General features: G+C 50.6%; 2 protein-coding genes and 1 non-coding gene across 8 annotated transcripts; 1 reads left to right on the forward strand and 2 right to left on the reverse strand.

Annotated features, from left to right (window-relative positions):
• Positions 1–14,551: 14,551 nt before the first annotated feature.
• Positions 14,552–19,242, reverse strand: RPS14 (ribosomal protein S14). 2 transcript variants are annotated; one of them, XM_019734426.2, is made up of 5 exons: positions 18,987–19,242; positions 17,723–17,873; positions 16,906–17,067; positions 15,787–15,863; positions 14,552–14,673 (listed from the first exon to the last, which is right to left on the reverse strand). In XM_019734426.2, exons 2-5 carry the CDS (start codon positions 17,869–17,871, stop codon positions 14,606–14,608), a joined length of 456 nt encoding a protein of 151 aa, XP_019589985.1. In that variant the 5' UTR covers positions 17,872–17,873; positions 18,987–19,242; the 3' UTR covers positions 14,552–14,605. The 2 variants fall into 2 exon arrangements, with proteins under 2 accessions (XP_019589985.1, XP_019589986.1); XM_019734427.2 differs by having other exon boundaries at positions 18,783–18,995.
• A 2,645-nt stretch (positions 19,243–21,887) lies between these two features.
• Positions 21,888–21,992, reverse strand: LOC141567412 (U6 spliceosomal RNA). The gene has a single exon (XR_012489995.1). It is a non-coding gene; the product is annotated as a U6 spliceosomal RNA (small nuclear RNA).
• A 20,307-nt stretch (positions 21,993–42,299) lies between these two features.
• NDST1 (N-deacetylase and N-sulfotransferase 1) lies at positions 42,300–101,356 on the forward strand. 5 transcript variants are annotated; one of them, XM_019734326.2, is made up of 16 exons: positions 42,300–42,525; positions 60,752–60,839; positions 70,535–71,434; positions 77,525–78,019; positions 80,788–80,875; positions 81,945–82,099; positions 82,760–82,945; positions 84,645–84,773; positions 85,540–85,722; positions 86,702–86,798; positions 87,947–88,070; positions 90,306–90,480; positions 92,759–92,929; positions 93,595–93,704; positions 95,425–95,527; positions 96,313–101,356. In XM_019734326.2, exons 3-16 carry the CDS (start codon positions 70,922–70,924, stop codon positions 96,430–96,432), a joined length of 2,649 nt encoding a protein of 882 aa, XP_019589885.2. In that variant the 5' UTR covers positions 42,300–42,525; positions 60,752–60,839; positions 70,535–70,921; the 3' UTR covers positions 96,433–101,356. The 5 variants fall into 5 exon arrangements, with proteins under 5 accessions (XP_019589885.2, XP_019589887.2, XP_019589888.2 ...); XM_019734327.2 differs by lacking the exon at positions 42,300–42,525 and adding an exon at positions 42,810–42,963; XM_019734328.2 differs by lacking the exon at positions 60,752–60,839.
• The last annotated feature ends 35,394 nt before the right edge of the window (positions 101,357–136,750 follow it).

Raw genomic sequence — 136,750 nt, forward strand, 5'->3', positions numbered from 1 at the left:
GATTGTGGGGCATATGTGCATCATGTACGCATATGTCCAAGTTTACCAAACTGTACACTGCAAGTATGTAAAGTTTATTATGTGTCAATTATATCTCAGTAAAGCTGTTTTAAAAATAAGACCTTTTAAAAAGATTTCTTAAAACACAAGCAACGAAGAAAAAAACATAAGTTGCACTTCAAAGGACACTATCAAAACAATTGAAAAGTCAGCCCAAAAATGGGAGGAAATATTTACAACTCAACAGTAAAAAGACAATCCAAACTCAAATGGGCAAAAGGTGTGAATAGATATTTCTCCCATGAAGATACACAAATGGCCAATAAGCTCATGAAAATATGCTCAACATCACTAGTCACGAGGGAGATGCAAATCAAAGCCACAATGAGGTACCACATCACACCTACTATGATTTCTGTAATAAAGACAGACAAAAACAAGGGATAGCAAGGATGTGAAGAAGTTGGAACCCTCATATATTGCTGGTAGGAGTGTAAAATAGTACAGCTACTTTGGAAAACAACTTGGCAGTTCCTCAAAAAGTTAAACAGTGAACATATGACCCAGTAATTCCACTCCTAGATATCTAAATAAGAAATGAAAACAAACATCCACACAGCAACATGTACACAAATGTTCGTAGCACCAATATTCATAGTAGCCCCCAAATGAAACCATCCAAATGTCCATCAACTGATGAATAGGTAAATGGAATGCTGTGTGTACCGGTCCAAAGGAATATTATATATAGCCATAAAGAGGAATTAATGTCTCAATAAAACATTTATTAAAGAATGAAGTTCTGATTCATGCCATAAAATAGGTGAAGTTTGAAAACATCATGCCAAGTGAAATAGTCCAGACACAAAAGGCCACATATTGTATGATTCCACTTATGTGAAATGTCTACAATAGGCAAATCCATAGAGACAGAAAGTAGAACAGTGGTTGCCAGAGGCTGGAGGAAGCAGGGGATGGAGAAAGATTGCTAATGGGTACGGGGTTTCCTTCTGGGGTGATGAAAATATTCTAGAATTCTATAGTGGCACAACTTTGTGAATATACAGAGAACCATTGACTTGTACAATTTTAAAAGTTTGAATATTATGGTATGTGAATTATAGCTTACTTTGAAAAAAGATTTCTTGGTAATGATAGCTAGAACACACATATCTGCTTCCCTCCTACTTTACTTCTGTCACTAAATAACACATATTTGGGGGGGGGTTGTTTGTTTAAATGTAAATCTAAAGGATGAAGAGAACAAGAGATGAGAAAACAGCAGCAGAATTAGGAGAGCTGGAAAGCAGGTGGAATAGAGGTAAGTCCCTCAGCAGACCCCAGGAAGCTGAATCCTAAACCTGCAGCAAGAAAAGCTGAGAGGCCTCCTGTTTCTGTGGCAGGACAGGCTCAGGAATTGGGTATTCGGCACTTGGGTGGGAGTAAAAGTGGGGCTAAAGAGAAGAGGATTGGTTTATGAAACAGCTGGATACCTGTGTCCTCTCCCTCCCCAAACACCCCTACCACCCCGAGAGGAGACTGGAAGGTTATCCCCAGGCAAGTGCACACACAGACTTGGTACCGAAGCTGAGAGCCCCAGCCTTCTCCTCAACCCTGTTCCCAGAATGCCAGAAGCCAGGCCTTCTCCCTCCAGGCAATAAATGGGAGGATCCTTCTCAGGGGAGCACGACCATCCCAGAAGGAATGCCCTAAAGATTCTGACATCAGCATTCCCTGATGAAACAACCCAACCAAATAACCCTCCAGGAAAGCCTTCAGTGGATAAGCCCTACTCATGGCTTCCAGCTGCCACCTGGCTTTTTAGAAAATCAAAGATCATGGAACATCTGAAGAAAGCTGCTAAAGCAGAATGTACAAAACAAATAACCAACCCCATAACGCAGCATGGAGGAAACGAGGGTTATTAATAGCCATAGGGAGCTAAAAGGCCGTGCGTATTACTCTCATGAAACAAATAGAATACTGTAAAGATATAAATACTGTTAGAAGAACAAAACCATAGCTAATATTTAAAATTAAAAATACAAGGACAGATATTAAATAATCAGTAGATGGAAGATAAAGGTTTTCTTTTAATCTCCCAGAAAGTAGACCACAAAGATAAAAAGAAATCAGACAGAAAAGATAAAAGAATTCAAGACCATTCAGTAGGCCCAACACCTAAATATCAGAGTTCCAGAAATAGAGAACAGAGAAAATCGAGGGAAAGAAATCATCAGTGAAATAAAACAGTACGATTTGCAAAACTCAGACATAAATTTCCAAATTGAAAGGGCCCACTGAGTTCTGAGGACAAGACATGAAAATAATTTCTTACTAAGGCACATCAAGTTTCAGAAAAATAAAGACAAAAAAAGACTCCACAAATTTCCAGAAAGATAAAAACAAGACAAAGTACCAGGAATCAAAATGACTTAGCACCTCTTAAACAGCAACCCTGGAAATTAGAAAATAATGGAACAATGCCTTCAAAATTCTATGGGGAAATGATTTTCATCCTAGAATCTTTACTAAGGCAAAATATTAAATAGGTGAGGGTGTCCTCGATATCTTTTTAGACATTCAGTATCTTAAAAAAAATTGCTTTCTCAGAAAGCTTCAGGAAGTTATGCTCAACCAAAATGAAGGAAGGCCTGGGACTTGGGAAACTGAAATTCAACTCATGAGAGATAATGGGGACCCCCCCAGGATGACAGGACAGAAAAATCCCAGGAGTAAAGCAGCAGATCCACACTGGACGAGGCCTGAAGGCTCTGAAAGACATTTCCTCGGCAAGTTAAACTGATAGATATCTGATATGCCTGAATGTGCTCAGAGGAAAGTGAGATCATTTGTGGAGAATATGAGGTTAAATTATAATAATTTCATAGAAAAGCAAATGAAAAACCAAGACAACTCTTAATCCTTAGGAAAACAAGTTATTTAGGAAATGAATAGTAATCCTAGGAGACTGTGTAGCTCAGCCATGAATAGCATTTACATTGTCATAATGTGGTAAACATTGAATACTGATCTAACCGAACATACAATAGAGGCATATGGGAGGACAGGAGGACAAGAAGAGTGACCTAGGGGGACCAAGGAGGAAACGGGGCTAAATCTTCATCTTCCACAGTGAAAAGCCAACCAGATCATGTTTAAAACTGAAAAATCAGGAAGTAACAATACCAGAAGTTATTCAGAGACATGGAGGTAAATACCAAAGAAATCGGCTAAAAATTTAAAAATGGTGTGAAAAGGTGAGGCACTGTTTTTCACAGCCAGCCTTATAGAAGGATTTGATTATTTAAATATGGCAATTTGTAACTTTGATACAATGTAAAACTTAATTTAAAAGAAAAAAATGCATCTGAGTCAATTGAGTCTACTGCAATAACAAAATGGCAGTCTAAAGCCTTTTCCTCTGAGGCAGCTTTGGCTAAGGCTGAGGGTGACCCCCAAAGGTCATCCTGTCCTTGTCTGCCGTAGGCTAGAGATTTCTGAGTTTCCCAGGGTGAGCCAGACAAGGGCTCCCCCAACCTGTTCTAACAGGGTAGGAGGTCTCCGTTGTCACACAGGCCCCACTGCCCAGTGGAGGAGCCCTGTCCCAGCCACCCTTCCTGCTTGGGGAAAGAGACAGAGTGACAGGAGAGCTTAGTATCTGCCGCACCCTTAGGGGGGTACAGGATTAAGGCAGAATTCAGTTCCCACACTGCTCACACAGAGAAAGTCTGGCTTAGAGAGGGGAAAGGAACCGGCCCAAGGTCACACAGAGCCGAAACTGGCCCCCACAGTCCAACGTGAGTGTTAAACAAAGAGCTCTGAGGGAGACTTCCTGGATTCATATCCCAGTCCAGCACGGCAGATTGCAGGGCGGAGGAAGGGAGAATACAGGTGAGTCGGAGACTTCTTTTTTTCCAGAAAGCAAAGTGTTCAAAAACTACTGGCATTTGTCAGAAGGACCCCAGAGCCAACTTGAAGGGGCACTTGCCATTCAAATATAGGACAATTCCAGCATCATTTAGAATAATTTATCCCACATCTTTAGAAGGAACTATAATTCAATCCCAGTTGCTAGGGGAACACTCCATAGAAGAATGTAAGCTAAGTAATGTAAAAGGAAAGATAGAATTTAAAAAATCACCTATTTGTACCCCCCAGTATAATAATTAATTCAGGCAAAGCCCTGCAATGGATGCCAAAACCATGAGATAAATGTCTGAGGAGGATACGTCAAAGTATCATCGCAAAGCTCCTTGCTGGTTGCCAACAGGGAAAGGGACGTTACAATGGTGCAGTCCTGCTGTCACCACCAAGTAATCAAACTTAGCATCACCAATGGTGGGACAACTTGACATCACGTGTTTCCTAATGGGGTAAAATCCTCAGCACCAGCTGGGAAGTATCTTTGCTGAAAAATCATTAAACTGAATCTGCCTTTAGACGTAAATTCCAATGTACAGCAAATACGGGAGATGGAAGAACAAGTAACACTACGAGCTAACAGACAAATTCAGGGACAGTCTGCAGACAATAATGGTACTATCAGAGTCAATGTCATGAGAAAAGGTGTATGTGTGGACAGGGTTCTATATGTAAAAAGATTCAAGAAACAACCACCACATGTAATTGGTAAATCTTGACAACATTCTGGTTTGAAAGAAAGAAAAAAAAAAACTATAAAAGATATTATCTGACTTGTGCTTTAAAAGGCTGGCCCAGGCTGCTGCCTTGAGAATCTACACAACAGGGGCAGATAAGCCCCACTGCCTCATGGGACTGCTGTGAAGGTTCAAGGAGAGCCTGGGTGGGGAAACACTGTGTAACAAAAGGCCCTGGATATAATACAGTGTTTCTGGGAGAAAGAGACTAGCTGCTGGGCTCCTTCCCATCTTACTGAAGTGGCAGATGAGCCGGGAGGGGATTCGATTTGCCCAAGCTCAGATGTTCTACAACCAATTCAGGATCTGGGACTCCCCACCTCTTCTCCAGGGCGAGGCACCATCTGGCAGGTAGGTAAATAGCATGACCTTTGGACGCGTGATCTCCACCAGTGCAATTGAGCAGCACTGAGTCCTCCCCTAAGAGTCATTCATCTAAGAAATCTGTGTTAAACACCAGTTCTAGGCCAGGCACTAAGATACAGGGGCGTTTGGAGACACCTGGCGAGGGCTGAACCCAGTCTCTGGTGGTACAGGAGTCAGATCTCAGTCAGAGACCAGTCAATGACAGGTGGGGCTTAAGGGTCAGGAGTCCCTCTGTGGCTGGGGTCAGGTCGCAGCTGAAGCTAAGACAGGGAGACCAGTGTCGTGCAGGGAGGCCTGTGGGGTCTCAGCTCCCGCTCCCCACATAAGAACGCAGGACATGGTGAGGCCAAAAAGTAACACCCACGGAGCCATAAGTAGGAGAGTCATATCACTATATTCTCTTTGGCAGCATCCGCCTCTCTGCAATCCGCTCTTGCCAGCCCAGCCGCCATCTTTTTGCTAGGCCCCCATTTTTTTGCTAGCGGAGCCACAGCAGTTATATTAGTGGCCAATGGCTCACTGGTTACAGCTGACAGCCAACTAGCCACAGCTGATGGCCATCCAATCACAGTTGATGGCCATTTACTACCTGAGCCAGCACCTTTCTATGTGAGGCTGAGAGCCTGGAAACTGCTTTCTGGGGCTCTGTCCCCACAACCAGTCAGGAGGCTGTGGTGAAAAGTTAAGCTGGAGAAGCAGGCCTGATGGCGGCTGTGGCTGGAAGCGTGCAAGAAAGGGGACGAAGAGCAAAACTGTCAGGATGACAGCCCACGACTCAGGCCAGACTGGATATAGCGGGTGGGGGTGGGGGTGAGAGCCAAGACGCTGTTGAACTTTCCTATTTGGGTGATGGAGAACATGACGTCATTCATAGAAACAGGAAGTCTCTGGCACATTTGAGGAACAGAAAGAAAACTAGTAAGCAAAGGGGAGAGTGATTTCGGATGTCGACGTTAGGCCAGGGCCAGACTGGATAGGCCTGGCAGCTGCTTGGGTGTTATTCTAAAAACAGTAAGAAGCCAATGGAGGGTGTCAGGCAGGAAGGGGCTGGGTGTGGTTTATGTTTTAAAATGCCACGTGCCATACAGATTTAAGGGGGGCAGGAGAGGCAACCAGGAAACCAATTAGAAGTTGAAATAGTTAAGAGACGGTGGTGACTTCAGGTTGTTGGAGACGGGGAGAAGTGGGCAGATTCGGTAGCTGTTTTGAAGGTAGAAATGTGAGGACTTGCTTCAGGAGTGAGGTCAAAGAGGGTGCCCAGGTTTCAGGCACCGATGTACGATGGAGAGCAGCATTCATCGAGACGGGGAAGATTGCGAGAACACGTTCTGGAACAGGTCTGGCTGTATCCTGTGGGACACCCCTATGCAGACCTCAAATAGAGGGTTGAAGGTATCAGACTGAAACTGAAAAAAAGAATGAACAAATACATTTGTGAATTATCAACTTACAGACAGTATTTAAAACCATGGGACGAGGGCTGAGCTCTGGGGACTCTCCACAGTTAGAGATGGGATAGAGGAGCAGCCGTGAGCAGCGGAGGAGTGGTCAGGGAGCAGAAAGAAAATGGGAGAGGGTGTGATCACAGATCCCAATAGAGGAGTGAAGGAGGGAGTGTCATCTATGTCAAACGCCGCTGAGAGGACAGGGCAGATGAGGACCAAGAAATGCCCACTGAACTTGGCCACATGGAGTCATGAGAGACCTTGACAAAAACAGTTCTGCAAACTGGGCTGGGAGGTGACCGGGAGGGGAAGCAGCGGAGCCAACAGGATGAGGGGAGCAGAGAGGTGGGGGCAGCAGGTGGAAGAAGACGCAGGTCATAGTGTTCAAGCATGTTTGTCTACAGACAGATTAGAATGACTCTGGAGGGAAGGAGGGGTCCTGCCCAGCTCCCGCTTTGTGAGTCCCATGGTGCTTCCACCGAGCTGCCCCTCTCACTGCAAGATCACTTTGTCGTCCAGCCCCTCCCCAAGCAGGAGTGGCCCTCTTCTCCAAGACAGCCAAACCAGCTCCCTGCCACCTCCCTTCCTGCTTCCCAGCACTCAGACCTCCTTCCTCAGCCTGTCAGCTCATGTCCCAAATGCTGCCACCAACAGCCCCACCCACTGGATTTGAGAACTTGGCTCCTGACTTTCATTCCCTCTTGGTGGAACTGTGTCTCATCTCTTAATAATTGAGTATAAAGCATTCTCCGTGTTTTCTCACTTTAATGAGACAACAGCCCTGTACGTCTAAGGGTGATTAAATAAGAAGTACAAGTAGTAGCTAAGTGTTCGTAAGTGGCACACCCGGGATTTGAACCCAGGTCTGAGCTGTCTGCAGAGTCCATTCTATTAAGTACCATGCCACACTGCCTCCCACAGACCCCTTACTCACTTGGATCAGTCTTAGCAGAGGCCATGCCTCCTGTGGCCCCTATTCCTAAGGAGACAGATTAGAACGGCAGGCGGGATTCCTTCCCAATTTTTGTTTCATGTGGGCAATTTCTACCTTCATTACTCTCCAGACAAGCTTATTATCAGTTCCCCAGGCTTCTGTCCTACTCACGAATGATCCTTCTCGAGCACTTCCTCACACGCTTGCATGCCTCCAGAGACAGAGAGCTCAGTAACCACATGAACAGCATGGCAGTCCAAAGCACGGACTCCAGCCAAAGTTGCTTTGGTTGAATCTCAACTCTGCTACCTCCTAGCATCGTGTGCCTCAGTTTCCCCATCTATAAACTGGCAATAATAGTAGTACCTACTTCCTAGCATGATTATGAGAATTAAAAGAGATGCTACATTTAAGTTGCTTGGTAAATGCTTAATAAATTTTACTTACTAACAATACCATTATTGATATTTTTCCTGAGGTAGAGCTACAGTTTGCCTCCCTATAACTTCCGCACTTTGGGTTTAGCCCTGTCCCTTAGAATTCTGTCCTCTTCTGCACTCACCCGTAGGTTATTCCTGTTCTGCATTTCTCAATTTTCATTTTCTCCTGATACCAGATTTTTTTTTTTTTTTTTGCAAGCTCAGTTATTCATCACACAAACATGATTTTCCTAATGTCATGATTTCTCCTTGACAGAGTCACTGGTTGTTTGCCAGGCAAGCTTGATGCTGTCAAACACATAACTGGCTGTGGGAGAAAGAAAGCTTCAGGGCCTGGCCTCCTGCCCACAAAGGCCTGCTTGCTGGCTCCCAGGCTTTTGCATTCCCTGGATTTGGAATCCCTGTCAGTGGGCCCATTGATTGCACATCCTAAGCATCTACCATCAAGGGAGGATTATGTTAAGATAAAGAGCACCGACTAAAGCCAGATGGAGCCAAGTTCAAATTCAAGATGCTCCCACTTACTTGCTTATGAGCTTGGCCAAGACAGTTTCTCTGAACCTCAGTTTCCTCATCTGCAAAATTAGACTAATCATCTTGCCTACTTCACAGGGCGTTGTGAGGATTCAAATAATCTATAGAAAGCACTCAGCACAGTGCCTACCTAACTAAATGGTTGCCATTAATATCCTGGGGCTATACTGTCTAATAGGGCGGCCACGAGCCACGTGTGGCAGGTGAAGCCGTAAAACACGGTTACTCCACATTGAGATGTGCTCTAAGTATAAAATATACACTCGATTTCAAAGACTTACTACAAAAAAAGGATTTCAAATATCCTGATAGTAATTTTTATATTGATTATATGTTGAAAATATTTAGTACATACTAGGTTAAATAAAATGAATTACAATTAATTTTATTTTTATACTTTATTAATATGGCTACTAGAAATTTTGAAATTACACATGTGGCCCAGTTTTGTGACGTTCATTATATTTCTTTTGGATAGTGCTATGATAGTGGGGTTTATTTATTTATTTTTGGTGATTTGTTTTGGTTTTTTCCAGTGGAGGAGAAGAGACTCGTATATTTGATTTGGGGGTATTTGAATTTTAGTGGCTACACTTGTCTCATAGATGCATTTAAACTCGTGGCCCTTTGGAGATTATGGAGATCCAATTTCCTCTCCGTAAAAATAGGGACACTGAGACCCATTAGGAAATGGGACATGCCTAGAGCCACAGAAGTAGTGACAGCAGAACCCAGATGCCACCCCACCCCAGCAGGAGTTTCCTGTCAAAATGATGCCACCACCTGGTGGTCACTGATATCTGATGGCTGCAAGCTCCAGAAGCAACTGGGCTCCCTTGAGGTGCAGCACTCTGCTGCCATCTGCTGCCCACCCCCTGCAGACACACAGGGACAGGGAGGGTCCTTCTCTGCCTCAACCTCACAGCCAGACTGATTGCACGGAACCCCACCTGCCAGGGGTATGACCGCAGCGATTAAGAGCGCAATCTGTGGTTACAGACAAACGCAGGTGTGCACCTCAGCTCTGCCTTTTCCTAGCTATGAGTCCCTGGACAAGTCACTTAATTCCTCTGATGTTCAATTTCCCCGTATGTAAAATGTGGGTAACTACTTACCTCAAAGAAATCGAAAGAGATAATGCCTGAAATGTGAGTCAATAAGTATTTACAGAGCACCATCACTCACGCACTGTTCCCAGGGTCAAGATACAGCAGTGACCTAAACAGACAAGTCTGGTGGTTCTCAAAGTGTGGTCTTGAGACCACTGCGACCGGCACTACCTGGGAACCTGTTAGAAATGGAAATCCTCAGGCCTCCATCCCAGATCTGCCGAATCTGAGTCTGGCGCATGCTCAAGGTTCAGCACCACTGGACTCGGAGACAGACATACATATCAGGTGGGGTTACGTGTATATGGCAGGAAAATGGATAAACAGTTTGAGAATGATGGTCGGAGGTAGTAGAGGGGAACACTAATTGATCTGTGAAAGACTGATAGATAAGGTGACAAGTTTCAACAAAGATCTAAAAGCAATTATCTAGAGGAAAGCGGAAAAGTACATGCCTTTTCCCATTCAAAACAATTCCTGTATTTATAAGATAAATAGGTGCTGGGGATGTTATGAGGTGTGATCAAAAACTACGATGAATGTCTAAATTTTAAAAAATTTTACTACAGTAAAAGACACATTGCCATTAATCACCCTGAAAATTCTACCCCTCGCTATGAACACACCCCTTCGTTCTTGCCACTTTCTGAAGCGGTTCTGGAAGTCCTCTTTCATGAGTATCTTTAGTTGCACTGTCATGCTGCCTCGATGTCCTGAATTGATTCAAAACGTTTACCTTTCATGGTCATTTTGACTTTGGGGAAAAGCCAGAAGTCACACAGTACCAGATCCAGTGAATAAGATGGATGACAACATACTGTAAGGTTTTTTGACAGAAATTGCTGTATATTACCAGAAGCGATGTTACACAGAACATTGTCATGATGGAGGATGATTTACCATACACTTTAAAACACATCTCTCAAGCGTAGCTCACACTCGACTGACTGCACTGAACAAGTTGCAACTTGTCACACACACTTACTAAGGTTCGATGTGCAGCTTCCTATATTGAAGATCCCTGCCTTTCCATTGGATGGCACTCGGCAGCAGCATTCACCATATTGTTTGTTTGATCACACCTTGTATCTAGAGCACGGTAACTATAATTTTTTTTTTATATCAGAGGGATTATTCATTATGAATTTGTACCAACTTCACAAACAGTTAACCAAGCTTACTATTTGGAAGTGCTGAAAAGGCTGCATGAAAAAGTTACACGACCTGAACTTTTCACCAATTCATGGCTCTTGCATCACGACAACGCACCAGCTCACATGGCACTGTCTGTGAGGGAGTTTTTAGCCAGTAAACAAATAACTGTATTGGAACACCCTCTCTACTCACCTGATCTGACCCCCAATGACTTCTTTCTTTACCTGAAGATAAAGGAAATATTGAAAGGAAGACATTTTGATGACATCCAGGACATCAAGTGTAATATGATGACAGCTCTGATGGCCGGGCAACTATAATTTAAAAAATTTTTTTAAGATACTTCCTGTAAATTGCATACACAACTTCTGCTTAACTTATTGGCCACAAGTTAGTCATATGGGCCACACCTAGCTGCCTGGGGAGGCTGGGAATTGTAGTTTTATTCTAATCAGTGATATATCCAGCTAAAAATGGAGACTCCTATTTACAATAGAAGATGAAGGAGTAGCATATTGGGGTACAACTGTCTCTGCCACACTAAGAAATTCTGATGTAACTAGGCTTTGGAGTCTGGTTTATATTTCCATGCCTCCAATGATGGGGAGATAACTATTTCATGAAGCAGTTTTATTCCCACCGAGCGGCTCTTAGGAAACTTCTTTATTTGATGCTCAAGTCTACCTCTCTACAACTCCTTCCCACTGGCCAAGTCCTATGTGCAATAAGACTGCTTGCTCCCTCTTCCCCGGGATAGGACTTGACCTATCTGAAGTCCCTTACACATCTTCTCTTTGGACCACCTACGGTCAGTAACACTCCCCTGAAGCTACATCGGGAAAGATTTTCCTGATCCTTCATTAGGAGATTGAGAATGGCCTTGACAGTAGCCTCCGGGATGACAGACAGCCACCCCATCACCCAGGTCAATGAAGACAAGGCCTCAATTGTAGATGGTTTTCTCCACAGAGGATATGCTTTTGCTTCTGTCAAGAGCCCGGGACAGTCCTACCTGGGACCTTAGCTCAGAAATCTGAGGATTTCCTGTTTACTGTGAAGGTCAAGTTCAGCTCCCTCACCCTGGGGTTAGGGACAGAGCTTAAGTTTAACCTCCTGGCACTGGTTCTGGTATTTGCCCTAATGGCTCCACAGCTTTCTTTACCTATAGCTCTCTGCTCCCTAATCCATTTCATTTTGATGTCTCTCTGTCTCATTTCTTTAATGCTCTTTACTTCTTTGGAGCCCAGGAATTTATGTATTTTAATTTATCCATGATCTAGAAAGGCCCTTCAAACTATCTAGTTGACTTAACTACAGAATGTGGAAGCCCATTCATCTATTTTTTCAATGATTCATCAAACAAATCTTGATTGAGCTCCGACTTTGTTGCAGAGACTGGGCTGGGTGCTAGGGTGGCAGACACTGAACAACACATATTCCCTGTCCTCTGAGAGCTCACAGATTAGTGGGGAAAACAGGCTACTGCGATAAAGGGTGACCATACAGAGAATAAGGGTGCTGTGGAAATTCAGCGAAAAAGCACCTTGAGGGGCAGCCAGGAAGATAACTTTGAGTGATGAAAAAGTGATTCTAACAGATTAGCAGAAGGTAGTGAGGACAAGTAAGGGAAAGCAGATATTAAAAGAGCCAAGCTGGGAGGAGGGAAGCATGGGCAAAACACTTTAGACATGAATTGGTGAAGTGAAAGGACTAGGCTTGGCTTGGGCAGAGAGGGTGAAGGGGGAGAGCAGGGCCAGATAAAAAACACTGGGGCTTCCTGCATGAGACTGGATTCTAGACTGAAGACAACAGGGTAGGGCAGCGATAAGCCCCTGGAAGCGATATAATCCAATTAGTTTCAGATCACCTAGTTGGAGCAGGAGGTGGGGGTGGAGGGGTGGGGATAGGCAGGGGCCAGAGAAGATACGGAGACTTGTTAGGAGACTGCTGCAGGAGCTCAGGTGAAAGGAGCCAGGAGAGAAGCTGGGACCATCTTGAGGGGCCTGACTGGGCTTGCAGGTACAGCCAGGGACATCAGGCTCATTTGCCAAGGCTGGGCTTCCAAGGTCTGTAATCTTAGGTGGCCAACACCTCATGGAGTCCTGCCTGCCTCAGGGCCTATAGGCCACTACATTCCAACTTGAGCTGCAGAAATTAGCTCTCCTTGAAAACAAAACCCTCAAAGGAACTGCTTTCAAAGACCTGGCTGGTTGCATCCCTGGTTACCAAGAAACAGCAGGCCAATTTGCAAAGCCCCATCACAGGAAATAAAGAATGCCCCAGCAACCGCCAGCATTTTCCCACCAGGACTCCAGCCAGCTGTCACTCATTCTGCTTGGCATAAGAACCGAACCAGCATAAGAATAGCAGCTTCTTCAGTGCCAGGCGCTGTGCTAAACACTTTAATGATACATTTCTCAAAACTAAGAAACTAATTCGACACCAGACTTTTATTTAGATTTTTTTTTACACAAATGCACTTTCTGATCCAGGGTCTCATTGCACTATTATGTCTCCTTAAACTCCTCTGGTCTTTGTCCTTGTTTTTCATGACTTTTGACAGTTTAAATAGCTATTTTGTAGAATGTCCTCTAATTGGGTTATGGGTTTTCAGAAAGAATTATCGCAGAGGTGGTGCTCTCATCTCATCAAATCAGAGTACGTGGTCATCGACATTTCTCACAAGCAGTATCACCCTCAATAGTTTGGTTAAGGTCTCTCCAGAGCATCTCCCTCGTCCACGTTCTGTCCTTTGGGAAGTGAGTCCCTAAGCCCAGCCCACACTCAAGGGGAGGGAAAATTAATTTCCACTTACTGGTAGGGGAGTTTCTGTATTATTTGGAATTCCTTTAGATTTCCATTTTCTTCACTTACTAAAATCAATGATCAACATGGATTCCTTTTATACGTTAGGTTGTAATCACATTCATTTTTAGGATGGAGTCCAAAAAGGTTGACTTGTCCCCCATGGGTGCGTTAGTGGGCGCCACAGCTAGGCCTGGGACTCTAGGTGCTTCCAAGGGGTGAACAATGTCGTGTCTCCAGACAATAGAATGGTAAGTACTGACAAGCTATGTGATGAACCTGGAAACGTTCTGCTGCTGTCCTACGTCTCCTAATACCCGTTGGGGTAGTAGTCACCACAGGGCCCTGTGCCAATCCCTTACAGAACACTCAGTACCATCTGGTGCCACTGGGTGCTTGGAGCTGGATACAAGCTTCCGGAAAGCAAAACTTTTTTCATCGCTGATGAAAATAGGGCTTGGTATGTATTTGTGGGATGACTGGATCTTTATGTACTTTATGTACTGCTGTGGAACAGTCTCCAAGATCTTCCAAGTGAGAAAAAGCAAGACGCAAGAGTGCGCTACCAGTTCTGCACAGCAGGTATGGGGGACGAGTCTCCACCCACGCGTGTGTATATATGGCTCAAGTCTGGAAGTCTCCTCCTCTGCTCAGGCCACACTTGGCTCAAGTTTCCACTCCACTCTGGCTCTTTAAGAATTGGTCCACTTTTGGAATCAAGACCTCCACTTTTAAAACAAGCTTCCCGAGGCCTTGGTCTGCTTTAGGAACCTGAGGTAACGTAATGCCGCAACTCGCAGTGCACACGAGTCAGCTGCAGCACCAACCTCTCACCTCTCCTTGGGCTCCTCCTCCCAGGAAGCCAGTTTGCAGAACCAGGCTCACGCCGTCCCACGTCAGGGGCTGAATCACCCCTCTGGCGTTCCTGTCGGACAGGTTATACACGTCCTCTGAAGCGACGTACCTATTAAATGCCTGCTGGTTTAACACTGTACCTGTGATCTCAACTCAGTCCCACACCCTGGTTAGACAGACAGGAGAAAGGAATCAAATTTCCCTGAGGGGTGGCCTCTACATGAAGGAAAGAAAACTATAGTCGAAGTAGCTCATACAAAGGCAATTTATTAACAGAAAACAGAAATTTGAGGAGTCCTGTTCACAGACGGCGACCACGGCGACCCCCCTTCCTGCGGGTGCTGTCGGAGGGGATGGGGGTGACATCCTCTGTGGGAAGGAAGAGAAAAAACATCATTGACTGGAAGGAGGAAGGTGGGAAGGTGTCCAGGCCTCCCTAGGCTAGCAGTGCAGTGGATGAGCTGGTCCCCGAGTGAGTCCTCAGGATGTAACAGATGGACATGGAGCTGCAACCCCCCCCCCCCCGCTGCTGCCTCAAAACTTTCGATGTGTTTGAACTCACTTTCCAGAAGGGAAACTGAGGCTCAGAGAGGGTAAGCAACTTGCACAGGATGTCAGAGGCAGGCAACAAATCCAGGTGTGTGACACCTAGCCCAGAGTCTAGTAGAAAAGTCCTCCTGAACAGTGTAACTGAAGACTATCTCCTTTTCAATAGGTAAAAGGAGGCTGAAAACACTCTGGGAAAAAAAAATCTTAAAATAGGATTGGACCATCAGACCGAAGAATCAGTGTATGTTGCCACCAAGTACACAGAAACAATAGAAAAGGGCTAAGACCTGTGACTACACAAATGTAGGGAACTTGCTTAATTCTCAACCATGGGAGTTGCAGCCCCACCTCCATTCATTGTCACAATGACTGGCATTCCACTCTGACAGTTACAGGCATACCCCCAAGACATTGCAGGCTCGATTCCAGACCACTGCAACAGTGAGTCACAAATTTGGGGGTTTTTCTAGTGCTTATGCAGTTGTTTAAACTATAGTCTCTTAAACGTGCAACAACCTTACCTAAAAGAACAATGCACATACACCTCAATTAAAAAATACATTATTGCTTAAAAAAATGCTAACCACCGAGAACATTAGAAAAATAATGGTGCTGGTATTAGATTTGCTCGATATACAGGGTTGCCACAAACCTTCAATTTGTGAAAATTCACCTCTTAGTTCCACCTGCCACTGTCAGGAAGAGGTGCAGAAGTGACACGGTACTGACCAAATGCAGAAAGGAAGGACTTTCACATCACAGTGACAGGGGTGTCCAGATTTTGTCACATAGTGCGGCACAGCCTGCATTAACTAACCTAACTGCCGACAGTCACCAGATCAGGCCCTATATCCATTTGGCACACACACCACATGCTTTCTAGGGTCAATGCTTCAAAGCTAATTCAAGCATCAGCTAGAGGAGGGCACTTACCAATCCGTCCGATCTTCATTCCCGAGCGGGCAAGGGCTCTGAGCGCTGACTGGGCCCCTGGTCCAGGAGTCTTGGTCCTAGGAAATGAAGGTCTAGTTATTACAGGCTGCAAGCTCTCACAAGCCTCTAGTTCAGTGATGTGCACTTTCCGTAAAGGGCCGGACAGTAAATGTTTTAGGTTTAGCAGGTCACTTATGGTTTATGTAGTTTTGTCACATACTTTTTAAAAATGTAAAAATTATTCAGTCCACAGACCACACAAAAATAAGCAACAGGCCACATTATAGCCACGGGTCAGTTTGCACCCTGCTCTGCCTACAGCCTGTTTAAGCACTGCCCTTCCAGCCACATGTTATGATTCTAAATCTTCTTTGATGATTTGTCCATTTCCAACTGCTCCACCCACCCAAGACACTACCATTTCTCCACTGGACCAGCTTAATTTCTTATCTGGTCTGTTCCTCACAGAACAGTCAACTTAAAACAAACACACACCCCCAATCCCACCAAGTCATTACTATTAAACAGTATTTATACCCCGCCCCCGGTCCAAATTCTTACCTACCAGATCCTTCATGACCTAACAGGACCTCGTTCCCGCCTATCTCTCTGATCACACCCCATGCCACTCTTCCCTCAGATGTGCCAAGTTCATTCCCTTCTTAGGACCTTTTCTTTGCAGTTGTTTCTGGTTGGAAGACTCTCCTCATCCTTCCTTCACTGGACTGACTGCTGGCACATTTAGGTCTTATGTTTAAATTACACTTTATCATCAATCCACCCGTGACACTGTATTTTCACTTCCCAGCACTTGTTGCAAACAAGCTCTCCTGTTCAAAGTCTCCAAAAGCCTAGGTGCCACACAAGAGGGCAGAGGCTGTCTTTACTTTCCCCCCATCACCCTTTTCTAGTACCCAGAACACAAGAGCCTGGTGTGCAATGAATGCTTAATAAACATAGTAAGTTGCTTGGGGGAGGGAGACTATAGAAACCAATTATTAATTACGTACGTAGCTAAGATATGCTGTACAAAGTCAGAAAAGAAAAACTAAGCCTCAAATTAAGATGCTCTGGCAGCCAAACCCAGTCATCTTACAACCTAGCCCCAGCCTTACCTACCTATTTCCTCCCGTGGCCCGGAGTTTGATGTGGAGAGCAGTGATGCCCAGCTCCTTGCACCTCTGGGCTACATCCTGGGCAGCCAACATGGCAGCATATGGAGAAGACTCATCTCGGTCTGCCTTTACCTTCATCCCACCAGTTACACGGCAGATGGTTTCCCTGGGGACCAAAGCACAGGGTCATTTCTTTTCCATCTAACAAGGACTCAGAGTACATATCCTGCCTTAATGAGTAAAGAGATCTGCAGCTCTGGTATGACAGAGGATGAAAATCAACTGGAACATGCATCCTGGTCTCTGACAAGACTGCCACAGGCTCTGCCTTCATGGGTTTCAGTCTACTGGGGTTCAAAGGCATAAGATAGCTCAACTCTGTATTAACACTTTATGGTTAGTTCCTTTTGCATTAATTTCTCCCAATTACTCTGTGAGGTAGGCACTATTATCGTAATTTACATCTGCAGAAAACAAAACTTAAACTAAGTGACATCACACAAATCACAAAAACTTGCTAATGGCAGCCCGAACCTGTACCTAGGGCTAACGTCCAGCCCACCATCGCCTCTACAAAGTACCAAGACACAGGACTCAATAATCACCACCCTGACAGGCCAGAAGGGCACAGAACATCTCTTGTAACTCCAGTGCCTAGGAAATTAGTCATCTGTGGACTAAGCAACCAAGCACATTTCACCTGAACATTCTTTTTAATTCTTTCAAGAAAACCCCTTAAACTACCACCCTGTTCCAGGACCATTTCTTCCCCCACACCCTTTGCTTAGTTGGGTCCTGCACCTCTCCACCCAGATACTCACTTGCCAGAAAGATCGGTGACATGTACGAAAGTGTCATTAAAGGATGCAAAGATGTGGCAGACACCAAATACATTTTCTCCTTCAGCTACCTGAGGTCCGAGGCTGATGACCTGTTCTTCCTTTTTTTCCTTCCCCTTGCGAGGTGCCATTTCTAAAAGAAAAATTTAAAACATCACAAAGTTTACAAAGGGTTTCCAGAAACCCTTTTCCCTGGCTATTAAAGAAAACCCCAAGGATTAGCAGCCATTTGGTCCTGTCCAAAATGCCCATGGAGACATTTGGTTTTGTCAAAAAACAAATCCAAGCTTAGAAAACGTCCCTGGGTTCAAATAGCCCATAACGTTTATACTTTTGCTTTACAAGATTATTAAAAAACAAAACAAAACAAAACAAAACCCACCATCCTGTTTTACTGGTCCAGTTAATTGTACTGTGGCTGCATTACCAATAACCCTTCTTACCTAACTAGCCTAGGTGGTCAATGGCACGTGATCAAGGACCCTTCGGCAGAGACCAAATGTCCTGCAAAGGATCCGGAGAAGAGCCCAGGACACGCACGAACACTCCCGCAAACAGGATTCGCAGGTGGGTCTTATTGGAAAACACCCGCCGCGGCCCCTCCCAACAGGCCTGCGTTCCACCCCCTTCTCTGCTTTCAGGGGCAACAGTCGCGTGGCAGGACTCAGCGAACACTGATGTGCCTGGCGTCCCTACACCCAATGTCTGGCTTGGAGGCCGGCCCTGAGCGCCCAGAACTTGCAACGTACCCGGCTTTGCAATCGCCCAGATTTAAGAAACACGGAACTGTTTTCCCTGCCTTCCCTCCTTGAATCCACACTACCACCCCACGAAATCGGCGCCATAATTATACTTAATTTTCCAAACGAGGAAACTAGAGATTAGGCGCCGGGTTGCGACCGCCCAGGAAGAAACTGACGGGATAGAGGCGGGAGCCCACGTTAGACTAGGATACCGATCCTTACCAACAACACCGCCCCACTTAAACGTAGCGGTGGTCGTAGCGCAGGGCCAAGGCCTTTAAAGCTAGACCCTCACTCACCCCCACTTTACAGGCTCCTTCCTGAAGCAAGGAGGCCGCCTCCCGAGACAAGGCGAAAAATTGCGTATGGGGTCGACTGGCCGCGCTTCTCTCGCCCAGCACCTGGCTCAACTTCCACGGAAAGACCTCAGACCCGCGCCCCCAGCTCCGCTGGACCCCTTTGCCGCAGGATGCCCCCCGATTGTCCTCGCCCAGCACTCCTACCTGCGTGTCTTCTCCAGACTCCGCCACCGGAAAGAGAGAGGAAGGGCGGGACGATGGGTCACGTTGCGTACCCGGAAGTGTACGTCTGAGGTCACGGGGCGAGGCCTCACGGAAAACACTGGCTTTAGCGTTTCCAAGGAGATTAAGCCTCGCTCTCGAAAAGACTCTTTTACTTAAGGGAGCGCCAAAGATGGCAAGGGCCTGGGTGTCGCACCGAGCGGGTCGGCCTCTGAGATTGCACCAAGCAGCTTCATCTATGTTCTAAGATGACGGCTGCCGAGGCTAGAAGGACTTCCGCCAGTTTGACCCCAGGCCTGGTCAGCCTGGAAGCAACAGCGCACCTCGTGGCGCGGAGGGGAACAACAACAACAAAGAAACAAAAGTTAGGCCTACTAGGTATGTACTAGGGAAAATAAGAACAAATTACTCAGTATTTGTTATATACCAACTTGGGCTAAGCAATATGCATTGCTTCATTTAATCCTTACAGCATGATCAAATAGATACTGTTTTGATTTCCCATTTACAGATGAGGAATTTTAACTGCGATCATACATTTGTGGCCAATTTGGAATTCTGACTTCAAAGCTTATAGGTTTAATAGCTACTTCTATATATCGATCTAATAACAATATTGGAGGACCTTGAGACATTGGGAGAATGTATAGATAGAGATATGGGGGAAGGGCCAAAAAGTAGGTTATATCTGTGTGTGTGTATGTGTCTATGTATTTATGTATAGGTGCATATATATACCTACACATGTACGTAAAACCCATGAATATATATATATATATATATATATATATACACACACACACATACCAGGGTGCCAAAAAGTGTATACACATGACTTGTATTCCTCTTTTGTTATCAGTATATATTGAGTATTACAATTTTAATACAGTTTTTTCCTTTCTTTTTTTTACCCCCTTTTCTTCCACCTCCACCTGCTCATGACAGCCCAATTCCAGGGAGAGCTGTTGTTCACAGTCTTAGATGTAGGGGGTGCAGCTCACTGGCACACACAGAGGGTGCCAAATCTATATATTATATATATGTAATTTTTTGAACAAAATGAGCAATTATGCAGAATCGCATATAGCCCTTTGTGCATTGGAATTGATGCCACTGAACAACCTGAGTTTAATTTAAGGAAGAACTTCTTAAAACTGTAGTGCCCCCTTTCCCCTTCGCAAAATAAATTAATTATAGAAAAACCCATAAAATAGAAACATGCAGAATGGAGAACAAAAAAGAGAAAAGAAATGACATTTTTACCCACAGCTGTTACCACCTCAGTGTATGTCCTTCTCCAATATCAGCATATACTTACAGAAGAGGCACTTCTTTTTCTTTTTAATGTTTTTTAACTTTTATTTATTTAAGTGTGTTTTTCCAGGACCCATCAGCTCCAAGTCAAGTAGTTGTCTCAATCTATTTCTGGAGGGTGCAGCTCACAGTGGCCCATGTGGGGATCGAACCTGCAACCTTGTTGTTAAGGGCGCCGGGCTCTAACCAACGGAGCTAACCGGCCGCCCCCCAAGGCACTTCTTTCTTTAAGAAAATAAAATAATCTTAACAATATTTTTCCTTGATGGTTAAAAAAACCATGCTCATTATTAACAATTCACACAACACAGAGAAATATGTAGAAAAAAGTAAAAATCATCCCTAAATTCTTTCTTCTAGAGGTACTACCATTATCAAATTGAAACATCATTCCGGACATAACTTTCTGTACTTATATGTATACCATATCTTTAGTATATAATATACAATCTTATGTAGATGAAATTGTATTCTGTACCTCCCTTGGTAACTTTGTTTTTCCCATAACAACTAGTGAAACCTACATTTTTTACAAATATTTTAAGTTTTAGTTATTATTTTGAATATTAAATGCATTCGCAAAAATAAAAAGTTACAGTTACCAAAAAGTATACACACAAAAAACCCTCCTCCTCTCACTTCTGTCCTTAGCAACCCAATCCTCTGCCTTGCAAACAACCAGAATACCTGTATTGCATCATTTTCACTACGATTTGATATTCTTTTGCGTAGCTGTACCAGTATTTATTTAACCAGTTCTATATTGTTGGACATTTTGGTTATTTCCAGAATTTGCAAATATAAACAAAACTCTCAAGAACACATTTGTGCTATTTCCTTCTGGCAGGGTAAACTGCCAGAAGTCAAAAGGAACAGGTATTTTATGTACTGATATGTGTTGCTAAACTGCCCTCCAGAAAGTGCACGTCAATTTTCACTTCTGCTAAACTGAGAAACTAAATATATCTCCTTGTTGTGTTGTGTTTCTCCCAGGATTAGTAAGGTCAGACATCTCTTTATGGATTGTTTTGAGCGTTTGCATCTCTTCTGTGAATTGTCTGTTTATATTCTTTGAAAAAGAGGGCTTTTTGTTTTTGAGTAGTGAGCTCCCCAATAGAGGCCTTATGTTAGCAGAGACTGGAGTCTTGTGGAGTGGATCCCACTTTGTATTAAACAAACAGACCTCTAAACCTCAGAGAGGGAAGGCTTGCTGAAGAGAGCATAGCTTAATGTTGTGGCTGAAGGCCGTCCACCCCATCACCTCAGGACAAATTTTTCCACAGGAAAATTTTTTTTTACAAATAATTCTTTTTTTTCAATTACAGTTGACATACAATATTGTATTAGTTTCAGGTGTACAACATAGTGATTAAACATTTATATAATTTACGAAGTGATCACCCTGGTAAATCTGGTACCCATCTGACACCACACATAGTTATTACAATATTGTTGACTATATTCCTTATGCTATGCCCTACATCACCATAACAATTTAGTAACTACCAATTTGTGCTTCTTAATCCCTTTTCTTTTTTCCCCTATCCCCCAACCCCCCTCCCATCTGGCAAAAATATGGAATGCTTCATGAATTTGCATGTCATCCTCACACAGGGGCCCTGTTAGTCTTCTCTGTGTAGTTTCAATTTTAGATTTCCAAAGCAAGCACAGGAAATCAGCATCCCAGAAACCATCAGTCACTGTTTTCAAACTCCACGTTGATTATTTAATCAACATGTTTATTATTTCTACAAATATTATTAGTGGTGGGTCTTTGGGCAAAAATTGTTGCCTTTCTGGGCCTTCGTTTTCTCACCTGTAAAATGGTATAATAACAGTATGGAAAGAAATGCATATTGAAACATATGTCTTTATTGGGAACTTACTCAGTGTTAAGCCCTGAGATACAATAATAATGGCATTTAAGCTAAGACTTGAAACACAGAGTAGGAATCAGCTAAATGACGGGGGAAGAATGGTCTGAGCAGGGAGAACAGTTTATATGAAAGTCCTGAGGTGGGAAGGCTCTGGGAGAATTCAAGGAATTCAAAACACAGCCAGTATGGCTGGGGTATTGTGTGTGAGGAAAGAGAGACGGAAGGAAGCTCAGGCTGGAGGAATGGCAGGAGTCACTTTCTGCAGTGTCTTCGCTCCCTGTTGCCTTGTCTGTTTTTCCCATTCTATCCCACCCCACGCATTGTCAACATTGTGAGCACAGGGAATGTGTTTACCATCCTCTCTTGTAGTTTATTCATTCATTCCATTCAGTACATTCTTTAAAAAAAAAAACTATTGGGGAAGGGGTACAGGACTTTATTGGGGTACAGTGTGTACTTCCAGGACTTTTTTTCCAAGTCAAATTGTTGTCCTTTCAGTCTTAGTTGCAGGGGGCGCAGCCCACTATCCCTTGTGGGAGTCGAACCAGCAATCTTGTGGTTGAGAGGACGCACTCCAACCAACTGAGCCATCCGGGAGCTCAGCGGCAGCCCAGCTCAAGGTGCCATGTTCAATCTTAGTTGCAGGGGGCGGAGCCCACCATCCCTTGCGGGACTTGAGGAATCGAACTGGCAACCTTGTGGTTGAGAGCCCACTGGCCCATGTGGGAATCAAACCGGCAGCCTTCAGAGTTAGGAGCACGGAGCTCCAACCGCCTGAGCCACCGGGCCAGCCCCCATTCAGTACATTCTTATTGATCACCTAGTATGTGTCTGGCACTCTTCTAGATACTTGGGATACACTGGTGACCAAAACAAGATCCCTACCCTCTGGGAGTTAACATTTGGCAGGAAAGACAGACATAACATGTAAGTAAATTTTCTATTATGTTAGAAGGTGATCCGTAATATGGGAAAAATAAAAGTCAAGCAAGGTAAAGGGTATTGGAGGTCTGAGGAAAGAGGTGGGGTGGGTGGCAGAATTAAACAGAGGTGGCAGGATCGCCACGTTGAGGAGAGATTGGAGCCGAGGTGTGAGGGAGGAAAGGGAGCAAGACATGCCAGCATCTAAGGGAAGATTATTACAGGCAGAGGGAGTAACGTGCAAAGGCCCAAGGGTGGAATCACCACTGGTATATTCTAGCAATAGCAAGGAGGACGTTGTGGCTGGAGTGGAGTATGAGTGAGGGGACGGGGTGACAAGGCGATGACGTGATGGGAAATACTGGGAAGTGGGGGCAGATTATGTAGGCCTTTAGGTCATTGTAACGACTTTGGCTCTTACTCTGAGCAGAGCCATTGGAGGGCTTTGAACAGAGGAGTGGCAGAATCTGATTTAGGATTTAATAGGATCCCTGTAGATGCTCTGTGGAGAATAGATTCTCAGTGGCGGAGGTAGGAAGCTAACATAGAAGCAGGGATCGTGGTTAAGAGGTGAAAGAAGATATTGGTAGCTAAGACCAAGGTGGCATGAGTGGGGCCAAAAAGAAGTGGTCAAAATTTTATTGTATTTTGGAAGTAGACCCAACAGGATTTTCTGATAGATTAGACAAGGGACATGAGAAAATGAGATTATCAAAGATGATTCCAGTATTTATGGCTGGAGGAACTGGAAGGATGGCGTTGCCATCAGCTGGGATGGGGAATGTCGATGGTGGAGCAGGTTTTGGGGGGAAGAGCAGATGTTCAGTCTGAGGCCTGAGTCTGAGATTTTTTTTTAAACTATTATTTATTTAAGAGTGTTTTTCCAGGACCCATCAGCTCCAAGTCAAGTAGTTGTTTCAATCTAGTTGTGGAGGGCACAGCTCCCAGTGGCCCATATGGGGATGGAACCGGCAACCTTGTTGTTAAGAGCACACGCTCTAACCAACTGAGCTAACCGGCCACCCCTGAGATGTTATTACATAGCCAAGTGGAGATGCTGAGGAGGTTTGGGATGGATGAGTCTGGAACTGAGGAGAGGATCTGGGCTCGCGGTGTGAATTTGGGAGTCGTCGGCCTGTATCAAGGTGATATTTGAAACAGTGAGACTGTTTGTGACACCGAAGGGCTGAGTGTAGCTAGAGAAGAGATCCAAGGACTGAGCCTCAAAACATGGGGGTAAGAGAAGGAGATGGCCAAGGGAAAAGGAGCAGGGAACAGGGAGAAGGGGGGAAAAGCAAGAGAGGGGATGTCCAGGAAGCCAAGTGAAGAAGGGAAGTCAAGGAGAAGGGAACGGGCAGCCATGGCAACGCACTGAGAGGTCAGGTAAGATGAGGGCTGAGCGTGACGACTGATGTAGCAACTTGGAGGGCACTGGGGACCTTGACAAAAGCAGTTTCAGGTGCATGTGTGTATGTGTGTGTGTGTGTCAGGGGAGTGCAAATACGTGAATGGAAAACATTTAAGAGAGAAAGAGGAAGGTAAAATGTGCAAAGGGGCAGAAGAGTGAGAAAGTGAGATCAAGAGGTTCTTTGTTTTTCCTTTAAGATTCATCAATAACAGACACTTGCACACCAACGGGAATGGTCTAGTCCAGAGAGAAGAAGTGATGATGGAGCCACATCCTTGAGAAGTGCACAGAGGGAGGAACTGGCTCTATACAGGAGAGTGGATAGAGCATCTGTGCACATAGGGAGAAGGAAGATGCTGGAGGCTGAGCGCATTGGGAGTGGGAGCTTGTGAGCATTCTCAAAAGGGAAGGAGGAACCCAGCAGCTATGCGGCTGGGCCGTGGAGTGAATATTGAAGACTGGAGCTGAGAGAAGGTTGTGAATGGTCATGGGGGTGTAAGGGATTAGAGCATGATTCCGGGTAGCGTTAAGGGTCTACTGGAGTTTGGTGCTTGGTGTTTTCCCCAGCCATGTTCAGCTGCATGGATGGAGGTACGGAGGAGGCAGAGTGCTGGATTTGACCAGAGTTGTGGTTCTACCAAGAGAAGAGAACTTGAGAGAGGGGCAGAGAAATCAAGGGCGAGTGCACAGGAGCAGTGAGCACGACTGAGAGTCGTATTGAAGGTGGGTAACTGGGGTAGTGGGAGCATCAAGGGGCTAAGGGACAGTATACAGGCGTGGGAGCTAAGGGATTAGAGGTCCTGATGGGGCAATGGACGGCTGGGGTCAGGGACTGGGGGCCATGAGATTGAGATGGTGGTTTAGGGAGGAGTTGCAGTCGTGGGTACTGACCGTGGGACTGAGTGGCCAAGATGGGCTGGGGAACAAGGTCATTAGAGAAGAAAATATTAAGGGTGATGGCAGCATCATCTGTGTGCATGTTGAAATGACCAAGAGCTAAAACATGGACAAACCAATTGAGAGTGACATTGAGTCCAGGGTAAAGCCCTCCAGGATGAGAGGTGTGAGCCAGAGGTTGGTAGACGGCTGTGCTGAGGTAAGGTAATGGGTGCTACGGGGTAGCGACAAGCTTCAAACCTAGTGTCCTTTAGAGAGGAGAGAGGGCGAATGGCCTGAAAGTGACAGTGGGGAGCAGAGAGGACGACGTGCTCACGTCCTGTAATGTCTCTCTTCCCTTGCCCCCTCCTTTTCTCACTTCCATGGGCTGTGGAAGAAAAAGGAGAAGCCACTGGGAGGCCTGAGGGGGACTGTCTCATCCTCAGGGGAGAGCCAGGTTCCCTGGGACAAGATGGAAATATTCAGAGAAAAGACTAGAAGAAAGGAGACTCCACTGCAGAGGTTCTGGAAGTCCTGAAGGCAGCAGAAGGCTTTGAGGCCTTCAGGAGGAATCCAGGGGAGGCCTGGGGAGGGGTTGCCCAGGGCCCCATGGGAACCAAAATGCTGGAGACAAGGGAGGCCCTGCGTGCGGAGTAGGCAGATAAAGGCAGCATGAGATTAGAGACTGAACACTGTAGTTGCTCTGTGAATAATAGTAGCAAAGATAGCCCTATGTTAATTGAACACTTACAACATACAAGACCCTGTACTAAGCGAGTTGTATGTATCATCTCATTGAATGCTCTCAATAGCCCTGTGATGTAGAAATCTTTTACTCCCCTCATTTTACAACTGAGGAAACCAGTAAGCAGTCAACAGCTAGGTAGTGGTGCTGGGATCTGAGCCCAGGCAATCTAACTCCAGAGCCCAAATATTTTAAATCTTGGATCCAGGCGTTGTCCTAATATCTGTTGAGTACATGAATGAAGAGCAGGCAATTGTTCTTGAAAAGCCAAACCTAAGCCCTTTCCTGGACCCTCAAGCTCAGCCTGGAAGGCTCCAGACTTTCAATTCTTAGCAACACTTCCTACTTTAATTAGTCCGTGGGATCTGTCCTCTCCTCCCCTTGGAAGGAAGTTTTGCAAAAAGTAGCAAGGAGAAGGTGGGGAGCAGTAGCTGTGGTGCAGAGAGGTTTAGTTAGTTCACCATAGACACACATACAGGAGTCAGAGACCAGCTGCAGCCCAATGGGTGCTGGGCCTGGAGGTGGGGCCCAGCCTGAAGCAGCACCCTCCATCCTTCCTGGAAACCTCTAGTTTCCATCCTCCACAGGCTGTGACCCTCCTGCTTCAGATGCTAACAGGACTCACTGCAGTCTGAGTACATGGGCGCCGGACTCTCTCAGCACTGAGCAGGGAGAGGAGAGCGTTACAGGCCTTTGTCAAGGTCTTCGCCTGACGAGCATGAAGGCAAGAAACGTGGTGCCTGTGCAGCAGACGTGGCCCCCGGGCTTGGGGAGGGGGCTTCAGACAATGGAGGGCAGCTCTAGCCTGGGCAGGGCCCATTGAAGTAGAGGCCCAGTGTGGGAGTAGAGCTCAGCCAGGACAGGAAGATGAAGGTGGGGAGAATTCCCAGACCATGAAAACCGCCCGTGTGAAGGTCTTGAGTGAAAGGAAAACGCCCATCATTCAGGATCATTCGTGAAGTTCTGTGTGGCTGCAGTGGAGGGAATGGTGGAAGGTAAGCTCAAAGATTGGGGGGCAGGAGGCCTGCGGGGTTCAGGGTTAAGATTTTATGTTGGGCAAGAGGCTAAGCACCCCTATGGGCAGCCCCTCTGTTTGCTCCCAGGCCCAACTCTGTCCAGAGTGGGGGCCCCACCCTAAGTGGAACACAGGGGCTGAGAAAGCCTGTCCCCTAGAAGCCCATTAGATGGCGCCTGATCTCCACACACTGCTGGGGAAGGATGGGCCTTGGCAGAGGCTGGTATGTTGGGGGGGGTAGGGGGGGCTCTTAGGGAGGGGCTTTGTGGTTTCTGAGCCCTGAAGGTGGTTGCGGAGTGTGAGTGTCAGTCAGTGGATAAATCTGCATTTCAGTCAAGACATGTGCCTGGGGCATGGGTGTGATGTGACCTTGGCAGAGGTTCTCCCCTTTGCCTGTCACCCCCGGGAGCTCACGCAGGTGATCGGTTCCGTTTTCAGAGTGGGACGCTGAGGCAGGAGTCCAGGGGTGTGCGTGAGGCCACTCGGCTGGTTCACAGTGGAATCAGTGGACACCGATTGCTGCCAGCCCCGCATGCCCTTTGCCACGCTGCAGGGCCAGGCTGCAAAGGACTTGCTCTGAGTTGCCCAGAAGGGAAGAACGGGACCCAATGGGCTGGTGGTACTAGGATATAGGTCCTGGGTTGCTTATCCATGTAGCACATTTGTTGAGCATGTGCTATATGCCAGGCACTGTGCTGGGCATTGGTGAATGAAAAGCAACGGACAGCATAGGCAGCAAGCCACAATCTAGTGGGGGAGACAGACAGATGGTATATAGTAAACTGGCCGACAACTTTATCATTACAGATCCTGCTAAGTGCTGTGAAGGAAACAGGTAGAACTGAGGAGGTGACAGGGGTGGGCTCATTCTCTTAGAGGGGGTGGGAAGCAGACTCTGAGGAAGAGACCAGAAGGGTGAGAAGGTGCAGGTAGGAGGAGGGCTGGAGAACCAGCCAGCGTGCAGACAGAGGGAACAGCACGACTACCTTTACCTGATTCTCCAAACAAAGCCAGCGCAGACCTTGACATATACAAATCAGAACATGCCAGCCCCTGCTCAGAGTTCTTCCCTGCCTTCCCACGGTGTGTAGGACACCATGCATGCGCCTCGCCAGGGCCCACCAGAAGCCTGGCCTCCGGGTTGATTTCACCTCTTCCCCCTCTCCTTCCCTGCCCCCACCCCACAGTCCTTCAGCCCTTCTCGTCCTTGGCAGCTTGCGCACTAGCTGTTCCCTCTGTCTGAACGCTGGCTGGTTCTCCAGCCCTCCTCCTACCTGCACCTTCTCACCCTTCTGGTCTCTTCCTCAGAGTCTGCTTCCCACCCCCTCTAAGAGAATGAGCCCACCCCTGTCACCTCCAGCGTTCAGACAGAGCTGACGATGGCTCAGAGCATGATGGCAGCTGTGAGCACGGAGGACAACATCCAGATTTGAGAGATACATTGGCAAGAGAATCTGGGGTTTCCAGATGGACTGGATGTGGAGTGAGGATGATTCCAGGTCCTAGGATTGAGCAATAGGGTAGACGGTGGGGCCACGTACCAAGGTGGGGGAGCCTGGAACCAAGGTGGGGAATTCATGACCTTTGTGGAGAGTGGGAATCAAGCTCAAGGCCTGTTATTTTTGGAGCCACCCATGTGATTTCCCAGTAGAAAGATGGGGCAGGCAGTGGGGGCTCATCTGAAAGGAGGGGGCTGCTAATATAACTTCAGGAGCCTCTAGATTGTACTGAATGTCAAGGGATTCGATGCGATCACACAGCCCACAGTCCAGGCAGCTCAACAACAGGAGATAGTGAGGGCCCATCCCTGCACACGTGCAGGGGAGCCTGGCTTGTGTCAGGCATGACTGCTAGAGAGGGGAGGCCCCTTTGAGGGAAGTGGAACAAACTGGCCTCTGAGGATGCCAGAAACCAAGACCCCAGGTGGTCTTGGGGCTGCACGGAGGAGCGGACATGCTGACTCCGGCTCTTTGTCTACTTAGGTCCTTCCCAGGGCACTTCCCCCACTGCCATCTGGCAGGGCCCAGAGACACGGACCCCGGGGTGGGGTTGGAGGGGCAGCCTCAGGCATGGGGCTGTAATTTCAGCTGAGGGAAAGGCTCCTCTGTTTCAGCGCCACCTGGTATGAGGTTCCTCTTTCTGGCACCTCCCCCATGACCATCTCTGCTGACAGCCCCACCCCACGCCAATGGCAGTTACTCAGCATCTCTTGGAGGAGGGCCAGACCCAGAGAGTAGCTACTGCTAGCTACTGCGTGCCCACCTGGAAAGGCATTGAATTAGGTGGCTCAGCATCCTGGGGGTGGGGGGTAGGGGGTAATTGGAGGGGGCTGCCAAGTTTAATTAGTGGTTGTGAAGCCCTGTAACCTGCATCTGAGAGGCCCCCCCAGACTTTCATCTTCAAAACTTCCCCACCATCCTGGATGAAAGGGCCAGGGAGAGGCCAGGTATTAATAGTAATTATTAGTTTCACTAATAAAGAGAAGAAACAGGATTATCACCAAGCCCAACTCATCCTCCCCCCTTTGTCTGCCTTTCCTCTCCTTCCTCCAACTCTGTCTCCTTTTTCTTCCCTCTTTCCCTCCTCCTCCCTCTCTCCTCTTTCTTTTTCTTTCTCTTTTTATCCAGGCCTTGCCACTTCCATCTATTCTTGCTTGGAAGCTTCAGTATCCATCTACCCCTCTGGGTCTTGTCAGCTCTCTGTGTTGGGGTGCCAGGGGCTTGTCTGGGTTGCAGAGGGAGGGTGGGAGGTGATGGGGGAGAGAGGGGTGTGTTAGGATGTCTGTGTCCATTCACTTATGTATTCATTTACTGTTTTACACATAGTTATCGAACACCTACTATGTGCCCAGCACTGGGTCGGGCCCTGGCGATTTGGTGCTGAATAGGACAGACATGGGCCCTACCCTCAGGGAAATGGACAATAAACAGTAAACTGACAAGTACGTGTGAGGTCACAGATTGTGATGCACCCTAGGACGGAATAAACAGCAGATACGAGGGAGAGCGATGTGGGTGGCCACGTTAGACAGGGGCCATGAGGGCCTCCCTGAGCAGGCGGCATTTGGGCTGACCGATGAGAAAAGCCCAGTTATGAGAGAAGACTGAGAAATGGGTTCTCAGCAGAGAGAACAGCCTTTGCAAAAGCCCTGAGGTGGGAAAGAGCTTGGAATACCGAGGATATGAAAGGAGCGTAGGGTGGCAGGAGGGGTGAGCCAGAGGGAGAGGGGTGAGAGGCGCTGGGGCAGGCCATGCATGGGCTGCCACCTCTGTACTCGCACGGGCCCCGCACTTAGTTAAATGCTCTGTGTCACTGTCTTAAAATTCTTAATTTTTGAACAAGGAGTTCTGCATTTTTGTTTTGCACTGGGCCCCATAAATTATGTAGCTGTCCGGTCCGGAGTTGGGGAGGTGGGCAAAAGAAGTGAATGTCTGTGTGTAGAAACATGAGGGCCGCTTGGCTGGTCTTAGGTGAATGAATGAAGGAAGGAAGGAATCTGTGCGTACATGTGTGAGCTCGTCTCTGCGGCTGTCACAGGGCCACGTTGACCTAGACCAGTGGCTGCTGCCATGTGTAGAGGGCTCACACACACGTGCTTCAAGCCCCCAAGTCCCGCAGGGCCTGCTACGTTTCCCAGGGCCTGCAACTTGAGGGGCTTCCAGGAGCTGTGTGCACCAGGTTTGGAGCAGCTCCGTGACGGGGGTGAGGCCAGGCACATCCCAGGCCCCATTTTGGGAAACAGGGTGACTCCTCCACCCCAGGAAGAGGTGACCCTACCTTGCCTGTATGGACTGAAACTTTGGAGCCAGACAGACTTGAGTTCAAATCTGGCTTTGACACTCTGACTACTGAATGCAAATAACTGGACTTGGGCAGGGGATTTGCTTCTCTGTGCCCCAGTCCTCATCTATAAAATGGGGGTCACTGCTGAGAGTCGCTGAGAGGATTAAATAAGGTATTGAGAGGAAAGCTCGTGACAGAGTCAGAGCTTGGTAAATGTTTGCAACAACAATAATAGTTATTCTCATGCACACTCTAGAGTCTTGGATAAACATTGGCTTCTGCCTCTAAATGTCTGCATAATCATGAACAAGTCCCTTAATCCTCCTGGGCCTCAGTTTCCTTTTCTGTTAAATTGGGCGATAACCGTCTAACCTGTGGTCGGGACAATCTCACACCATCACTGTGGAGCTTCTTTGTAAACTGCTGTGAGTTGTTGGCATATTCCTGACCCTGTCCCTCCCATCTCGGGGCAGGAGTTCTCTAAATCTGCCCACACAGAGAGGAAAGCACCCTTTGGTTCTTAGCAGAGCACAGAATTCTGTCCCTGGATTCCCAGTGCTGAGTTGTTGTCTTCACACTGGGAAGTCTGCCCGGGATTGAACCTCAAGTTCAAGGTTAGTGGTTGCACAAGGAAGAGGAAGGTCCAGAAGTTGGGGCAGGGGTGGGGGAGGATGAGCTGAGGGCTTCCTGTCTCCCTCTGGACAGGAAACACCCAGAAAGTGGTGAGAATTAGTCTCTGACAAAAGGCCCAAGCGACAGTCTGACAGTCTCGGAGCCCCCAGTTCATCTCCCGTGTACACCCCAAAGGTTGATTTGCTGGAGCCTCCAAAACTTGCGGGAAGCCCTGAGCAGCAGCAGCAGCTGCCTGCGGAGGGGAGCTGCCTCCCAGGGGAGCGCTGGCTGGAGGAACCCTGAAGGGAGAAAGAAAAGGGCCCTCGGCCACCGCGAATGACTACTCTGAGCTCGGGGGACAGGATGGCTGGCCCACATCTAGGCATGGCCGCCAACCAGCAATTTGACGGCGGGGCTACTTCGCCTTTCTGTGCCCCAGTTTCCTCATCTGGAACACAGGGTGATAGTCACATCTCAGAGAGCTGCTGGGAGAACTAAGTGTGCTAAGGTTCTTAGCAAAGCCTGGCCACACAGTGAGTGCTTTAGAAAGGTTAGTTATTATGTCCTTTAGAAAATGAGGCCACCCAGTGAGTTGTGACAGAGTCTGTCAGATCGTCTGATAGACTAGTTCAAAGCCTTCCCCTATAGTTTGCTGTATTTTGGACTGGCAATAATCATTCATTCATTTGTTTGTTGAATAAATATTTATGGACCATATTTATGGCAGCAAAGGGCAGCAGCTGTGGCGGGGGGGGGTGTTGGCGCAGACCTGACTGGTTCCTGGAGGGGCATTTGAGCAAAAATTAACATTTATTCAGCACTAACTAGGGGCTTAGCTTGTGTACACGCAGACTCCCACTACTCTGGAGGTGGGTATTAGCCCAGTAACAGAGGAAGGAGCCCAGGTGACGTCACAGACACAAGATCACACAGCTGCCAAGTAGCAGCCCTGGGACTCGAACCCAGGCCCACCTCACCCCTAAGTTTGTTTTTCCAAATCTAGATTCCAGGTCTACCTTTCTGCTGTAGCTCCCCCCCCCCCAACTTTGGCAGAGCCAGATCCCAGAAACCAAAGCTCAGGGTGCTTTCTGTTGCCGTCTATAGCAGGATCTTTGTCATTTCCTCCCTGGTTCTCCTGACCGTGGGGAATGGCCTTGGGGCTCTCTCTGGAGGGGAAACCCGGCCTGGAAACAGCCCAGCTTGGAAAATGTGGCTGCAGGTGACTCCTGATGTTTGTCTTCTCGGCTGCAGAGCATCTGGGTAGGGTACCTGGTAGCAGATCCAGGTGGATGGCCACCTGGGTGGGTGCTGAGCCAGTGACGCCCCCAGGGGCCTCCCTCTGGCTCTGTAAGCTGAGACTGGTCATAGCCCCATTCAGGGCCTCAGTGTCCCCATCTGCAAAAAGTGGAACAGTCACAAAGCTCCAGCACTGGCCCTTCGCATTGCATTTGGGCTGGGAGTTTATGTGCGGATGGCCAGTCTTCCTACCCAGCTTGCTTCTTGGGCTCTTGTGAGGATAAAATGGGACTGTGGCTACAAAAGCATGTTGAGATGGAATACAGACCTGGATAACAGCGCCCATTGCTGGCTGGGACTCGCCCCATCAGCTCCAGCTTCTGCCTCACCCAGACCCCTGCCTGTGCCAAAGCCCTGATTTCCTAGACCCTCTGGAGGACCTGTGGGCCTGTGGGCAAGGGTGAGCTGGGAGCAAGATTGAGCCTGGAGCAAGGTTGGAACCAGGAGATACCTGGGCTTGGCGCAAGCAGGCCCAGGAAGTCACCTGGATACACATGGGGGCCTTCCCACAGCCTCCCAACATCCTGCCATGCGGATTTGCACCTTGACTTTCCCCAGACTGAGGCGGGAGTTTGGAGCAGCAAGAGGAAAAGCCATGGCTAACCAGGAGGCATTCATCTGGGGCTTGCTTAGGAAACCCCTTCTCTCGGGCCTCAGTTTCCCCATCTGCACCACTCGAGGCATACATCACACGACCTCAGAGAGCTGACATTTGCCCTCCTTGGGCATGACTTCTGCCCTCCAGGCTGCAGCCTCGAGCAAATGGAAACCAGTTCTACCCTCAGGGGATTCCATCTGGGCTTTTAACCACACTCCCCAGCTCCATCTGCTACAACCTGCCCCAGAGGCTCTCCAGAGTAGGAGGGAGGCAGGGGCACACTCCCCACCCCCACCCGGAGAGACTCAAAGACAGGAGTCTCACTGCCAGGCTTGTGCGCATGGATGGACAGATGACGAGCCAGAGGGATGGCGGGTGAGGCAGCTCCACGTGGAGAGGCCGGCACCCTGGGCACATGGGCACACCTACCCCTGCTTCCACCAGCTGGGCCTGATGGTCGGGGCAGCAGAGGGGAGGGCTCCTTGCTCCCTCACCCCCAGAGCTTCTGCAGGGACCTGGATTTCTTTACACACACACACACACACACACACACACACACACACAAAGTGTGAGGGGAAGCCTTATCCATGAGCGGACTTGGGGAGACATTTTAATCTGGTGGAATCACAGTTGTAGCATTACAGAACCTTAGTATGCTGCGGAATTCTAGAATCTCAGAGGCACAACATGCTAGAATTTTAGAGAAGTGAGTCACAGATTTTAGGTTTCTAAACTATGCGGTGCAACACTGTAGCCACTAGCCACGTGTGGCCATCGAGCATTGAAATCAGACTCGTCTGAAAGGGGATGTGCTGTAAGTGTCACATACACAGCAGGTTTTGAAGACTTGGCACAAAAGATTTAAAACATCTCATTAATAATTTCTTTGTATCAGTTACATGTAGAAATGATAGTATTTGGGGTATATTTGGTTAAATATATTATTTAAATTAATTTCACCTTTCTTTTTACTTTTTTTAAACATCTACTAAAACAATTAAAATTGTGTGTCGCGTTTCAGAACTTTAAAGGGACAGAATTTTAGAACCAGACTTCCAGATTTTTACATCAATGGCTTCAAAGCTTAGACAGTTAGTTACTCTGAGAACCTGGAAGAATCTGGGGAGTTCTGGTCCTCCCACCAACACGGGGGTCCTCCAGCCCACCCTGACCGGTGCTGACCAGCCTCTGCTTACCCCCTCCCTTCTCCCAGTTGTCACCTGGTGAAGAACGAACTGTGCCCAAGTCTACTGGGCTTTCTGAATGGTTTCCCCTCGTCAGGTGGGATCTGCTTCCCGTAGCTTGTTCCACCCTCACGGTTGGTTCCCAGAGCACCTTCCAGGGCCTCTGAGAACGAGTCTGCATTCCCTTCCCCATGAAAGGTGGGGAGTCTGGGTCTTGCCCTCTCCCCCTCACCTCAGGCTGCTGACCTGTAGGCTGTGGACCTACCTTGACACCTCTTCTTACAGGTGGGCTTCAGGGACTCTCAGCTCCACATGACCCTCTCTGCTTCCCCATCCCTCAGCAGAACTGTTCCTGGGACCCCAATAATGGAGTGGGGGTCCTTCCAGCCTCTCCCAATTTGTAATTATCCTGTTTGTCCACCTGGGTCACTGGCCTGGGGCCTCTAGGTCCTGCCCTGTTTCCAGCTCCAGGAAGATGTATGATGGTGACTACAGTTGCTAGGACGTGGGGTGACACAGGAATCTTGAGGTTGATTTAGGGTATCCCATATTTGCCTGGAAAATACTTTTTTCAGTTTCAACGGACTCTGGGGAGGAAGAAGGAAGAGGCTTTCTCACCAACAAAGTCAGGAATTCCAAAGCAGTACCAAGTGGTCGTGACTCACTCAGAGGGCCTCAGCTATTCAGAGGAAGAAGAGCAGAGGTCAGAGAAGGCTTCCTGGAGGAGATGGGACTGGAGCTGGAACTTGAAGGAAAGGGGGGAGGGGTTAGAATTGTGAAGAGGTAGGTGAGGGCATTCTGGGCAGAGGGGATGCTGGGCACACATGGCACATACCCAGGCCTTGAAAGTTCCGGGCTGCCTAGAGTAGAGGGGTCAGAGGGTGGCAGGGCTGTGAGGGGGGGTCAGCTGGCTAAGGCTAGCCTGAGAGTTAGCCTGTGGTGTGTGTGTGTGTGTGTGTGTGTGTGCATATGTTATATGTACAATAGAGAGACGGGAACCCCAATGAGCTACAGAGAAGTGTCAGATAAAATAACAGTAACAATATAGCTATGCTAAGTGGCTCCTTAATATCTCATTTAATCTTCTTAACAACCCTATGAGGTAAGTACTATTATCACCGTTCTAAAAATAAACAATTGAAGCCAAGTTAAGTGACAGTAAGTGAGGGCTGACCTTAGTTAGATTCCAATGCAGGACAGTCTGGCTCCAAAGCTCTTAAGCACTGGATGGAAGGAGGTGGGTGGAGGTGAGCGATGTGTGCAGTGGACAAGTGAGTGAGTGAAGTGTGTGTGTGTGTGTGTGTGTGTGTGTGTGTGTGCATGTGTGTGTGGAGTATCGCTCCCATTTCCCTCATTCTCCCCTCCCCAACCCCAGCTCCACCTCAGGACAGACCCAGCCCAGACAGGTGGGTGTGCAGAGGACCTCGGAATGAGAAGAATCCACATGCCTGTTGGAGCAGAGAGCCCCAGACAAGGGTCTGACCAGTAGGCCAGTCTGGAGTCAACTTCCCGCTGGAGTCAACGCTGTTCCCCTCCCCACCCCCCATGCTGGCTCCTCTCCAAGGGCCCAGGAATGAGATCTAGACTTGACCCCGGTAGTTCTTGCCTTGCTGGTGCTACTTCCTTGTCAGGTGCTGGTGCGCACACAGCTGGGCAGTGGGGAAGGGTGACAAGCAAGTCACTCAAGCCCTCCCCAGGTCATCCTAGCTCAGCTCTGTCACTGGCGATGTGGGCAGGCCCCTGCTCCCCCCTTGGCCTTGGTCTCTCCATTTCTGTAAGGAGGTGGATTGATTTTTTTCTAAGGAATTATAAACTAAGATGCAAGGGGGCCCAGGAGAATAATGCAAATGAACAAAACATGTTGGGAGTGGTGTGTGGAGCGGCGGGAGGGAGAAAAACTGGGCAGCAAACCCCCAGATCAGATGACTCGATGACCAGCCTTCCCTGTTTCACTTGGGGGGGGTCTTTCTAGATCTCTGCTGTGGGGGTACCGGGACCCTGAGCCTCAGTTTCTTTAAGTAGAAAGTGGGAGTTGTAGTATCCCTTACCCCACGCGAGTGGTGAGAAGGAACTAGAATAATCGATGGGAAGCTTGGGGAGAAATCCCACCCCATTTTTTGGATCAATCTTTTGATTTGCGTGCCCTTAAAAGTATTTCGCTCCAGGTGATCAAGGGAAGAGAACTGAAGAATAAGGAGGTTAGATGGTGGAGGAGTGGATGAGAAATGGCCTGGGGGTGCGGCAAGGTCCGGACAAAGCCCGTCTGAGAAGCACCTGAGAGGTTTGGTCAAGTTTGTCCAGCTACTACAGACCTTGGCACCTGCCACCTTGACTGCTCAGCCTGAACTCGGCCCCGCCCTGCCATGCCTTCAGAGGACTTTGAGCTGATAGCTGTCACGTCATTTAGAGACCACACGTGCCTCTGAGTGTTTTTCTTTGTGAGGTTGTAATTGGTGCATCACAATGAGCATCGTAAAAAGGGAAATTAAGCGATTTACATTTGTTTGCAAAAGCCATTATCTTCTCTGTGTGAGGATTCTGAAGATCTTTCACTCCTCATCCATGTTCTCTAGGTCAAGTTTAAACCCTCCAGGGACTTGGAAGAATGTGGGCAGGTGGTCCGAAACTGTGTTTAGCACAGCTTTGCTCTTTTGCAAGCTGAGGGGGTCTCCCACAGGTTCACTGAACCTCCGTTTTTCTCATCTTTAAAGTGGGAATGAAAGGTCTCCACTGTGACTACCTCTCAGGACTTTTGTGGGGTCCCCAGGAATTGGTTTACAGAATGGGAAAATGCTTTATAAAAGAAACAAAACAAAACAAACCAGGAAAAATGCTGTACACGAAAGGGATTGTGCTACAGTCTTTGGCCCAGTGGCAGCTCCTGGGAGTGAGGGACGACCTGGAGAAGGTGTGACACATATCCTTAGATTCTGCCTGAAACAGGAAACCTGGCCCCAGAGGTGGGACTGCTTTGGAAACCAGCTGCAAGTTGGTTGCCCTTCGAACAGCAGCAGCATCTAACACAGTGGATCCATGGGAAGGAAACCCTGTAGAAACAAAGAGGAGGCACAGCCCCAGGGGGTCTTGCACAGTTTGGGGACTTGTGGCCCCCCAAGCCCCGGGAGGTGGAGTAAAACAAATCGTGAGAAGAACTTAGTCTTTTAGTTGTGTGGATCAGGATTTGAAACCTCCTCTGCCACTCTTGTCTGGGTGACCTGGAGGCATTTGCTTCACCTCTCTGAGCTTCCCGTTCTCTGGGGTTGGGGAGTAACAACCAGAAAGCAGGTGACATGCACCAGAGTATGTAATCAATTGCTATTAATTGCTCCTATCTCCCACCGCAGTCTTGCCCTGGTTTCCAGAACATTTTATATCCGTTGTCCATTGGAAGCATTCATAACCTGCCCATTTCACAGATTTTCTCCTTATTTCTCCTTGTTTAACAGATATCAAAGTCTGTCAGGAAGCAAATAGTCCCATCCTTGAAGGATTTGCTGTGTGTGTGTGTGTGTGTGTGTGTGTGTGTGTGAAAGAGAGAGAGAGAGAGAGAGAGAGGAAACTGTTACACCATGTGGTCAGTGCTGTAATTATGGTGACCATGTTCTCTAAACCACAAATCAGGTCACGTGGTCTGACAGAGGCTATTTTCTGCCTCCACTGAAGTCCAACATGAAATCACATGTAGTTACACATTCATTGAATCACCTTTTACTTTTTTAAAGAAGCAAATGACATGAAATTTGGATTGTTCTTGACAAATCCCACTATAGTCCCAGAAAATCACTAGAGCCATGACTGAGGCCCATACAGAGCCCAGGCAGGAGCAGGAAGACTTCCCGGAGGAGGTGCTGCTTAAGTGAGGCCCTGAAGGATGAAGGAGGTCTCCAGGCAGAGAAGGAGTGGGTGGCCTGAATGCCCTTGGGACAGGACCTACCCTTCCTGCTATAAAGACATCCCTGCGGGGGAACTGGGGATGATAGCTAAAATAGGCAACAGTGTCTGTTTTCAGTTACTTTTTATCTTTATTGTTCCAAAGGCTTCACAAAACAAAATTGTTACAGGCCAGTGTAACAACCCCATTAGGCTACATTGTATCGTCTGATGCATTTACATGTCTGTCTCTATAGTAGACTATACATTCCTGGAGGACAGGGTCTACAACTGTCTTGTTCATCTGTTTCCCTCTGCTTCCCCTCACCACAGGAGAGTGTGAGGGAGACTATAGGAGAGGTACTCATCAATGTCAAATGAATAAATGGTTGAAATACCGTGGTTGGGCATTTTGTAGGCAGACAGTGTCCTCTGTTTTGTGACGAACCTATTTATTTTCATTTCGTCTGTTTAGTCAGCCAATATCTATGGGTTGCCTATCCTGTGCCTGACACTGTGAGACAAACGTGGTCCTGCCCACACACAGCTTACACTCTAGAGAGAGACAGGCAACCTACAAGTTACTATACGGATGATGAAGACCAGATGTGACATGTAGACCAGGAAGCGTGGTCTGGATTAGAGGTGGAATGAAAGCCCCAGGAGGAAATGAAATTTAAGTTGATATCCAAAGGATCATAATTAATCATTTAGCTAATGTTTATATAGTGCTTATCGTGTGAAAGGCACCACACTGAGGACTTTACATATTTAATTTATTTAATTCTCACAACAGCCTTATGAAGTGCATACTATTATTATCCCCACTTTAGAGATGAGGAAACTTAGCACAGAAAGGTTGAAAAACTGGCCCAAGGTCACACAGCTTGTACGGCAGAGCCAGCATTCAAACTCAGTCTGGATTGAGTCCATACTCTTACTGAGGAATTAGGCAGGTAAAGAGGAAGGTAGGGTGAGGTGTACTATTTGGGACAAGAGATGAGGCTGGGAAAACAAAATGGAGAATTTATCCTGAGAGCAGTGGGAAGCCATTGGTGGTTTTAAATAAGAAACGGGCATGATGAGGTTGCATTAGAAGGGGCAAAGTGGGAGAGAGAGGAAGGGTAGTTAAGAGACCATCAAGACAAGACATTAAGACAAGATGGTGGCCTGGATTAGGGTGGTAGTCATGGAGACGAATTGAGGTTGGGTTACAGAAAAAAACTGGAGGCGGAACCAAGGGGACTGGCTCATGGACGAGATTTGGGACAAGGGGCTGGTGTCAGATTTCTGGACTGGACATGTGAATTGGGCACACAGGAAGAGGGGGTGAAGCAAGTTTGGGTGGAAGATAATAAGTTCAGCCTTTGATTTGTGGAGCTGGATAAAGGCGCCCTTGAGACAGCTAAGGGGAGTGTCAAGTGGGCAGTGAGACCATCTGGGGCAGAGGAGGGGGTCTGTGTAGGGGAAGCCGTCAGCACAAAGGAAGTCCCTAAAGTTCTAGGAGATATGGTGAGTCCTGAGGGGATAGAGGAGGGGATCATCTCAACAGTCTTCCTCAGAACCTCCTGGGGAGGCCACTTCCCTGAGTGGGGCCTGGGCCTCCCCTCCTTACAGGCTTTCTGGGTGAGAGTGAGCTGGAGGGCTTTGGGTCCAGCGTGGGGAACAGCGACTCTGAAGACTTAAAGAGAATAGGAAGAGTGGCTAGTGACAAGTTTCCCTCTCTCACAGATGCTCCCCAAATGGGGTGGATTTGCAGCTCCACTGGCCAAATGCAGCCTCTCACTCAGCTCAGGTGGCCTCCCTTCCCCTCTCTCGTATCACCTCCTGCCCCTGCTTGCAGCCTTCTCTCTCCACCAGGCCCTCAGATGTCCAATCCCTGGAGCCCCTCACACAAGGTCACCCATCACCTGCTCCTAACCCTCCTCTCCAGTGTTCTTGCTCATTCTTTCTTTCCTGCTTCCTCCACTCTTCTCCCCCTTCCCCGGCCTCCTGCCCTAGTAACACTCAGCTTTTTCCATGCAGCTTTGCACAGGTTGTCCTTTGTACCGAGAATGTCCATCTCCCCACCCCGATCCCACCCATTCCTCTTGACCCTGTTCAGAGGCTGCCTCCCCCAAAAGCTCCCTCACTCTGTGGGCTTCCCTCTTACTGTGGGCCATAGCACTTGCTCTCGGGGTCCCCTGCAGGCCTTCAACTCTGCTAGCCTCTGGACACAGCGAGGGGCTCACAGATCATCTCCAAACCCATGTCTCTTTCAACCTTGCGTCTCCTTACTGGGAGCCCAGTGCCTGGCGGAGAAGATGCCCACAGGCCCTCAGGTGGATGGAAATGGTTTTCTAAAGTAGAGATTTACATGAGTAAGATTCTAGGGGCTTGTTTAACCTGCCCAAGACCCAGACCATTTTCAAGGACCCGAGGACCACAGGAACACAGATTACAAAGGAGAATTTGCTGGTGGGTGCTATTTCCCTGGCTGCCCTGGTGGGGTGGCCGGAGTGTGTACTAGAAAGTCACAAGGCTGTATTTGAATGTGGACTGAAGCTTAAGCTTGGTCTTGTCTGACTACACTCTATCCAAAGCTGTCACATGGACATGTCTGGGAGTTAGAAGCCTGGGCCCATCTCCTAGCATCTTGCCTTCCCCACCCCCAAATGAGCAGGCCAGCTGAACACCCCTTCCCCAAACGCAGCACAGGAGTTTACCCTTTGAGGGAAGCAGGATGAGTCTATCTCCGTCAAGCTTGTCTTCTCTACCTCCCTTTGCTTTGCTCTGGTTGCTCATATGTTTTTGCTTTGCTCTTAGATAATCTCGAGCCTCTGGAGGTCCTTAGGAAATCGCCAATGCACTGTTTTCCAAATGTGCCCCAGCCTCACCCCAAGCTCAGGGAATCAGCATCCCCAGGGGAGGTGCCTGATGATTTGCATAACTGCAAGCTCCTTAAGGCTCACTAATCAAATCCACACGCCCCACCCCCCACCCCCATTACAGGCTGGCTCATGGATGGCCAAAGGCCCTTGCTTGGAGCAGTCAGAGCCTAGTGCAGGCTGGGGCTCTCAGCTGCATGTGACACTCCCAGAAATCATCTCACTCTCTGGGCTTCCTCCCCATCTGTTTGATGAGGACGGGCCCTGTAACCTTGCCTAACTTGCAGGGTCGTTTAGGTTGTTGAAATAACACTGGGGGTGGGAAACTGAGGCTCAGTGGGAGAAAATATTTTCGAAGGTCATCCACCTTTTCATTTGCCTGTTTATGTGCCAGGCTGTGGGGATTCAGCTGGGAACAACTTGTTGGGGGCAGATGACATTCTAGTAAACAGTGAAACCAGTAAGTGAACCAGATAATCAAGATAAAGGAAATAAAGGGGTTTTTCAGAGTCAAGGCAAAGGTGGGGAGGAGAGGGCCCCTGCAAGACCTGTCCACGACAGGTCATTCCGGCAGAGACCTGGATGTTGGGGAACGGTCCGATGAGGCCCTGGAGGGCTGTCATCAGCCCAGTGGCTGCGGAGCCGGGAGGCCCCCTGGACCGGGCCAGGGCGCTCCCAGAGCCCTTGGAGGCGCGGCGGGCGCGGGTCTTTGTCTCCCTGGTTCTCTCCACAGCTTCTCCGACCCCCAGCGCTGTTCCTTCTTTGACCCCGAATAACTTGTTGGTTTCCCCCGGGCTTTGTTTCCGGGGGTCAACGCCCCCGAGACGCCAGGCAGCCGCCCCGGGCCCTCGTGGGTCCTGCATCTGACACCCCTTCTGGCCCCCGCCCCCTACCCGCTCAGAGACCGGGGTCAAAGGCAGCCCCGCGTCACGTGGTCGCAGAGCAGCACCGAATCGGCCGGGAGAGCCGAGGGAGAATCCGGGTGGAAGCCGAGAAATCCAACCCCGATAGCAGCTCGGGGTCCCGCCCCGGCCCCCGCCCCGGGGCGCTCGCCTCACTCCGGACTGCCGCCCGGGCCTCCGGAGCCGATCTCCGGCTGGCACCCACGCTTCATCACGGGATCGAGCCCTGCTCCCACGGCCGCGATTCAGGGAGGTAGGCGCCGGAGCCAGAAGGGGTAAGGGGAGATGGGTTGGGGGACCCTCCGCCCGCGGATTCGCCCCTTTGTGCTCCGCGGGCCCGCAGGGTGCGAAGCAGCGCGCCCCAACTTCCAGTCTTCAAGGAGACCCCTACCTCGCGGCCGCGGGAGGAGGGGGAGCCTGCGAGCTGCCCCAGGGCAGTATCGGGGGCCGCCGGGACTGGGGGCTGGGCACCGGGAGGGAGGGGATGGGGGAGGAGAGCGAGCCGGAGGCGGAGCGGGCGGCGGCGGAGGCGGTGGCGCGGTGCAGGGGTGGGAGCGGCGGGTGGCAATCGCGAAAGGGTTAACCCGGGTCCCGGCCAGAGCCCAACGGCACACGCACCGCCAAGGGACCCAGGCGTCCGGCGGCTCGCTGGGAGCACCCCCTCCCCAGCGTAGCGCCCCATCCGTGGCAGGTAAGAGGCTGGGAGGGCCGAGGCCGGCCAGTCTCCTGTCGCGGAGCCGGCGGGGCCCGAGCCCGGCGTGCAGGCCGCGCGGGGCCCAAGCGGCCGCCGGCGCAAGTTTGGTGCGGGCGGGCGCCGGGCGGGCGAGTAGAGTCTGCCGGGCCCCGCGCTAGGGGTGGGAGGACAAAGGGGTGGGGAACCGCGCGGGGGCCGGGGGCAGGCCGGGGTGCGGGCGAGGGCAGCGCGGCAGCTGTAGGTCACGGATAATGTCACTCACGAGGAATGCCCCCTCCCCCTCCCCTACTCCCGAACAGGGGAAACTTTTGTCTGGCGAGGGAGGGGGTTAGAGGCCGGTCCCCGCTTCGGGTAGGGTAAGGCAGCCGGACCGGTTTTCTCCCGGCTGAGAGCGGCCTGGCCTATAGCTCCCCTCCTCCCTCAGGTTCTCGGGAGCCAGAAGACCCTGCTTTGAACGCTGCCCTTTAACGCCCTGGGACAGAGTGAGGAGGGGGCGCCCATGGACTCGTGGGTCTGGGACAGGCTGGGAATCCGGGGACTGGCCTCCTGGCTCTTTCCCAGATTCAAACACCTGGGTCAGCCAGGAGCTATGCCAGGGCCAAGGGATACAGAACCCCAACTCCCTTCATGCCCTAGTGCCCCCCACTCCCCCCAAAAAGCATAGGGAATGGCCTGGGGCAGTATTGGCTCCTGGTCTGAGGTTCAGACTGACCTGGGTGTCTGTCACTTTCCAGCCGGCTGACCTTAGACTGATTCCTTACCTTCTAGCCTCAGTTTCCTCACCTGTGAAATGGGCAAAATGTGGTATCTGCCAGAATAAGGATGAAATGGGAACCCGTGGAACCTCAGTAAACAGTGGCATGTTTGTATTCAGCAAGTACTTATTGCATGTTTACTATGGGCCAGGTACTGAGCTAATTGTTTTACATATGCGATTTCATTTAATTCTTCGACGTTACTGTTAATCACATTTTACAGAGGGGGAAACTGAGGCAAAGAATAGCAAAGGTCACACAGGTGGGAAGTGGATTTGACTCCCTCCCCCAGCCTAAGTTTCAACTAACAGGGCTCTACAAGAGCCTGCTGTAACTGAGCTCACAATTTCATGTTCAGTTGAAATTATGAGGACAACTGCCCCCTCTCCCCAGTACCCTGACCACCAAGTGATGCTCCTGCCTGGCACTGGTGCCAGTGATGTCTTGTGCCCTGGCTCTTGTTGTGGGAGGCTGGAGCAGGAGGGTACGTCGGTTGGAGGCAGGGCCTGGACCTCTGTGATGGTCCAATTTCTGTTGCTGGCTGGGCCCATGGCAGGAATGCTCTCCCAGTGTGGATGGTACAGGGAGGCGCCGTCTCCCTGGCTTCAGCTAGGGACAGCTGGTGACTTTGTCAACAGACCTCTCCCCAGCGCCCAGGGGAGGACAGTGCCTTTCATCTTCATTAGACCAGGTCACTTTCAGATCAGCAGGGGGCAGAGGTGGGGCCCAGAAGCAGAGCCCTTGGGGTGATGAGAGACCTAAGGCCGCGGGATTGCTCTCTCAGGTGTCCTCTTGTGTGACTCATCAGCAGGGTCCTCTGTGCTAAACTTACAGGTGGCTCTAGGTGCCCCAGCCCCAAAGGTCCTTGAGGACCCTAATGGGGGTGGACTTGGAGCCAGCATCAGGACTGCAGAGCCCTGATGGAAAATGCATGCGGGTGTGGGTTTCTGAACCCAGAGCACACTATGGGCTCGCCATAAATCCCCTGCGAGGGAATGTGGGGTGGGCCAGACTTGCACTGGCGTGGGTGCCCTGTGCTGGCCCAGTCTCTTGGTGGAGGTACCATCTCATGGCTGTTAATCAAGCTTTCATTGGGGGCTTTGAGTAATTTTTTTTAAGAAATAGAGAGCAAATTATTTGTTCATAAATCCCATCTTAAAACAATGGAGTGGAGTAGATAATGAATGAAAAAAGTACGTACTTGGGAGAGGAAAGTTCGCGCATTGCTGTTCTAACTGCTCTGAGGACTGCTCTGAGGACTGCTCCAGCCCTGCACCTGGGATTTGCAGGGTCTGTCGGCTTTTCCTGAGCCCTGGGAACAGGGGCCTCATGTGCTGACAGTTCACTTTCAGCTTGTAGGAATATGAGTGGAAATTCCACTACTGGCTGGACTTCGAGGGGACTCAGGAGTGTGGGGGAATGAGTAGATGGGCCAGAAGGCAGAAAGGGGTGCTGAGGGAGGGGGATGACCCTTGGCATGTGGTCATACTGTCCTTGTCATCATAATCAGAGTAGGGGGGAGGCCTCAGGGAGCATCAACAGGTGAAGGGAAGGAGCCAGAAAGCAAGACATGATGGGTAGTGAGCCTCCTGTCAACAAGGGGTATGCAAGAACAGTTTTACAATCACAAGTGGAAGTCGAGAGTATGAAATGATAGGTTGCGGGTTGGCCTATGGGCCACCTGAGAAAGTCTACATCTGAGAAACTCAGAAATGGGCCCTGGTCTCTCTCTCCTGGGCTATGGACCTGCTTGACCCATCTTCCAGACTTAGGGACCAAAGCCAGGCCTGAAGGTCCCTAGAGACTGGGCAGACTTCTGCTGGTTTAGAATTTGCTTTGGGGTATGGCTTGAAATATCCGGAGCGTTTTGAGGACTTGGACATTCTTTACTTGAAATGGAACGTTAGGGTAATTTGTTAAATATGTATGGAAAATGTCTGTGGACAGGGGTGATGTGTACGCGAAATGGGCTAAAGGTGCTGTTGGCTTCTGACTGGAGAGGCTGCTGATCTGATGGGGGAGGGAAGACGAGGATCAAGTGATCGGGAAGAGGCAGGATGTGATCAGTGATAGATGGCCTTTGGAAGGTCGGTGGAGGGGAAAGCGCCTCGGTTACTAATGTCGGTTGTTAATGTCGGCAGGGTTTCCTGGGGGAGGAAGTGTTGGTGGGGCTGCAGGCTGTGGTGAGGGGGGCAGGGGGAGACAAGATCGGTTGTGGGGAGCTCGCCATATCTGCTCAGGAGTTTGGATTTTATCCTGCAGCCAGTGGAGAGGACAGAGGGTTGTAAGCAGCTCATTGAGTCGATGCCTGTTACGGTGCCCTGTGCCAGGCTTCTCACAGACGCTCCATTGAAATCGTACAATACCCCTGCAAAGTAGCTGCTGGTGCTGGTAACCCCACCCCTGCCCCATTTTCAGATGGGGAAATGGAGGCTCAGAGTGCTCAAGTCACTTACAGAGCTGTATTTGAACGCAGGCCCAAACTGTGTCTGCCCTATGGTGTTGCTCTTCGCAGGTCATTTGGCCAAAGATGGTGGCAAGGCGGGCTGGGCTGAAACCAGCTCAGAGATGATGCTCATTGTGCTCCAGCAGAGAGCTGACCAAAGTCTGACTCAGGCCACGGGACTGAAAGGGAAGAAGAGAGGGGCTGCAGGACTTGGGAGCTGCCTTGGGGAATCAAGGTCATCACAGGTGGTCTAAGATTTGGGGAAGGACCCTTAAGTGGCAGTGTCGCTACTTTCAAGTCCGTGCAGGGCTCTCTATAGGTAGAGAGCATGGTCATGTCCTGTCTGGCTTTTGAGGGCAGAGACAGCACCAAGGGTTACAGGGAACCTAATGGGAATAAACTGCTTGGCCAGGAAGCAAGGGCCCCGTTACTGAGGGTATGCAAAAAGGCTGGAGAGTTGGAGAGGGTGCAGAGGGCCTGTACCAGGAAGGGCAGGCCTGGGTGAACTCTTTCAGTTCCCACTTTACCCTAGAATCTCAGCGTTCGGTGTGTGTGGGGGTGGTGGTGCTTGGCCCACTTCCACCCTGTTTTTCTCATAGCTTTTTGGAACTGCCCCTTCTTGTACATCTTGGGAAGTTCCCCTTACATGTTGGGGTCCGCCTGGGAGTGTCCTTGCCCCATGGACTACACTCAGCCCAGCTGACCTTCGAGGGGCCCCTTGGGATGTCTGGATCAGCCACCAGAACCTGGGCTGCTGGGAGCTATGGTTTGACAGAGGACTGGAGCCTTCTCTTTCCATTTCCCAGTCTGTGAAATGGGTTCAGCCTCTTTTTCCTCAAATAGGAGGAAATAAGGCTGAATCATGAATCAGGCTGAGTCAGCTGGGGTTGGAGGAAAGGGCTGGTGGGTTTAAAAGTGAGGAGTGGGAGGGGTGGGATGAGTGGGAGGGCAGGATTATCCCCTTCCTTCCCCAAAGTAGGGGTTAAAGCAGGGTCTCCTGGTGTTGGGGTCCACCAGCAAAGGTGCTTTCTCCCGCCTGCAGGGCTGGTACAAAGCTCTGCTCATCAGCTTTCACTTAGAGGTTTAGAGCTTGGTAAAAGGAGTGGACCTGAGTGCCTGGGACGGTGGCCTCAGGGCTAGAGCCAGTCTGTCACCAAGGGAGTCACAGAGGTGACGAAGCTCTTATCTAGATGGAAGCGAGTGTGTGTTAAGTTGTTCGTGGCCCTTTTGATTCCTACCTGTTTTATTTCTTAATACAGATTGGAGTAACCTAATTTTAAAACATGAATGAACATTTGTTTTTTGGAGAGCAAGATATGGAAGGTGGCTGGCTATGTGACTGCAGGGCCCGTTTCTATTTCCCCTCAGCCGTCAAACAGAGCCTGCCTGTGGGCGTCCCATCCCTTCCTGCCTCCACATCTGCTCATGGCAAAGATGCTGCATCCCAGTGACATCCCCTCACCTGCCCCCAAATCCTCTCCCCCGCCCGCCAGTGCCCAGCTTCAGTGTCATTCCTAATTCCTCCGAGCTGGTGTTGCCTCCTCCCTGCTTTATGTGTGCAGAGCCTATTATCTGGCCCTCTTACGGGCCCTTCACACACACCGGCCTTTGGATTTTGGTTTCTTAAGCATATATCTCATCTCCCTCAGAATCTGTGCCCCAGAAACAGGGGCTGCGTGTGGCCCATTTTTGCAGCAGTGGAGGTAGGCAACGTTGCAGAGTAGAGTCAAAAGTCCTGGGTTCAAATCTCAGCTCTGCCACCATTGGCTGTGGGATCTAGAGCAAGTTATCTAAATCTCTCTGGGCACCAATTTCCTCAACTGACAAAGGAAGAGCGTAAGAATCCTATTTTGCTAGGGAGGTTGAGTAGATCATAGTAAGAGCCCAGTAAGCAGGAACTCTTCAAGGATACCATGGGTATTATTGTTGTTTATGCCGGGGAGGTGATCTGTCCTTTCAGAGATGGAGGGAAGAAGACTCTGGGGAGTTTGAGTTCCTGAACTTCCGGTCTAATGGCCTCAGAAGGCTGTTCAGGTTATGAAACTGAAGCCGAGAGATAGGGCAATTGGCATGGGATGCGGGATCTGCTGGTCTTATCCAGGAAGCCTGGCAGGATTTCCTCTCGTTGTTACACCTGTTTTTCCTCTTCCCTTCTTTCATCAAGGTTAAGGTGCTCAAGTTCTGTAGACCCAGCCTGGCGGCCATGTTGGGCGGTATCTAAAACATGTGCGAGATAAGATGGCTTGGCTGGCAGGCCCTGTGGCTGCCCTCACGACCAGGGACCCAAGGCCCAGACTGTGTGCACTGTGGCCTGGATCCTCCAGAGGCTTCCTGGCAGCCTCCCTGTGCCCTGGGAAGGGGGAAAGGATGATGGCAGGGAGAGGTGACCTGGGCCAGGGCTTGGGGCAGGTGGCTAGGACACAGAGCAGAGGCTGGGAGGCAGGCTCTGGAGCCAGACCCTCTGGGTTCAAGTCCCTGCTGAGCCACTTCCTACGTGGTGGACCTTGGGCAAGCTGTTTAGTTTCTACATCTGTACAAAGAGGATCATAATTGTCCCTGTCTCATAGCATTTAGAGCGTAATGCAGGGAAGGTGCTTAACAACAAGCTCCTTGGCAATTGTTACAGTCGCCAATGTTATTGACTAAGGCGCTCCCAACAGCAGATGGAGACAGGTACCGTATCGTCCCCTTTTAGCAGATGCAGTAACTGAGGCTTGGCGAGGTATACAGCTTTGCCCAGAGAGGTTCAGACTCGGGGGAAGAGGGGTCTCCTGATCTCTGAGGGGCTGCTCTGGCCAGATGAAGCACCAGAAATGAAGAAACTTCATCAGAGTTACCCAAGAGGGAGGGGCTGTGTCCGGAGGTGTGGACCAGCACCCTGGCGCTCACGTGGCTGACATGTGGTGAGGACTCGGGCCTCCTTCAGACCTGAGGTCTGGCTTCACGAGGCAGGGCGTGGATTCCCGTCACCCCCAGGCTGGCCAAGGACCGGCCTGTCCAGGCAGGTGCAGGGTGGCAGTCGGTGAAGGTTTGCTATAGTCATTGCGCAGTGGCAGCCACCTCTGGTTTACCTGCCCAGGCAGAGGCCAGGTGAGGAGGAAGGAATGTCATCATCACAGGGCCTTCACTCACGCTGCGCACTCTGCCCGATCCCTTCCTCCTCTCCTCACACCTGGGCAGCGCCTGCTTTTACAGGAGTGTTAGCATCACCTATTCACGGAAGCTCTTCCTGATTCACCTGTAGGTGAAGTAGTCCCACCCCAGATACACTGAGTCAGAAATGGGGGGGTAGGGGTTTGGTGGGGGAATGGGAGCTGGCAGTCTGTTTTAAGAAGTCCTCCAGGTAATGTCAATGCATGCTTAAGTTTGAGAAACACTCGGTTAGGTACGCATAATTTAAAAAAAATTGATGCTTCTCTCCTTGGGCTCTCAGCATATCCAGACATCCAGCAAATGTGGGGGAGCCAGAGGAAAGCCCAGTTTCTATCCATCCTATCTTCAAGGAGCCACCATCTTGTAACAGCTTTCTAACCCCAGGGAACAATCTTGTGATACAGTGATGGGGTTCAATAGAACCGCAACTGGATTACAGGAGACAATGCTGGGGCCACTTGAGGGAGGCAGTATTAGGTGCTGGGGGGGCTGTATAGGTGACAAGGATGGGTGCCAGGAGCAAGCCAGCTGTGTTCTGGGGCTGGGGCCAGGGCTGGGGTCCTGCTTCAGAGAACAGTATGTTCTGGGTGTGGGGGTGCATGGGTGGGTGATTACAGTGGCCAAATGTCATCTGAGAGGGTGAAGGGGCCTTAGCTGTCATCAGCCCAGTGGTTTTAAGCATCGATAATTTTAATGATGATGATCGTATAACTGCCACTCCCATTTACTGGGAGTTTATAGATGCTTGTTAGACACTTCTGTGTCATCGCCAGAATAATCCTGTAAAGGAGGTACTAGTACTGTCCCCATTTATAGGTGAAACTACTGAGGCCATACAGCCCTAAGGTGATCGATCTAGGAATTCTATAGGATTCTATAGGAGGGACTAGAAGCACAATCTCATTGGAAAAGGGCAGCAGACGGTTGTCCTGAAGTGTTTGTGTAGCAGGCACAACTGAGATTGGCTTTCTAAAGATGCAGAAATGTACATTTTCTCTAATACGTGAATACGGCTTTGGACGGGGGCAGTGACGGGATTGTTTTGGGGTGGTTAGGGCTCAAGCCTCCAAGTTAGGGCTTTTACTGCAGTCGCTGTTACTCTCCCTGTCTTATGGATGGGCCACTCGAGGCACAGAGAGAATCAGTGCCACGTTCCAGGTCCCACAACGAGGGCAAGAGGTACAATCAGAGAGAGAAAAAGGGGGTCTCCTCTAGTTCTAGCATGAGGGATGGAGGTCAGAATCAGAGCCCATTGTCTACCCTGCTGTTCTTTTCTGCCTCAGTGTCCCCCAGGTACTGCCCAGGAGCCCAAGGGCTTTCCTGACGCAGCGTTCCCCTATATTTCTCAGTGGGAAACTGAGAGCTGGGGAGGACCAGGGACTTGCCCACACAGGCCCACACACTGACAGCGGAGACCAGATCCCAGAGCTGTCTCTGTTCTGACCAGGGAAGGCTTTGTTTCCCGCAAACGGCCCCCCCCATCTTTGGCAGGCTGGATAGCTGGAGCCCTCAGGCTGGCCCAAGAGCAATGCTGGGGGGCAGAGATGGGTGTGTGCTGGGGAGAAAGCTGCCAAGGAGGGGTGGGGCAGCTTCCAGGGGAAGAATGCCAAGAAGCCCAAACCCCAGACGGAAACCAAATGTATTTTCTAGGTCCTGAGAGGATATTTAGAACAATGGAAGTAGGATGGGGGAAGTTGGACTACAAAAAAGTCTTCTTGATATCCTTAAAAAAAAAAAAAATTAGTAAAGTCTTTAGGTTTGACTTTTGTTTTTCTGAAGGATGTTTATGTAACTTCCTGAAGCAGGATCCCAGGGCCCCTCAAAGTTTGTCAGATGCTGTTGTGTCTCGACTCAGGCCTTTGGGGCTAGGAAGGACTTGATTGGGTAGTCTCCCCATTTTACAGTTGGTGGAACTGAGGCCCTCAGAGGAGGGAGGTGCCTGCTTGAGGTTGCACAGTGAGGCAGCAGGAGACTTGGGACTAGAGTGTGGGTCTTCCAGTGCCTTGCAACGGGCTGTTGGCTTGACTTACCACTCCCAGGGTCCCAGCTGGCATGGAGGTTGGACAGGAGCTGTGGAGGGGTCCCCCTTGGAAACACTCAGAGCTGCTGGGTTCGGGACAAGGCCAGGTCTGGTCTGGAGTGAGCTGGGCCCACTGGATGGTGACTTGCGTGGTTGGGAGGAGGCTGGGATGGTTTGCATGGTGATGCCACCCCTGTCCAGATGCTGGGGCCCAGCTGTGCACCTTCTGCCCAGCAGCTGGGAGCTGTGAGTCATACCCAGTGGGTGCCGAGGCGAGGGTTATTGCATGTCGTGATTCATTCTGTTCTCCCAGCCCTGAAGGGATGACTAGGCCCTGAGCCTGATTCATGCTCAGGCCTGTGGACTTAAGCGGCTATGCGTTTGGGCTCCAAGTTTACAGATATGAGGGGGACCAGAGGGATTGGGGAAGTCCCTGTCCGCTGCCACCTCCTATCTCTTGATCCTATGTATCCTACGATCTTCACCCATCCATTCTCATCAATGCAGGGATCTGTAAGTCCCTGAAATCATATGCAACGTTTTGGAGGCATTTCTGTGCATTCTTTTTCTGCAGAGAGGAGTCCACAGGTTTCATCAGGTTGTCAGAGGACTCAGCGTCCCCTGCAGTGCTGACAAGAGGGCAAGGGGCTGCATCCTGCACCGTAGGCTTGAGAGAAGGCCGGTGAAGAGGCAGTGTGGTCCTAGTAGAAAGTAGCCTGTGGGCAGTGCAGGTTCAGAGTGTGGTCTCAGAGGCCACAGATGGGTCCTAAGCCGGTACTGTCACTTGTGAGCTGCGTGACTGTGGGTGAGTTACTGTGTCTGCTTCAATTCCCCAGTTATACAACGGGAAGAATAAGAATAGTTATCTCATGGTGTGACAGGCTTTTAAATAAGATAATGCACGTAAAGAACTTATCCCAGTGCCTGGTTGGTACAAAGCAATCGCTTGGTAAAAGTTTGCTATCATTATCAGTTCCAGCTCTCTGTTAATTTGCGGTGTGATCCTGTTAAGCGTCTTGTCCTGGGGTCTTAGTCTCCCCATCCAGCTCTGCACTCTGTGTGGGGCTTTCCAGAACTCTCTGTAGAACAAGGTTGGAGAGTGGGGTGGATGGGAGGGAGGGGGAACCCCTCTGCATTCTGGGATTCCCTAGCCCAAACCCCCTCCCTCCCCCCTGCCTTTGTCCTGAAGCAGGGTTATGTAACCAGCCGGGCCTGGCCAGCAAGACACGGTTCTCAACCTCATTTTTTTTTTTTTTTTTTGGTCTCCATTGTCTCTTCCTCTCCCTTCCCCCAATGGAGCTGTTGCATTAACTGACCTGTTCTTCAAGCTCTGGGGATGAAATCGAACCTGTGCTAGTCTGCCACCAATTGATTTAGTCCGGAGGTTTGCTGGGCAGGTGGCCCCTCCTGGGGACAGACAGAGCTGATGCCTTTGTGCCTGCTTTGGGGACAGAGACAGGGATTCCTTTATAGGAGGAAAGGCAGGTCATAGGCAGGGGGTGGGGGGCTTGTTCCAGCAAGTACACCCACCCCTTCCCCATGACTCCCTCCCCAGGTGTGCTCTCCCCATCCTTTCAGCCCAGCACCAATGCCTCCTCTTCCAGGAAGCCTTCCCTGGTATCATAGCTGCAGGGAAATCGGCCTCTGCTGAGTTCCACAGCATGTTATCTGTCCCTTTTAAGCAAACAGAGGCCACAAACTGGCAGGCCACATCTGCCCCACAGGCACATTTTGCTTGGCCCGTGCCAAAAGTTGCCTACAGGAGAGTTTACATAAATATCCCTATTTCTGGATTTACTTCAAAAATTGGAAGATCAGAAAACTTTGAGCTTCCATTCTCCAGTGATCGCTACTAGAGATGAAGCACAGCCCCTCCACTTTGCCCCAGCCCCACCCGCCACTTTGCACATGATCTTTCTGACCCTCTAGGCATGAGTTTGCAACCCTACTCTGATGGCAGCGACTGCTTTCTCTCCTGCGTTGTAGTGTGGTACCTCTTCTGTCTGCTCTGTGGGCTCTTTGAGGGTGGTGCAGGGTGAGGGACTGACTCATCTCTGCATCCCTTAAAGCACTATGCTCAGGCTCAGGGCCGTGTGTACAGCAGGAGGATAATAAGTGCTTCCTTTATGAACGAAGGAGGTGGCAGTGGTGCTCCCCGCCTGCTGTGAAGTTTCCGTTTAATAGAGGCTCTGGATCTGCCTGCCCTGTGACCCTTGAATCCTCTCCCACATAAGCTGTGGCTGCTTAGCCACTGACCCAGACACCTTCTTAAGCTGCAGATAAACAGTCACTGAAAGTGTCCCCATGCTGCAAGACGACCAAAGAGAGGAACATTTCACCTGCAACTGTCCCCACGGTTCACTGTCCCAGAGGAATTAGAGGAGTGCTCAGGGAGAAGGGAGGAGGGGATCAGCAGCCTTCAGAGGACATGAGTCCAGACCTCTGCATCCTGCGGGGACGGGGGACTGGACGAGAGGGTCATTTCAGGTGTTTGCTAGACTGGGCTTCCTCTCCTTGGGGCCTTTCTCTGCTTTGTTCTCCTTCTAGAGTAGTGCTTTATCCATTAGCTCCTTTACCCAGCTGTCTGTCCAGCTAAGGTTTATTTCACCCTTTTAATTGAAATCCTAACCATCCCCTGAGGCCAGCTAAGACATCCCCTCCTGGAAGAGGTCTTAGTTGAAAGGCTGCAATTGCTCTGGGTACAAGAAAAACCTGGGAAGCTTCTAAAAAAATGCATATAGATTTCTGTCCCCTGTCTTTGATCGCTTCAGTTTTGGGAACAGTCTCCCTCGCCTTTCAGACATAAAGGTCCGTAGACATGCTTTGAGGACCCCCAGGGCTGCTGGGGAGGACCCCTGGGTGGCAGTTGTACTCTGTGACATCTACATGCCCCTTTCCCTCTCTGGGCTCCTCTTTCACCCCTGCACTACCATGCTGGGCTCTTCGCGATGGTTGTGGCTGAAAGTTCCTTGTGAGCCATGAAAGAGGGGATGGGGCAGGTGCCAGTGTCTGGGTGGGGTGAGGACCCCACTCCTGGCCCCACACTGGCCAGGCTGAGGAGGATTTCAGAGTCTTCAGGCACCAGCTCAGGAGAAGAATTACCTGATGTCAGGGGAGGAGGCAGGCTGAGAGCCTGGGTCAGAGTGGGCATGGGCTGGGTCCCTGGTGCCAGGCCCCGCAGGGAGGGCCTGAGCCCGGGGTGGGTGGAGGACTGGCCTGGGCGGGCTCGTGACCTGGCTACAGGCTGAGGGGCACTGTGTTATGTGATTCTGTGGCAGGTAGGCTGAGGCTTCAAGTGCAGGCCTGGACAAGCTGTTTACAGATGGGTAAACTGAGGTACATAGAGGAAGGGACCCTCCCAATGTCACCTATGAGTACATGGGAAGTCGGGCCTGGACTCCAGGTCTTCTGACTCCCAGGCAAGGCCACATGCCTTTGTTCCCCCCCTCCCCCCCCAGGGTCAGTGCCCCATCAGTCAGCTGGGATAGTCATCTGATTGTCTATGACGACCTCGAGGCTAGGGCCTGGGACAGTGAAGCCACCATCCTCACAGCTACCCTGGAGGCATGAAACCAGTTGGGTGTGCAAATTACCCCTCAAACAGCATCCATTCCCCCTCCTTTTTTTCCCCGTAAACTGTTGCTGATGGGCCAGCTGCCTCTGTGCCCATTTCCGCCTGGCACTGGGCTTCACACTCTTTATTCGGAGAACAAAGCTTCCTTCTGATGGTCCTGCTGACAACAGGAAAAGGGCAGGCGTGGCACTGGGCCTCCCTCCTCCACCTCCTCTTGCTGGGAGCATGGGGCAGCCTTCGTCAGTTGCCGGACCCGGACCTGGCAGCTCCGGGGGGCTGGGAGGGAGGACAGCAGCAGCCCAGTCCCTGTTCCTGCTAGTGGCTGCAGCTGCCGTGTGGGCCCAGCTGTCAGGCCCAGAAGTTCTCCTTCAGTGGCCAAAAGGGTGGGCAAAGGCATCGGACAGGGACCAATGTAATTGCCCTGTTCTGATCTAAGCCGTCAATTGTCCCAAGACAGGATGGGGATTTGGCCGGGCACAGTTCATATGACAACCCTCTGGGTTTCAGCCAGCACAGGTGGGGTACCAACTTGGCTTCCAAGTCACCCAGGTCTCTTAGGGGGCTGCAGAAACTGTAAGGTGTGTCCAAATGAGGAAGGCAGTGGTCCCTCATGCAATGGTCCTTTTAAAGCATCTGTATTGTTCCAGGCACTTGGGCACAGCAGTGAACAAAACAGACCGAGTCCCTGTTTTGGACATGGGACTGACTTTCTAGTGGGGGGATAGAATCAACAAACCAACAAATACTAACTCAGCACTAGCTATTTGTCAAGTCGTGAGAAGTACCTGCAAGCACGATAAAGCTAGTTGGGGGTAAAAAGTGTGACTTGAGGGAGAGGCTGTGCTGTGTTGGGTGGTGGTCTTGGAAAGTCTGGAAAGTAGACTTCAGGAGGGAGAGGGGGAGCCATGGGTTATCTGGGGAAGAACATTCCAGGTGGAGGGAACAGCGTCCCCAAGACTCTGAGGCAGGAGGGTACGGGATGTGCTTGAGGAACGTCAAGGAGGCTGGTGTGGCTGGGGCAGGAAGACTAAGCACCATCCTGGTGGGAGATGGGCCTCCTGACCCACCAAGAGGACTTGGCTGTTTAGTCTGAGTAAAGGGGAAGCTGCTGAAGGGTTGGGCCAAGGTCAGACTTGTTTCAACCTCCATTTGAGAGGGATCATGTAGGCTGTCGCATGGGGAAGAGACTGGAGGTGGAAGCTGGAATCTGACCAGGAGACGGCTGCTGTCATGTGGATGAGGGAGAAACTCAGCGTGGGGTTGGTCAGGGAGGCAACCAGGGGTTGGCTTCTGGATTGATTTTGCAGGATGAACCAATGGATTCGATGGGGGTGTGAGAGAAAGAGGGTGTCAGTGGCCTGAGGACAGTGTTGGCCTTTATTAAGGGAAGGTTGCAGGGCAGCCGGCTTGGGGAGAGAAATGGAGCTTTCGGGTCAGAGGTGTTAGGTTGGCGCTTATACTGTGGTGGGGGCACATGGGTAGAGGTTGGTCCTGGGCCTTGGTTTCCCCTCCTGTCCATAGAAGTGTTGAGCTGGCCCAGGGCTCTGAGGGTGGCAGGGAGCACTTCGGGAGGCTGCATAGCACAGTGCTTACCCACCTGGACTTGGAGTTTAGGCGTAGAGGTGAATCCTTGCTCTGCCCGTGGCATAACCTCTTGGCTGTGAGACTCTGGGCGACCTAACCTCTCTGAGCCTCAATTTTCTCATCTGTGAAGATGGGCAAACCATAGTACCTGCATCACATCATGGGGTTACTGTGAGGCTTCAATGAGAAAATGTGCACAAAGCACTTAGCAAAGGCCCTGTGCACATACCGCATCCAGTTAACAGGCTGTTAGTAACAGACCCGTGTAGTGGGTCAGGTTAAGGGGTTTTACCTGGTGGGTGGTAGGATCCATGGAAGATTATTGAGTGGGAGCATGTTACACATGTGGTTTGAAGGGACAGCTGTGAGTGTGGAGACTTGGGCTGGGTCCTCTTGGCAAGTCCCTGAGCCCCTCCCACTGAGGGCTGGCCCTGATGGACTCCCTCACCCTTCCCCACCCGAGGGTCTTCACTGACTTGGTGTGGGTAGCCTCTGCCTTGCACAGGTCCCTCAGGATGGGTCATTTTCCCTAAGGTCTCCTACAGGACCCCTTGTCTCTACATCCCAGTGGCTGACCTGAGGGGCATTGAGGGGCAGGTGACGTTGAGGGGACTTGAGTTGTATGTAGGGCTCTGGACAGGGCTGGCAGGGGCAGGGCAGACGTGGAGTGGCATTCCACTGGGCACTTGGATATGACCTCGGTTCCTGGTCTGGGTCCAGGCTGGATGGCGCTTTCTGCTGTGGAGCCATGGAGAGGTTGACAGAGGCGGAATGTGGCCTCCTGAGGACCCACACTTCAGTGGTGCCCAGGCATGCCAACCCGGCCCTGTGCTTTTGCAAGCCCGTTTCCCAGCAGTTGAGTCGTGCCAGGATGGCCAAGGACATTTTAGAGTCCCCCAGGGCTCCCAGCCAGGCCGTCACCGAGCATTGCCTGTTTTCCCAGGGTCCAAGCATTTTTAGGGATGGAGGGGGCTCTGGAGATATTCCAGGGACTTTTCTCAACAGCTGGGTAAATTGAGAGAGAGAGCAAGGCACTTGACCAAGGTCTCACAAGGCCGCCTTCCTCCTATCTGTCACCTCCCTCTGTTCCCATGTCCCTTGCTCAGACTCCTGGCTTCCTGCCCGGACCTTTGTAACAACCTCCGTCTTGTGGGCTCTCCAAGAGCTTTGTTTGTCCTGCTATTATCATAATCTTCCTATAACCTGCCAGGCACTCACACTATTTGAGTGAGTCTGGTCTCCTGGCCCCTCTAGTCCCAGACAGAGCAGTGCAGCACAGAGGTTCTGAGCTCAGCCCCCAGAGCCAGACTGACCTCGGTTCGAATCCCAACTCTGCCCCTTCATAGCTTGGCGACCTGGGGCAAGATGCATCACGTTTCTGAGCCTCAGTGTGAAATGAAAACAGTAGCAATACTTAATTTAGGAGGACAGTATGATGGTTAAATGAGATAACATCTGAAGTCCTGGGCATAATACCTGCCCAGAGTGAAGGTCTCAACAATGGCCATTGTTGTTATAATATAAAGGCCCATCAATGCCGATTGTACTGGAAAGACAAGGGCATGGAGGGAAGACAAAGCCCTGGGCCAGGAGGCAGGAGACGTGGGTTCCAAATTCACTCTGCAACACCGTCTCACTGTGTGCTTTTTGGGAAGTCACTCCTCCGCTGGGAACGCCACTTTCCTCATTTGAGAAAGAAGTCCCTGTTATGTTCCTATAAAGTTGTCACGTGATGCCCAAGCAACGTCTGTGAAAAAGCTTTGCATCTGTGTAGTGATTTAAAAACGGCATGGCGGTGGCTGTGGTGTGCTGAGGGTGATGAGGACACTGTAGCCACAGCAGTGGATCACTGGCTTGGCTGGAGGCTGGTCAGCCTGCAAATGCTCAACGCCCACACAGGCTTCCCATCCCCGCCTGCTGCCGGCCTCCGCCAGCCTGCCTTTCCCATCAGCCTCAGCATTGGACATTCAAAGATGTGGGAGGTGCAAAGACCCAATGGCATCCTGCAGGCCCGAGTGGGTTGTGGGTGATCTGTGGCTGATGCCGTGGAATGTAGGGATCAAAGCCAGACCCAGGTTTGAATCTCAGCTAAGCCCTTCCCAGCCGGGAGCTTGCGCAAGTTGCTAAATTTCCACGAGCCTCAGTTTCCACATTTGTAAGAGGAGGCCCTGCTGAAGTGGAGCCGAGTATTTAGCAAAGGGCCCAGCACCAGTTCCGTCATCGAGGTTGTATAATGTGTTTTCCGCCTGGAGTGTAGTGACTGATGGATTTATGGATGTGGGGAGTTGGGGGCCATTGTGTCCATTTCTGGGATGAGCTTGGTCGTCGGTTATGCTCCCTACGGAATTGCCCAGCTTAGAGATAGGAGGACCCTTGGAGCACCTGGCACTCTTCCATTTTACAGGTGAGCAGAGCAAGACCCAGAAAAGAACAGTGAGAGGGGCTTGCCTGAAGTCACTTGCAGGTGGGATTAGATTGGGACTAGGGTGACGCTAGTGAGGCCCCTAGAGCCACCTTGAAGGAGAGTTCGCCCTCAGGTGCCACTGTGGGGTGGCACTCAGGCCCAGCCTCATGCAGCTATAACAGCACCTGAGAGGGTTAGCGTCGTGCCTGCTGCCTTGCTTGCCTTACTGTAGCCTGGTCTGGGACTAGAAGTGTGATGTCCTGATCCCATGAACTGTTCTCTGATCCTTGGGGTGCCGGGACACCTCCGAGGCTCACCAAGGAACCTGCCATCCATAGACCGCCGGCACTTTTCGCTGTGTCTCTGCTCTCTAGCTGTCTGTGCTCCAGAGAAAGCAAGGCCCTCCTGCCCACTGCCCCCGCCTCCTGCTCCCTTCCCTGCCGGCGGTGCCTCTGTGGAGGCTTATTGAGCCCCTCACCGCCGAGGCATGTTGGTGGTGGACTCCTGTGGCAGTGACCAGCCTCAGGGAGTCTGGAGGGACGAGGCTACTTTCTCATGGACCTTGGGTCTCAGCAGGCCCCCGTGTGGTGCCCTCCAGGCCCCCAGAAGATTAGGGGGCTTCTGCAACTCCAAGGGCCTCAAAGCTTTCCCTCTCTCTGCGTTGCCCCCAGCACACCTGGCTTCCCTCCGCTCTGTTCACAGGGCCTGGAGCCTTTCAGTTTCCCCAAGGCTTTTGTGTCTTCCTGGCAGCCTGGTCTTGGAGCATCCATGTGGATCAGTCTCCCCATCACCACCATCGGGCCTGCTGGCTGGGCCTCAGGTGACTTGTTAAGAGGTGGCCAAGGCTGCATGCTCATCCCTGCAGGGGTTCCTAGGATTTACCTGGGGCTGACAGCATCCTAGCCCACCCTCATGGTGTGACGTGAGGGGGCCTGGGACAGTCGCCCCAGTTTTCATACCCCAGCCCCACGCCTACAGGCATACCATCTTGTGTTTCTCCTGCTGCTCTTGGGGCCTGACATTCTGCCCGTAGCAAGCTGCCTTGTGCTTTTGTTGGCGTCCTCTAAAAAGGCAAATACCCTTGCAGGTGGACGCTCCTCCATGTTTGCTGTTGAGAAGTGAACCCAGGCCAGCCTGGCCCTTTTCCAGCTGCCTGTGTGACTGTGGCCAGGTTGCTTCTTCTCTCTGGCCTGTGGAAGGCCCTTTTCAGCTGGCATAGATTCTGCCCCCTCCACACTGGCAGTGCCCCTCCTTCCTCCTGTGCAGGTGTGGAGGGGCAGGAGCCGGGGCAATGGGAATGGCCTGGCAGCTGGGCTGCAGTGGGGCGGGGGCCAAAAGCCAGTGTCACAGATGCCTTGACCACCGGCTGGCCCCAATAAGTCCCTCTTCCTCCTTGTCTCAGGACAGGTGGGGAAACTGAGGCCGGAAGTGGGGGAGGGCCTTGCTTAAGATCACTTAGGAAGTCAGGCAGAACCACAGCCAGAGCCAGGTTACGGTTGCTGCCAGTGAGGTTTCCTCCACTCCTGGCTGCCATCTTGAGGGGAACGAGGGGCCCGTCGGCAGGAGGGTCGGGGACATGCTTTCTCTTCTGTGGAAGACGCCACCAAGGCAGGGGTCCCTGCCTGTTGTGGGGATCCCTGGGCAGAGGGCTGAATTGGACAGGACATTCTCTTCCTGATACCCGGGAGGTAGAGGCTGCTGGCCTCTGACAAGGGACATGGGGTGGGGGCTGGAAGCTTCCGGGAATGTGGTTGGTGGCTCAGGGTGCCCTAGGGCCACCTCCTCTCCTTCCCTCCCGGGGAGAGGGCTGGGCCAACAGTAATGCCATTTGTCTTGGCTCTGGGATTAGGTGCGGCCGTGCTAAGTGAGGAGTGTGGAGCCATGGAGAGGACGCGGTGAAGTGAAGCGGAGCCGAGCGGCTGCTGCCTGGAGCTCTGGTGGGTCTTGGCATTGTCTCCCCGGCCTCCCCGGCCCTCTGACCACAGCCCCTGCGGCTCTCCCTCCTGTCCAGTCCTCCCAGGTCTGTCTGCATGTACGTGTACATGCGTGATGCACGTTCATACCCACGCAGGCAGGGCCCGGGGCGCAGAGCTGAGGGCAGGCTGACCCTGGAGCCCGGTGTGGGATCCTGTCTGCCTTCAGGACCAGAAGCAGGTTCCTCCAGGGTCCCCCCAGGGCCACCCCAGGCTGACCTGGCAGATTGGAGGAGAAGGAGGCTGTGGCTGAGGGATGGGAAGGAAGGAAAAGCTCAGTGTGTTTTGCAGCTTCTCCTGACAGCTCGGCAAGTCCACCAATCTACCTGAAGCCAACAGGTCTGAAGTTAGAGATTTACCGCAGGACCGTAGGGAGAGTTGGAATGGCAAGGTCCCCGGGTGCTCAGATGTTACATTCGTGGCTTCAGTCCTGGAGCACCACAGCTGGAGGGTCTTCTAGAGCGTTTCCATGTCCTTAATTTGGGGACTAGTCACAATCACCCTGGATTTGGCACCTGTCTGGGGTAGAGTCCACTAACAGCCTTCACTGTATTCTCAAAGGGTTCTGTAACCCCAGGAGGTCACAAACGTCTGGTCTAGTCCACTCCCCTTATTGTCCAGTTGAGGAAACAGAGGCTCAGAGATGGGAAGGACCGAGCTGGAGGCGCACAGGGAACGAGTTGGAGGCACTGGGAGGCTGATGTGGACCCCAGGCCCACGTAGATTTTGCTTTCTGCGTCCGTGAGATGGAGGCCCCCAAATTTGCCTGCTTCTCAGAATCTCTCAGGGGGCATCTGGCGACTTGGGTGGGCATGTGGGAAGGCAGGCGCTGGGTCTGACCGGTGTTTTGCGGCTCCTCTGCAGGGGTGTCAGACCGGGGAGAAGTTCAGGGCATGATAAACTTGTTTCTACTTCATTAGGAACACATGACAAATAAATGAGGTCATCAGGGGGAAGTGCTTGCTATAATGCCCGGTGTGCAGCAGACACGTGAGGCAGGCTGCTCACCATTGTCCTTCTCATCGGCTCCTCTCTGAGCTCTCCTCTTTCTGACCCTCACTCCTGTATCTCTTTGCTCTTCCTTAGCACAGAGGCAGCCCCCCTTTCTCATGTGGGGTACCTGCCTGTCTGCCTGCCTGGGATGACAGCGGCCCCTGGGTCAGGGGAAGTTGAGGCTCTGCTGGCTGAGGTCCTGCCTTCCTGGGGACCTGCGGTGCCCCTTGTGCCAGTGAAGGCTTTCCAGTTGCAGGAGAAGCTGGGTCAGTCTGCCTTTAGCAGCCGGGGCTGGTCACCTGCAAGAAGCTTCTCTCTGGATACTGTCTGGGCTGCAGAACTAGCGTAAGAATGGTGTGGAATGCTGGACAGCAGGACCATATAGGGGTTACAAGAAGCATGGGCTCCAAGGTAGGCTGGCGTGGGGCTCTCCTAGCTCCCCCTCTGCCCAACTGTGTGACTCTGAGTCAGTTGTTCACCCTCTCTGAGCCTATGTTTCCTCATCTGTAATGTGCACACATCAGTGACACCACCTTCTCAGGTATGAGGAGTGGGTGTGATAAGGGAAAAGCTCTTAGCACAGCCGGGGTGTGGGGCTGGTAAGTTACCAGAAGCTCAGTCACTGCTGGCTGCTCTCAGTGAGGGAGGTTATGATATTTGTAAGGAAATATCATCCTATTCTTTTCAAGTGCCTAGGATCTGAGCCTAAGAAAAACAGAGATGGATTTGACTATGTTCATAGGCGGATTTGGGGGTTGGGTAGAGAGAGCCCTATTCTGGGAAGCTGCATGGGCTAATGTGGAGCATGCCCTGTGATGGGCCTGCCCAGCTAGGGCTGTGTTGGGAGCTTCAGGGACAGGAGGGCAGCTGGTCCTGACCTGCTTGTTCCCCGCTCCTTTCCCCTCCCCCAAGCTGTCTTGTTTGTTTACTTGGTAAACCCTTTCTTCAGAGCTGGTGCAAAGGTAAACTCTCAACTTGAGCAGTGCCCGCCCATTGGAAGAAAGACAGATTCTCAACAAGCTGGTCTAAGTTCCTGAGGTTTCTTGCTGGGCATCCCCTGTGGGGGGGAACCCACAACAAATCCCGGGTTGAGAACCTGGGAGTGAATCAGGGCTTTATGCTTTGTTTGCTTGTTGATTGATGGATGATTTGTGGGTCTGCTTCCAAGAAGGATCTTTAGAAGCTGCTTTTATGTTAAAATACACATAAAATGGGTGAAAACAAAAGCAGAAAGAACACCATTCAAAGGGAGCCATGAATGGGATGTGTGGGGCACTGCTGTGCCCTGGGAGAGCACGGAGGACCCGTGGTCCAGAAGGATGACTGAGCCCGAGCTGCTGAGCTAGGAGGGTCTGCGCTGAGATTCTGGTCATCCCCTCCCAAGCCCTGATCACTGTGGCACCTCATGGCCTCCTCTGGGCCTCAGTTTCCTCCTCGGTAGAGTGAGTGGAAAGTAGGTCACGGTGCTGTCATAAGGGTGAAATAATCGCATGCAGTACAAGCGTATCATGTCTAATAAAAGGAAGTTCATATTATTAATGTGTTTAGCTTGGAAATACCTCATAGCAGATTCAAAAAGGGAAGGTGATTGGCAAGGGCACATGGCTCCTGGGTACCTACTGTGAGTAGGAAACCACTTCTGCCTTGGAGAGCTTCTGGTGAAATCGGGGGACCTGTGTTCTAGTTGCGAGAGCAGCTGTCATGTGGCAGCGCCAATCCGGCATTGCACCGTGGGATGCAGAGCAGGAGAGCTCCTGGAGGACTTTTGAAATCCAGGCTGGCCAAATCCAACTCCTGGCCGAGGCTGGCCTTGGAGTGGGACGGGCAGGGTTTTCATGGACCAGAAAATGGGCCAAGGTAGGTGGTGGTGGGGCAGGCCTGGCCGGCACAACCCTAGGGATTCCTTTTCTCTCCCTGGGCCTCGGTGTTCCTGTGCGCTCATTGCAGGGTGGGCTGCACACTCTGTGTCCCTGAGACTCTGGACCAGCCTGCTGACAGTCCCTTGGTGGCGGCCCTGGACTCCAGGGTGACTGATGGGCAGCAGCTTGGCCCCCAGCCAGGCAGCACTGCAGAGCTGTGGGGGATGGGTTGTGCAGCACATTCCAGCAGAGGAGGGATTTGCTTCTGGTCTGGCCTCCCAGGAGTGTAATTGCACTGGAGAAACTCCCGCACAGCTGGGAAGCAAATGTGGAGGATTTTCTAGGCTGTGCTATCTATACATGCTGGGTGGGACAGGCTGGGGCAGGGTGGCTGGTGGAGCCGGATAGCTATGAGGTGTGGCTGGGAAGTGGGTGGTAGCATGACTGTGCTGGGGGTGTGACAGGCTGGGAGGGGCTGGGTCAGCTGTGGGGAGTGGCCCTGGGTTTGCATGTGGGGCTACCAGAGACTGGCCCGCAGGCAGCCCTCCTCCGGCAAGCCCAGTGTCCATTTACATACTTTTTAGCCTGCTTTCAGGGCTCTCCCTGCACTTCCTCTCAGCTCCCCACCCCGTACTTGTGCCTGTGGTCCAGATGCCTGTGATGGTACCATGTGGACATGTCAGCACCATGTGAGTTTGCCTGTGCATTCGTGTGCATGTACTATGTTCAGGGGACATTGTCAGGAATGATCCAGGAAATCAAATCTGGGCTGGGTGAGCATGCAAGGCTGTGGCGATCTTCCTCCATTCACCCACCTGCAGCAACATCACACCTGAGACAAACACCTGCAGAGGCCTGCATCTTCAGGTGCCCAGGGCCATGCTTGTTCTCCTAGTGGTCATCTGCTTGTCGCTGAATCCCAGTGTGCTCCCAAACCCGACCACCTTTCCTCTCTTTCTGGATTTTTAGTTTGATATGTGTCTTTGGGCCAGTTCCTTCCTGAGCCTCAATTTCCAAATCTGTTAAATGGATCATCATTTTATTAACCTATAACACTGTGTGCTGGGCACTGAGCTGTTTTACACACATCATCTCAGTCTTGGCAGCAGCCCTTTGAGATAGATAAGTAGTGTAAAGCCTATTTTATACTTGGGCAAACTGAGGCTCAGAGAGGTTGAGAGATTTGCTCAAAGGTCACAGGGCTAGTAAATAATGGAGGCCAGATTCAAGCCCAGGCAGGCTGGCTCCAGGCTGAGCCCTTCACGGCCATGTTAGTGGCCACTGCATTGCTGTCTCTCAGATTGTTGGGGTGAAATGGCATGAGGCATACAGCCCGTCACATCGTAGGCACCAAGTGTATGCAAGTTCCACATTAGCTGCACTTCACCACAAAAAGCACAGAAAGCGCCATCTCAGGGAGCTCTTGGTTGCATTTCTGGAGCCCACCTGTCCATCCAGGGCAGAGCTGGACCCCCTCCCCTGTCCTGATCTCCAGACAGCTGGGTCTCTGAGAAGACCCATGCACCTCTGCCTCCTTTCTCTTTGGGTCCCAGAGAGGACTACGGGGCAACCAGAGCATTTTGGAATGGGGGATGGGGTAAGGAGTGACTTTCAACTCCAGAGCAGTGGCCACAGTTACTGTGGTATTTCCCGAAAGTGCGGCGTTGCCATGGAGTCTCCATGACGACCAGAGCATCTCATTCATTATCCCCAGCACCTTGGCAGGGAAAGCTGGGCCTAGGGCTGGGAAAGCTCAATGGGAGTCTGGCTGAGGGCTGGAGACCTCTGGTGGCTGAGGCCCCTCATGCTGTTTCCCATCCCAGCCAAAATTCCCCTGAAGACTCTGGAACCGGCTCCTTCTCATGGGGTCTGGGTTCAAATTTCAGCTCTGCTACTGACTAGCTGTGTGATTTGGGGCAAGTGACTTAATGTCTCTGAGCCTCATTTTTCTCAATTGTAAATGTGAATAATGACAGTATTGGTTGTAAGGAATAAATGAGATAAGGTATGTAAAAGTGCTTAACACAGGGCCAGGCTCATGGTAAATTCTCTCAATACATGGTAGCAGGTAAAATAACAATTATGATAATTAAATGGTATTATTGATGTTATTTTTATTATAGAAACCCCTGAGTTTCATGGAGGAATGACAGACCAAATTTGAAGTTAGGAAGGAAACCTGCTTGAGTCAAGATTTAGCGGTTTCCTATGTGACTGTGGCAAGTCATTTTACCTTGGAACCTCAGTCTCCTTTTCTGTAAATTGGGAATAATAACATCTGCTCATTCATTCATCTCTTGAGTACTCAATAAGGACCTTTGCCTGGGGAAAGTCATGGGAGCTTCCAGGATAAATCAGAATTGTCCCCGGCCTTCAGAACACCCAGGCATGTGGGGAAGGGGAAGAAAGGAAATGGGTATTTGGGGAGGGCCTCTGTGTGCCAGGTGCCAGGCAGGGCCTGCCCACGCAGAGGTCAGTGAGTCTTGATCCAGCTCTGGAATCTCCAGGCAACAGGCCCCAGGGCTGTGTGTAGGGACGTCCCAAGGCCACTGTGCATGGACCACACACTCAGGTGCACCCAGGGGCTGGGCAGGAAGCCAGCTGAGGGAGGAGGTTGCCTGTGGCACTGTGTTAACTAGAGAATACCCAGGTGGCTGCTTAAGTGCCTAAGCTGATGGTGGCCGGTGGGGATGCGTGCCCAGTGTCACCAGAGCACGATCTTTTTAAAAAAATAGTTAGAAGCTCTGACTGTTATGTGAAATCTCCTGATTTTAGAATGTTGATAAGTGATCTCAAATGAAAGAACAATGGTGTGCAAGTCAAAAAAACGTACCTCTGTGTCCTGTTCGGGCCTGAAGGTGCTGGTTTTCAGCCTCAGCTATGGAGTGGGAATGGGGCGGGAGCCCGAGGAATGGGACCTGGGGGCAGGAAGGGTGGCGGTGCACGGGGATGACTTCAGAGAGGTGACGACACTGGAACTAGGGTCTTGAAGGATGAGTAAGTGTCCCAAGCGGCAAGGGGGGCATTCCAGGCAATGGGAACTTCATTAGAAAGGCCTATATGCATGACCACAATTGATGACTGGTTGGGCGAGGCTGGTGTTTGGGGGATGCCGACAAAGCCCACGCAGGCCCGGGGATAGGGGTCGTGGGGGCCTCAGCCCCCCACCCGCTGTCCTTGGGGCCTCGGTGGCTCTAGGGGGATTAGAAGCCCCCCAGTTCCCCATGTCTTGATCCACAGGGGTTCTGCAATGGTATGAGGGCATTGCAGAGATAGCAGCACCCGGCCTTTGAGGGGATTGTGGTGGGGGCAGTGCTGGAGGCCCCCCTGGGCAGCACACTGCTGGCCAGCGCTTTGTTTATAAAGCAACTGGCTCTCCCTCCACCCCCTCCCTAGGGTATTAGGACTTCTTTGGGTACAGAGGCTGGTTGGCTCACTCTCTTGCTCCCTTTACCCTCTCTCAGACCTGGGTCTGGGCTTTGCCATGGCCTTCTCCCTAGCCTCCTGGCCTCTAACCATCTGGACCCATCCAGTTCCTGGGAAAGGCCACAACCTCTGAAAATGGGGATTCAGGATTCCAAGGGCTATTAGAGACGAGAGAGAGAGAGAGAGAGAGAGAGAGAGAGAGAGAGAGAGAGAGAGAGAACGAACGTGCACAGAGCTCCAGTGTTTTGTGGGCTCAGTTACCCACATGGTGAGTACATTAAATAAACAGAACCGCATGATAATAGAGCTGACCCTTACTCAGCGTTGTCTGCCAGGCCTGGTCCTGAGTGTTTATATGTATCAACTCATTTAATTTTCACAACTTTGGGAAGTATGTCAAGTTTTCCCATTTTACAGATTAGGAAACTGGGGGCACTGAGAAGTTAAATAACTTGCCTAGGATCATACAACTCCTGAGTGATGGGGCTGGGTTTGAACGAAGCCACCTCGCTCCAGTTTGAACACGTAACCATTAGGCTGTATTAGTCTAAGACTTTATTTCCATGGACGGGTTTGGGGACACGGGGTCTGGACTTCTCAAAATCGTTAACAATATTTTCTAGTGTATGTGCATTTTTCTGATGGGAAAATGTTATCAGATTCCCACAAGGGTCCATGACCCCCGATGCCTGACTCTGCTGGTTGCATCATTACCACATATGCAGGAAGGCTGTTAGTGCAATAGATGAAGGGCCAATGACCACAGCACCCAGAACTGCAGGGGAAGGGGGGTTGGCTAGTCGGATTGCGCAGGTGCCTTCAGGTGTCAGTGGCAGCAGGGCACCATCGGGACAGCTCGACCTCCGAACCCCACTGTGCTCCTGTCCTGGCCCCTGGCCAAGGGGTAGGGCTTGCTGTGGCTGAAGGGCAGAGGGCTGCTCTTATCAGTGGGAAACGGGACACGAGTGCACCCTGGGTACAAACAGGACCAATCACCCCAGCCCTCCTGCCTCCACCCAGGAAACTTGCTCCTCCTTGGCTGCTCTCAGCTGGAGCTGCAGAGTCCCTGGAAAGCTCCGCATGCTCCTTCTTCTCCAAGCTTGGTATATGCCCCTCCCTCTTCCTACCCTTGGTCAATCTTGTTCTTCTGGTCAGTGCAGGTACCACACTTCCTCCAGGAAACTTTCCTCTGTTCTCCCCACTTCAGGGGTGTTCGGTGTCCTCAGGTCTCTCAAGCACCCTCCTCTCCCCACTGTCACAATTGTCCCCCTGTATTATAGGTGCCTGTTTTCTTGGTGGACTCGGGTTCCCCATGGTGCTGGCACATAGTAGGTACTGGATTGTAGACTATCAGAGGTGGAAGAACCCACAGGGATCATCTGGCCCCAAACCCCCTCTAACAGGCAGGAAGCCCAGAGAGGGGCAGGGTATGCTGGGGGGTCACACAGCATGTCATGGCAGAACTGGGAGCAGACCTGGCGTCCAAAACTTGTCCTCATTTTACACCTCTGCCTCTTGCTTCTGGGCACATCTTTTAAGGACATTTATTTTCACAAAAATAATAAATGATGATTATAGAAACTTTAGGAAACAAACAAAAGAAGAAAATAAAAGTCACTCTGAGATAATCATTAACTTTCTTTGTTCTGTTTTTGGATTTATGACCTGTTTCTGGCCCATGCATAAAAATTTTTACCAAAAATATGACCATGCCCACTGTTTTATACAAGTTTTCCACTTTAACAATCTATATGGTAATTCTATTTCTGTGTCAGTAACCGTTCTTCTTAGACATACTGTAAATGGCTGCCTGGGACGCCATCACCTGCGTGCATTATAATTGCTAAAGACAGTCCCCTATTGTTGGGCATTTGCTGTCGTAAGCATCCTCTGCTGTCATAAATAGCAGTGGAGTTCAGCACTGGGGTTGTCTTTTTGTGGGGAAATCTGTACGCACTTCTGCAATTACTACCTCTAGGGTAAGTTCCTAGAGGTGTAATTGTTGGGTCTCTGGTGTGTCCTCGCACTGAACACACCATAGAGTCTTGGAGCTGAGAGGGACTTTGAAGATCTTCACCTCCAAGTCCAGGTCTGAGGCTTCTATTTCCTCCCTGGCTACACCAGCCCAGTCCCTCACACCGGCTGGCCCATCCCCATCGCCATCGCCCTCGCCCTGGAGAGCGCTCCTGCTACCGTGCTTCCTGGAAAATAAGCCCCGGTCTTATATTAAGGTTTGCTCCAAAAGACGCGTTAGGGCTTATGGTCAGCGGATGTCATCCTGAAAAATCATGCCAGGGCTTATTTTCCGGTGAGGTCTTCTTTTGGGGGAAACACAGTAACTTTCAGCAGCTGCTTTCACTCATGTTGAAGGGAGACAGCAGGGCGGTGGTAGGGCTGCGATTTGGAGTGAGGATATTGGGGCTTTAGTGTCGTGGGTGTGGGTGTGTGGTCTTCATTAACTCGCCAGGAGACCAACACAGGTGGCATGTTCTGGGCCGGGGTCAGCTGAGGGAGAGGCGGGAATCCAGAGTGGGTGGGCAGATGCCCAGTGAGGGAGGTGCCTCCCCACCTGCTGGGCCCTCCACAGGCTCAGGATCCTGGTGTGTGTACCTGTGGGCGTGTGCCCTGAGGATGAGAGCTGCCTCTTATGTTGGGGCAGATAGTGACAGCTGCCATTTCTTAAGTGTTGCTTGTGCTAAACTCCTTGGACTGATTCACTCCGTTATCTCTCAGCCCTAAGCCTATGCTGTCAGGGTGCTTATTTCACAGATAAGGTCACTGACGTGTGAGAGGGGCATTCTAGGACAGCCATACCACAGGTGCCTAACAGCCCTGGGTTTGAATCCTGGCTTGGCTGCTCTGCCTGAGCCTCAGTCTTTTCATCTGTCAGATGGGGCTCCATTCAGAAAGAAAAACGGGTGGGGAAGCACTGCGAGTAAATGAGGGGAAGACGGCGAGGACATGGTGTTCAGGCACGATTTAGAATTCCACCTCCAGCTCTCAGGCCTTGTAAATGTTTATTGTGTCACTTCTTCCTGCTTCCGGAAGTTTTCTTGGTCTAGTCTTGGAATCTAATAATTAAAATAAATAGCAACGCCATTGAAGACACCAGATGCTATGTGCTGCTCTAAGCGATTTATACACATTACTGGACTTAATCACCCAGCCTCTCTCTTGTGAGGTAGGTACTATTGTCAGCCCCATTTCACAAATGGGAAAACTGAGGCTCAGAGAGATTAAGGAGCTTGCCCCAAATAACGCAACCGGGTCGGGCAGCAGTACTTGAACTTGAGGCTACCTAGGTCAGGTCCTGTGCAGCCAGTCAGCAGACACCCAAAGCCCACACTCTGACTGTTTCCCTTCTGACTCTTCTCTCCACAGCCTTGGTCCCGGGGGCCCCACCAAGCAAGCGGCATGCGGCACCCCCGGACCTGCCCAATGTCATCTGGCCCGCTGCCTGGCCCCCGCAGGAGGCCCTGACGCCCTGGGGCACTTCTGCTGTGCACAGGAACACGTGGGGGTTTGCCATGGTGACATAAAGGGGCGCAGAGGAAGGAAGGAGCGCAACCAGCCTGTGGACTGCGCCCCTGGCTGGGAGGAAGGGCCGGTGGCCCGGATCCTCCGCTCCTGCTGCCCACCGAGGGCCTCGCCTGCTACGTGTCTGTGAATTTGTTGGTCAGCGGACGACTGCAGTGTTTCCTCCTGTGTGGGGCCTTGGGGTGGCCAGGGCGGGCAGGGCCTCTGGTGGCCGAGGTCTTGGGGACCAGGATGCCCACCCTGGCGCGCCTCCGCAGGCTGTGTCGGCACGTGTCCCCACAGGCTGTCCTTTTCCTGCTGTTTGTCTTCTGCCTGTTCAGCGTTTTTGTCTCCGCCTACTACCTATATGGCTGGAAGCGGGGCCTGGAGCCCTCAGCGGATGCCCCCGAGCCTGACTGTGGGGACCCGCCGCCCATGGCCCCCAGCCGCCTGCTACCGCTCAAGCCCATGCAGGCGGCCGCCCCTTCCCGCACGGACCCACTGGTGCTGGTGTTTGTGGAGAGCCTCTACTCGCAGCTGGGCCAGGAGGTGGTGGCTATCCTGGAGTCCAGCCGCTTTAAGTACCGCACAGAGATTGCACCGGGCAAGGGGGATATGCCCACGCTCACCGACAAGGGCCGTGGCCGCTTCGCTCTCATCATCTATGAGAACATCCTCAAGTATGTCAACCTGGACGCCTGGAACCGGGAGCTGCTGGACAAGTACTGTGTGGCGTATGGCGTGGGTATCATCGGTTTCTTTAAGGTACGCAGGGAGCAGGGTCTCTGAGCAGTTAAGAGCTCCAGTTAAGTTTGAACCCCATCTCCACCCTCGTTAGCTGAGTGCCTGACTTCTCTCATCTGTAAAATGGGTGTAATGGTAGCACCTAATTCCCAGAGTTGTTGTGAAAGTTAAATGGGTGAGTGTATATAAAGCACCTACGTGGTGCCTAAAGGATTAGCTTTTATTAGGAGCACATGGAAGGGGATTGCTTGCCATGCGTGGGACCTGGAACACAGCAGGCATTTGCCTGAAGGAGGCCCTGGGATGGGTGCGAGGAAGGAGATGATATGCTCTGCTAGGTCTCTTCAAACTTGTTATGGCAGTCCTCCCAAGGGATGGGGTGTGTCCCCATTTTGCAGATGGAAAAACTAAGGCTCAGGAGAGTTAAGTTATGTATATGAAACTGAGCAGCCTATAAGTGGGAGAGCCAGGATTTGAACCCAGACTTAGCTAGTTTGGGCTCTGAATCCTGTGTTCTTTCCTGTCGGCTGTGGTGGGGTGTGGAATGCATGTGCCTCTGGAATCAACCAGTTTGCATTGAAAAAGAGAGGAGAAAGAAATCCCAGTGGGCAGGGGAGCTGCTCTGGGCTCTGTGGGGCAGCCAGAACGACTACACAGATCAGAGTCTTCCTGAGTGTCATGGAGAGGCTGTCTTTGGAGAGGGGAGGTTGGGGACAGCTGGCTCGGGGATCCAGAGGCTCTGGCCAGAGAACTCTGACCTGCCAGATGAAAGCAAGCGCTGGTTGACACTCCAGTTGGGTGCTTGGGGAGCATATGTTCCTTTATTCAGCAAATATTTACTGAGCACTTACTATGTTTCAGGTCCTGTGCTAGGCGGTGGGGACACAGTGGTGATCGAAATGTGCAAAGTCTCTTCTGTCATGGAGCTGATATTTCAGTGCTGTGGGGTGGGGTTGGTGACAAACAATGAACAAATAAACATGCAATGTGTGGCACATGGTGGTAACTTCAAAAAGAAATACAGCAGGGGAAAGACACAGGGGGAGTTGGTATGGTGGTCGAGGCTGTTTGACTGGCCAGTGGAGTCGTTTTGTGATGAAAGTGACTGAAAGGAAGTGAGGGAAGGAGTTGGGTGGCTCTTTGTGCAAAGGGCCTTCTGGGCAGAGGGGACAGTAGGGTGCACAGGTCCTGAAGCACGTTCTTGCTTGGCCTGAGGGGGGAGAGGAGCAGGAGGTAAGTCAGAAGTGGCCTATGTCCACTGTTGGGTGACCATTCATCCCCAGGCACTCGTGGGCATCTGTGTGCCCTGGCCCTGTGCTCGGTGCTGGGAGGAGCCCAGTCTAGTGACGGGTCTCCCACAGTGTGTTCTTTCATGTGCTAATGCAGCAGGAGGCCCTGCCACTCAGAAAGGTTTTGTGGGCCAAGGAATTGAAGGCCCTTAGAAGTCCTGCACTAGAGCAACCTGGAGAAATTTGTTCCCCAACTGGCTTGATCACAAAACCCTTTACTTCACAGAGCACCCCTCTGGGAAACACTGGCCTGGTTTATGGCTTTATAGTGGCATAAAGTAGACTGTCTTCATTGTCTGGTTTTTCTTTCCTCCTGGACTCTGTTCCCTTTCCTGCCATGAACTTCATTAAATTCGACTCAGAGCCCCAGGCCTGAAAAACATCAGAATGGCTGACATTTATTGAGTGCTCACCCAGCGCCGTGCCCTGTCCTATATATTTTACATGAATTAACTCATTTAACACTCATAAACCATCCTCCAATGCAGGTAGATATCCTGATGTAAGAGAGAAGGAGAAAGGGGCAAGGGGGGGTGAAGGAATGTGCCCATACTCGCATTAAGTACCAATCTAGGAGTTAAACCCAGGCAGTCTGGCTCTCGAGGCCTAGCTGTAACCATTGTGCAATGAGTCCAGGAGCCTCAGATGCCATTTACGTAGTAGAATTTGCATCAGAGGCCACATCCAGTGCACAGCTCCCATCTCTGGAAACCGGGCAGTAGGCTAGGGTCATGGGACACAATGCATACAACAGAGCTTAGACCTTAGCTAGCCACAACTCCTTGCTCTACAGGTGAACACGAGGCCCAGGGAGGGGCAGGGGTCTGCTCAGTCTCACTGTGGGGTCAGTGGCAATTCCAGGCCTTCGTTCTCTTCCTACCCTATTGCATATGACAAGACCCCTCTTTGGTTTTGAGCAGAAAGGCCTGTGACTTTCTGCTCTTACGGGCGCCCTCTGGTGGTCAACCTGCGCTTTTCAGCTCTTTCTGCAAGGCCAGCTTGTGTGCTGTGCATTGGGTTTGCTAAACACAGAGGACTGTGAACCCCAGGGATCTGCAGACTCATTTTCCAATTCCTACTGGTGCTGGATTCCTAGGTCAGTGTGAGACTGAGAGCAGGGGCTGAAAAGACCAGACCCAGGTTCAAATCTTTCTGTCACTTATAAGCAGTGACCTTGGACAGGGTATTCAACGTATCTGTAAAGTGGGGCCAATCACAGCTCCTGCTTCACTGGGCCATGTTGCAGATAGAAAAAGGCAGTGGCTGGGAAGCAATAGCACAGTGTCTGGTACCTGTAGCTACCTAATAAATGGCAGTTGCCATGCTTTGTCATCTCTGTGTCCAGCAAACAGCTGGTGGTAACACTTAGTCTTGTGGCTCTGACCAAGATGTGGTCATGTGAGGTCCTCAAGGGTGGGAGCTGGTCTTTATCAGTAGCCCTGCTTCCCGGCACTGTCATGCCTCAATCTTGCTCCTCTAGGAGCCTTGGGGCTGAACACAGCCTGGCAGAGGACTGACAAGAGCTACCTGACTTCTTTTTTTGCACGCTTACTATGTGCCAGATAACTGAGTTCTTTGCTTTGCAAGCCTCACCCTGTGTAATTCTCACAACTACCCTGTGAAGTAGCTTTCTTTACAGGGAAGGACATACGGCTCCAAAGTTAAATGGCGGTCTAAGGTGACGTAGCTAGTAAGACAGTCAAGATTTGACAACCACACTCATGGCTTCTAACCCATCCATAGGTGAGCAAGCTGACCTGTGGCCTGAACAGGAGATGTGGGGTCCCCAAGGTCATCAGCTAGTCACTATCTTAATCTGTGCTGGGCCTTCCAGTTCCCAGACCAGGGCTTCCTTCCTCTGCCTGGATGACCCCATTGGAAGATTTAGTGTCTCCTGAGTGAGTCCTCAGTGCTGAGGAATAGGGGGGTTCCCTTCCCGTGGGGGTCAGCCTCTGTGAGACTGAGGCTTACTCTCCATTCCCTTCCCCAGCCGGTTTCTTTTATTACGGCCTGGAATGGACGACCAGCAACTTGGCTTTCTCTCTTCCTCAATGTCTCCCAGCTGAGCAACTGGCTGAGTTGCCAACGCCTGGCAGTCAGCTCAGAGTCGGGGCTTTGAAATGGGATCCCCCAGGACCTGTGGTCCAGCCTGGCTTCCCAGGCCACAGCAGATGAGGGACAGGGCCTGAAATGTCGCTGGCCTCCACCGTCTTTGCAGTTCTAATCCTTGGCCAGTGCTGGCTTAGGGGAATGGGGAACCTGGCGCTGAGAAACGTGGCCTCAGGATGAGGCTCTGCCTTGTGTCTGGCTCAGGACTGAGTGCGGAGTTGGCAGGTACTCCTCGGGAATCCAATGTGGGCTCCTTATCACAGTTTACAAGGTCAGGGCCCTGCAGAACCTTAGGAAAATTAGAAAAAAACACTTCTGCATGGAGGATAAAAGGCACCCTTCTGGGCAGATGCAGCCCCACCTTGGGGCACAGCTGAGAGTGCTTTTGTGCAGTGCTTACCTGGCCAGCTTTCCAGGGTGGCCTTGTACACCACCTTGCCTCCCTCTCTAACCTCATTTGGTCCCCTTTGTCCCTTGTTGCTTTGCCCCACCCCATCCATTCTCCGCACTGAAGCCAGATGGGTCTTTTAAAAATACAAATTGGAACCTGTCATGCCTCCGTGCAGAACTCTTTGATGGAGTCTTTGATGGCTTCCCACAGCCACTTCAAGCCTCCAGGGTTCTGCAGATCTGGCCCCAGCTAACCTTTCAGCTTCATCACCTCTCTCTCTCCCTCTATCACTCTGCTAGCCTCTTGCTGTTCCTTGTCTGTGCTGAGCCCTCTCCTACCTCAGGGCCTTTGCACTTGCTGTTCTTTGAACTTGACCTCTACCTCTCTCCTAGTTGATGCTTACTCATTCTTTAAGTCCCTTTCTCTCGGAAAGTCCCTTTCTCCAGGAAGCCTTTCCTGAGCCAACTGACTATGCCCAGTTACCTACTGTTCTAGAACTACGAACCTCTTCTGTGGAAGTTTTATGTTTATCTCTGCAGTTTTGATTGCTGTCTCTCTTCCTTGCTCAACTTGAAGGTTCACGAGGGCAGGGACCCTTTTTACTTACTGTATCCCTAACTCAAAACAATGCCTGACATGGTGAATAGTTGTGAAATAAACAAATGAAACCTGTACTGAACAGCTGTCAAGTGCCAGGTGCTGGAGAGCTGTCTGTTCCTCTTTCATTCTTTTGAAAAATCCACTTACTCATCTCAAATACAGAGCGTGCCAAAAAAATGTGTACACATTTTAAGAAAGGAAAAACTGTATTAATTGTAATACTCAATATATACCGGTAACAAAAGATGAATACAAGTCACATTTGACTTCTGCAATTACAAGAGGTGCTCAAAGTGGTTACCATCAGTGTCCAGACACTTCTGATTATGACGAACTACTGCATGAGCATAGATAACATCTCTTAAAATGTGTATAGATTTTTTTGGCACCCCCGGTGTGTATTTGCTCCCATTTGGTGTCAAGCCTGTGCTGGACACCGGGAATCCAGAGGTGAAAATGACAGAGCCTCTGCTCTCAAGGGGGTGCCGACTGGTGAGAGAGAGAGAGAGACCTTGAACAGAGGTGTAGCAGCCAAGGTAAAAAGTGCTGTAGCTGCTGAGGCTCAAATGTGCAGAGAAGAGGATATATGCAATGGGTTTTGAAGGATGAGCAGGAGTTTGCCAGGCCAAGAAGACAGAATGGAATTGGCACAGAGACTAGGCCAAATTATACCATATCCAGAGGCAGGTGGCTGGGAGGGTAAGGGGTGGTATGACGGAGTAGGGGCTGTGAGCCTAGGGGAGAGGAGAAGTGGAAACTGTGGGTACTGTTTGCGGATCCCAGGGAGCTGGGCAGCAGCAGACCCTGGGAGGAGAAGGGTGATACAGGGAGCTGGATTTCTGTGAGGGGGTGACCTTGGAGGCGTTGGGGGTGTCTGGGGGTTGGGAACGCCGTGGGGTGGAGTGTCTCTCATCTATACTGGCGTCACTTCACATTTCTCCTGAAAAAAGGGTAGTGTGGCAAAAACAGTTTGGAAACCCCAGGCAATAGAGCCTGGTGGTCAGGTGTGTGGGCCTCAGGGCCAGACCGCCTGGCTGCAAATGGTGGTTCCTCCTAACCTCTGTGCAACTGAGGGCCACACTCCCTTCAAAACCTCAGTTTCCTCACCTGTGAAGTGGGATAACAAAGGAACCTGCCTCCTAAGGCTGATGTGTGGACTGAGCGAGCAATGCGTGATGCCACTGGCCCTCTTCCAAACACTTTGCCAGCATCCGCTCCCATCGTCTTCTACCTCTCCTGAGGTATTTACCAAATTCTCAGCCACACTGTACAGCAGAGGGAACTGAGGCACAGACAATGTTCATAACTTGCTCAAGGCCAGCCAGTCTGGTGGTGGCATCCATGCTCTCATTGCCAAGTTACCTGTGTGATTTCGGGCAAGTTATCTACTTCTTTGGGCCTCATTTTCCTCATCTGTAAAATGGGAATGATAGCAATGCCTCCATCCCAGGGTCACTGTGAAGCTTAACAGCACCCCTGCATGCAAAGTGCATGAACCCGGTGCTTGGCTCTGGTAAGTACGTCATATGTGTTAACTCATATAGGTGACGCTAAGTTTGCGCGGCCAGGTTAGCACAGGGCCAGGGATGCGGCAAGTCCTTCATAAAGGCGAGTGAATCTGTTGACATTGCTGTTATCAATGCACACACGATATTCCATGATCCATTGGGGTTCTAGATCTGACGGATCTGTTCTTCCCTCCCTGCCTCACCCCCGCTGCAGGCCAATGAGAACAGCCTGCTGAGTGCACAGCTCAAAGGCTTCCCCCTGTTCCTGCACTCGAACCTGGGCCTGAAGGACTGCAGCATCAACCCCAGGTCCCCGCTGCTCTACGTGACACGGCCCAGCGAGGTGGAGAAGGGTGTGCTGCCCGGCGAGGACTGGACCGTGTTCCAGTCCAACCACTCCACCTACGAGCCTGTGCTGCTGGCCAAGACGCGCTCGTCGGAGTCCATCTCACACCTGGGCGCCGACGCCAGCCTGCACGCCGCGCTGCACGCCACCGTGGTCCAGGACCTGGGCCTCCACGATGGCATCCAGCGCGTGCTGTTCGGCAACAACCTCAACTTCTGGCTCCACAAGCTCGTCTTTGTGGACGCCGTGGCCTTCCTCACTGGCAAGCGCCTCTCGCTGCCTTTGGACCGCTACATCCTGGTGGACATTGACGACATCTTCGTGGGCAAGGAGGGCACGCGCATGAAGGTGGAGGACGTGAAGGTAGGGCCGCGGCCCCAGACTGGGTAGGGCGGGGTCGCCCCACCTTCAGATCTTCCCGTACCCCATCAGGCCTGTGCTGTCTGCATCTCCTCTGTGCTGAGTCCCCCTCCCTCGACCAGTTGATTTTATTCATTGCCTTATTAGAAGCCAGTGTCATTTAAAATTCCATTCAAGTATTCAATACAGAGGAATTTTGCGTCTGGAGTGTGGAGCTCAAGAATGTATGTGTGGAGGCAGAGACCCAGTCACCAAAATACAGACATGGGAGCTATGCCGGGGTTGTTTACCCGCCTTTTAATCCAGAAATGATTTTTAACTCTCAAAACTGTTTATGTCAGTACTAGAGCACCTACAAAACACTTGAAACAAGAACTAGAGCTTCAACCATACACAAGACACATTTTTAACTAAGATTTATATAGATCGTGGAATCCATGTTCAAGATGTGTTTACCAAACTAAACTCCGTGTAAACACTTTTTGCATGCTATGACATTTTACACACGTCTCATTACTAAAGAGAAGCCGGCACATTAAGACCGTTAAGCAGTCTTCAAAATACAGTTTTCATCTATGTACTGTTTTTACTCAGTCATTTGCAAAGGAAGTGACCTCACTAGTGTAAATGGGGAAATCAGTACCCATACATACAGGGCAACCTAACAATAGCTTTAGTGAAAACAAAACCGAGAGATTAAATTCTAGAGATACTGCTGCCTCTGACCACCTGTCCTCTCTTCTACAGGATTAGCAAGTGTCAAAAACATATTAGAACCAAACCAAGACTTCTTCTTGATGTTAGGAGGATTGAAAACGAGAGTTCCCAGAGGAATGCTTTTCCCCCCTGAGTGCCTCAGTGTCTGTGCTGTGTCTCCACCCTCCTGAAATCACGGTTGGGACTGGCCTTGGGACCTGGAAAGGAGGCTGGGGGGCTGGGGTTCACGCACCTGCCTTAGTCAAGAGTGAATTCTCTACTCTCTCTCACACTTCCCAAGGAGAAGGGCAGACCGGATGGTGTTGGGGAGCAGGCACTGTCTGGCGAGTTACGATTTGGGTTCAAGTCCCAATTTGCCCCTCACTGGGTGACTTGGGCAAGTGCCTTCCCAGCTCTGAGGCTCAGCTATAGAATGACAAGATGGGGTGGATGGGAGGGTTTCAGGCGACTTCCTGACATCCCAGGGTTTCACAGAGATGCCCTGGGATAGCTGATGTGAGGGATGAGGGTGGCGTGTGCCGATAGCCAGGCTCTGAGCCCTCTTGGGCTTTGATCTGCTTTACCCACTGTGTTTCCTCCTGAAGTTTCACTTAGGACCGTCTTCTTGTAGCCCCGCCTAACTCTCTCCTGCGGTAACCTAGGTCTTTGCTGCCAATCCAAAATTGACCCCAGGAGGAAACCACTGCGTACCCCATGAACCCTGGGGTTGCCCTTCTTGGTTCTTACTTTCCCCATTTTTAGAGTGAGAGGAATGCTAGCAGGTTGGAGCCATTTCTGTAGAAGAATACTAATAGAGGCACCCTCTGTGTACACTCAGCTTAGCACAGACTGCAGAGTGCCTCACCGGCCAGGGTCCTATTTGCCTTAAATGTCCTTGTGAGTCAAAAAAGGCAGAGGTTTTTTTTTTTTTTCTTTTTCTTTTTCCCCTTTAATCCCAAGCACAGGCTACAACTGAGCCTTTCTTTCGGAGACATGAACGTCGCCTCATTCACTGGTACAGGACTGGCTGTGCAGCGCAATTTAAATAATACCAACAGCAGCCGCTTATTCAGGGCTTGGCAAGGGCCAGGCTCTGTGCTCAGCCCTTTCTGTGTGTTGCCTCAGCTAATCCTCACAGCAGCCCTGAGAAGTGGGCTTTGTCGTGAGTCCCGTTTTATAGAGCCGGGCACTGAAGCTCAGCGAGAGCTGAGGTACTTGCCCGAGACCACACAACCGGCATGTGTGTCTGTCAGTCAGTCCATCGTCAGGCCTTGGGAAGATGCTGGTGGTGGCGCCAAAATGTTCAGATAGCAGGTTTCTTAGCAGCCTTACGCGTCATGCTGGGATGTTTTTGAGTCTTGACCCCAGAGTACAACTGTGCATTTGTTCTCACAAGTATCAACATCCCTTGATTGATTTGCAAAGCACTGGGTGTGCCATGCAGGGGAACATTGCATTGCTGGGTGCCCAGTACATCTTTGGAAAGGTCATGGTCCTTTGACATCAGCCTTGCATTCATCTATGAGGAGAAGTCTTCCGTATTTGACAGGTAGAGACATGAGACGCATAGTGGCAGTGACCACAGACATAGGACACCACCATTTTCATCACTTACCAAATGTCAGGCCATTTAACATGCAAGAGCTTATTTAATTCCCCAAGAGCCCTATTCATTTGTTTGCTCATCTCACCATGAGGGAGATGATATTAGCCCCATTTTACACGTAGGGAAACTGAGGCCTAGAAAATTACACAGCCCGCTCAAGGACACACAGCAGAGCCAGGCTAGGGTCTAGGACTTCTCTTGTCAGAGGCCTGGTGGAGGTGGCCTCACAGTGCTGGCTTCATAGATGTGGTACCTGTGCAGTCACACGCTCAGAACAGCCCATATGAGGTTTAACACTCTGCTATTGCTTTCTTGACAGTCTTAATTTTTGAGCCAAGGTCCCACACTTTTCCCTGGGCTCCACAAACTTTGTAGCTGGTCCTACAGTAGCAGGACACTTCCTGGCCCTCAGTGGGAGGAGTGGAGCTCCTGGCTTTCCCCTCACCACTTTTTCCTCTGCCCATCCTAGGCCCTGTTTGATACACAGAATGAACTACGCACACATATCCCAAACTTCACCTTCAACCTGGGCTACTCAGGGAAATTCTTCCACACAGGTAAGTGGGCCTGGCTCTGCCCCCACTAGCAGCTTCCCAAGGCGCTCACATCCACACCCTCAGAGCACTGTGCCACGGGGGCATCAGGTGGGCTGAGGGGCTGAATTAGGGGCTCGCTGGACCCCTGCGACACTTCTGAGCCGAGAGCCCACAGAGCAGACAGCCCCAGGCAGAGGACATTTGGGGACAGCAATAGCACGATGACAGCTCCCACTCGCATCTCCCTGACCTGTGGGCTGTGTTATCCTGGGGAGACATCTTCTCCCTCTCATCACCGTCTCATACCCACCTCTTACAATGATTTGTACTCTTTGCTTTAAAAAGTAACTGAATTTTAAGGAATTATAGAACTCTCTGCGTTTATTTTTAAGTTCTAAGGGTTGAGGTTGAGGGCCGCGGGCTGCCTGCTTGTTGCCTTCCCTCCTCTTTCGGGCTCTCACATTCCTCCCATGCTGCCCTTTGGGGACAGGGCCAGAGGAAACACCCCCGAGTGTCACCTGCCCTGAGCATTTCCTCTAGCTGCCTCTGCTTGGGCTGCAGTAAGGACAGCCTCTCTTGAACTCCAGGCAAAACCTGATTAGTCTGCGATTCTGGGGGAGAAGTGTACAGTGTATAGCCCCAAAGCCACAGAAGAGGGAGACTGGGTGGTCTGTCTGCACTTTTGATATTCTCAGTCCTTAGCATAGCAGAGATCGTTGTCGTAATATGCATGAGACAGAGAATTAAACATTTGGCAGATATACAAAGCTTCTACAGATCAATAAGTAAAAGACGAATGACTCGATAGAAAAATAGGAATAGGATTGGAGCAGACATGTCAGAGCTGGAAGAAGCCCTTGGGATCATTGCCTCGGAACCCTGCGTTGCACCAAGAGAAGGACTTGGCCAAGGTCACAAATTGCATCAGAGCCGCAGTCTAGACTGGGGCTCCGTCTGCTCCTGTGCTGTAGCTCAGACACCTGTTCCAAGCAGCTCCCATGGCCGTGTGCTCCCTTCCCTGTGCACCAGCCCAGCTTGGAGGACGTCATGGCGGGGGCGCCAGGCTGAGCTGCCTGTGCTTGGGCTGCAGGTACTGATGCTGAGGACGCTGGGGACGACCTGCTGCTGTCCTACGTGAAGGAGTTCTGGTGGTTCCCCCACATGTGGAGCCACATGCAGCCCCACCTTTTCCACAACCAGTCTGTGCTGGCCGAGCAGATGGCCCTGAACAAGAAGTTCGCTGTCGTGAGTAAGATTGCCTACGGGGCAGAGCCGGGCGGGCGAGGGGCTGGGCTGGGGGTCCGACCGCGGGCCTCTGGCTGCTTTCACAGTTCAGTCTGACAGAGTCTGTTAACGTCTTTGTAACGCATTGAATCCTCACAGAGACCCCAAAAGGCAGGTGTTGCTAGCCTAGCTTTTGGACAAGACACCGGAGCTCAGGGAGGCCACATCAGCTAATGAGAGGCCAGCCGGCACTTACACGTGGGCCTGTGTTCTCTTTGAGCCCAAGCTCTTCTCTTCGGGCTAGACTGGGCACTCCAGACAGCTAGAGGGGGTGCTTAGCGCCTGGAGAATGAGGCCTGGTGCTGCCTCAGCCTAGGCCCACCAGCCACTTAGAGGCCCCAAAAGGCAGGAAGAGCCCTGTCTTGCTCCTCACTCTTGGGTGCTGGAGGGCATGACACTGGGCCAAGAGTTAGAGTCCCAGCTCAGCCTGTCTGTCACATGGAGACTGGGTATGTCCCCTTCCCTCCAGGGCCTCAGCTGCCCCGTCTGTACCCCGAGGGCCTGGACCCACGGCCCTGCCCATCTAGCCTCTGATTTCTCTCTCCCGTTGTTCAAAGGGGAAATGAGGCTCAGCGGGGAAGGAGCCCCGTGCTCACCCTGCGCTGGCCCTCCTCTCCCCAGGAGCACGGCATCCCCACGGACATGGGGTATGCGGTGGCGCCCCACCACTCGGGCGTGTACCCTGTGCACGTGCAGCTGTACGAGGCCTGGAAGCAGGTGTGGAACATCCACGTGACCAGCACGGAGGAGTACCCCCACCTGAAGCCGGCCCGCTACCGCCGTGGCTTCATCCACAACGGCATCATGGTGAGTGGGCCCCGGCAGGCGGGACCCGGCTGTGCATGTGCTGTCCTGGGAAGCGTGGCTTTGGTGAGCTGGTGAAGGGTTTCAGGCCAGTGGCTGCCGCCCCCTCTGGCATCTGAGGCTCTCCATCCCCCGGAAGGTGGGCTGCCAGTCTGCTCCTTTCATGAGCTCCTAACCTTACCTTTCATGTTAGGGGACCAGGGGTGAACATTCTTCAAAGGGACCTCTCGTGAGGCCTTGGGACAGGCCTCTGTCTTATTCATTTGTTTGCTCATTTAAAATTCTTTCATGAGCTTTTCATGAGCTTCTACTTTGTGCCCTTTTCTAGGCTGTGGGGATACAGAAGTGTGCAAACCCAATGAAAGTCCCTGCCCTTGTAGGCCTGACATTCTAGTGGCAGGAGACAGACAGCGAGCTCATAAACATGTAGAGTATATAATGGTCAGATGGTGGTAAGCGCTGTGGAGAAAAATCAGGCAGGACAGGGACGTAGGGAGTGCTGGGGAGCGGAGAAGAGAAGCTGGTTTAAATAAGGTGGTTAGAGAGCGCCTTCCTGGGAATGAACAGGCTGCTGTCTGAGGAAGAATGTTCAAGGCAGAGAAAGCAACAGGTGCACAGGCCCTGAAGCAGGTTTGTGTGCGGTGTGTTTGAGGACCAACGAGGAGGCCAGTATGGCTGAAGGGGAGCAAGCGAGGGGGAGGGGGTAAGAAATGAGGTCAGAGGGGTGATGGCCCTTATGGGTAGGGCCATGTGAGGCCATTGGATGCACTTTAGCTTTTAGTCTGAGATGGCAAGGTTTTGAATGGGGTGCTATTAGCATCTGACTCATATTTTAAAAGGATTTCCATCTTTCTGGCTGCTGTGTGGAGCAGAGACTGTTGGAGACAAAGTGGGAAGCAGCAGACCAGTTAGGAGGCTATTGTAGTCTTCCAGACAAGAGATGGTGGTGGCTTGGACCAGGATGCAATGTTGGGACGTGATCAGACTCTGGACTTATTTGGAAGTTAGAGCCAGCAGGATCTGCTGACGAGTTGGATGTAGGGGGTGGGAGACAGAGATGAGTCAAGGATGATTAGAGGATTTTTGGCCTGAGCCCCTGGCAGGATGACTTGTCAGCACAGATGGGGCAGCTATGGGAAGGCCAGGTTCATGCATCCATCTATCCATCCACCCATCCATCCATCCATACATATACCAAATTCTTCGGTACCAGGCACTCATGTTAACTCCAGGATGAGGTGGTGACAAGACAGGCAAGTTCTCTGCTGTCTTGGAGCCCAGAGTTTCACAAGGAGAGACAGATAATAAACAGTTAAACCAATGCAGGACCAATACCAGGCAGGTTCTCATGCTGCGAGAGGAGTAGCAGAGCATGCCTGGGAGAGCTGCTCTAGAGAGGGTCAGGGTCCCTCGCCGGGTAGACGGTCCACATCTCCAGAAACATTCTCACTCGCCCCTCTCTGTTACTTTTGGGTCTGCTCATCTCGTACAGAGAAGTAGCCAGGGCCAGTGGGCTCACCTGGGGATGTGTCGCAGACTGCAGAAGGTCTTGGCAGCAGAAGACTCTCAAGGGTGTGAGGGGCTGTGCGGTCACACGGGAGGCTGCCTTTCCCAGGAGACACCCTGGCTGTTCTGAGGAAAGGTCCTTGCACCACCATGCATGCCTGGAGACACCACGGCTCCTGTCTTCCCCCATCCCCAGGTCCTCCCACGGCAGACCTGCGGCCTCTTCACGCACACCATCTTCTACAACGAGTACCCTGGTGGCTCCGGCGAGCTGGACAAGATCATCAACGGGGGCGAGCTCTTCCTCACCGTCCTCCTCAATCCTGTGAGTGGCCCACAGTCCTCGCTGGTGGTGAGGCGGGGCGGCCAGCCAGCCTGTGTGTCCCGGGGCAGGCCTCCCTGGGAAGTAGGAGGAGGGCATAGAGCAGGTGTGAGGGCTGGGAATTGGGAAACCCACTGTGCAGCCCTGGCTCTGTGCCAGCCATGCTGCGTAACCCTGGGCAGAGCATCCGAGCCGTCTTTTAGTTCCCTTTCTTAATCTTGTACTTTAGTACAATAGTGTTAGCATTTTTGTCCATGTTCTGTTTCCAGTCTTTGTGTGTGTGTATGACTATGTAAATATACGTTAATGTACAGAAACTATTAATATATATAATTATAAATATAATATATGTATTTTAAGCTGTTCACCTGAGCTTTCTGAGTCTCTCTTTCCTTATCTATAAAATGGAAGTAATCACTCATGTTTTAATATAGATATCAAGATATTAAACGGATATCAAGTGGTGGTATTATTTAGCTTTGTGGGATAACCGAGTACTCCTCATCTTCTATGCACCCCCAGCCCCAGAAAAATACAACAGAGCACCCAAATAACTGCACAGTAGATCAGCCTCCCATTTCAGGGCCGTGATAGTTGGTGGTCAGTCAGACCTGCATTCATCTGGCTGTGCCCGGCCCAAGGTCACACAGTGAGTTTGTTGATGACCTCGGTGAACCTGTAAGCTGAAGCAAGACCAGAGGGTCAGAAGTGGGGCGAAGGTGTCTCAGAGGCTGACCAACCTGTTTCCCACCTCCCTCCCCTGGAGCAGATCAGCATCTTCATGACGCACCTGTCCAACTATGGGAATGACCGCCTGGGCCTGTACACCTTCAAGCACCTGGTGCGCTTTCTGCACTCCTGGACCAACCTCCGGCTGCAGACACTGCCCCCTGTTCAGCTGGCCCAGAAGTACTTCCAGATCTTCTCTGAGGAGAAGGACCCACTCTGGCAGGTGGGTGGGTGAAATGGGGGCCTGGAGGCCTCGTTGCAGGGATGGAATGCCCACGGCTCACAGGCGCACGCTCCAGACATGGGCTCAGGGTCTCAGCCCTCATGCCCTCTGAGTCTCTCGAGTGGAAACTCAGGTTCACACTTGCTGACCAGTGTGGGCACACTCGCTTGTTCTCGTGTGCACATGTGTACACACCTCCCTCCCAGACCTGCAGGCATGTACTCTCATACATAGCCTCTGTTAAAACCTCAGTACAGAACTGTTAAGTGAACGTGGTGTAGATGAAGTGTAGAAAGCAGCTGCCTGGACTGGTTACCCTCAGAGAGCCTTTATGCCCTTCTCATTCCAGCAGGCCCTGAGCCATGGGGAAGGGGGCTAATGGGAGAGTTTTGGGGAACAGTTCTTAGGGAAGTTTGCCACTGGGGCTGTCAGAAACTAGAAGCAGAAGCTGGAATTGATGGCAATCTCATAGTTTAAACCAGAGGTCCACAAACCATGGCTTGTGGGCCAAATCTGGCCTGCAGTTTGTTTTTGTAAATAAAGTTTTATTGAAGCCCAGCCATGCTCATTCTTGTATGGACTGTCTGCGGCTGTTTTCAAGCTGCAACAACAGAGTTAAGTAGTTGCGACAGAAACCGGAGAGTACCCATGCCTAAAATATTTACTAAAAATTTCAAAAGATTTACTAAACTTTACAGAAAAAGTTTTCTGACCCTCTGGTTCAGACACAGCCCAGCCAGTTAATTTCAACAAGCACTCGTGAGCTCCTGTTACGGGCCAGGCCCTGGGCTATTTTGCTAGGATTGACCAGAAATGGCCCCTGCCTGCCAGCGCCCAGTGTCCCGAGATGGGGATGTGACAAGGACACATACAGTAAAGTCTGTCAGTCAGGGCTATAAGAGCCACATATCAATGTGCAACGGGAGTCCACTCCCTGGGTTCTTGGGCCCCCCTAACATCCTGTCCACTGTTGTTTTAGGACCCTTGTGAGGACAAACGCCACAAAGACATCTGGTCCAAGGAGAAGACATGTGACCGCTTCCCAAAGCTCCTCATCATTGGTCCCCAGAAAACAGGCAGGTCTTTCCACTCTTGACCAGCCTCCCCCAACCCCTGCTGTCTTAGCCACAGAATTCTGGGGACACCTTACCCTGGTCCCACTCCCTAATAATCTGCCCCCTCTTTCCCAGGAACTAGAAATGAAGTTGGGGTGAACATGAGTTGCCTATCAGTGTGGAAATGGGAACTGGGTGGAGGGTGGGAATGGAATTCTTCATTCTGTCCTGAACCATAGCCTCGGGGAGCTCTCCCTGTGTTCTCCTGGGAGCCTCCGAGTCGAGGCAGAGAAGCCCAGATCAGCTACTCTGCAAGTTTGAGCAGTGCCAGGCAAAAAGAGGACTACGATCAATTAGTCTTGTCTGCCAGACGTGCAGGAAAGAGCAGTGATGAGATGATTGCTAAGTATTTGCCATCCACAGTCTACAAGGCACTAATGGGTACTCCCATTTTATAGCAAAAAACTCGAGGCGCAGAGAAGTTAAATGACTTCCTCTAACACATTCAGTTAGGAAATGGCAGATCTAGGTCTGGAACCCTGGTCTGAGTAACCCTAAAACTTACACTCTTACACACCAAACTCTATGGTCTCCTTCCCTGCTGGGACCTGTCATGGTGTATCAACCATGGACTCACACGAAAGAAAGGAATGAACTCTCTGAAGGAGGAGGGGGTATGAGTGAGGGAAGGGCACCCAGAAGAAGAGGCAGATTTCTTAGCCTTTCAAGAATTTCGCATAAACAGACTGGAGGGTCTGGAGCTCCATTTTCTCTGAGCTCCTCCCGAGTGTCAGAGAGGACAGAGGCCCAAAGCTAGAGGGGCCCAGCAGAAACCATCGAGCTCTAGGACTTTCAGGTGACAGTAATCAGTTGGATGTAGCTGCTGGAGTACAGTGGGAAGAAGGATTCTGAGGCTAAGGCCTTATTTAGTGGGGAAGAATGCTGTGATGGATTAGTGATGTCTGCAATGGGTACAGGAGTTGGGTGCTCACATGCCTGCCACGTATTTCCTTCATTGTATAGATGTGGAAACTACGTCCCAGAGAAGGGAAGGGACTTTCCAGGATCTCGCAGTGAGAAATGGGAGCTAGGATCAGAAGCTAGGATTTTAGGCTCCATCTTTATGTTGGGGGCTGGGCCCTAGTCTCAGCCGCCTTCTGTCTCCATAGGTACGACGGCCCTCTACCTGTTCCTGGGCATGCATCCGGACCTCAGCAGCAACTACCCCAGCTCAGAAACCTTTGAGGAGATCCAGTTTTTTAACGGCCACAACTATCACAAAGGCATCGACTGGTGAGTGGACCTTTCTGTCCACAGCGGGACAGCAAGGCTGTCATAGAGCCTGCCCAAGAGAAGGTCTGCTGTGGCCACAGCAGGAAGCAGCTGGCGCTTGCTGACATGCAGCTAAAGTTCCTGTAAACAGGGACAAAGTGCAGTGACCCTGGAGTCATGGTGTTGGAGCCTTGTCACAGATGGGACACTCGATGAGGAAGCCCTTTGCCCCTTTGCATTATTGCCCCGGTTCAGAGGCTGCCCCTCCCTTGGTTGCACAGAAACATCCTGATTCCCAGAGGAGGACAGGGATTCACCAGAGGTCCTGAGAGCGAGGGACAGAGTAGGGGCTAAAATCCAAGTCTTCTGACCCAAGAGCTGGCTCTCCCTACTGTGTTTTGCTGACAAAGGAGCAGGAGATCTTCTTTGGGCCCTTCAGAGGCAGCTAGCTTTCAAGGAGTCGCCTGGGGAGGTGGTTTACATTGTAGCTTCCCACCAGAACCTGTCACCAGAGGTTACCTCGGGATGTGGGGGGTCGCATGGGGATGATTTTATGCTCCGATTTTTCAATTTGCATCATTCTCTACTGCTTTCTTACATATTAGGCATTTTTCTGTGTGTATTTTTTTTTCTCTCTCTCTGTCTCTGTCTCTCTCTCTCTCTCTTTAATAGACTGAAAGCATAGACTTGATTGGAAGTCTTTTTTTTTTTAATTGGGGAATATTGGGGAACAGTGTGTTTCTCCAGGGCCCATCAGCCCAAGTCGTTGTCCTTCAATTTTGTTGTGGAGGGTGCAGCTCAGCTCCAAGTCCAGTTGGAGTTTTCAATCTTTAGTTGAAGGGGCACAGCCCACCATCCCATGTGGGACTTAAACCTGCAACCTTGTTGTTGAGAGCTCATGCTCTAACCAACTGAGCCATCCAGCCGCCCCTGCGGAAGCTCAGCGGCGGCTTGTTATCTTCAATTTCATTGTGGAGGGCGCAGCTCACTGGCCCAGGTGGTAATCGAACCGGCAACTCTTGTTCAGAGCTCGCACTCTAACCAACTGAGCCATCTGGCTGCCCCTCTCTCTCTCTTTTGTCTGTCTATTGTCTCTCTGTCTGTCTGCCTATCTACCTACCTTCCTCCCTCCTTTTCTGTCTGTCTATCTATATCTCTATTATGTCCACCACCTCTTATCTAAAACCCATTGTAGCCAGATGTATTATGGGAAGTCAGCATTTTTCAGATTGTAGAGAGGTAATGTATTGTGACACCATATATTTAGCAACATCTTCAGCAGGGTCTGGGGCAGCACCCCATTAGCAAATACATCAATATGTCTGTAGCAAAGTATGTGAATATTTACACTAAGTAAAATTCCTAAGTCAGATTTTGCTGCCAAGTGGCTTTGCTACACACTTAGGGAAAAAAGCTTCTGTCTTCAGAGCTTTCTCAATTTAGGTATTACAATGGATTGTGGATAGATAGATGCATTTTATAAAGAAAATTCAGAAAGATGACAGAGAGAGAGAGAGAGAGAGAGAGAGAGAGAGAGAGAGAGAGAGAAGAAATTCCTCAGCTCCATGCCCAAGATTTTGATTTTGTAGGGAGGTGTAGGGTAGGTGCCCCTGTCTCACAAGCCCCCAAGTGGTTCTGATAAAGGGGCCCCTGGAACCCCCCTGGAGAGCCCCTGTCTCACAGGACAGAGTAGGGATCCTATACCTTAACTAGGGTGGACCTCGTAGGCTTTGGTTCCCACGAACCCCCGAAGTTGTACCTCTATTTTGCATGAGTAGGAGTCCCTGGGGGTAGAGGGGATCTGGTGTGTTATCTGAGGGGTCCTCAATCTAGAAGTGGTCCCAAAGGACTGGTTTGGATGGTCCCCCCGTGGGATATGGGAGGTTCGTGTCGAAAGCTGTCTCAGATTGCCCCCTAGAGGCAGTGAGAATTAGAGCCTGGTGAGTTTCACACTGGGAGCATTGGTTTAGGATAGATAGAAAGACATGCCCCCCAAGTCTTCACACCCGTAAGTCTTCAGATCCTCCTGACCCCCAGGTCTCCCATGAAAAAGGATGAATTCTAAAAAGGGCGTCTGCGAAGTGGCTATTTGTGTAGAATCCTTGCCAGAAGCAAGTCCTTATTTGTCTGGGACTGATCTGCTGCGCTTGCTTTCAGAAGTTCTACCCCCAGCAACCCTTGCCCTCTCATGCTGCATCCCTCAGGCCCCTTCCTCAGGAATCTTGTCTGTGAGCCTCCTCTCTGGGTTTCCTGCAGGTACATGGAGTTCTTCCCCATCCCCTCCAACACCACCTCCGACTTCTACTTTGAAAAAAGCGCCAACTACTTTGATTCAGAAGTGGCGCCCCGGCGAGCAGCTGCCCTGTTGCCTAAGGCCAAGGTCCTAACCATCCTCATCAACCCAGCGGACCGGGCCTATTCCTGGTACCAGGTGAGCTGGGCTGGGGCAGGGCCTCGGGGGCGCGGGGCTCTATCTACCACTCGGCTACTCAACCATTCATTCCACAGATATCTACTAAACACCTACTATGTGCCAGCCCCAAGCTAGGCTCCTGGGATGGTAGGTAAGAATAGAGGCCCACCTCTATAGCACTTCTAGCCTGGTGGGGAGACAGGCAAAAGTCCATGGTGAATCCCAGCCAACAGTTCCTTGCCCACCCTCCTAGCTTTGCCTGGGGTCCTGCCACTCATTCTGACATCAGTGAGTGGTGGAGGCTGGTTCCACTTGGACAAAGCTTGCATTTAGTGGACAGTGGTCTGGGCTGACACTGACTCTGGTGATGGGCGGCGGGGGTGGGAATTCAGAGAAGGACAAGACATAAGCCCTGCCATTCTTAGGGGAGCACGCAAAGCCTGATGAGAAGGAAGTTGCCTGGACTGTATCCATGCCACACAGTGTATGGCTCCCAGTCCCTACTGGGCTAAGTAAGAACTAGAACTTTCTTTAATTTCAATGACCTGGCAGTGTCTTCTAAGCACCCTTCTCCTGGGCTTGCAGGAATGCTTAGGCTGAGGTCTTTCAGGGGGTTTCTTCCCCTGCCTGCCACGTGCTGGGGTGTTGGGGATACCTGGCCTACTGGCTAGTCCAGGAAGGCCTGGTCAGGCCACTTTTGACAGCTCCCTGACACCCTATGAACCTGTTCACTGGGGTGCTGTCTCCCCCCTGGGGCCTCATTGTATCCACAGTGCTGGCCGGGGGCCGGGTACAGACCCCCTTTGCTCTCTTCTCCCAAGACCTCTCCCCTCCCTGAGCTGTATGTGATCCTTAGTGGGAATATGGAGGCTGGTGAGTGTTACCCCATGGTCGGCAGGTTCCTGAGCTCTGGACTGTGGGCATTCTGCGGATGCCGACAGCCCATGGCATTATGTTAGGTGATTCAAACCTGGGGTTTTCCCCTTTCCAATTCTTTCCCAGTCCTGTTCTAGTTTGCTTGGGCCGCCGTAACCAGGTGGCTTCTACAACAGACTTGTATTTCTCACAGTTCTGGAGGCTAGAAGGGCAGGCTCAAGCTGCTGTCAGTACAGTTCCTGGTGAGAGTGCTTCCTGGTGTTCAGACAATTGCCTTTTCACTGTGTCCTCACATGGCAGAGAGACAGCGAGAGAGAGCCAGTGTACTCTCTGGTGTCTCTTCTTAGAAGGACGCTAATCCCATCACACGGCCCTACTCTCATGACCTCACCTAAACCTCATTACCTCCCCAAGACCCCATCTCAAATGTCATCGCATTGCGGGGGATAGGGCTTCAACATGTGAATTTGCAACACAGACTGGCACTTACTCATTTGGGGAGGGCATTCTCAGTGCACTTGCATTGGCTTCTGAATGCATGGGATTATCAGCCATTGACAATATTTTTCCTGAAATTATAGTTAAGTCATAATCTAATGCTGAGAAACCCTTGTGGGAATTGGGGCTGTTCATTATTGGTTTACAGCACCTTCTGATTTCTGTAAAGGAGAAATTCTTAATTTGACATAATGACACTTAAGTCCTTTCTAACACTGCTAAACTGGTTTCTTTTTTTTTCTTTTTCTTTTTTTTAATTTATTGGGGTGACAATTGTTAGTAAAATTACATAGATTTCAGGTGTACAATTCTGTATTACATCATCTATAAATCCCATTGTGTGTTCACCACCCAGAGTCAGTTCTCCTTCCATCACCATATATTTGACTAAACTCTGTTTTCAACAAAGAGAGCGCAAGCTTTGGGTTCAGGCCTGTAGCAAACGTTTGTCTCTGGCTGGCGTTTGAGAACATTGTTTTATTTGTATTTATGAACAATTACCTTCTATATGTGACAACTATTCTAGTTTTCCATTTATGGAGGTGATAGTTTCATTTTGAAATAAATTTATGTGAAATAAGAAAGAGGGGTCAATGTACAGAAAAGTAGGTTGACATTGGCACATACACTCTTATAAAGCACCAAACCCTACGGTTTGTGGATATTACAGAAATCACAGAGATGGTGTGAGGATGACCAACATTTGGAAACGCTGATCTTGCCCAACTAACATCTTGCAAGATGGGGAACCTAGGCTCAGAGGGGCCAGTGACTTCCCTGAGGTGAGACGATAATGTGAGACAGAGCCAGGACTCCTTATTTCAGCCCAGGGCTTTCTGGCCACCTCATGGCTGCTGTCCCACAAAAGCGTCTTCCTTTGTGCCCTCCGAGTGACATGCTGACCCTCTCCCCTTGCCCGCAGCACCAGCGAGCCCATGACGACCCAGTGGCCCTGAAGTACACCTTCCACGAGGTGATCACAGCTGGGCCTGATGCTTCCTTGAAGCTGCGTGCTCTCCAGAATCGCTGCCTGGTTCCAGGCTGGTACGCCATCCACATTGAGCACTGGCTCAGCGCCTTTCACGCCAACCAGGTAGCTACCTGTCCCTGACCCTTTGGAGGGCAATTGCAGTACTGCCTTGCTGCAGTTAGCAAAGAGGCTCAAAGTCTCTTTCACTAGTCACGGGGCTGGAAATGCTGTCGCTGGAGAGTTAGGCCTTTGAAGTCTTCAAAGGTTTCAATCTAATTTATTCCAGGGTTGATGTGTGAGAATTCCCCAAGCCCTTGTCTCATCACAACAGGCTCTGTGTCCCTAAGGGGACCCAGAAAGCTCTTGGGTAGGACCCTGCAAAGGGGTGGTGGTGGAGGGAGAGCTTGGCTGGAGAGATAGGCAGCGCCAGACTGCACAAGGAGTTTTAGGAAAACTTTGAAGATTTAGGCAGGAGAGTGACCAGAAGGCTGGGGAGAGGCCAGAGAGGGATGTTGTTGAGGTAGGAGGATTAGGCAGGGTTTGGTGACAGCTTGAACTCTAGGAAAGGATGACAGCAGTCAGGGGAAGCTGGCAGAGAGCAGGCAGTTAGGCAGCAGAGGGCTGAGATTTGAGGTCACCTACCGTTCAAAAGTGCAGGAGGAAGCAGATTCCACAGAGTGCAGGGACCCCCCTTTGTCACTTGGCTGCTGACCAAGAAGACGGGGGACTGCTTGCCACTGGAGTGAAAACAGGTTCAGACCACCCTTCTCTCTTTTCTTTTTTCCCAGATTCTAGTCTTGGATGGCAAATTGCTGCGAACAGAACCTGCCAAAGTGATGGACACAGTGCAAAAATTCCTTGGGGTGACCAACACCATCGACTACCACAAAACCTTGGCGTGAGTGTCGTATTGGCCTTTCAAGAGGGGGATTTTCTGAGCAGGCACCTGGGCCAAAAAGCCAAAGTCTTGGATGATTATAGGAGAGACATGGGCTAATTAGCATCAGCAAGTGTGAGAAAGTATGCATGTCCCTGATGGCAGTTTAGCAGAAAAGCTAATATTAATATGACTTGAGTCATATTTATAAAGGTATCAACTGAAGAAAAAGGGAGATGATGAATCTGTTCTACTCTGGTCAGTCCCACTCCTGGAGTGCTTGTTTTCAGTCTGGGCTGAATACTTTCGGAGTGTTTTATTTTAAAGTAAGTTAAACCAACAGTGAGAAGCCCCAATTCCCACAAGGGTTTCTTAGCATTAGATTATGACTTAACTATAATTTCAGGAAAAATATTGTCAATGGCTGATAATCCCATGCATTCAGAAGCCAATGCAAGTGCACTGAGAATGCCCTCCCCAAATGAGTAAGTGCCAGCCTGTGCTGCAGCAACTTAGGGCTGGGGAAAGGCTGTCTCCCAGGGCTATGTCACAGCCAAGTGACACAGTCAGCTCAAGAGAAGGAAGAATAAGGCCCGCTTTCCTGACTACCTTCTTAGGAAAGTCTTGCAGCAAGAATGGTTCCTTCTCACTGTCTTGGCAGTTGAAGGTGGACAAGGGAATTCAGTCCTTCACTTGGAGGCAGAAAAGAGCAGCAGCTGAGGGTGTGGGCTGTGGCATCAGAGATGCCTAGGTTAGGAGCCCAGAGCCATGACTTCTTTGGCCGTGTGACCTTGGACAAATGTCTTAACTCCTTCAAGCCTCCCTTTCCTCATCTGGAAGTTGGGGAGAAAGGTAATGATTCCTACCTCCCGAGGGTCACTGTGTTGAATGAAAGCACGCATGTGGCTCTCTTAGCTCAGAGCCTGGCATGTACTAATGCTCTCTAAACAGTAGCTGCTGTCATCGTCATCATCTATGCCTACCTGTGGCCCATTCAGACACCCGTTTCCCTCACCTGCCAAATGTGAATTCTGTTTTCCTACCATTCTCATGCCCAATAGTCCCCTAAGGGTTCCTGATCTGGGGCTGAATTCTGATGCCAACATTCTTCCCTTCCCCATGACAGCTTCAAATCTCATCGCCCAAAAATGCCCTTGAAGGCCCAGCATGATTTTGAATCCCAAAAGCAGTTCTCTGTCATTTCTGAAAGTTACTCCAAAGCACAAAACTTTCCAGTGATTGACATGCTTAAGTGCAACTGCAGATACTGCATTTCTTAATAAAAATACAATGTATTAAAAACCAAAAGAACTTCACTAAACTTCCCCCCCCAATTGGGTTCTTGGGTAAAAAAAAAAAAAAAAAAAAAAAAAAAATTTGTTGCTCACCCCTGAGTTGGAGAATGCTCAGAAGAGGTTCCTGGAACCATGAAGGCGGGAAGTGTCATGGATTGCCTTAGGAACTGGGGCTGCCAGCCAGGAGAAGACGTGGCTCAGGGCATGTGAACCTCCCACTGCTGGGAAGAAGGGGCAGGCGGGTCTAGGGGAGGCCAGGGACAAAACATGGGCCAACACATGCAAATATCAGCCCACGCCGTCTGTGTGTTCCAGAGTGTGCATAGGGGAGAGGATTCTGTAGTCCCCTAGGCTCTGCCATTCCTGGGGTCTGTGAACCCTGCCTTAAAGTGAGAAGGAAGTGGGCTGGGCCAGCTCCCACCCACAGGCTTTCCCCACCTCCACAGGTTTGATCCAAAGAAAGGATTTTGGTGCCAACTGCTCGAAGGAGGAAAAACCAAGTGTCTGGGCAAAAGCAAAGGCCGAAAATACCCAGAGATGGACTTGGATGTAAGTGGTGGCCATGCTGCCTGTGGCAGCTGGATAAATTATCCCTGTACTAGAGGCAAGCTTCTCTCACCTGTACCTTACACCCAGCACATTAGTGACCTTGGTACTTTTTGGACAGTGTTCTTAAGAGGAGGCCATGTGGGCTGGGATATGGTGAGTCAGAACTGACTCAGTCAAATGAGTATTCATTACCCTCTACTGAGGGCTGAATGCTGGGGGGCTTTGAGGATGAATCAGACTTGTTCTTTGCCTTCAAGCAACTCCTAGTCTAGGAGGGAAATGAGTCACACACACACCAATAAGGAGAATATAAGGCAGGAAGTGCTTCGTGTAGTAGGAAAAGTGTGCACCCAAGTGCCATGGGAATTGAGAACAAGAAGATGCCACTTGAAGCTGGGAGAGGAAAACAGGTTTCCCAAAGTAGGGGAGAGGTCTCTGGAGTTGGGCCTGGAAGGATGGGGCATATTTGCAAGAGAGAAGGGCGTGTACAGAGTATATAGGGTAAGGGTCACACACTGACTTTTATTACGTTTGCCTTTTCCCGTTCACTCTGGTTTTGATTAATTCTCTCTCTTTTCTGTCTATCACAAGAATTTTGACCTTGTGTGCTGTATTTTGGTACTCTTACTATGTAGGAGCTTTCTTTTGGAGGCTACCATTTTGAAGAAGACTGTGAATAAATTATAGGCCTATGGGATGGTGCCAACAGAATGGTGGTTTTAAAGAGGAGGGGTCACTCTTGAGTCAGCCCATCACCAAGATCTGAGCTTTCCTTCCTGTTACAGTCCCGTGTCTTCCTGAAGAACTATTATCGGGATCACAACATCGAGCTTTCCAAGCTGCTGTACAAGATGGGCCAGACACTGCCCACCTGGCTGCGGGAGGATCTCCAGAACACCAGGTAGCCGTGGCCACCACAGCCAGACTGAACGTTTGTGACGGCAGGGATGTCCCGCCACACGCTGAGCCAGGCTGACCTGCAGAATGGGGAGCTGGGCCCGGGCTGGCCAAGCACTTATGAGCAATACTCTGCCGAGGCCCAGGCAGAGCCAGGAGAAGAGCCCAGGCAAGCCCACAAGCGCCTCAGAGCACCCAATGCTGCTGGGTCTGTGGCCTCTAGGACCTCCCTAACCACCCGAGGTTCATTCCGTTCACAGCCTTTCATGGGGAGGCCACTTCCTGTTGGTGGAAGGCCACTTCCTGGTAGGAGAGAGTCCATGAGACTCTTTTCTGTCCCTCACTGTGTTCTACCAACCATACCCTCTCCTTCATCCCATCACTCCCTGCCCCAGCAGGGTATCCCCTCAGTATTAGCTGCCATATTTTCCCTGTCCTCCAGACAATGAGGGAGAAGTGCCCAGCTGGACCTTTTGCCAAACCAGGGAGAGAGACTGGATGCTTCCCTGACTATTTCGAGCCAGGCCCTTCAGAGGGGTCAGCTGGGTACCCAGAGTTGGTTACTAGGCTGGATGTGAGGGTGGCGCCTCGAGAGAGCGCTGAACTTTCACACATTCTGGTTAATACCTTCACATCTCACCTTCCCTTTTTGGGGAAAGAATCGCTGGGTCCTACCGTGTCCCCCCAGGCCTGAAGGCCTCCTCCAGGGCCCTGGGGCACTGTCATGCCATTTGGACCTGGAGACCCAGGCCTCAATCCCACCCCCTTTTTTCACCCTGGGATATGACATGTGTGGTGTTTCCTGTGGTAAAAGACTGAGGTGGTTCAGGAGTCTGCCAGTATACATGTTCCCATGTACATACATTGTCCCCATGCCCACCCGGCCTTGGCCCCTGGCAGACACTGGGCAGAGCTGATGAGACTGCCATCTGCGGCTTTGCCCCAGCGACCTGTGGCCGAGGGTTCCTAGAGACCCCCTTAACCTCCCCAATACTAAGCTAAAGTATTTTAATATTTTGTTTTTTTCTTGGTGCCAGAGTTTATACCCTGGGTGCTGGGGTCGCACTGTGTTATATATATATATATACATATATATATATAATTTGTATATATATATTATATTTTTTTTGGTTGGGTTTGTTTTTAATTCAGTCATACAAAATAGTGGCAAGCCCCAGTCCCAAAGGGTGTCCCATCTACGTGCATGAAAAAATGAGATGGAAGGGAGGGGGCAGGCATGTTTTTGTGTGTCTGGGCCTCGAGGAGACAGAATGAAGGTGCCCTGGGAGAGGTCTCTGTTCCCTCTCCCAAGTGCCATGGCTGTCCTGGGGCTGCCCTCGGTGAACTGAGGTGGTAAGATCAGGGAAGGGAAGACCTCCTCTCCAGGAAATCTGGCTTCGTGAAGCGCAGTGACTCTGGAGGAATTTTGGCCAAAGGAAACAGACGGGCTGGGGTGAGCGACCTGGGCCAAAGCCTGGCCTGTTCCCCTCCCCTCACTTGGTGCTAGGTGGGGAGCTGCCCTGGGAGCAGGAGGCCCTGCAGACACTGGGTCTCTGGGCTATTTTCTGGTTGGGGTCTGCTCCTACCCTCCTTTTAACAATGTGAAGTGACTAAGCTGGGGCACTCTCCCCAGCCCCTCCCACTGCCAGTTCAGCTTTGAATTGACACCCAGGAAGTTCTTTCTGGAGAGCTTTGTCTTATTCAGAAGACTCTAGCATCTTGGGGCTGGACGGGTTCTCTGATGGGTATGGAAATAGATCTAGAAAGGAGAGGTGGACTCCTTGGCCCATGTCACAGAGCTGGTTGGGAGTAGGGCCGAGATTGAACTTGGGGCTCCTGATACTGAGTCCAGTGCTCTTCTTCCAATGCCACACTGCCTCTGAACCCCTCCTTGGAACCCTACTCTGTGCCAGGCTCCTGTCCCTCCCTCAGTCACACCCTTGGTCATTCCAGGACATGGGGACAAACCACTCCTTCCCAGCCAGGGTGCCTTTGAGTCGTCTCAGTTCCAGACCTGTATTGTCATCCCTCTCTTGCTCTCTCCACCACGAAAAGTCCTTCCCAGGCTGCAGAGTCTGGGTCTGTCTTAGCTCTGAACTGATTCCCTTTTCCCAACTTCTTCACTGGGATGGAGAAGATGTTGGCTACTCAACAGGACCAGCTACATATGGTTTCATTGTCTACCCAGAGAAACATTCCCATCATACTTTTCATCGGGGCCTTTGAGCCTGGGAGCACTGGGCCTTGTGAGCCCTGCAGGAGATGAAGAACAGAGTGTCTGAGGACAGGGTGGCATGCCTGCTTGTATGGTCCATGGAACCAGACTCCCAGAGTGGGGCAGTAACTTCCCTCGTGCAAGTCCCAGGCCTCACGTCCCATCTGTCAGCAAAGGGCTCGGGCTCTGAGAACTGTGATGCACCCACATTCTGAAATCTACCTTCTGGGCCTGGGTGCCGACTCCCGCCTCTTGGAGTTCTGAATGCCTGGTGGGATGGCAGCTCCACTTCTCTGTGCCTCTGGCCTGAGGAAGGAGCAGGCAGATGTGAGACCCTGTGGGAGCAGAGGAGATTCGGGATTTTGTCCAGGCCCTTCTGGTAGGCTGGGGACTTGACCTGCCACATGCTCTAATTCTGGTCACTGCTATTACTTCCCTTCCTGCTAATGAATTTCTTGAGGACACTCGTGAGAAGAAAAAATCAGAGGTCAGTGGGTACAGTAGCATCAACTTCTTCCATGTTCACTAATGTACTAAGCCTTTGCACCACCCGCACCACCACCCCGTAAAAAAGAGTGAGACATAGCCTAAATCATGTCGATGGCTCCACCATCTATTCTGCTGTGCCCTCCACGAGCCTTTGCCCCATAGGGTGGGAGCAGGTGGGAGGTCAGCTGAAGCTGCCTCAGTCACTTGGGGGTCTATGGTGTGGGCATCTTGTGCTGGGTGAGAGTCTGAAGTTTAAAGCTAGGCCTTTTCCGAGCCCTAAGTAGCAGCAGCCAGTGCCTCTGGGGCCCAGCCAGGGAGCAAGCGGTCTGTCCCCAGCAGCAGAAAACTGCTGGGCTGACCCACAGAGCGTGGCAGTCCATGTGGAACTGACCTCATGGGTTTTTGAGTGGAGAGAGCAAGTGAAAAATGGTTTTATGAACACCACTACCCACCATCTAGATTTAAAATGAACATTTTTACCACATTTGGTTTTTTTCTCTCTCAACGTAGATTGTTTTTTTTAATTAGTTTCAAAACAATGTAATAGTTAGACATTTATCATTTATACCCCTCACAAAGTGATAACCTCCCTCCCCCAATAGATGTTTTTCCTGAACTACCTTAAAAGTAAAAATAATGAGACTTCACCCCAAAATGCAGCCTGCATCTGCTAAGAGGCCATCTCCTACGTAGTGGCCCAGTATCATACTGGAGACAACAGTAATTTTCTAACATCTGCTCTCCAATCCACATTCCGATTTCCCCCCAAGTAACTTATACCTGGTTTTGGAAGTTGAATCCAATCAAAGCGCACACATTGCATTATGTTATCTGTGTTTTTAAATTTCTTTGCTGAAAAATCTTCCGTCTGCTCGCTTTGATTTTTTAAATGGCATTATTTCTGAGGCCAGTTGGCCTGCTGTCTTAGAGAAGTCCCATGTTCTAGATTTGTCTGTTTTCTCCTGGTATCATAGGAGAAGTTCCTCTAGGCCCTGTATTGTCAAGAATAATTTAGGCTGTATGGACTAACTTCCTCTTTTGTGCTGACTTGACAACTTTCCTCTAGCCTAAGGTGCCCCTCTACTGTCACCTGTATCAAGTGCCAAACCAGCAGAGGGGCTAGCTGGAGCTCCAGGAGCTCAGAGGTGGGCAATGGAAGGAGCCCTGCAGCTGGGCCTGGGAGGAAGGGCTGGGCCTCTAGGAGGAAGAGGCTGCATGCATGGAGGCCGGACCAAACAGTGTTGGGCCTGTTGGAACTGAGACGTCTCTGGCTCAAAAGAGCCTGTGCTGCTCCATTTGATCCTGGTAATGGATCATAGAGCACCAAACAGCCTCTCTCTCTCTCTCTCTCTCTCTCTCTCTCTCTCTGTTGTGGTCTCTGGGTCTTCACTTCCTGGAGGCCCATGGTCTGTGCACTGGAGCAGAGCCAGGCCCCTGGAATGTACCAGGGAAGGGCCTAGCTGGGGAACTAGCTTCCCCCAAGTTGTGGTGTAAGAAGAGCACTGGGCTGGAGGCAGGAGATAGGAAATTTCATCCCAACTGGGTATATTTAGTAGCTGTGTGACAGTTTTCTTCCTAGGGCCTCAATTTCCCCATTTATAGAATGAGCAGGTGGGGCTACAGCAGGGGTTTTCAAATGTCGAAAAAGGAAGTAAGTCTGCTCTAGTTAAAGTGAGGATGGAAAACCCAGGCATGCCCTCATCCTCACTTTCCAGTGCTAGCCCTGGGTGGCTGACCCCCAGACTTACTCTTGCCAGCTCAGATGGCTGGAGATTTTTTTGGCTCCCACAAGGGACAGGCATGGGTTTTGTGTGTGGTCAATGTCAAGGGCCTGGGGAGACTGGCTGTGTTTTGCCCTAATAAGTCCATCCCTCCCTCTCCTTCCTCTCTGTGGCCCTTGAGGAGAATGAGGGAGGAAAGGGTTTTCTATGACTGTGCTAGCTTTTATTATCAGCAAGAGGGCTCCTTTTATAATTTGTGCATGAAATTCATGTCATTTCCTAGGAAGAAAGGAGGGCTGACTGGAGAGGGTGGGGGGCAAGTTGGGGGAGCAGGCAGAGGTTTCCTTCCCTTGTGGGGGTGGGGAGAGGTGTGGAGAGGGGGTACTACCCAGCTCACCTGATCAGGGCTCTCGAACCAGCCGTTTTGGGTTGTGTTAAAAGTGGGAACCTTCCTCCATTAATGTACAATCTCGAACTAACTACTAATAAAGTGGGGTTCTGTTTGTACACATTGGTCATGTCTGTCTGTCTGACCTTCCAGCAAGGCATGCAGGGGAGGGTAGTGATATGGACATTTGCATGCATAACCACTCTGGCCACTTCCTCCTCCTGCCACCCCCCCAACCCCCCACCCCACACACAGTGACTTGGTAAAATCAAAGGTCATTTCCATTGGCTTGTAAACTGAAGCTTTTCTAGATAGCAGAGGCCTGTTTCAGGGCAGGAAGAGGCCTGTCTCAGATGAGGAAGAGCCTTCAGAACCCCCTAGATCACAGAAGTGCTGGGGATTGAGCACTGCACTACGAGGAGACTTGGACTATAGAACCAACTCTGCCACAAATGTGTCTTGTGACTGGGGACAAGTCACTTTTTAATTTTTGATCCTGTTTCCCTCATCTTTTAGGGATGTGGAGGTGAATTGGACTCAGTGGCTGCTCCTGGAGAATTTGCTTAAAATACCAGATTCCCGGGCCACATTTCAGAGATTCCTCCCTGGCAGATGTGGGGTGGGGCCCAAGCACCTGCATTTTAACAACCTACCGGGCACACTGAGTCGCCCCACTTTGATAAACCCTAGCTGAGATCATTGGTACCTATGGGCTTTAATTAATTCAGTTCCTCTGTCCGAGGAATGAAAACTTCAGGTAAAACAAATGACTTCCTAGCCCTCCCAGCCTGACACGTTTACCGGTGAGGGTCCCCAGCCAGCTGTTGCAATGCCGGTGCCTGGACCTGCTCCCTCAAAACCCCCTGTGAAGCTTCACAGGATGCACATTTCCAGGCTCCCCCAAATCCATTCAATCAGAACCTCCGGGAGTGAGACCCAACAATTGCATTTTAACAGAGTCCCTGATGCACAGGAAGGTCTGGGGACACTGAACCAGGGCTACCAAGTATGAGCCAGAGAAAGTCACAGAAATGTGGACCACTGCCGAGGGGCATGCTGGGACCCAGCTGGGAACACACCAAAACACCAACCGCAGGGACACAAGGGTTGCACTTGCAGAGACCACTTTGGGGTTTGTCATCTGGGAGCTCGGTACGGGTCACGGCATCACCAACAAAAACATGGCCAGAGGCTTCACGAATGGGAGCAGACCCAGAAGGCATGATACAGACGGGATTCCTGTAGCAGGTAAGGGGTTGGGCTACACCAGAGATCTTGAATGTTAAAACAGCCAAGATGATTAAGAAATTTAATTAGCAACAAGGTAAAGGCAGTGTCCTCTGGTTGGAGTGGAGGTGAGGGTTTGGACTCTCACCAGCTCAACTCCTCCTCCCTGTCCCGCATCCTATCTGGAGCCCTGTGATTCTTGGAACACATTGTGAAAACCCAGCCCAGCTGCTCTCAGAGGTCCGAGGAGTCCTGCAATTCCAATAGGTCGAGGGAACAAAGACACATTAGACCTTCCTCATCCCCTACAGTGAGCAGTGCACGCTGGGAATCTGGTATCCTAGGAGCAGTCCAGGCTCTGGAGGTGGGCACGTCCCTTAGAAAAGCCCTGGAATGTGTGCACAGGGCTGTGTGTTTCATTATAGCAAAGCCCTGGAAACAACCTTGAGGCCCATCCAAAGGGGATCAGCTAAATAGCCTCTAGCGTAGCCACACGCTGGGACATGATGCAATTGAAAACTTTCAGTCCTGCCAGGGAAATTTCTACAAGAATGGCCTAGACAGTATGAACCATTTGTGGAAGGAGACTGCTATAGAGTATGTATTTTTTCTGGGAGTATAGACATATATCTTTCACACCACACTGATAACAGCAGGGGATGAGGACAGGGGAAAAGGGTTTCCCAAGGGGACTTTACCTTTGGATGAAACATTTAAAAAAAAATTAAGATAATGTATTCATGTATCATTTGTGGAATGAAAAAGTCTTAATTAAAAAAAAAAAAGACTAGAAATGGGTGAAGCAGAAAGGAGGGGGCTCCAGGCAGCTGGACTTTTGTGGGTGCCATGAAGGCAACACTGTCCGTCACCCACCCTTAGGCTCCCATCAGAGTTCAGGGCCTGAGAAGGCCCAGGGCAATGGGGAGACGTTCTTGCCTTGCTGCAGTTATTCTGAGCACTTGTCAAGACCCTGAGCTGAGGACCCTGACTTGCTGTGAGACTATCGGTAAGTCTCTACTCCCCTCTGGCCCTCAGAGCTGAGCTTCCCCATGTTCACAGATGGGGGACTGAGTTCACATCATCAGTCTTGGGACAAACTGACATTGTGTGACGAGGAACCAGCCTGACACCTGTGACATCCCTGACAAAAACAGGTAACATGAATCTAGCCAAGAGGAAACAGCGGACGCAGCCATGTTGAGGGACATTTTGTAAAACAACTGGCTTGAACTCTAAAAATGTCAAGGTCATGAAATATAAAGGCTGAGGAATGGTTCAAGATTAAAGGATAGTAAAGGGACGGGGCAATCAAATGTCACGTGTGACCCTGGAGGGGTCCTGGAACAGGGAACAATTAGCTATACAGGACACCAATGGGGCAAGGGGCAAAATGCGGATATGGATTGTGTGGGTTGGATAATAGTATTGTATCAGTGTTGTACTTCCTGATTTTGATTATTGTACTTTTATATAAAAGTATATCATTGTTCTGAAGAAGTACACGCTGAAATAGTTACAAGTAAATGGGAAGAAATGGAGCTGAATTTTGACTCACACTCGTTCCCTAGTGGGTCAGACATATCTGGTGCAGTTTAGAATATGTCCACCAGGGGGCAATGTCACCCCAGCCTCTCAAGACTAGGGTCAGTGTGAACCTCCCCACAAAAGACCGGGATGCTGGTTAATAGTGGTGGGGTAACAATACTATAAATAAGAATAGCAATACATTAATATGAATAATAAAAAGTATTTCTCACTCTGAGTCAGGCAGGTCCTCTGATAGTCAAGTAATATTTCTTAATCCTCATTAAGATAGGTATTATCATTCCCATTGTACATATGCAAAACCTGGAACTCACATACAGAAGTTTGAGGTTGGACCTTTACCTCACACCATATACAAAAGTTAACTCACAATGGATCAAAGACCTGAATTTAAGAGCTAAACTATAAAACTAGTCGAAGAAAACACGTGTACATCCCTGTGACCTTGGATTTAGTAATGGTTTCTTAACTATGACACCAAAAGCACAGGCAACAAAGGAAAAAATAGTAAATTGGTCTTCATTAAACTTAAAAACTTGTGTGCATGAAAGGACACTATCAAGAGAGTGAAAAGACAATACACAGAATTGGAAACAATATTTGCAAACCATATGTCTGGTAAGGGTTTAATATCCAGAATATATATGAAGAAAACTGTCGTGCGGGAGACCCTGCTCGCTGTGCCATTTGTCGTGCCAGGAGTCCGGCGGGGTCTCTGGTCCCGCTCCCCACATAAGAACGCAGGATATGGTGAGGCCAAAAAGGAACACCCACGGAGCCATAGATGGGGGAGTCATACCACTATATTCTCTCTGGCGGCACTATACTCTCACTGGAGGCTGGATCCACACTGTCCACAAACCGCCATCCACGCTTGCCAGCCCAGCCACCATCTTCTTGCCAGCCCCCATCTGCTGCTAGCGTAGCCACAGCAGTTATATTAGTGGCCAATGGCTCACTGGTTACAGCTGACGACCAACTAGCCACAGCTGATGGCCATGCAATCACAGTTGATGGCCATTTACTACCTGAGCCAGCACCTGTCTATGTGAGGCCGAGAGCCTGGAAACTACTTTCTGAGGCTCTGCTCCCACAAAACCCAACTACTCAATTCAAAAATGGGCAAAGAGTCTGAATAGACATTTCTCCAAAGACCATATACAATGGCTAAAATGAAAAGATGCCCAACATAATTAGTCATCAGGGAAATGCAAATTAAAACCACTTCATACCTATTAGGATGGCTATAATTTTTTTAAAAAGGAAAATTAGTTTCAGTGAGGATGTAGAGAAATCGGAACACTTATACATTGCTGGTGGGTCTGTAAAATGGTGAAACTTCTGGGGAAAACAGTTCCTCAAAAAGTTAAACATTATTCACAATAGCCAAAGCTGGGAACAGCCTAAGTGTCCATCAGCAGATGAATGGATAAACAAAATGTGATATATACGTCCATGGAGTGGAATAGTATTCAGTCAAAAAAGAGAATGAAATTCTGGTACATGACACAACATGAATTAACCTTCTAAACATAATACTAAGTGAAATAAGCCAAAAGACAAATATTGTATGATTCCACTTATATGAAATATCTAGAATAGGCAAATTCATAGAGACAGAAAGTAGATTAGAGGTTACCAGGGGTGAGGGGGAAAGCGAGTAGGGAGTTATTGCTTAATGGGTCCAGGGTTTTTGCTTGGGGTGGTAGAAAATGTTGGAAATAGATAGTGATGGTTGCACAACAATGTGAATGTACTTAACGCCACTGAATTGTACACTTAAAAATAGTTAAAATGGCACATTTTACGTTATACATATATATTTACCACAATAAAAAATACATATACAACATTAAAGGCAGCTCTGATTTTTTAAATTTGAGATATAATTTACATGTCGTAAAGTAATGCTTTCAAGTGTACAATCCAGTATTGTATATTCAGTATATTCACAAAGTTGTGCAACTATCACCACTATCTAATTCCAAAACATTTTATCACCTCAAAAGGAAAGCTCATACCCATTAGCAGTCGTTCCCTGTTCTTCCTTCTCCTCAGCCTCTGGCGAACACTAAACTACTTTCTGTTTCTATGGATTGCTTATTCTGGACATGTCACGTAAATGGAATCCTGCGATATGTGACCTTTTGTGTCTGGTTTCTTTCACTTACCATAATGTTTTCAAGGTTCATCCATGGTGTGGCCTGAATCAGTACTTCAAACTGTGTTCCACGGTGGCCAAACCATTTTACACTCTCACCAGCAATGTAAGAGGGTTCCAATTTCTCCACATCCTTGCCAGAAGTCGTCATTTTTCATTTTTTTATTCTCTCTATCCTAGTGGGTGTGAGGCAGTATCTCACTGGGGTTTTTCATTTGCATTTCCTGGATAACTGATGACGCTGAGCTTCTTTTCATACGTTTGTTGGCCATTTGTGTATTTTCTTTGGAGAAATGTCTATCCGGGTTCTTTGCCCATTTTTGAATTGGGTTGTTTGTCTTTTTGTTGTTGATGTGTGAGAGTTCTTTATATATTCTGGATACTAGACTCTTATCAGGTAGGCCATTTAGGTCTTTGATCCATTTTGAGTTTGTTTTTGTATATCTTGGGGGGTTGGGGTACAATTTCATTCTTTTTCATGTGGTAGCCAGTTGTCCCAGAATTGTTTTTTGAGAAGACTCTTCTTGCCCCCCATTGAATTGTCATGGTACCCTTGTCAAAAGTCAATTGACCATAAATACAAGTATATACTTATATCTTCAATTCTGTTCCATTGATCTATATGTCAGTCCTCAAGCCAGTTTCACACGGTCTTAATTACTACAACTCTGTAGTAATTATTGAAATCAGAAATGATTCCTCTAGCTTTGTTTTCTTTTCAAAATAGTTTTTAGCTATTTGGGTTCCTTGCATTTACATTTACATTTTAGGATCAGCTTGTCAATTTCTACAAAAAAGCTGGGTGATGATAGGGATTGTGTAGGTCACTGGGGAGTTGCCATCTTACCAATTTTAAGTTTTCACTCTCTGCCATGCCAGGCTGTGTATTTATGTGGTGGGAGATGGGCACTGATTCCTTCCCTGGATGACCCCCCACACAGCCCCACAAATCCCCTCTCCCTCAAGTCTCTCCCTTTCCCTCCATCATGACATTTTGGGAGACTGATTTCCTGTCAGATTCATAACTCTTAAGTCTCTCTTCTTACAGGAAGTTTTCCTAGCTTGTCTCTATGTACTTTTTGATCACAGCTATCATAGTCATTAAAAAATATAGAAATATAATATTAAAGAGTATGACACAATAATATACAATATTATATATGGATTATAGTACAGATAATTTTATTATACCATATGTTTATATTATCACAAGGTATATATTTTTATTATATTACAGATAGGGACTATAGTCATTTAGTCCCAATGCATAAATTTATTAGTTAAGCATAATATGGTGGAGCTGAGAAGGCCCATCTCATCTCTTAGTTCCTCTCTAACCCATTTTAGAGATCAGTAAGTTGAGGTCCAGGTACATAGGTAATGGGGCTCAAGTGACTTTGAGGATCCTTGACCTCCGTATCCCCTTGTCATTTGAATATAAGAGCACTTAAGTTTGAGCCACCCAATTCTCTAGCTGTCCAGCTCATTGCAGCTTGTGGTCTAAGGATGGGAGGCAGAGGCCAGTCCTCAGTGGCCAGCCCAGCCCCCCATCCAGCCCCCAGGCAGCCCTGAGCATGAATGAGGGCTTGGCCATCTGCACAGCTGGAGCTGGTTACCCAGCTGTTTATGGGTCTTTGCCTCTGGTGTTTATAGTTCCGCCTTTGGGTCTGCTTTGTGTCCCCACTAATTAGAACAATACTCCAGGAGGCAGTGTGGGGTGGTGGGGGATCATAGGATGGGGAGCAGTGGGCTGGACCTGCACCTTAACTTCTGCCTTGCCTCGTTCCAATAAGGATTTCAGGCCTTTTACAAGGACACAGGAAGGAAAGCAAGATGGCACCAATTAAAGGCAGGTGAGAAAATAGGCACACAGGGCTGGGGAGCAAGTGGAGGCAAGAAAAAGGCTAAAAATATCATCTGCTGTGACTTAGACACTTAATGTAAGGCAAAATGTTGGGCCAAATCTCTCTTTATAAGAAAACATATATATATCTTTGTTTTATCAAAAAGTTATAGATGTCCATTGTGGGAAATTGAGAACCTACAGACAACTGAAAAGAAAATGAAAATATCTATGTCCCATTACTCTGGGATAACCATTTTTCATATTTTAGGACTTCTCCTTTCTGTCTGATGTATAAAGTCGTTCTTATATAAATGACATTCTATTTTGCTAACTTCTTTTTAATCATAATAAATTGTCAACATCTTTATGTGTTATTAGATAATTTTCTACTGTACCAAATTATATCATTTCCATTTTTATTGTGATATAAGATTATTGTGGGGAAAATTGCAATCACCAGTGACGTGCACAAAATCTAAAGCTCAAGTGTCCCTCTTGTCCTGGTCCCTATGGTAACACTTCTAACTCTTTTGTGGAATTTCTCAATTCATTCTCCTTTGCACATTGTACAGCGGGGTCATAGTTTATTTAAATGATCCCCTTGCATTGGACATTGAGGTTAGGTATATAGCTGTGGCTCAAAGTCCACAGGCAGCCAATGTAATCAGGGAAAACTCCTGGTACCAAGAGCAGATTGGTTTCTCCCAGAAAAATCTCATGAGTGCGTCATACAGTAATAAGCTATGGCCTCAACAACATGCTGAGGACTGCCACATAGGAGTGCCACACTGGAGATGTGACATGTCCTCTCTCTCTCCCTTCTGTTCTCAAATACTCAGGAGCCTCCTCCTTTCTGTGCCCAAGTTCCATTGGGCTGCTTCCTTGTGAAGTCATATTTGTTTTTATTTTTTAAATTAATACAAATAATACACCTTCATTGCAGAAATTTTTTAGAAATACAAATAAGCAAACCTAGGAAAATAAACATCACTCATAACACAGGGATGAGTACTGCCCACACTTTGGTGCTTATAATCATAAAAGCTAATGCTTACTGGTTGTTTGTTCTGTGCCAGTCTCACTGTGCTAAGTGCCTGGTACACATCCTAGGAGCAGTGTCCTCCCCACCTCACAGATGATGCAATGATGGCGTTTAGGTTCAGTGACTTGTCCGTTATCTCCTGGCTAAAGGGTGACAGAGCCTGCTTTTGGACTTGGCCCCTCTAGCTTCCGAGTCTACACTCTGACAAGGCAGCCCTGCTTCTTTCACCTATCAGCCCGGAGGTTTCACTCATCCAACATAATATTTTCTACTCTGCTGTTTTTTCCTCTTAAAGATAAATTGTGACCCTCTCTTGGGTGTCATCAAATATGCGTCTCAGGATTCCATTTGGTGAATGTACCACATTTCATTTAACTGTTGGACGACTGAGTTATTTTACGTTGTTTGTTTAATAAACAAAGCCACGCTGAACATTTTTGCAGCTGAACCTGTGAACATGTCCGTAGTCATTTCCACAGGGCTGCTGTCTCTAACAGCCCATACTGAACCATCACACCAGAAGGCAAGGGGGTCTGGGTGACACCCAGTGAGATGTGCATACCCAGCTCTTGGCTGAGCTGTCTCAACTTGAGGGAGACACCTAGTCTGTGCAAAAGACAGCAGGAATGGCATGTACTTTTTACGGTCCTCCAGAAATGGTTTGTCAGCGGAGCTCACTGAAAGGCTAGGAGCTAGCCCACTCAGCAAATTACTCCCATGTGGGTACAGCCCCCTTGACTCGACAGATGGTTGAGTTAGAAGACAAACAAGAGAAAATCAGTCTGAAAAGGTGGCGTCCCGTCTCCAACACAGGGAGAGAAAGCACCTCCTTCTTCCACAGACATAGATACTGAATTTGGGGTAGTCCCAGAGAAAGGCCCACAAAGTCCCCAGGCCTCTGCTCCTGGAAGCACTGCCAGGGTTGGGGGTTGCTCTGGAGCCCAGCGGGGCAGGCAGGACATCCTGGTACACGGGGTGCTTGGCTGAATCTTGGAGGATGGGTTAACCAGGGTGGAAAACAAGAGGGTTCCAGACAGGTGAAAGCACGAGCAAAGCCTGGAGGTGAAGGACAGAGGGCCAAGGGCTGCAGAGAACCTGGAGGCCTTAGCCTGGAGAGTGGAGGTTGGGGCAGGGGTGAGGGAGGAGGGCTGGAGACTTTGCTGGGTCCTTGCGGCCTTGTGCAAGGGGTAAGGATTCTGCCCTTTATCACGATGGTAATAGGACTGCCACACTGGAGATGTGCCATGTCCTCGCTCCCTCCCTTCTGTTCTCAAATACTCAGGAGCCTCCTCCTCTCTGTGCCAGGCTGTGCAGGGTACTGGGAGGGAGGCAGGGGGAACGTGGGTTCTGCAGACTAGGTTTTAGGAAGCTCTGGGGGCAGGAAAACTGACCAAGCAGAGATTCTGGGGACTACGGCTGCTTGCCAACAGACCCGTGCACCGGAGACCCTCAGCGGAGGATGTCTTAGCTCCCTCAGGCAGGCCGACGGTGCCGACCACTCATGTAGCACGTGGGGTAGAGGCAAGAGCCTGGGCTCCAACTGCGTCCTTTGGCTTCACACCCCAGCTCTCTCTCCCCTCAGCTGTGTGGCTTGTAACCTGGTTGCTTTCCCTTTCTGAGTCATAGTTTTGTTATATGTAAAATAGAAACATTAATAGGAGGAGGAGGAAGATTAAATGAGATGGTGCATGTAATGCTAAATGCAGCCCCCACCCAGGAAGTGCTCAGTAGACATTAGTTATTACTGTCTGGTCTAACCCAAAGCTCTAGTGCTGCAATAGACACAAGCCCCCCTGGTCTGCCACCTTCAGGGAGCTGCGTCCTGCTGCTAAAGCTCCCTTTGTGAGGCCCCTTTGAAGTGTGAACCACAGAGTTGATTGCACCCGTATCTCCTCTTCGCAAATGAAGTCACAATAAAGGTCAGCACCCCTGCTCCAAGCTGGGGTCCTCTCCCCCGTTAAATTGAGTTTGTGAGCCCCCTGACCCTGGGCCCCTGCCAGGCTGGGCTGGACTCTAGGTAGGAAGTGCATCCTGTGTGCCAGGCCCACACTACATGCTAAGCATCGCATTACTGAAATCTCCCAGCCCCTGAAGGGGCTCTGTTACGCCCCTGCGCATGGAGGGTGCAGGGAGGTTCTGCAAGTTGCCCAGACAGTGCCTGGCAGGGTCAGGACCCCATTCTTTTCTCTTTGCAGGCCCTGGCTCCTAACTGTTGTGCTGTCTTACCCCCCACAGCCCATCCCCCACCGGAGGTCCCCTCACACTCTTTCCTCCCAGAGGCTGCCCACCTGGCCCGTCCTGTGCGGAGGTGAGCCCAGCCGCACTCTCACAAGGCACCATTCATCGGGCAGGCTGCTGATTGAAACCATGTGTGGTGAGGCCGGCCAAGGCCAAGGTGGCGGCAGCTCCGGAAGCCAGGCCTGGCCCGGGGCCTGTGGGTGCTGGGAGGATTGGGGGAGGGGGGCCCGCGGACCCACAGGCCTGCCAGGCTGGGGGAACCTCCAGGGCAGGATGACCTCCCCCTGCCACACGCACACACCCAGGGAACCCTGAGTTGGGGCCCTGACTCCTGCGCCCAGGTTGAGGATGCAAGCGGCAGAGGCCCTCTCCAGGTACGGGTGGGGAACTGGGCCTGGAACACCTCGGGGCCCTTTCCAAAGCTGTTCTTAGCAGGGTTTGGCTGCTGAGGAAGATGTGCATGTGTGTGCCTGGTGTGTGGTGTGTGTGTGTGTGTGTGTGTGTGTGTGTGTGTGTGCACGCACGCACGCACGCGCTGAACTCTATACACGGTGTCCTGTGCCCTTGGACTCCTGATCTCTGCTGGGTTTCCAAAGTGCAGTTTGGTGCAGTGGTTAAGACCGTGGACTTTGGAGGCTCACAGACCTGGGTCTGAGTCCACCTCTGCTGCTTTCAGGCTGTGTGACGAGGCAAGTTGCCCAACCTCCTCTCCTCCGTTACCAGATGAGGACTGAGGCCTGCTCAAAGGGCCCGAGCAAAAGTGGAGCCACATTGGCTGGGCTTGAGTTTTGGGTGCTCATGGCTGCCCTACTGGAGAGACATCCCTATTCCCAGCCCCAGGGCCCCTGACTCCTGACTGCTGAGTTGTGGCCTAAGAGTATGGAGGGTGCTAAGAAAGGGGTGGGTTTCCCCTGATGCCTAAAGGTGCCAGGTAGTGGGGGAGAACGGGAGCATTAGATCCTGGCAGGTGTGAGGTGTGGCTGAATTAGCTACCCTTTCCCGGGCCAAGAACAGAGCAGGGCTTTGTTCACAGGGCCGCCTCCCTGGCACTGAGGCCCCCACAGGAAGGGGTGGGCGGGCCAGGCCATGGCCAGCACTGACCACAATCTTGGCTGAGCTGGGACCCTTCAGGGGTCTAGGGCCTCAGGAGGCTTCCCAAGGAATGCACGTTCTACTGGGCAACTCAGGCTTTGTCCAGTCTGAGGCTGGGGAGAGAGACGCTTTGAGGGCATTTGGTCCTGCTTAGGTATCTCTTATGGGATGCCCTTGGGATATTTCCAAGGGTGGGACTAGCCTCGGAATAGCAGCTCCCTGGAGGTAGGGGTCCCCGTACTCCACCGTGGGCTCCACCGCTAGGCCCTCTAATGCCAAACCTGGAAGAGTCCTGCCCCTCCTGACACAGAACAATGCTGAAGCTAGAAGAAGGGGGTACCCATGTCACACAGAGCATCCAGGAGCAGAAGCTTAGCGTTTTCCTTTGGAATGAGCAGCTGAGGTAACTGGGAGCAAACAGATTCCTGTTGTGAGAAGGGGAACCTGAGCTGACATGGAACAGCCCTCTGCTTCCTGGCTGAGTAATGAGGGCAGCCATTTACCCTCTCTGAGCCTTCACCTACTTCTAAATCAGAGAAGAGAATCCACCCCAGAGGCCTGTATGAGAGCTGAAACGGATCAGGTCGTGAAGCAGAACCTGAGAGGGGGAAGAGCATGTCCTGGAGACAACCTGGGTTCAAGCCCCAGCTCCTCCATTCTCATCTATGTGACCTTGGGCAAGTCACTTTTTTCTAGAAAAAAAAGAGTTTAGAAAAAAATCTTCCTCACAGAATTGTTGGAGAAGCAAAGTCTCCGGTCTGTAGTCATGGGCTTGGCATCACATTGGCCCCATGCTGTGATGGTCGGTTTTATGTGCCAACTTGTTCAGGCTGCAGTGTCTGTCATTCAGTCAAACACTGATCTAGGCATTGCATGGAAGGTGTCTTGGAGATGCAATTAAAGTCCGAACTCAGTTGACTTTAAATAAGGAATATTATCCTACATAGTCTGGTGGTCCTGATTGAATCAGTTGGAAGGCCTTAAGAGCAGATCTGAGGTTTCCCTGAAGAAGATATTCCACCTGTGCCTGAGAGTTTCTTACCGATAGCCAGCCCTACTTTAGGCAGGGCTCTCCAGGGAAGTGGAGAAATGAACCCATGGAGTGTGTGTGTGTGTGTGTGTGTGTGTGTGTATGTATCTTTTCAAACACACACACACACACACACACACACACACACACACACACACACACACACAGGATGATTTGGCAAGCTGGATACCCAGGAGAGCTGATGGTGGGATTTCAGTTTGAGTCCCAAAGCCCAACAACCAGGAAAGCTGATGTTTCAGTTTGGGTCTGAAGGCAGGAAGAAGCTAAGGTCTCAGTTCAAATGCATCAGGCAGAAAGAATCCTCCCTGACTCATGGAAGGATCAGCCTTTTTGGTCTATTCAGGCCTTCAGCTGATTGGACGAGGCCCACCCACATTAGGGAGGGCAATCTGCGTTACTCAATCTATTGATTCAATTGTTAATCTGATCCAAAATCACTGTCACAGACACAGCCAGAATAATGTTTCAGCAAATATCTGGGCACCTCGTGGCCGAGTCAAGGTGACACATAAAATTAACCATCACCTGTGTATTTCAGTTGAGTAAGCTAAATCCTTGCAATAAAGCTCTTACTGTGTATTTCCTAATGCTTCTGTTTCTCTGGCTGAGCCCTGACAGATATACCCAGTAAGCTAAAATAAGAATAATTGGGTGGCGGTTGCTCAGTTGGTTAGAGCGCAGTGCTCATAGCACCCAGGTCGCTGGTTTGATTCCCACATGGGCCAGTGAGCTGCGCCCTCCACAACTAGATTGAAAAACAAAACAAAAAACACACAGCGACTTGACTTGGAGCTGATAGGTCCTGAAAAAACACACTGTTCCCCAATATTCCCCAATAAAAATTAAAAAAAAAGAATATCAATCATCATCATCTTCTCTGAGAAGCCCCCAGCAGTGGGCCTGCACATAGTAAATCCTTGACAAATGCACAGGAGCCCTGTCCTATAAGAGGGCAGAAATCACATCAGTTTCTTATGACCCCATAGGGGTCCAAGCAGCAAGGACAAGTCCCTTCCCAAGCCCCCAGCATGGGAAGCCGCATGGCCCCATACCGTGACCTGGCGGGCACCTACGGATGCCAAACAAGCAGAGGAACCACACACATAACTACATTGCACACCAGGCCCTCTACTAAACACTTCACATATTAACTAATCTAATCCTCACAACAGCTTACTGAATTCTCCCCATTTTACAGAAGGGGAAACTAAGTCACAGGGAAGCTCACTGAAGGGTCTTGGCGCCTTTGTCGAAAGTCAGTTGAGCACAGCTGTCAGGAGTACCTTCTGGACTCAGCGCTACTCCATTGCTCTGAATGTCTAGCCGTTTGCTGGTACCGCGCTGCCTTGGTCGGTGGCTCTGTAGTAAGTTTTGAGTTTGGGAAGTACGGGTCCTCCTGCTTCATTCTTTTATTTTTCAAAGTTGTTTTGACTATTCCAGGCCCCTAGAAATTCCATATGAGCTTAAGAATCAGCTTGTCAGTTTGTACAAAAAAGGCAGCTGGGATTGTGACAAGGATTGCATTGAATCTGTAGGTCAGTTTGGGGAGCACTGCCATCTTAGTAATGTTAACAGTCTTCCAATCTGTGACCATACGATGTGTTTCCATTTATTTAGATCTTTATTTCAACACTGTTTTGTAGCTTTCAGAGATAAGGTTTGCATTTCTTTTGTTAAATTTATTCTTATGTATTTATTCTTTTGGATAGTGTTGTGAATGGAACTGTTCTCTTAATTTTGTTTTCAGATTGTTCATTGCACATGTATGGAAATCAACCGATTGTTGTCTATTGATCTTTTATCCTCCAGACGTGCTGAACTTATTTATTAGTCCTAAGAGTTTTGTAGTGGATTCCTTGGTATATTCTTATATAAGATCATGTCATCTGCAAGGAGAGATTAGATTTACCTCTTCCTTTTTAATCTGGATCCAGCCTTTTATGTGTATTTTTTCTTGCCTAGTTATCCTGACGAGAATTTCCAGTTCAATGTTGAGAGAAGAGTTAAGTATAGACATCTTTGACTTGGCCCTTCCCTTCAACAATAAGAGAAGAGCAAGGAAACAGCTTTGGTTAAGGGATCAGGCAAGAATCTGCTATCGTCTTGCTGTGTGACTCTAAGCAAGTGACGTAACCTCTCTGAGCCTGTGTTTTCTCATTTGTTAACAGGAGGTTAATGAGAGTGGGCATGTCACAGCTATGGATACATGAGACCTGGCCCCTTGAGCAAACCCATGGACAGGGTGGGAGAACAGGATGGGATACACTAGTGAGGGTTAGAGTGTGATGCTCCTCCCAGGTCCCCCCTTTCCCCAGGAAAAGGCAGGGCTGGTGGGGCTTGAATCTGCAGACGGGGTTTGGTAGAACTCTGTGGGTTGGTAATAAATGGACAGGAAAAAAGATTCCATTACGCAGGAATGTCTGGGGAGGGTGTGGGGAAGGAGCCGGCTCCCCTCCCAGCACCAGCCAGCCCTGCAGCCTTGATTGATGTGCCTTGTAGCGCAGCAGCGTCTGGGCCTGGCGGAAGGAGGCCCCTCTGCCGCTCACCCCTGCTGGAGCCAGGCCAGCAGCCAGATGTTCCTGGCCTTTGGGGAGCTGGGATGGGGGCAGGGACGGCCGGCAGTGGGCCAGGGAGCAGCCGCCCAGATGTCAAGCCTCTACCTCCTTCTTCTCAGCAGCTGGGCTCAGGTGGCATCGGTTCCGCTGTTGACCTTGGACCAGTGGTCCATCTGCCTGAGCCTTGACTCTGTTCCAAATTGGGGATGGTGATCCTCAGCCACCCTGTCCTGATGGGGGAGGCACGTAGCTACCCAGGAAAGGGCTTTAAGCTCCAAAAAGGAAAATGTCCCACCTGCCCAAGGCTCTTGTGTTATTCTGGCCAGAGCCACAGGGTGAGGTATGAAGAGGGCCTGAGCCTTCCATGGGGTGGGGAGAGCCAGGGGGTCCCCTGGATTTGTGACTGGGGAAGTGGGTCTGTAGGCAGATTCTGGGCAAGTACATGGTGATCCCCAGCTCTTATTGCTCATGTGCTCCTCTTGGGCCCCACGGTTGTAGCAAAGAGTTGCACAGCATCATCTCCGGGCCTTCTAATGATTTTTAATATGAAACACATAATAATTAGAAGAGAATAGGAAAGTGTGTGTGTGTGTGTGTGTGTGTGTGTGTGTGTGTAAGGAACAACAAAAAAAGAGAACTAAACATCACCCCGCGATTCACCGTAGAAGGACTAAGTGCTAACATGGCCGTGTACATTCTTCTGTTGTTTATATTCGGGGTCTATGTATATAAATATTTGTGGATACAGATTTTCCCCAAAGTGGGCGCATCATGGGCGTCTGGCTTTGCAGCCTGCCTTCCTCCACGCATGTTCAGAAATGTAGACCCCCACCCAGCTTGCTGGTGCCTCCATCGTGCAGCTGGCCCATGGTGCTACCTTTTGGGGGATTTTCACAATTTCCCTCATATGGACAATGCAGAACTAAATCTCTTTGTACCTACACCTTTGTACACATGTGGATTATTTCCTTAGAATAAATTCCAAGAAGTAAAATCGGTCAAAGTTTCTTGTATGGAGGCTTTGGAGGGCACATGATCAAACTGACTTCCAGAAAGCCTGAACCGATTTAACTCGCATATGCAGACCCTCGTTTCTTCATTCCGCCAATGCAGCTCACCTGCTCGCCCTGGAGCCTGCCCACAATGTCTATCGTGCCCTGGCGCCACCTTTGGAGGCAGGTGGTTGGCGGTGCCTGCTGTGGGCAGCTAGGGTCACTGGCCAGCACAGAAACACATCCTTCTCAGCACTATGAGATGGGGAAGTCCTAGACGGGAACTGAGACCTTGGGTTAAGTCCTGTCTGGGCCCACTTTGCCCATCTGCAAAATGGGGAAGCTGGCTTCATAGTTCTCTGCCAGTTCATACGGTGTGAAAGACAGCCGCTTCTCTGTAACCCTACCTGCTGCCAGGGACTGCTGCGACTCTTGTGGGGATTGTAGCAGACACAAGAGCGGGACATAATTTCCTGAGCCCTTCCCCCAGGCACTGGCCTGTGCAGTGACAAGCCTGCTTACCACTGACTGGATATGGGAAGACCAGGCTCGAGTGAGCAGTGCAGCCTTAGAGTGGGTTACTAAGGCGGGCTTGGCGGCCTCCCTGGGTCCTTGGGGAGAAGTGTGTGTGACAATGCAGCCGGAGCTGTGACCTCTCCAAGAAGTGTTAGAGGAGGGGAATGGTCACTTGGAGGTGACCTCACAAAGGTTCCTGGAACCCAAGAATCTGCACTCTCTTCCTTTCACCAATGCACATATGCACACAAACTGAAGCCGGCACTTTCATTGCTTCACGCACACGGTCATACTTAGACACACAATAATGATAATACAGCAATAATAATTTTAATACCACACTGACTGAGCATTTACTATGTGCCAAGCACGTCCGAGGCCCTGTTGAATCCTCCCCACAACGGGCGCTGTCATTCGCTCCCTCACACAGATGGGGTGAAGTCACTTGCCTAAGGTCACAGAAGTGGTAAGCAGAGCGCCTTGCCCTCGTTCTCACCACACACATTCCTGCAGGCCTCACCCAGCCTTTGGTACACAGTTGAACAGACCCGGCTTGTCCAGACTTAGGCAGCTGGACACGCTGTAAATCCAGGCTGTAAACCACTTTCTTGGCTTCCTCACAGACCCGGAGTTTTCCCAGACCTGCTCTGAAGTGGAAGGAGGCAGCACCCCGCCCCCCCACCCCCCACGTCCCTGAGTCCTTTGCTGAGTCCTTCAATTTTCCATATGTGCCCCTCCTTCTCCCTCCCTCCTTCTCTCTTTTGCCAACTTAGTTACTCTCAAGCCAACTTTGAGGACCTACTTACTGTGTGCCCAGCACTGAGGTCAACACGGCTAGAGAGGCAAGGTAGCCCAGGTGCCCATCCTGGAGAGGCTGAGAACTCAGATAGTCATCTGACGCCCCGAGGACCGGATTGCTCAAGGTCACGCAAGGCGCGAGGACAGAGCCAGGCCCAATAGCCAAGTCTCCCTACGCCCAGGCCAGGGAAACAGCACAGGCCCACCAGGAAAACTAATGGTTGTCCTGGATTCCAAATGCGCGGCTCAGCCGTGGGGTGCCGAGTTCAGGGGTTCACAGCAGCACAGACACTAACTGTAGCGCCAATGTATTGGGTGCTTATGTACACCAGGCACTTTATAAGCCTCTTCTTATTTACTCTTCTGAGGTAGATACTATTATTACCATCTTTCTCCCATTTACAGATAAAGAAAGCAAAGCTCGCAGTTCATGAGGACTCAAACCCAGGACTGTTTCTCCAAAACCCCAGCTCTCCCACCAGGTTGCACTCACTGCCTCGAATGAGGAAGAGACTGGGGCACCCAACAGGTGAAGGCTTCAGCAAGAAGGCTTCTGCAAGGATGGGAGGAGAGAGGGGAGCATTCTAGGAAGGGGGCATGGCTGCAGCCAAGGCACGGAGGCTGGAATGCCCTTGTGAGCCCCAGCACCAGCAAGGGGACAGACCGATCCAAGGGGAGACTCGTGGCTAAGGGGCCGTGTGAGCTTTTGACACTCCTCAGATCTTTTCTTGAAGGAGGAGCTGACAGATCTGGGGTGATCTAGGGACTCTGCCAGGTTTGGCCCCAGAGGAGCCACGGGAGGCCCTCAGCTGGGCAAAGGTCTCCCTGTTGTCACTAATGAGGCCCCATGGAGGGTGGAGCCAAGAGGCCCTAGTGGCTGTGCCACGCCAGAGAGGGACGCTGCCAGCTGGGCACAGGTACCAGGCTCTGAAGGTCCTCGGGATGCATCGGTTTCAAGCTCCCTGGCATATGGGGCAACGGCAGGCCAGTATGCCAGGCTGGCAGAGGTGAGTGCCCCGCAGAGGCTAGAAAATGGAGGAGGGAGAAATGGCACCGTAGCTGTACCAGCTGTCTCTAAGGTAAGGCAGCGGAGACCAGCGTTGTGACGTGCTCAGGCAAATCCCCAAATCACAGAGGTTAGAATCAATCGCAGGGCAGCAGACCCACTGAGGGATTCTGGCAGGAACCTCCTAAACCACAGCCCGTGGGTTCACGTTCCACCCCAATTTCCCATCTCCTAGTTAACCGCCTCCTCCTCCTCCTCCAGGTCTCAGCTCAAGTGACCCCTCCTCAGGGAAGCCGTCTCTGATACCTGCCCCATGACTGGCATCACACACTGGGGGTGCCACCAAACTCCTCTGGAATAGCACTATTAGAACTGGGGCTTCTACAAGTATAGTTTGCAATTATAGTCTCATTTGTAGGGTTATTTGATTGATATTGTGCACCCTCTAGCTGCTAGCTCTGAGAGGGCAGGAAGAGTATCTGTCATGTTCACCAGAGTATCTACAGGCCCTGGCATATAGTAAAACCCGAGATATTTGTTGAGCAGATAAATGGGTGGATGGGTAGATGTGTGTATGTATGAATAGATGACTGACTGGCTGGCTGGCTGGATGGGTGGGTGGGTGGATGTATGGATGTATGGATGAAGGGGTACTGGAAGGGTAGGTAGATGAATGGGTGGTTGAGTAGATAAATCGATAAGTGGATGGGTATATGCATGAGTGGAAAGATGGATAGTTGAAACTTTGGAATGTTAGAGTGTTAAAATGTTAATGATCATGAAACTCTAGATGCAGAGTCAGAAAAGTGAAGTAGATTTGTCCACGATCACATAACAAGCCAGGTGACCCCAAATCCCTGGAAATGGGGTCAGGTTCTCTTGTTTCAGTCCAGTGTCTTCCATGATTTCTGTGTGACCTGGGACAAGTCAATGGGCCTCCATATTCTCTTTAAAAGAAAAGGTTGTAAAATCTAGGGTTTCCCTTGCATTCTTGGGATGGCCAGCCTCACTGGGCTTTGTCAGGCCTCATACAAATATCCTCCCCGCATTTTTCTCAAAGCCCAGTGGAGGTGGATGCCAGGGCCCTGGGGTGAGAGGTGAGGCCCCAGGTCTGGAGGGGGAGGACCAGGGTCCCCCTCTCTGGAGCCAACCTGGTTGTCAGCCCCACCTTAGTGTATGGTTTCCCACTCTCAGGTGTGCCCCAGGGGTGAAGGATGCAGGCTGTGGAAGGGCCCCTTGGGTGAGCTTCTGGCTCCACAGCCCTGCCTAGAACTTTCTCACCTATTTGTGCAACGCCAGCCCCTGAAGCTGGGGGTTGGGGAGGCGGAGGGAAGTATGTTTAAGAGGTGCGAACTCCGCTACAGTCAAGGCCAAGAAAAAGGGGCTCCACATGTTGGCAAGCAAGGAGACTTTGTGGCAGCCCCAGAAGAAAGTAGGTCTTACGTGTATTCAGAGGCCCCAGACACAGGACCATGGGAGACACAAGAGGAAGGGATCTCATTCTGTGTGCGTGTGTGTGTGTGTGTGTGTGTGTGTGTGTGAGAGAGAGAGAGAGAGAGAGAGAGAGAGAGAGAGAGAGCAGCCCAATGCCCCATGACAGATGTGTGGGGTCGGGTGCAGGAAGGGGGCAGAGAAGCAGAGGCTTGGGCAGCAGTCAAAGGGACTCCTGGGGCCATAAAGTCAGGCGAGGCCTTTGGACTCTATCCTCTAGAGTAAGGAACCATTTTTTTTCCAAAGGCTTTCACATTTTTTTAAAAAAAGATTTTTATTGGGGGAGGGGGACAGGACTTTATTGGGGAACAGTGTGTACTTCCAGGACTTTTTTCCAAGTCAAGTTGTTGTCCTTTCAATCTAGTTGTGGAGGGTGCGGTTCAGCTTCAAGTTGTTGTCCTTTCAGTCTTAGTTGTGGAGGGCGCAGCTCAGCTCCAGGTCCAGTTGCTGTTACTAGTTGCAGGGGATGCAGCCCACCATCCCTTGTGGGAGTCGAACCGGCAACCTTGTGGTTGAGAGGATGCCCTCCAACCAACTGAGCCATCCGAGAGGCAGCTCAGCTCAAGGTGCTGTGTTCAATCTTAGTTGCAGGGGGCGCTGCCCACCATTCCTTGCGGGACTCAAGGAATTGAACCAGCAGCCTTTGGAGTTAGGAGCATGGAGCTCTAACCGCCTGAGCCACCGGGCTGGCCCTCACATATATATATATTTTTGACACCAAAAAATTCATATTGCATGCTCATTGTAAGGGAAAAAAAACAAATAGTACAACTGAATGCTCAATAAAAAAAAAAAAATTTCCCTTCTTCTTTCCCCAGTTCCCTCCCTAGAAGACACCCCTATTGCCAGGTCTTTCATACCCTTAAAGAGATATTCTAGGCTGTAGTTATTCAATGTATCCAGCCCTCCTTTTTACACAGTGGGAGCATATCCTACACACTATGTCGTTGCATTGTATGCTTTGCAGATCATTTCTTAGCATTGACGTTACTGCCACGTGCCGTCCAGCTGTATGAACGCTCTGCACTTCATTAGCGAGTTTCTTCTGATGGACAGTGACTTTTTTTTCCTAGACTTTTGCTTCCATGAACAATCCTGCAATGAATATGTCCTTGTTCATTCACTTTTGAGCACATGGGCTGGTACAGATGTCAGATAAATAGCCTAGAAGTGGTACTGCTGGATCAAAGGGTACATGAACCCAGCATTCACTAGACGTCACCAAATTGCCCCCTGGGAAAGTTTTGAGCAGGGGAGTGACAGGCCTGAAAGTCCTATCAACTGCTCCTGATGCACTTGGCAGGGGTGGAGAGAGGAAGGTATCTGATGACGAGCCCCCCAGTCCTGAGGTCTGAGGCAGCTCAAGGATCTTCACGTGAGGGTTCACTTTAAGTGTCTGTGAGCTCCCAGCTCTGGTGCCCCCTGGACGATGGGAGGAAGGGGCCCCCCATGCACAGGTTCCTTTGCTGTGGGGAGAGGCCCCAGCCCCGCAGCCATGCATAGGACCCCCATCCTCCAGGGTGGCTGCAAGCAGCCTGGTGGGGAGAGGACAGGCCGAGGCAGCTGTGAGGGACTCGAGTTCAGCCAAAGCCCGTGCAGAGGGCTGCCAAGAGATTCTTCTTTTCATTTTCCCAAGTCTTGCCTTGGGGCTGGGGCACAGTGTCATCCTCATGTTTCCTATTACTTTACAAGGCTCCCATGAAAGCGCCAGCGGCTCAGGTCCTTTGATGTCTGGGCTGAGCCTGCCTCTGCCTTGGGGCGAAGCTTCTTTGCTGAGGATCAGAGGGGAGTCAAGCTGAGATGGTCCCCAGGCCTTACCCACACCCATGTGCTCCCCTGGCTCCACTCCAGCTGGAGCTGCAGGCTCCTAGAGGGGGCAGAGGGACCATCTCAACGTGGCCAGTGCCCCTGTGATAGAGTTCAAAGGAGGACACAGCGGCCCAGAGAGGGCAAGGGGCTATCCCAGGCCACACCGGGAATTAGTGAAGTGCTCCCTCTCAGGTGGTGAGCAGATGTTGGGGGCGGTGGGGGAGGGGATTCCTGCTGGGATCACATGGAGCCTGGCAGCCTTTGGTTGTGGGTCTCTCAGTTTCCCCACCTCGCTTCCTAGATCCTTTCTGATACTGACAGCCTGCAGCTGAGGCAGGGGGTTCAGGGAGGGTGTCTGCAACCACCCTGCCTGGGTTCAAATCCTAGGCTCTGTCCCCTTTAGCTGTGTGACCTTGGTCAAATTACTCAGCACCCCTGAGTCTCAACTTTCTCCTCTCTAAAATAGTATAATAACAATTCCCACTTCAGAGGGTCTTCATGAGGGTGAAATGAGAAGATTCAGGAAAATACTTAGCACAGTGCCTGATACATGGAGCGTCTCAACAAGAATAGCTCTTATCATAGTTGCTGTTGATGATGATAAAAAGGAGTAGGGAAGGGTTTCTAACGAGGAGGAGCTCCCGTGCAGTAGACTCGCTAATACGGGTCCCCACCCCCTCCCTTCATGTTCTAAGGAGGGGCTGGGCCCAGCCCTGCAATAAGGGAATTAGATGCTTTTCTGCTCCTCTCCCATCTCCCCATCTCTAATTGCAAGGCTCTCTCTCTTCTGAGCCTCGGCTGGAGGGGGTGGGGAGCAGATAAGGAGAGAGTGCCAGGCCTGGGGTGAGGGCACCAGTGGACTCTGGGCTGGGAGTTAGGGGTGGGGCGTCTGGGAGGCCACGGCCCTGTGGCCCTGACTCCCGGAGGCAGCAGGAGTGGGGAAGGGGGGTGGTTTCCTGGCAAAGCTGAAAAGGTTTGGATTTGACTTGGAAACACATGGAGAAGTCCCTGGCGGCTGCCTCCTCAGAAACAGCCTCTCTGAAGTTAAGCCCGGGCTGGGGAGGCTGTTTTGTATAAAGGGGCTCCGGGGACCTCAGTGATGGAGGACGGGCTGAAACCTTTCCCCCAGAATTGCAACACATGCAGCCGGCAGAGCCTCTGCACTTCCCTCGGGCCTGCCCTGGGGGCTGGAGAATTCCAGCCACTGTGCCTGTGTGGATAGGAGACCATGACTAGGGAGGAAGGGACCCTGTCCCTAGGAGCTCACAGGTCGGGGAGGTGAGAGCACCTTATCAGGTAGCCCCACGCCTGTCCTGTGGGCTCCACATTTCTGGGTTTCTTTTTTGTCATATCTGGTGTTTAGCCTGTGATTTTACTTATATAACATATTTCTTTAAATTGACCCACTTTTAAAAACTTGAATGCATTTCTTTAAAAAGGAACTTCATGTTGCTACTGTAAATGGAAGACTTGAGTCCCTTGCCACGCAGAGTAGCCGCATAAATTAAATATCATGAAAACAAAACAATGTTAATTCTACCTAGACCCTGAGATTTGCTTTCTCTTTGATTTAGAGAAAGAGAGAGAGAGAGAGAGAGAGAGAGAGAGATTAGCAAGTGTGAGAGAAAGACAGGCTAGCACCCAGCTAAGACTTTTTCCTTGATTAGAGCTACCAGATAAAATATAAGATGCCCAATTCATTTAAATTTCAGATAAACAATGAATAATATTTTAGTATAAGCCTATCTTAAATATTACATAGGCCATATTTATATTGGAAAAAAATTACTGTTGTTTATCTGAAATTCAGATTTAACTGGGCAGCCTGTATTTTTATTTGCTAAATCTAGCCACCCTATCCTTGGTGAATGAAAAACAGTTTTTCAAAGGACAACTTTCTCAGTGCTGAGAGATTAGATGTTTGCATGCAGTGTCCCTGTGCCACCAAAAATAATCTTGAGAAAGGCTGTTCTGATTCAAGGTGGAATCAAACCAACAAACACGAGTGTGGTAATTTGGAGGGGGAAGAGCACTGCAGTTGGGGAACTCTGAAAGGCTCCATGGAGAAGGAGACTTTGGGGCTGGACCCTGGGCCAGTGAGTGCAGGGCAGCGATCTTGGAGTTCTGAGTACCCTTCCCCCCTTCGACCCCAGAGCTGGAGGGACTGAGGACATGCCTGGGGATAAAGTCTTGACCCTGCTCTCTGAGGACAGAGGGCTTGTGTTTGAGGGACTGTGGCTTGTGAGCATGAGTGACTGCGTGTGTTTGCCCAAATCACACCCTCTCAGGACACAAAAGGGCTTTTGAGGGCATCTCTTCTCACACCTCCTCCAGGCCCTGCCCACCCCATGTAGGAATCTGAAACTTGCTTGCACTTCTCCAGTAACGGGGTGCTCACTACCTCCAAAGGTATCTCTTTCCATTGTTGGGCAAATTGACTGTGAGAAAGCCCTTCTTTAGACTGAACAGAAATCTGCCTTCCTATAGCATTCCATCTCTGTAGATTCCTTCCTCCCATCTCTGTAGATTCACTCGGTCCCAGCACAGTCCTTCAGAGATTTGTCCACCATGAGGAAAGCGCCCTGGAGTCTGCACAAACCCATTTCTTTGAACGGTACCTCTTAGGACTTGGTTTCTGGCTTCCTCATTTGCAGGGAAACCAGCTTAGGGGCGGGGACTGGGGACACTACCTGGGGTGGGCCTGACTTGTGTACTATCTTGAGGCAGAGAACAGGGAAAAGGTTGCCCCTGGGGAATGCTGGGAGCTGAGGTGAGGACAGAACCAGGACAGTGAAGGAAGTGCCTTTCTTGCAGATGCTCAGCCAGTAGGAGTTGCAGGAAGAGCCCTGAAGATCGGGGCTCTGGTCCCTGTTCAGTGCTTAATTTGCAGTGGCTTCAAGCATGTCCCCTCCCCTTTCTGACCTTAGCTCTACTTTGTGTACTGTGAATGGCTTGGCCTATTCTTATCGGTAAAAATATTTTTCTACCTGTTCAGATTGATTGGTGCTGGCTAGCCCAAGTCTGTACCGGCTGGATTCTGTGTTGAGAAGGATTCTGAGGCAGTGTCTGGGTTCAGCAGGAAAACAGGCAGTGGAATGGTGATCCCGGAACTGCTTATGTGCCACTCATGGCCTGGAGAGGTCTGCCAGCTCTGGCAGTACTTGTGTCTGGAATGACAAAGCCTAGGAAAGCAGATGATGAGAGAAGTCAGGTATGGGGTAGGGGCTGTCCTTGCTGGAAGGAGGGAGGTTCCCTGCCTGGTTATGGCAGCCTGGCCCTGTTTTCTCCAGCCTGCGGACTATCACGCGTGTGTTTGCCCATACGCTGCCACCCAGACGGCCAGAGGACAGAGGTGCTCTGTGGAATCCTGTGAGCAGGCCAAGGAGCATGGCTTGAGGGTGGTGTGGAAGGTGGCAGGGGAAGCTGGCTGGGTAGGGCTGGGGGAGTGCAGCTGGGGCTTCTCTGCCAGAAGGAAGGTCTTTAGGAAAAAAAAATACGGGTCAGAACTGGGGCTTGGCTGCTACACAAAAGAGCTTTTTCTCTATTCCTGCCCTGCAGGGCTGGGAGGCTGAAAAGGGGAAGGCCCAGACTCTGAGTATTTCAGAGGGCGCATATGGAATCCCCAAGCTGAGCAGAATCCCTAAAAATCCTCCCCATCCTATGGACAGGCCTTCCTAACAGATGGCGTCTCCTACTTTTGAACATGGCCAAAGAGGGTGGTCCCACTGCCTCCCCAGCTCGCTCCTTCGCTCCTAGTTCTGCTGTCTTATAGCGTGAACTTCGCCAAATCCCTCCCTTCCCTCTGGGCCTCAGTTTCCCCAACTGCATGAGGAAAGACTTGGACAGGCCGTCTCTAAAAGCCCTCCCAGGTCTGACATTTGGAACTCCAAGGCCTACATTCTGATATTATAATAATAAGCTCTTACTGTTTGCAGAGCACTTTCCTATTTTCTACTTACTTTAGCTCTCAATAACCTGGTGGTTCGTGCTATCCTTCCCATTTTTTTTCAGATGATAACATTGAGGCTCAGAGAGGAAAGGCTCTTGCAAGGTCATACAGCAAGGCAGTGGCTGAGCCGGGTCTCCCACGGTTTCGTCCCAGCCTCCATCCACTGCGTCCATGGCGTGCACACCCCCAGAGTGTGGGGGAAAGGGCAGGTGGGAGAGCAACCCAGTTGCTTTACTTGCCTGTTTCCTATATGTATTTCCATGTAGGAAGTGTTTTGAGAAAAACACTTGGGTCCCCAAATTTGCAAGCCTTATGTTCTCCTTCCAGCACTTCTTAGGTGGGAGCTAGGAGGACCCCCTTCTCAGCTGCACAAACTCCGAGTTAGGTAGCTTTACCCGGGGTTGAGGCAACAGCTTCCTGTGTCCAATGGCAATGAAGGGGATTTGCACATGTGTGATCAGAAACATTGAGCATGTGATGACTTTTGAGTGAAGGTTGGAAATTTTTACAACACAGAACCACGAAGCACGAAAATGTCAACATCACAAAGTGTGAATCCTGGAAGTATCTTTAGAAACCATCCAGACCAGCCATCCCTCCTGCCCTTAACTGAGGGGAAACTGAGGCCCAGGAAGAAGAAGGGATTTGGCCCATTTCACACAGCATCGGTAACAGAAACAGGACTAGAGCTTGGGTCTCCTGACTTTCCAGGCAGTTTTGGACCAGGCCACTTTCTGGGGGAAAGAACAGGGTAGGAGGACAGGGGAAGTAAAAGAGAGGGTTGGGGGCCTGGGCACAGTCAGACAAGAGGTATGTGGGGCCCAGCTGACTGCTGATAAGAGACCCACAATGCCATTCCAAAGGGATATTTTATCAAGATGTAATTTTTCCCGCTGCAGACACTATTTTCTTTCTCATGCAGACTACGCTGGCCTTCGCGATAAGGCACCTAGACATGTTCACACTAAGGCAGCCAAAACATGAGGCAGGAGGGAAAAAATTCCCTTCTTAATCTCCCCCCACCCTAGCCCACTCCCCCCTCATTTCCTCTCATTCTCTCCAAGTTCTCATGTGCCCCCCACCCCCACCTCCCCGGGGCTGGCTGGCCTCTTCCTGCCTTCCAGTAAGTCAGCCCAAAGGAGCCAGGAAGGTATGTGGCCTAGAGGGGGCCAAAGGAGAGAAGCGTGGAGGGGTCTCCCCTGGGAACAGAGGCCCAAGCCACAGGCTCTCCCACGATGTGCAAGGGAGGGCAGCAGTGGGGACGTGTTTTTATGGGCTTCCCCTGGAATCTTCTCTCCCCACACCCACAATCCCTGCCAATGGAACACAGAGCTCTCACTGGTTTGGAGGTGATTAGAGCTTCCCGCACCAGCAGATTCCCTATTCACTGACCCCCACACCTGACCTCCCAATCCAAGGCCTGATGGGAATTTCTGGGGAAGGGGCTACCCTGCCTGCTTCCATCTAAACACCCCCAGCCTGAAAAGATTTGGCCAGGGAGGAGAGCTGGAATCCATTATTGCTGGACCACTCTCTTCTGTTCTCTAGGCTCTCTTGGCCTCAGTTTCCCCATCTTCCCACTAAGGAAGTTGGACTCAGATGTCCTGGCCCTGAAATTCTCCCTTTGGCTTTTTCAGAAGGTGACGTTCTAGCCGAGGCCGTCTGGGTGCTTGGCAAGTTGGCTGCATGGCCCCCCCGTGTATCAGGACCCCCCCCCCCCCCCCGCTTTACTCAGGAAGTCCACCCTGCCCTTCACATCTGGATGGAATTTACCCCCCAAAGCAACTCAATTACCGGTGATCTGATCAGGACGGCTCATATGTCAGCGGAGGCCCTGGTGAAGGTTGTTCTGCCAGAGATGAGGGTGCCGAGGCCTGTGGGCCACACCTCTCACAGCCAGGGTGCCTTCCTGAGGTCCCTGGGAAGACAGGGCCTGGTCACCGGTGTCCTGCTGAGCAGGGGGTGGGGACCCAGAAGGGGCTGCCACCTCCTGCCCTGTCTCAGGCTCTCTGTTCATTTGAGACCTGAATCAGTACATAGAAGCCAGAGGGAGGAGGAAGATGGTATATGACTTTTTACACCAATTGGCCTAGCCAAGTGCCCAGCCAGTGGAGTCTGAGGGTGGTAACCTCCTGACTTCTTCTTACATTCTGATCCCTAGCAGGGGAGCCTGGATGGGAAAAGCTGGTGCTTCCTTGCCAGCCTGTGAGAGTGAGGGTTTGGGGACAATGTGCAGTGTCTTACTGCACTCTCCTGGGGAAACAAAATCATCCCTGCTGTCTTCCTGTAGCTTCTGCTATGTTGGTAAGTGGGGGGCAGTGGGCTTTGGGGTTTCCTGTTTCTTTAAGTCTGCATTTATCATCTCTTACTCTGAGCCCATTGCTCAAGAACTGTTTTCCCACCCCTCACCAGCCATACACACAAAAGGGTCCCTGAGCCCAGGAGTTCTGGACTGGAGTGCACTGTGCACGTCAATATAGTTACTTCCTGGGTGCAGGGGACCACCAGGCTGCCTAAGGAGGGGTGAGTCGGGCCGGATTAGAAACTGACGGGTCAAAACCCTCATGCTCATCAGCAGCGGGATCACACCTGTGAATAGTAAACATGGTCATGGGCTCCGCAAGGGCCAGGCAAGCCTCGCCAGGCTGAGAAAGCAGTGTGCATGTGCGGGCACACACACACACACACGCGCGTGCACACGCACATGCACACGCACACACACATGCACACACACGCACACATACATGCATACACACATGCATATGCTCATGCACACACACGTGCACACACATGCACACACAGACACACACAGATGCACACGCATGCACACACATGCGCACAAACGCACGCACACATGCACACACGTGCACGCTCACACACACACTCACCCCACTACCACCACCGCCACCTCCTTCCATCAGAGACTCACCAGGGCCACTCTAGTATTCATTCCAGCAAATCTTCATTAATACCAATTAAGAACAAAAGCACTGTGCTCAGCCCCAAGGTGGGGAGAATAGAAAGTATGGGGCTGAACCTCACCCCTCCAGGGACTCAGTCTCATCCCTCCAGGGGCTCACACTGACCCTGCGGATAGAAAACACTGACCTAAGGGCCAGTTAAGAGCGTGGGCTGGAGCCTGGTGGGCTCGGCCATGTTGAGGCTGGGGGGCGTCAGGCCAACAGCCCAGCCTCCCTACCAGCCTTGTACGGTCGTCAGGTGTTCAGGAGTGAGCAGGCGACACACGTGAAACACTAGCACAGTGTCTGGCCCAGAGTACGTGCTCCACGAATGGCTGTTTTATTGTTATCTTATGAAACAATTAGCACTGAGAAATCACCTCTCACTTCCCTGGAAACCTTCCTAATGCAGAACCCAGCCCCCCTCATCCCCTTGATACCACATAATCACCATAATTCAGTGAAATGGTTATCTCCACTTTACAGAGGAGAAAAACTATATCCTTAAAGAGGGGACCTCACACAGCCACTAATGGCAGAAGGAGGCCAAGAGCCCCGTTCCCCAGTCCCTGAATCAAAGCCCCTTTTCATGGAGAGTTTGGGGTGCTCTGCCTGTCTACTCTCACTAAAGCAGACACTCAGTGGTAACATGGTGGTGGCAGTTTTGGGTCCAGGGCTGGGGCCAAGTGGTGAATGAGCCTCCAGAAGATTCTGAGCACTTACTCTGGCATTAAGAAGTCGTGGTTGGAAGACCAGCCATGTTACCTACCACCAGTGTGGCCTGGGGAAGCTTCTGGACCTCTGAAGCTTCTAAGCCTCAGTTTCTCCCAAATGGGGAGAAGAGGTGAGCCAAGAAGGAGGCTCTTTCTCTACCGTGCGCCCCAGGAAGGTGTGGGTTTGTCTCACAGTAACTGATGCAGCCACCATGCCTGCACGGGGCTGGTGCCTGGCAGAAACTCAGCCAGCATCATCACCATAAATTGTTCACATTTATTACGGGCACTTACTATGCGTCAAGCACTGCGTTAACTAAATGAATGGTTGGACAGTTGGTGAGAAGGGACTAAACTCTAACTGAAATGGGGAGCTGTGGGCACTGCTGGGGGAATGTAGTGGGGGAATCTGCGACCAGGAGGAAGGCACCCTGACCGGAGGGAACTGGAGAACCAAGCGTGCTAGCAATGCATGCCAGCAAGCAGGCTCTGAAGACCCAAGTTAGATTTTCCACTCTGCCATCGTCTTGCTGTGTGACTTTGACCGTAGCCCTCTCTGGACTTCAGGTTTTCCTCCCAGAGGACAGATAGAGGGCACAAAGGACCTGAAGCCAAACTATCAGGGAGGGAGGCTCCGACACCTGAGGCCTCCAGGCCTGTTGGGATCTGCCGGCCTGAAGGGGATTTCCTGGGGCCGGCCCAGTTCCCAGCCCTGCTGACGTCTCCCCTGGATGGGTGCCCAGAGCGGCCGTCTAGTGGGAAAGACAGGCGGGCACTCTCCCAGACCACACCTCAGCCCTCCCTCTGGGGCCCTAGGGTCTCCCCTCCCCCAACCTTGAGGTGGGGAAGTGGGAGATCCCTCCTGTTGAAAGAAGAAGGCACTGCCCGTTGGCTCAAGATCCTGATTTGCTGTGTGACCTCAGGCAAGTCCCTGCCCCTTTCTGGGCCTTGGGCTCCTGTTTCTGAAATGAGGAGGGCAAAGATTTTCAAGTTCTTTCAGAACTCTGACACTCTGGGATCCTGCCGGGTGTTAGGGGTCCTGGGAAAGAGAATTGGAGTGGGGGGCTTGATTCTAGGGGCTTGCTTTTCCTGCTATGTAGCGGAAGGCAGAAGGGGTGGAGGGAGGGCAGGGAGAGAAAAGGAACCTCAGGGCCTCCAGGTGGCTGTTAAAGGGGGCAAGGCGAGCCTGAGTTTTTGGAAACATATTTATTTTTAAGTGTCCAGTGTCACTGGGGGCTTTTTCTTTGGGTTTTGAAATGCTCCAGAAGTCAGCACTCTGCATGTGCGTGTGTGCCGAGCAGAACATGGGCTGTATTTATTCATCCTTTAGCCCGAGACCTTAAAAATATAGACGGCTAATGTCTTCAGTATGTATGAAATATCCCATATGCTCGGAAACAAAAGGGGCTCTGTTATTAAAGTTTCATTTCCACACGCCCCCTCCCCTCCCTCCCGCCCGCCCCCCTGACACCCTGCCCTCCTCCCATCCCGCTCAGCCTGCTGGAGACAGAGCAAGAGAGAGGAGGTAGGCGGGCAGCCGTGGCCAGAGTCTGGGCACAGCCGGGCCCTGCGAGAGCGGGTGCGGACTCTGGCTCCAGGTGAGGGGAGGCCTCGGAAGAGGAGAGCAGGGTCTTCCAGGGGATTGGGGTCTCTGGGTCCCCGGGATGGCCAGTGGAGGAGTGGGGGGCGAGGTGGCCCTTCGTGCGGGGCGCCGGTGGGGCCGGGGCCCTGGCAGGGCCTGGCTGTCTGGGACGGAAATGCCCGCTCTCTTGCTAACTGAAACCACATGTGTCTCCAGGCAGCGGGACAGAGACGCCGCCAAGCCTGGGACTTGGGGCTGGGGGGAGGAGAGATGTAGGCTGGCCCTGCTGTGTGTCCCAGGGTGTATGTGTATGTGTGTGTGAGGGGATGCCCTTCAGGAAGGGTTGGGGTCTTTCGTATCTGCACAAGTGAGAGCGTGTCAAGAGAGTGAATGCCTGAGTTCTGTGTGTGGGTACATGTTGCATGGATGAGTGTGTGTGTCAACACGTCAGTGTATCTCCAGGTCAGTAAAGTGTCCTGCCCACAGGGCTAAATTGGCCTCTCTCTCTTGGCCTCCTATGACCCAAGTCCTGGGCAGACTTCTACCTGTCACCCAGGAGGGTCGTCTGGGGTGAGGAGACACCCCAGCTGAGTTGGTGGCAGCCCCTCTATGCTGGGACTCCCCTGTGGCCACCATCCTCCTTCATTCCATTTCCTCCAGCCCAGTTCAGTCTTCTCACACCTGCCAAATTTCTACCCATTTCCCAGAGAGAAAGGCTGAGACAGAGTAAGGGGCTGATAACAATCTTTTCTCCCTCATCTGTTTTCATCTTTTTCAGAATGCTTGCCTCCAGGAGCGTGGCATATTCACGATAGCCCTAGAAGGTGAGGAAAGCAAAAGAGGGGAGAGGTTGCCCACGGCATCAGGGAGACAGTGGGGGAAGGGGGTTGGAGGATTACTGGGCCATGGGCTCAGCCTTGGGAAAAGGCTGTAGGCTGCACTCTGATTGTGTGGCAAGTGGGGGCACCCCAGGAACCCCAGGGGCATCTGAGTCCTGGGTCTTCTTTCCCTAAGGAGCAAGGCTGGCTAGGATCTGGGCTCTTTGGGTTGTGGCCCTGCCACTGCCTTGCTGTGGATGTTGGACAGATTTTCTCCTGTCTCCAAGCCTCCGTTTCCCCATTCTCACAATGGCAAGGTGGGGCCAAGATAGCATTTCCCAAAGTGCAGTGCACACCGCTCTGGCCGCTCATGAAATGGTGCCACGTGGACTGCCAGTTTCCATTTAACAAGGATTGTGTGTTATTTTCACCAACGTTAGGGAAAAATATATAAAAGCACATCAAACCAGTGAGTGGATTTAAATAAAAGTGTAAACTATCCAAATGCATGAAGACTGGGGAGGGCTAGGAGATCCCTAGGGTCCTATCCATTTTGGGACCAGGCTTTCTTTATGCTTCTACCATTTGAAACACTCATGAGTGTTGGTTTGGGCTGTTTAGGACCCTAATATGATCTGCTGATCTGTTGTACAGATTATCCTTTGGTCCCCATAAGTTAGCAGCCCTGTAACTCTGTGATTGGAGTGAAAAGCTCAGTTGTCACCTTTGAATGTGTGTGTGTGTGTGTGTGTGTGTGTGTGTGTGTGTGTGTGCTGTGTGGAAAGAGACTGGGGATGGGAATAGGCAGAGCTGGGAAAAGATCAACCCATCCCAGATCAGGGCTGGGTGCCCAAGGTCAAAGGCAAGGATTTCGGAAAAGAGATTGTTCCCTGACTGACAGGTTCAAGTGCTTTGTCCGGCGTCAGCCTTGCTTTGTGTTGCCAGGGTGGGCTGGTAGGCGAGGGGCCACCCTGGCTTCAGCCTTTCCTGCCATTCAACCCCAGCTCCCCGGCCACTTGGCTGTATTTTATGTGCCAACATGGGAGCGGCCTGGGAGGGGTGCACTGAGAGGTTACGGGGGGTGTGGGGAGTCAGAGCCTTGTGGTCACTTCTCCAGGCTGGGCTGGTTGGAGCTGGAATCACTGAGGACAGGCCCAGGGATGCCTCCCCCTTTCTGAGTGTCTCTCTGTTGCTGCTATTGTTATTCACAACGGTGATCATTTAGCCCTGGCTGTTCACTGGTGATCTGTCTCATCCCCAGCTCTCTAGAAAAGCATGACCCTGCCCTCCTGCAGGAGGTATAGCTTCCTAGATGGTCCTTTCCTGTCTCATCCTGCAACAGGCAGAGGGTACCAAACTTTGGCTCAAGGATGTGGATGGCATCCTGGGGTGAGGATGAATTCATGGCACCTTCTTGGGGAGACAGCAGGCGCAGAGGAAGGAGCCCAGGGCCAGCTCCTTGCCCTCTTGGGGTCTCAGTGTCCCTACCAGCCCCAGGAGACATTCTCCTCAGCGAGACTGAAGTAATTCTCTAGCTCATTCCTAAGATGAAACATCTGTCTACTTCTAAGTGGTTCTTGTTTCTCTAGAAGGGTGCCTTTCTTGGGGGAAGAATCCTGTGAGTTTTAGGTCAGGCTTCCTGGATCAGGAATGGAGTCATCTACACTCCTTGGGCCCAGGTTCAAAGCTTTTTCAAATCCTAGGGAAGCAGCTGTCCAGGGTCAGGGACACATTCCCTGCTTGCAGAATTTATCACATCCTACTGGCCTTGTGGGTCTTGCATCTACACCCAAGTCCAAGGGCAAACAGAGACTGACCAGCTTTATGATGCACTGGGCAGCTTTGTGTTCCTCGTTACAGTGAGATCTGCCTGCCCAGGCGTGGGAGGTGGCGTTGCTTCGTGGGAAGGATGTGGTCTTAAAGAGGAACCTCCTCCTAATGAAACATTCTCATTTAGAAAATGAAACTGTTCATGTGACCATGGTCCCCTTAAATATGTCACGCTTGGTGGGCTAAGCCACAGGTTCAGACTGAGGCTGGCGATTCTAGCTAAGCTTAGCTTACCCACCCACAATGGCGCCCTGGGGCATCACTCTCTTAAATTTCACCTTGATTTCTTTTTCCTGGGTTTGGGAAAGGCCGAGTGTGGAGTAGTGACAGAGCAGTTTACCTACAGAGACACATCCGGGTCCAGTGGTGACAATATGGACTTCAGGCAAAAGGAAGCTGAAGTTTGCTGTTGGATTGGGGGAGGGAAAAAAAAGAAAGGAAGGAAGGAAGGAAGGAAGGAAGGAAGGAAGGAAGGAAGGAAGGAAGGAAGGAAAAAAAGAAGTCAGGTGGACCTGTGCTCTGCTCCTGCTACAGCTATTGGACCTTGCCAGGCCACTGCATCTCTCTTAGCTCTACTTTCCTGATCTGCAAAATGGGTTGTCATGAAGATTCAGGAGATGATGGTACACGAGCCCTGGCACACACTGCATCTGGCACTTGATAAACAGTAGGTCAAAGGTATCGGGCCCATCACTAACTCTGCTGACTTAAGGAGAGTGTCATCATTGCTTTACATACGGAAGGACAGACACCGAGTGATGTGCCCTGAGGTGAGGAAACAGGACCAGGTCACTGTGGGTATTAAGTGAGCCAACCTAAAGCTCTTGGCACATAGTAGGTCCTCAGTGAATACTACCTAGCTGGGTCGGAACCTGGAGGCCTGAGGCCTAGCCCTGGGCTGACTCCAGAAGATCTTGTCCCTCAAGTTCCTCTCAAATAGTCCTTCTAGTCCTGGGTCAGGGCCAGAGCCTTTGTAGAGAGTAAAGCCAGAGATGCGAGGCTCAAGGAGCCCCAGGAGGGCTTCTCCCACAGGGACTGGTTTCAGATCTTGCCACAAACACCTCCTGGGGGAATGCTGTGCCCCAGTCCCCGGGCAGAGCATGGGCAGTGACCGTGCTATTCATTCCCATTGCGGCAAGGAGTAGTCAATGATTTCCTACTGGAGGAAACCAGGAAACTGAGGCTCAGAGAGGAGAAGGGGCCTGCGTGGGGTGACCGTGGCAATAAGGCGGGGACCAGAGGGTGGAGGCAAGAAGGTGGGAAATGTGTGAGAAGGGAGGAAGGGGAGGCCTCGCACCTACCCTGCCAGGGCCCCTCTCCCAGCTGCACTCACTGGAAGCAGGAACTGGTTAAAGGGGAGCTGGAAAGGAGAGAAAGAAAGCAAACAGTCAGAGGAAAGCCTGGAGCTCGAAGTGCTGGGATTGTTTGGTCTGGCGGAGCCACCTCCTGGGCCACTCCCGACAACTCTGCAGATTCCAACAACCCCCACCACATGTGTGCGTGCACACACATGCTCACATACGTGCACACATACACAACTACACACAGGCACACACAGTCACACAGTTAGACATGCACATATACACACTCACAAGACACAGACGTGTACATACAGACACCTATGCAGACATACATACACACATGCACAGACATACAGCACGGAAGGCCCAAGCTGGAGGGCAGGTGCTCGGATGGAGGATTTCTGTGGCTCCTTCTAGCTCAACCTCCTTGCTTCCGTCCTTCCAACAGCTTACACCGACACAGGCCCTCACTGCAATCACCATGACACTCACCATGCATTGCACACGTTACCATTGAGCTCTAAGCTCTTTACTTATACGAACTTGTTTAATCCTCACAGCAGCCCTAGGAGGCAGGCACTGTAATTAGCCCTGATTTGCAGATGGAAAACAGGCTGGGAGAGGCAGAGACATTCTCTTAAGGTCATGCAGTTTGTTCAGCGGCCACTCCAAAGCCGGCCGCCAGAGCACAGAGCCCACTGGCTGATCACTGCCCCCCACTGTTTCCAAGGGCACTGGGCTCTGGCTCTGTACCAGGCACTGGGGGCAGCACCACCATCCTCACTGTCCCTGCCATAGGAAGCGACATGATGTTGCCTTTTTCTCAGGCAAAGAGGACCTGCCCATGGTCAGCATGGCGGAGCAGGCCTGGATGTCTTAGTGCTTACTGAGCCAAGGTTTCAGCGGCGAAGAGGGGTAGGGGTTGGGGTTGCACAAACCATTGCCTGTGCACACTTACGCTCAGTGCCCTCCAGCTTCCTCTTTCAGGTTC

This window comes from Rhinolophus sinicus, linkage group LG10 (assembly GCF_036562045.2).
Source record: "Rhinolophus sinicus isolate RSC01 linkage group LG10, ASM3656204v1, whole genome shotgun sequence".
Classification (NCBI taxonomy): domain Eukaryota; kingdom Metazoa; phylum Chordata; class Mammalia; order Chiroptera; family Rhinolophidae; genus Rhinolophus; species Rhinolophus sinicus.

What these genes read in the sequence shown, in the direction of transcription:
- RPS14 (XM_019734426.2), bottom strand. Translation starts at nt 17,871, where the DNA reads ATGGCACCTCGCAAGGGGAAGGAAAAAAAGGAAGAACAGGTCATCAGC. An exon ending in GTCACCGATCTTTCTGGCAA is followed by an intron (nt 17,068 to 17,722) that starts GTGAGTATCTGG and finishes TTTGGTCCCCAG; the next exon opens with GGAAACCATCTGCCGTGTAA. An exon ending in AATGAAGATCGGACGGATTG is followed by an intron (nt 14,674 to 15,786) that starts GTAAGTGCCCTC and finishes TCCTTCCCACAG; the next exon opens with AGGATGTCACCCCCATCCCC.
- NDST1 (XM_019734326.2), top strand. Translation starts at nt 70,922, where the DNA reads ATGCCCACCCTGGCGCGCCTCCGCAGGCTGTGTCGGCACGTGTCCCCA. An exon ending in GGGCCTATTCCTGGTACCAG is followed by an intron (nt 90,481 to 92,758) that starts GTGAGCTGGGCT and finishes CCTTGCCCGCAG; the next exon opens with CACCAGCGAGCCCATGACGA. An exon ending in ACCCAGAGATGGACTTGGAT is followed by an intron (nt 95,528 to 96,312) that starts GTAAGTGGTGGC and finishes TTCCTGTTACAG; the next exon opens with TCCCGTGTCTTCCTGAAGAA.